Source organism: Anastrepha obliqua, chromosome 4 (assembly GCF_027943255.1).
Source record: "Anastrepha obliqua isolate idAnaObli1 chromosome 4, idAnaObli1_1.0, whole genome shotgun sequence".
Lineage (NCBI taxonomy): Eukaryota > Metazoa > Arthropoda > Insecta > Diptera > Tephritidae > Anastrepha > Anastrepha obliqua.
The window spans coordinates 50,953,943-51,098,121 of record NC_072895.1 but is presented as its reverse complement, the minus strand read 5'-3'; the positions used below and the strand labels follow the sequence as shown (position 1 = coordinate 51,098,121).

The 144,179-nt window shown below is 35.3% G+C and overlaps 2 protein-coding genes across 5 annotated transcripts; both read right to left on the bottom strand.

The window, feature by feature from the left end:
- Positions 1-7,913: 7,913 nt before the first annotated feature.
- On the bottom strand, positions 7,914-12,159 carry LOC129245856 (putative inorganic phosphate cotransporter). The gene is made up of 4 exons (XM_054884279.1): positions 12,138-12,159; positions 9,415-9,551; positions 8,258-9,343; positions 7,914-8,138 (listed from the first exon to the last, which is right to left on the bottom strand). The coding sequence occupies exons 1-4, from the start codon at positions 12,157-12,159 to the stop codon at positions 7,914-7,916; spliced, it is 1,470 nt and encodes a 489-aa protein (XP_054740254.1).
- Positions 12,160-33,295: 21,136 nt separating this feature from the next.
- On the bottom strand, positions 33,296-124,498 carry LOC129245781 (arginine kinase-like). 4 transcript variants are annotated; one of them, XM_054884163.1, is made up of 18 exons: positions 122,943-124,498; positions 98,640-98,696; positions 87,297-87,457; positions 86,783-87,094; positions 86,445-86,591; positions 86,171-86,265; positions 83,260-83,539; positions 69,928-70,293; positions 69,484-69,630; positions 66,709-66,862; positions 62,214-62,371; positions 54,870-54,990; positions 36,582-36,653; positions 35,994-36,500; positions 34,383-34,534; positions 34,200-34,311; positions 34,017-34,114; positions 33,296-33,953 (listed from the first exon to the last, which is right to left on the bottom strand). In XM_054884163.1, exons 1-18 carry the CDS (start codon positions 123,001-123,003, stop codon positions 33,771-33,773), a joined length of 3,183 nt encoding a protein of 1,060 aa, XP_054740138.1. In that variant the 5' UTR covers positions 123,004-124,498; the 3' UTR covers positions 33,296-33,770. The 4 variants fall into 4 exon arrangements, with proteins under 4 accessions (XP_054740138.1, XP_054740139.1, XP_054740141.1 ...); XM_054884164.1 differs by having other exon boundaries at positions 69,949-70,293; XM_054884166.1 differs by lacking the exons at positions 54,870-54,990; positions 62,214-62,371; positions 66,709-66,862; ... (7 more) ...; positions 98,640-98,696; positions 122,943-124,498 and adding an exon at positions 47,988-48,256.
- Positions 124,499-144,179: the final 19,681 nt, after the last annotated feature.

Below are 144,179 nucleotides of genomic sequence, written 5' to 3'. Positions count from 1 at the left end.
TGTTAACTCGTCCAACAACACCAAATGCGCTGTCACCAAGCGAGCCGACTTCATGGAGTGAACAAAGCAAAATCCCAACCCCAAGCGGTACCGCAACTCTCCAAGTAAGCAAAATTATTATATACCTACATAGCACAAAAAAACATAAAGTCAAAGACACAACAACAAACGAAAGCAAGCTAACGTCATATTGGCTCGGCCAGCAAACATCGCCAAACATGTTCGAGTTGCTCTCAGATGACGAACTAGATAATGACCCAACCGAAAGCAGTGGTCCAAAAAATGCAGCCGCTGCAGAAAACTGAGACCCCATAGTTAAAAAATGCAAGACTCCCCCGATTTACATACAAAACGTAGAACGCATTGATAAATTAATGCAGGCACTGAGTACCATTCCAAATTACAAATATGAACTTAAAGCTTCGATTAACAATGAATTATACTGCAACCAATAAATTATTAAAGGAGAAAGAAACCCAGTATTATACTGTACTTTTAAACTAAAGGAAGAAAGAGGATTCACAGTATTCCTTAGGGGAATGCTTTCTTCGGCTGATAAAGGCGAAATTAGGCAGGAACTACTGGAATTAGGCCATGAAGCAACAAATATTCAAAATATTCTGCAAAACGGCACCAAGAAATCGCTGACATTGTTCTCATTGGAGATGAACCAAGGGGCAAATAATAAAGATATTTACAGAACATTCCAATATTCGACGGACCCATCTGGCAACCCTGTATCTTTTGACAGAGGCGGCAGATCGTTTAATGACATACCGCGTTGGAAGCGTCAGGCCAAGCAGATATTTACCATGGAACAGTACATGCCACGCAAGCGCTCCCAAATTGTTGAAATTTACATTCAACAAAAGAAGTCAATTGTGAAAGCTCAACGTGCGTATAAAAAATTAAATAATGTGAAAACTGCGCTTTCTAAGAACACCATTAAACGTTTGTACGAAAGGTTTTCGACTGATGATGCTCTTTCTAATCAAAAGAGGCCAAATCAAAACCGACCAAGGCGTCGCCAAGGACATCCCAAAATCGCCGTTCTCAGCAGTTGGGCATTATTCGGACCACTTTACAACGAATTATCCGCATTGATTTGCATTTATTCCCGTATAAGATTTATGGGCAACCCGGTATTCAATAAATAATCTACTATATTGAAAAATATGTTTTGAACCGCCTCATCAAAAGAAAATAATTCCCCAATGTACAAATTGACAAAAATACGGACACACTAAAAACTTTTGTACAAAAACTCCAGTTTGTGCAAAATGCGCGGGTAATCACAAAACCGTAGAGTGTGTTGTAGAAAATAGCAACAACATAAAATGCACCCTTTACGGAGGCAAACACACAGCGAGCTACAGAGGATGCGCGGTATAATAAGCACTCAAAATAAAACAATAGCCAGAGCCACGTACCAAAAAATTGAATACTGATAGACAGCAAACATTTTTAAATCGGCAAGTATATTCACATTATGTCAAACCGACAATGGCATATGCCCAAGTTACTTCTAACAACCCCCAATCGGGTGTGAAAAATTCAAATGACGACATCAAAGTATTCAAGTAAGTGATGAAGCAGGTCTTCACACAAATATCAAATATAATGAATATTATAACATTGCTCGTTAACAAAATAGATGGACAGTACAAGTAAACTAAAATTAGTCGCTTGGAATGCAAACGGCTTGGGCCAACCCTTGAAAGAACTGAAAGTGCTTATAAACAATAATTCAATAGATTTATTGTTAATTTCTGAAACAGTTTTGCAAGAGTATCTAATTATAAAATATTTGTTACAAACCACTCTGACAACAAAACTCATGGTGGCGCAGCGATAACAATCAGGGAAGACATTAAATGCATTGAATTGGAAAAAAACCAAAAAGAACATATACAGCGACGTCGATCCAAATTGAAAACGAAGGCGACAAACTAACAATTTCTGCTGCATATTGTCCCCTAAAATACATAAATTCCATATCACAATACTATGACTTTTTGAAAACGCTTGGCAAAGACTGGGCATCGACCTTCTCCAAGTGTTTTTTGGTCGACCGCGATCTCTGCTCCCTTGCGGGTTCCAGCCTAGTGCCATTCTCGTGATGCTATCTGGTGGTTTTCTCAATGTGTGACCTACCCATTGCCACTTTCTACGTTTGATTTACCTAAGGATGGGTTCCGCGTTCGTTAATCCCCACAGTGCGTCGTTACTGATGCTGTTTGGCCAGAATATTCCTGGAGATTTGCGAATTCCCCCATACTGTATGCATTTGCCCGAATGCCGCCCTTGCTTTGTTTATTCTGCAGTTGACATATTCTTCTGCTCCACCATCTGCCGTGATGATGCAGCCGAGGTAGCAGAAGCTTTCAACGAATTCCACCGAGCATCCGTCAACCAATATCTGCCTTGCGTTATTGTGGTTAACACTCATGGCCTTGGTCTTGACGATGTTGACCTACAGTCCGACAGTGCGTGCCAGCGCGACTTAATTGTTCGCCTTCGCTTGCATGTCAGAGAGTTTGTGAGAGAGGAGGCAGATGCCATCGGCGAGGTCCAGGTCCTCAAGATGTCTGGTGAAACTCCATGCGATACCTTTTTAGTGCCGGGTCAGTTGCCTCATGACGTCCGCAAGGACGATGGCGAAGAGAAGGGGTGACAGGGGACAACCTTGCCTTACGTCTGCGTTGATAGTGAATGGATCGCTGATATCGCCTTTGTGAATCACTACCAGTTCGGAGTTCTCGTAGAGGGCTTTGATGAGGAGGATTATCTTGACGGAAACTCCCTTTCTACGCAGTGCCAGCCATATTGCGTCTCGTTTGATAGTGTCGACTGCCACTCAACTGATTGTTCTACTATAATCCGAAGTGTGTTGGCTTGGTCAACACAGCTTCGGAGAGGGCGAAAACAGCAAGGCTGCCACTTTTCAAAAGCAAGCTGAACGCAGCTACAAAGGAAATCACACAAATGCTTTTCGACCATAAAAATAAGAAACTAAGAGATGCATCGAAAATCTTGGACACGGTGTAACGACAAACTATTCACTATGGAAAGCTACAAACAAGATCAAAAAAAAAAAATTTTATACAAACCCCCTATCAGAATTATTGTTTGTAGCTGGACTAGAACAAATCTTAGCAAGGCTGAAGTTCCCGCAAAACACTTCAAAAGTATTATACTTTCCCCAACAATACGCTTAATGCAAACCTTTCCTCGACTCACGCAAAAAAAGATCCATTCAAACCAAAAAATTTTACTTTGGAAGAAATAAAACATTGCTTATGTAAGTGAACCGATTCTACGAAGTCGCCAGGGTATGAGCTAATAACCGTAAAAATTTTAGGAGAACTTCCAGAAAAGAGACTTATCTATATAAGGAACCTGTTCAATAAAATCTTCAAATTGAAATATTTCCCAAAAGTATGGAAAATTGCTCAAATTATTGCAATACCAAAACCATGCGAACATCCTACGGAAGTAACTTCGTAAAGACCTATAAGTCTTCTGCCAGTATTGTACAAAAAGATCACGTCATACTAAAAGATAAAATAACACTTTTCCACCAATTCGGATTTAGGCAAAAACACCATCCACCATCCAGCAAGTTCACAGAGTTACAAACAAAATTCTTGAAGACATCGATAAAAGACGAACGTGTGAAGCAAACGACGGGCCAAAGATTTTGACACAGTATGGCATGCAGGACTTCTACGAAAACTCTTAACTGATTTACCAACAGACTACTACAAATTAATGAAAAGCTATATAACTGGAAGACAATTTTATGTAAAATTCGAATATAAGTAGCCTTAGATACTAACAATGGAAGCAGGTGCACCGCAAGGTAGTGTCCTAGGGCCGCTTCGATGAAAAACGTCTCAAATCACTTTCGAAGGAGAACGGTCGCCAAACCAGTCGTACATTGGCGGAAAAAATGAACTGCGATCATAAAAAGATTCTCAATTACCTTCATTAAATGGGATTTACCGAAAAATTTGGAGCCTGGATGCCTCACGAGCTCAACGAAAAAAACAAAGAAGTCGACTGAAAAGACTTGATCGACATGGTCAAACCATACTCCTTCACGACAACACCAGGCCCCATGTTGCAGAAATCGGCAAAGCCGCACTCCAGAAACTTTAATGGGAAGTCCTTCAACATCCGTCGTATTCTCCGGACCTTGCACCGCCCGATTACGATCTTCTCCATTCCCTGTCAAACCATTTGGAGGCCTTTACCTTCGATAACCAAGAAGTCCTTAAAAGCTGACTCAACAACTGGGAGAAGGTTGTAAATAGCAACGGCGGATATATAAATGATTAATTATTGTTTTTGTTTAAATGAAAGTCTTCGGAATAATCCTAATGTTTTAACTAAGTAATAGCTTTTAACAAATATTCTCAGGTGTAATACCTATCCACATAAAGCTTTTTAGTATAATTCGTTTGTTAAATACTGATATTTAAAAGTTGATGGCAACGCTATTAAAAATATTTTTAGTTGAAGCTGCCAAAAGAGCATTTTAAAAGCATTTCAATAAATTTCATTTGAAACAAATTAATAAAATATACTAATAAGTAATTAAGTAAAAACTTTACATTTCAAACTTTTTGGCAACATTGTTAAAAGTACATATTTTCTAGTTAAAGAACATTTCAAAATCTTTTTAGCATATTCCATTTGTCTGAAATTAATAAAATATTTAACTATTAATTTGTAATAATATAAATTGTATGTTCATAATTGGTGGCAACGCTATTAAAAATATTTTTAAATTAAAGCTGTAAAAGATAACCTTTATTTTTGAGCGACATTTTTATTAGTTTTAAATAATTTAAAAATGATGATAACCTGATGCGCAATAATTTCAGGGATATCACATGGAAAGAAAAAAAAATAAAATAATAAACATAACATCTATTAAATTGTACCCAAATTCAATGTGCAAAAAAATTCGATTGACCAGGGTGAATAAAGCTTTTTTACTGACATATGTATGTACATATATTTCTCTTAAATGATACAAGGGCAGTGGCATACCTGAGATCGTACGTAGACATAACTCGTTTGCAACAACAAAACCATACGATAGAAATTCGAAAAAAGCTGTGCGCATTTTTTGTTTTTTTTTCAATTATTTATTTTAAAAATTGCCTGTTATTTCAGTTTGTATATTCAATTTGTTAGGTGTATTGTTAAAAACCAGATTTTAATTAGTTTAGAAATTGTATGCCTCTGGCCGGTTTTATTAGGAATGAGCTATGCGCCGTACGTTGCTATTGTTCAAATTTGCTGTTGGTGGAAAGCTCGAATTTGATTTTTACATTATTTAAAGGTCTTCCCTGTGGAAATAACGTAGAAAAGTTGTGGCTAGCGAAAAAATGTTCAATCAAATTTTGCACATAATTTACGACAAAGTCTTTTATATGCTCGTATAGATTATAAATAAATGTTTATTATTGGGACTCATTCAAGCTTAGAATATTTCATTTATATTATAGCTACTGTATACCATTGAATCGATTTTGATAAAATAAGGTTCATATATTCATATTAAAGGAGGTCAGCGTGTTTAAACACACAAATTTTAGTTTTTTATGACGCATAGTTTTTCACTTGTCACGTCTTTGAAAGAACATAAATTCTGCATTAAAAATATCATGAGGCTTATTGACAAGTTTTGGCGATTTATTTATTTTTCGACTAATTTGAATGATTTGTTTATGAAAATATGGTTCATTCTCCTACAAAAACTTTACAAATTCTAGTTTCAAAGTTTTTGCAAATTAAAAAGAAAAAAATACATAAATAAATAGATTCAGCTAATTTTGATTAAAATTTTAAACTTTTTTGTTTTTGGTACAATAATATAGTTTTTTAGTAAAAATTTGATTGAATGAAAATTTTCCTTTGCTGATGGTGTTGTGCATTTCTTCCTAATGAAAAAAGTTTGGACAATCGATTTATCAGATTTTTTTTTCAATTTCGCGCCAACTAGGTAAAATTTTTCTTTCCTTTTTTTAAAGTTGGCAAAGTCTTGAGGCTGTCTATAGTGGCTTTCGTCTAATAACGCTTCAAAAATTAGATGTACGTGCTTTGTATTATAAGGAAGTTTCAATAACTTTTTTAGGAACAAATATGTGGCAACGCCTTTCAAAAATTACATTTTGAATAAAACATAATTAAACATAATTTGCGTGATACTCATATCCTAATACTTAATTTACCAGATCTGTTATTAAGCAATTTATCTTTTGGGGTTAGGTGGCAACGCGATGCACAAATAATATTAAGTATCGTTTTGTTTAGTCTTTGGAACACATTTTTCTTTAAAGAAATGCCGGAATTAATTAATTAATTCATTTAAATTTTTTCTTTAAATTAAATGGCAACACCTTTTTGAAGATATAATTCGACTAAAGCTATATTTATCTTTATATTGATATATATACACATGTTTTTTGCAATTCATAGATTTTTGAAATAAATTTTTCAATTTCCAAAAAATAGATGGCAAAACCATCTAAACAATTTTTTATTAAAGCTTGCTTAAAAAATTTCCATTTGATATCCATATTTTGGTATTAAGATAAAATTTTTTATAAGTTGATGCCCACGTAATTAAAACCATGTGGCAACATCAGGTACAAATATTATTTTAATTGAACTGGTTTAAGTATCTCCATTTTATACCTGCTCTTGAAAATGAAAATTGTGAGAAGTGGCTATTTTTGCAATAAAATTCAGATGGCAGCCCCATGAAAAAATTGCTTTTGGAATAGATTTTTTTTTTTTAATATCTACTTCAATGCCATGCTGTAATACTTAGATCTATTTTTCCATTTTATTAGGTGGCAACACCCAACCAAAAGAATAGTACACATTAAGTAAAAAATTTTGAAATCGAAGCAATAGTTTCTGAGCGAAGCCCTTTCGAAGAAATTTGCTGCGTTTTAATACAAGCTGGCGCAAAATTAATCATCCAATGCAGTACAAACAAGTTTTTTACTAAATAAAACAGATGATTTTAAGTGATGGATATCTTTATTTAAGTAAAGGTCTAAGGTCCATTGCATGTCTGTTTTTAAACTGCAGCTGTCTAGTTCCCAAGTGTCCGATATGACTGACGTACAAAACCAATTGAAAAAATTATAAATCTTCCGATAGGATGATTAATTTTGCGCCACCTTGCCTAGGCATGCATATGTTTTGCAGAGATATGCATTTTGATTATGAGACAAATTGAATGAAAAATGGATTTTTTAGCAATATTTTGAGTCCAGCGATACCTGGAGAGTTATATTTTCACAATACATATATATTTAAGGTAACCTATAACCTGTTCAGAAAATTTCTTTACCTATCAGTGGACGGGTAACTTAGAAATTAAACTCTTTTAAAATTTCTTGCTTTGCAGTTTTTATCCCGGCAACTAGCTGGTCGCAACTGACTCAATACTTTAGTTTCCTTTTCAATGAAATCTTAAAAAAAACTTACATTTCGTTTTACTTGCGGCGCCTATGCATAACCAGAAAAATAGAGATGGGAGAGAAATAACGTTGGCTGTGACACTTGCGAATGTGGGAGGAACGAGAAAATAGCAGAATGCGATGGGATGCTATTGCAATTTTTCGAAACAGTATTTTAATAACAATGCAATATTTTCAATGCACAAGCACGGCGGTGCTACATTTAAATTATACTAAAATACCATTTAATTATATATATAATATAATATACTTATATTTTTTTTAATTTATTTTAAAACTTTTTTTAATAAAATTATTAGCTTAAAATAGACTACTATTGTACTTTATATCTAACACTATATAATGACATATTTACATACTTAAACTAGAGACAAACTAAATCTAGGGCAGTTCTTTTCAATCGCCTTAATTCGCTAATTTCTCAGGTTCCACACTTTTTGGCTTTTCACTCTCTACAGATTTCTCACATTTCTCTGTTGCATCAATATTACTCGCATCTTTAGGCAACAAGAAATTTACATCATCCCAGGGCTGTACCTCCATTTTACCAAAAATTAAGTAGAATAAGTTTCCCAATCCAAATACTATGGCAGCGATAATGAACACTATCTGCCACTGCGCGCGGTTATTCTGCAAAATATTATGGAAATAAATTAATGCAAGTCTAATACTATAATAAGTAAATTTTCCTAACAAGGAGTATACAAACGAACATATTTGAAAAGCTGTACTAATATAGTTTTACACACCTCCTCCGACACAATCACGCCGACCAACAGTGGCGTTAGTATAGGTACCACATTCGCCGCCGAATTCACGATGCCCATTAAAATTCCCGCATAATTGGGTGATAAGTCGATTGTATTCAATGCACTGCCGATAGTAGAGCCAGCATTTATGCCCACATTTGCGGTCATCAATACAATGGCCAAAGTCTTCTGATCCTGATCCAAGAATCCCACACCTATAAGTCCAATTGCCGGCAACCAGAGAGCCAATGAGTTGAAAGTCTTACGTATGGCAGTGAGCGAAAGAATTTTGCGATTCAGCAGCACATCCGATACAATGAGATACACATAGGACATGGTCCACATGGCCAAATAAGGTAGCGCCGAGTAGAGAGCATTCTTCTTCATATCCATATTTAGTACACCTTTCATGTAGGATGGAATTTCCGCCTGCAGTGTAGAGAAACCCCATGAATGTGCAGAACGCACCACAACCAAAGCCCAAAGCGGTAGCGATGTTAAGATAGCATGCCATGGCACCGGAACTTTACGCTCCACTTCACCCGCTTCTACTTCTTTGCTCATATCCTTCAAGGCATCGATATAGTTGAGTTCGGCTTTTGTAATGAATTTTGATTCGCTTGGTTGATTGGCCGCCAGAAAGATCCAAGCAACGCACCAAACCAAACCAATGCCACCGGTGACATAAAAGAGGCCCGGCCAACCTATACTGGAAGCAGCAATTATACCACTCAAAAACATCGAGAGTAGTGTACCGCATTCGATGCCCGTATTCGCCAAAGCGCCCAGCCGATTACGTTCATTTACCGGACACCATGCGGCCAGATGGGCATGCACACAGGGAAACATAAATCCTTGGAAAAGGCCTTGAACAACGCGAATGCCACAGTAAATACCCCAACCACCCCAACTGACACAGAATGGTGGTAGAAGGCCAAAGAACGATGAACCCAATGTGGAAACGAGTAGAGTGCGTTTGGCGCCAAAGCGGCGACATAAATAACCGCCCGGAAACTGTGTCACAAAGTAGCCCCAAAAGAAGCTTGAAAGGATATACGACTTCTCCATATCGCTCCAGTTATATTCCTAGAAGTAAAGACAAAAAATTATTAATCATATTATGACAGAGGTGCGAATGATGGGTGAATGTTTATTACCGGAAAGTTAGGATTTGTAGTCGCGGCATCGGTCATAGCAACTACGGTAACGCTAGCGCTGTATTTTGGTATATAATTCACCGCGATAGAGCTGAAGAGTAGAAATACTTGCAAATGGCGTTGGCCTAAAAAGGGACCTGCAAAAGTGAGATTGATATTCCATAAATTGAACTTTGATATTCGCTGATTACGACCACATTTGCTATAAATTTCCTATATTTTGCTATAATCATAGCAAAATAAAATATAAATCTGATCTAGGCTGGTTTAACCCTTGCATTGAATAATAAAATATAAAGCACTTACGAGCAAATTACGATTAATATTTATGAGCGTTAAAGCACAATGCCAAGATTTAAATTGATTTATATTGTAAGCACTAAATAAATTTTTTATTATCGGCTTACGTCAATTTAATGCTAGTAAGTTTGAAAAAATGTTGATTCAACACAGACGGGGCTCTTTCGGGTCGACGGCTCGAAATCATAACTTTCAGTTGTCGGTGGTATACAATCATTATTATCATTTCTCAGTTAGAGTTGTAAATATTATCTGCCATAAATGCAGACAAGAAAACCCACGTGCGATTATGGGGAAGTCAATACATTTACAGAGCGTTCAATATTGTTATGAATTTTATACTCATGGTAGCGATTTTGATGCTATCTTTGACTTTTGTGGTGGATAGGTTTAAAAAAAATTGACTAGATCTGCCAAATCTTAACTCTTTTTGGCTTCTAGGGTATCGTTCGAAAGGTAGATTCTCACCCTTTTCATGCATTCATTCGTCTTTCATTTTTTTCGAAAATATTATTTTTATTCTATTGATAAAATTTGTAAGCTTAATTTGTTTGAGCTTAAATTTTTCATCTGTTGAGGTGATTTTATAAAAAAATATTTTGAAAAACTGTTTCTATTTATTAAAAACTATTTCTATTTATGGAAAATTGACATCGGATCAGCTCGTGTAAATCTCCTATTTTTTCAAAATATTTTGGCAGAAGCTTTATTTTTTGTATGAAAAGTGACGCAAACTAATTTACCTAACAAAGAGGCTAATTAAATTTTACATAAAGAGTAAATAATTTTTAATTTAAAAATATTGTCATATTCATACGAGTATGATCGGCATCTGTGTATACTCGATTATTATAGGACCAGTCTTCGCAAATTTTTTTTTTTCGTTTTTTTTTTTTTTTGTTTTAGTTTTCACTGTCTTTGCTAAGGTACAAAGATACGACTCACGCGTCCGATCGCCGGCGAAAGTCTGCACATAATGCTGCTTAAGCATTGCGAATATTAAACACAGAGCTAAATTAAATTTTGTTATTAAAACAATTTTACTAAACCATTTCAATTGCTGAACCAAGTTTGTGGCAATCAAAAGTGAGCCTAAATCTTCAATGAAACTCATGAAATTTATTTATGGCTCTTTTGTCGAAAGTTCAAGCTGAATATGACAAAAAAGGCGATGTTGGACGGTAATGCGGCAAATTAACTATTGATCACTTGTGACCGAACTTTTGACTAAAAGTGACTATTTAACTATTCATTTGTTCACAATTTTTATTTTTTTGCATTTACTTGCTGTCAAAATGAAAGCAACATTTAGACTCAAGAGCCATCGAGAACACTTGTACTGAAAAATAGCAATAGAATAAAATAAAAAATAAATAAATTGGCGCGTAGACATCTGTTATGTATTTGTCCACGCTCCTCCTACCGTTTTAAGCCGACTGCGAACGGCAAGTGGTTTTTTATGAGGAACCTTTTCATGGGAGAGGTTTGCCATTGTATGCCGAAGGGCGACAACTTTGTGTTATTCGATGTTCAAGCACTGAGATTTACATTTAGATGGTAGTCACGCACCAAACCAGTCGGCTATAGCGGCCCCTGAGCTGCATTACACTTTTGAAATGTTCTTGGTGCAAAAATAAATTGATTTTAGCAAAAAAGAAAACTTTATTTTACATGAGTTTTGCTTACCTAGGAACAGGACTTGAATAAATGTATATACATATTTTTCTTTTTTATTCCTAGTTTTAATCCGTTTTCTATGCTTCACATATATTAAAAAATTCGAGTTCATGCACTTCATGCCAAAAAACAAAACGAAAGAACAAAAACAAACGTTTTAAAAAAGTTATTTTCACCTAAGAGACCACCTTCTATATATTTTTTATTTCTAATCATTGTTTATGCTTTCAAATCTAGTAAAGGTTATATAGTTCATGCTTTTCACAGAAAAACCAAAATTATGTTTAAAAAGCTATTTACCTTAAATCACAATTACATATATATAATTTGTTTTTATTCTTAAACATTTTTTATCCTTCGAAGTGATCCAATTTATTAAAAGATGCAGTTCATGCTCTTTACCAAAAAAATATTAAAAAAATATCAATTTTTATGCTTCCCAATACTCAAATTAATTAAAAGTTGGAGTTCATGCATTTGACCAATGAAATTTAGTTTTTATGTCTGCTTTGAAACACGCCTCATATATACATATATAACTTTTTTTTGTCTTTACCAGTTCTTTTATGCTTCTAAGTAGTAAAATCTATTAAAAATTAGAGTTTATGTACTGGAAATTAGAGAGCCAGTCGAAATATTTGATCTCGATTTGTAACAGCCTTTTTTCAGAAAACAAAAAAACAAAAAAAGTATAATTTAAAACATTACTTCTAAATCATCACTTCAATCACATCGCAAAATTTCACCTTTATTTATGTCCGCAGTCATTTTAATCGTTTCCTTCTCAAGGCTTCTCAGATTCCCGCAAGTATTGTCCTCAACGCGATTCACGCTAATATTTCCATCCAGCCGCAAAGGCAATTGGACCTGAACTCGTTAATGTTTCACAAATCAGATATAACAAAGCCTATTTCTAGCCAAATCAGACTATACTCGCTTAATACTAAAAGCAATCTTCTATTGTATTTATCAAATATATAAATCAAAATTTCGATGGTTATGTGGAAGATAAGCAAATCCCATTAAACATGTGTGTGCAACGATTCGAAATAGCCGAGGTGTTCAATGGCTAATTAATCCCGCCGCCTAATGCTTAAGCGTGGATGCGATTGCACGTAAAATATTATTTATTTATTATCAACTAGTGAATAATACTTGAGTGCTTGTATTTACTTTAGTTATTGACCAGTTGAAACAGCTGATAATGTGGCAAAATAAAAACTTAGTAATGTAATTGATACATAAGTAGGGTACTTATCTATTCGATGGTCGGTAGTAACAATAATGAAGACAGCGCTATTTTTGCATTCGAGAGTTGAATATTTGAATGAAAATGCACACAAAACCCTCTGGATAATAAATAGTTTATGGAAAATTACTTTCTCGAATTTTTCAAAGATTTTTGCTTTATTAGAAATAATAAAATTTCAAGTTAATAGCTCAGTTTAGCTTAATTCAAATGGCTGCAGACACAGTTTTGTAGCAGAATCCAGATGAGAATGCGCCCCATTCAATTCAATACGTGACCGAACCGCTTCTGATTTGTCGGGGATCTTCAACCAAACAAAAAAGTCCAACACTGCCGAGCCGCCGTTCCAGCAAGGCCAATAGACTGCTCCAAAATGATTGAATACTCAATTAAACAGCCTCAGATTTGGAGACATGGATTCATACGTGGTTTGATGCACTAACCCGATTTGAGTGATTTTCGGGTTCGACTCTTATAATGAACCCACCCCCAAAAGTCATTCGATCAGTTTAAAAATCTATCTTACACGAAGTATCTATGCCGAATTTGGTTCAGATATACCAACTCTCTCCTCGTTAGTAGATGGTACAGGATATGATTAAGTATATTTTGTTTGACTTTTAGCCGGACTAAACTTAATCTAGCTGGGGCCGCCGTAGCCGAATGGGTTGGTGCGTGACCACCATACGGAATTCAGAGAGAACGTATTAGTCGGCTTGAAACTGTAGGTTCCTCCATTTGTGAAACAACATCAAAACACACGCCACACCCAAAAAGGGTGTACGCGCCAATTACAAAAACTTAATCTAGCAATTTTGAGTTGTTTCTTGGGGGTTGGAGCTGAACCTAAAGCCGTAGAACTAATTTGATAATCGGCGTGTTCGCATTCAGCGTATTGGCACATTCATCAAAGCATTGGAACATTGGAATACATATATGGGTCTTGTATCCATTATTGTGCGAGAAATATCGATTTTTGGAAGTATCGTCCACATGCTTAAACCGGATCTCTTCAGAGCTTCTCCTCAGATTTGTGATGTGTGTTTGACGTTGTTCAATAAGTGCGGATACCAAGATTTTTCTGCCGCTCTTCGAACTCAAATGTTTCTTATGAGAAGCCCATTCAAAGCAGGAATACATTTGAATGTTTACCATTATCTGCCATAGGGAGGCGGCCATTAGGAAAAACTTAATTCCGCATTTGAATTTTCATACGCTGAGTGCTTTTCACATCTAATCTAAATCACACTCAAACTCATTTGGCTATGATGGTCATATCAATGTCCTGCAGCGCTCTCCTTGGTATAAAGTGAAATATCTGAAATTATTTTTAACTGTTTTATACATTTTGTTTTTAGTTTTTTAGGATACAATATACTTTTTAACCCTTTGTGATTCAAGTCGCCACATTGGCGTTAAAGTCGGTGCCGCCATTGGCGACAAGCTATCATTAGGAGGAAAGGGAAGATTCCGGGATCAGTTGAAAGCAATACGATTAAGCACAATAAATAAAGTTTCAACGAATTCTGTGTATTCCAGTATCCATGTACTTTCTTTAAATCACTAAGGGGCAAAAGCTTCCGCACTCCGAAAAGCTAAATTTGCTCCAAATACCAGGTACTCTCATCAGAGAAATTTGCCAATCGCAAAGGGTTAACAAAAATTGTGTTTGGAAAAAATGTTTACTTTCTTGCTAAAAATTGTTAGCAAAAAATGTTCTTTTATCATTTTTTAAAACGCTCGCTCCAGCGTTGGGTAGTCCTTCGCTGCCGTCGTCATACAATCCCAATACAAACTGCCCCAAGAAGAGAATAACTAGAAGCCTGCACAATAGGCCGGGTCGATTTGTGGGGAGGCAAAAAAATCGCCCATTGCTCTGTGAAAATCATATTCTAGGGATCAAAATAAGAAACTTTGCCGAAGGAACCATACCTCTAAAACGAATTCTGATGTCCACCAATTTGGGTCGAACTTTTTAGTTTCTTTTCTATAACTCACTTAAATTAATTTTTTCATTTACATATGTTCTGACTAAATAAATTTCTTAAGAGAAAAAATAGATATTATTATAAATAAATAATAATTATTATTATAAATAAATAAAAATAAAGAAAAAACATAGCCATTTAGCTGATTTTTTCATGTAAAGGCCAAAAATGGTGATATTTTTAAATTGGGGGACATCAGAATTCGTTTTAGAGGTATGGTTTCTTCGGCAAAGTTTCTTATTTTGATCCCTAGAATACGATTTTCACAGAGAAATGAGCGATTTTTAAATCGACCCGCCCTACTGCACAAGTTGGCTGCTGGAATTTAACTAACTTTATTGAAAAATATATTTTACTCTTAATTTTAGAAATTCCAAAAGTTCTAAAATGAATTCACTGAATTCTAAGAACTGCAACGGCAACGGCAAAGGCAGCTATAGTTGTTGTTGTTGTTATTGTTACTTCAGGAGCAAAAAATATGTTTGCGACCAGCTTTGGTTGGAACGGCAGCCACAGTTATTGGTGTTGTTTTGTGTCAGGAGAACGCTAGCGGTTGAGCCTCAAAACCGCAAGCGTTGCAGACCATTAAATACTGCTTCTAGTGGAAATGCGGTTGGCGTGGGAGTCATGTGTTAACTTATATGTCACGTTCGGTTGCAAATCGATCGAAGTATCCCTATCTACATTATTCAGTATTTTTCTGTGATCCGCTGTATGTATTTGAATATAACTCGAAAAGTTAGAAGAATTCTACTATGAAACCTTTAGTAATTATTTAAAAAAGCAAACAAAATCCATCCAGGGGTTTTCCGTGCAGCAATGATTAAAAGTGATGCAAGATGTCTAATTTTCATCCTGTGTCGGTCAAATTGAGTTACTTAATAAATCCGTAATTACCTCTTTATTTCAGCACAAATTTTAAAGAAAAAGTACCTAAAAGCATAGAAATGAAAACTTTTGCTAAAATGGTAGCAGGCAATACTATTTTACCTATTCCACATACTATTTTTGAACTTTAGCATCTTTGCATCAATTATAAAACTGGAATTATAGTGTACCATAACTAATAAAATAAAATTGTATTTGAATATACATATTATATATGAAATAAAATTTTATGACAAGCAAACGGTCTCGAAAATACATAGAATTATATGGGTCGACGGAAATGGGGAAAATATATATTTAATTGTTGGTCGGTTGCCACAGCTTTCGTGAAACGTTCCGAAACTTGCAGAAATTGTTAAAATCCAACAATTAAGTTGAAAATACTAAGTTAACCCTAAACGTGCATTCTTCGTTGTTTTGACGACGCTTGATAGCAATTTACCTGTTTAAAAAGTATGAGTCGTCGAGAACACGAAAATATTTTAAATTACTTTTGCTAATAAGGTTTGTATGTCATACATTTTTTAAGGATATATATATTATACATTTTAATTTAATATCACAAAACATATTCATTAAATAAAAAGTATAATTGGACGGTATAATTGGAGAAATTGCTCAGTGGACCAACGTCGAAATCAACCAAAGCTCGTGTATCAATTCCACTGATGCAGCTCAAATAAAAGAAACAAACGCTGAGGAAATCGAAGCTTTGATTGGTGTGTTAGTTCTAACAGCTGCCATGAAGGATTATCACCTCACATATGCAGAGTTGTTTGATCCGTCCTACTCTGGATCTAATTATTTTCTACAATGACTAAAATTACATTAAAATTTCTAATGTCCTGCTAGCGATTTGATGATAAAAAGTACGCAATTAGCTTAGAGCAGACAAATTTGCTCCTATGGAAAATTTTTATTCAACAATGTCGGGATAATTATATGGTACACCTGGGTCGTATATGACTATATATGGATAGTTGACAACTAAAAAAACAAAAAATTGCGCGATTTGTTCAGCATCCAAACAGCGAATAACTAAATCTTCAAGCGCCAAGTGTCAAGAAAGATTGTCATTTTTTATTATTATTTATTGTTTCTATTAATCTTAATACTAGCAATAAGGTTGCGACTCTTAACCTAAATTATAGTCCCTACAGTTTCTTGAAGAAGGTTAAAGTTGTTATGGGGACCTTAAATATGGTTACAGGGTTGGAAGGTCAATTCTTCTGAGACGTGACTAATTGACGGTATGCAACAACGACCGAGTCAATGGATTTGGGTGGTGTCTCAGCTCTTGCCCTCAATGTGTATTTTACATATCTGGCGCCTGTCCATACGGACACCAAGGTATGTAACTTCTTCAGAATGAGGTATGAGAGTGGAGTTCAGATATACACTCGAGCTGTCGCTTCTATTTAGCGTAAAAGTCACATGCTCACACTCTTGCTCGTTCACTTTGATACGCCAGTCTGCCAACCACTTTACTTTGTGTTTCAGATGACTGTTGAGTTCACCCGACGCTCTTATTGGACACTCGGAGCGACAAAGGATTGCAGTGTCGTCAGCAAACGTGGATGTAAATATTGGTGGGTTTATTGGAAAGTGGGCTCAGTACACTGTCTTGTGGTACGCCGACCTTAGTATCGACGTCATCAGTTCGGTAGTTTTTATATCTTATCATAAACACCCGATTTGTAAGATAAGATTCTAATATTTTATGTGAGCTTTGTGACAGTGTGCGTTGTATTTGGAAGACAAGTCCCTCGTGCCATACTCGGTCGAACGCTTGAGCTACATCAAGAAATATGGCCGATCAATATTCCCGTCGTTCAAAAGCATTCCTTATTTCGAAGCTGATGCGATTGACTTGCTCAATTGTGCCGTATTTCTCATGAAAACCGAATGAAAACCGAACTGATAAGCTGGAGCAATGTTATTTTGCTGCAGATACGGCATCAGTTTTCGGTGGTGCTCATAAAATTGATCTTTATCCCTCATCTGCAAAATAAAATTTAAAACTTATGTAACAGAGTTTTTACTTTAGAGTAGGGGTACAATAAGAACTAATTCGCGAAACTTAATTCAATTAATATTACTTTTTCATTTAATTTTATGAGAGGCTATAAATCAAAAATTAAAAAAAAAAAGAAATTAAGAATTTAATTTCTAACTTTAATATCCCATTAAAATAAATAAACAAGTATTAAAACTATTAAATAAATATTCCGAAATGTTTTTATATGGTGTTTGGGTCGAGGTGCAATCTGAGATAGGTTTAAAAGTGGGTGTCGTCGTTTCGACGAATAGGGTCTTTACCGTCGTAGAAATGTGAATGTGCTTCTAGGGTTAAGGTGTATTTTATTTCTGTATAATTTTGATTATCACAATTGTGTGTCAAGCTACGAGCTTTCGGATTTAGGATATCAATATTTCTAAAATCTGAAAAAAATTATGGAAACTTTGAGAAAAATTACTAAATTAAAGCCTTAAAAACAAAAATATAAGTAAATACATATTTACTGTTCATAAAATAACCCCACATTATTCTATGACTGAGATCTTTTTTTTTTTTTTTTTTTAATTTTTACTACCGTTTCAGAAAAGTTATAAACTTGTGCCGCTTTTTCCCTTACTTCCAAATTGCATCAATTAAGTAGCATCCGAAATCAGTTGTCAAACTTTACGCAACACTTTATTATTGAATTATGAGTGTTTTCCAACAATGCTAATAAAATAAAATAAACGTTAATTTTGTTTTCAAAAATAAAAGCGTTTCCTTACTGGTAATCCCGGTCACTCTTCGCAGTGGCTCAATAATTTTTGGTATAAAATATCATATTTATCTTCGTATATTTAAATACATTTTAAATTTGAGCCAAATAAAGGTATAAATACGGTTTTTAAATATTTCGTTCACAGCGTAATTAATCAATTGCAGAATCCACTGAAAATTGCCACTGTTTTTCTCACCAATGGTTTTGTTAACACTCACGAACAACTTTTGTTTTTTACCCAACGGTTACCCAACGGTCGTCCATCCGATACTAGGGTCAAGTAAGGCTGAAGTTTGGTAAGCGTCGATATCTAAAAAAGTTCAGCTACATAGACAAAACTCCCCACCTGAAGAAATACGTTTGATCAGCGTCATATCGAGCTAAAAATTTTGCTTTATGCAAATTATCAATATCAGTATCAAAGTTCACGTACGGTTTTTATCTCTGATGTTGATTGTTTTTCCGTAATAAATACTGATACATACTGAATCACCATCGATGTCAGGAATTTCTGAGAAATTGCTACTGGAATATACAGCTGAAGCATACCTTTAAATGCTTTCAAAAGTCGTAAATCTACATATCAGCCATAATTCACTGGAAAAAGCTCTATTATCTCTGCTTATAAACTAGTTACCAATGAAATTTAGCAACTTATTTATTGTATACCCGTAGTGATTTTTTTATATAATTTTTTCATTTCACTTTTCAACGAAATAACAACGACAACAATTATGTTGAATACATTCCCTGCAGTGAAAAGCTAAACTACTCAGGAAATGTTTTAGTTAATGAATTGGTATTTCATGGAAGAAATCGTACTAGTTCGAGAGTGGTTAGATTTGTGCCAGTTGTAAGACATAGAAGAATGCCTGTATGAATGAATGAATGCAAATATTGATTGATATGCTTGTTTTGTTCATTATGAAGTACAACCGGCGACAAATGATAGCGCATCTGTAGTTTGATCAGTTTTGACTATTTTACAATACTATTTTTTTAATGCTAGTATAGCTCATTATCTAACAAAAACCATATAAGGCCAAGTATCAAACTTTATTTAAAAACGTGAAATATCCCACAACTTCTTCATTAATTTCCACGGTTTTTAATTAGAATTTCTAGAACAATTTTTGGTATGCAGTTTTATAGCTTATTAAATTTTGAGTTTTTATAATTTATTTCCTCGACGGAGCTGCACATTTTCTCCATATGACGAAGGAACAAACATTTTTTTATATGGAAAATACAATTTAAAAACCATGGAATTGTGGTGGAAGTATATTAAGATTTTTCCAATTTTTATATATTATAAAGTTTGGTATTTGGAATTATATAGTTTTTATACAATAGTGACGATCATTAAAAAAAAAAAAAACAAAAACAAAAAATGACAAAACTGACCAAAATGTTTGATAATTTTGATAGTTCAGATAACTGACTGATGAATTAGCTGACAGTTGTCATTTTCGTAGGGCATTGCCTGTTGCTAGCACTGCATTGAAATAGGTTACAATACAAACAAGTTCAGCTGCCAAGTAATCGGTTAGTAAGCTAAGTCAGTTCAGAGCTAGTAAGTTTGACTACAGGGTGTTTCAATAGAACGAAGCCTAATTGCGCCATATTTTACGCGTGAAAAATGGTCAACACGAGTGTTACGATTAGACTACGTGACCATTTTGTCAATTTTTTTTTATTCTAGTACGAGACATAGCTACTGTCACACTGATTAATAATGTTTTTGGTTTTTATGTTTCAGATAAATAGAAGAGCCAAAATGGGCAACACCGTCAGGTCCAATTTTTCGGGAGGGCCAATTCAGCGCCATTTTTTAAATTATTAAAATTAAAAAAAAAAATTTTTTCTCTTTGTATGTAAAAGAAATTAAATAAAAGCTTAACATATTTAAATAACGTTTTTCTTTTTTTTTTATTCTAAAAAAAAAATCCTGAAAATACCCTACATGTTCGAGCTCATGACCACCGGGACGTTATTTATACACCTTCGGATTTTCTGGACCAGTTTTTCAGTAGCTAAATATAGAAGATCTCGACATTCCTTCTGAGTTCTCGGCCGAAGCTCGTCGATTTTCTTTAGGCCAATTTCGTAAGATGCTAGCGATTTCTTTAAAATAACCCATACATTTTCAATCGGGTTTAAATTAGAACTCTGCGCTGGCCATTTTGAAGGCTGGATGGCCTGACTTTTTATTCACTCTTGAACAATCTTCTGTGTAATATGCGCTTAGGTCAAAAAAATTTGGCAAATTTGTCGTTACGATATTCAAATAGCCCTCTTTCCCACACCATAGGGTTACCCACCGCCATACTTTATCGTTTGTTTTATTTGATGCCTTTGCCGTTTTCATGCGTTCGGTGTCAGTAATATTGCTTCCCATCTGACTGAGAACGGGTAAAACGGGTATTATTTGACCATATCACTCCTTTTCCAGTCGTTATCACTACAGTGTTTGTACCTTTTGTAAATCTCAACCTTGCTTTAAAGTATTTGTCCAATAATGCTGGCTTTTGTGGTTTAATAGCGGCATCCAACCCAATTCATTTCAGAACTCACTGATGGGATTTTTTAATCTTTTGTGCGGCTTTTAGCTACGTGATGAGTCAATAATCGCTTCATTGCTCGCGCATCACTTTCCGAAAGTAGATTTGGGCGCCTTTTTGTAACCTTTGAAGCCTTTATGTTCCGTTCTTTAAGAACTTTAAGTACAGTTTGTAGGGAAATTTTCAAGTTCCAAGCATTGTGCTATTTCCCTTGATGTGCGACCATTTTCGGTCAATGAAAGAATTTCATATTCAACATTTTTATCAGTCTTCCCCATTTCGATTAATATGTGAAAACAATCATTTCAATTTGAACAAAGTAACAACTTTGACGACGAAGCGGTTAAACTCAATTAAATTTTTAGCTTTATTTGCTTAATGCAAGAGAAGAAACAGTGCATTTTAATGACAAAAAAATAACGGCTAGGTTATCGATATTAAGAATAACGCGTAGCTGCTGAATCTAAACGTAAAATTGGCTAAATAGAATTCTTCTGATAAGTTTTTTATTTTATATATTGTCTAAACCGGAATTAATACGTTTTATTTCTTAATAAATAAGCATTTAACCTGAAAATTTAATAGCATTATTTTCAAAAATTATTATACAGCAATGAAAAATGCATGAATGTGGCAAAAATTTAACCAGTTCTGGCCGCCGCTGTATATATTGTACATAAGTACATATATATATACTCGTGTTCTTTACTGTCCGATTTAGTCCATACTCAGACCAAACTACCAACTACCTTGGACTTGCAACTACCATAATTGCTTTTGAAGCAATATATTCTCTAGGCAATTTGGTTCATATGCGATCCCTACTCGGCAGAGAATGGTAAACTTCCCAAACTCAAATCGGATAAATTTATATTTGTCTTACAGTGGCGGTAAAAACAATAGGAATGCAACATAATAATAGGTCTATGAATATGTTCGTGCGGTTTTTTTTCGAAATTTGAATTTCGGATCATTCCCATGGCTTTTAAACGTTTGGAAATGGTTGATTGATCAACTCCCAAAGTTTTTGCAACCTCTTCTTGCGTTTGAGCCGGATCTTGATCGAGCAATTCCTCCAATTCGATATCCATGAACTTTGGCGGCGCGGCCAAAATCACCACTTTTAAAGCGTGCAAACCACTTCTGGCACGTTCGCTCAGCTAGAGCATGCTCACCATAAACTTCCACCAAGATACGATGACTTTCGGCTGCTTTTTTCTTCATATTAAAATAATGAAGAAGAATTCCCCGCAAAAACACATTATTTGGCACGAAATTCGACATTTTCAAGTGTGGTAAAAATATTGTTGTTTACGCTTCAAATAAAAAACTTATACTGACGTTTGTGCCTTACGACAGTAGCTCTCCAATGAATGTTTGGAAATGTGGATCGATGGAATAATAATTTTGACTATTTATTTATTTAATTTTTTCTTTATAAAAATATAGTTTATACTATAACAAAAGACATATAACTCAAATTTAATTGGAAACTAAACTTTTATTTTAATTTATACCTACTTGAACAAAAATAAGTTTCTTGGATTAGAAAAGGTTTTGCTATCGCCACTCAGGTGTTGCTGAACATTTGTTTTATTTTATGTTATACATTAAAATATCATCTGAAAATTTAAAATCAAATCAATTGCTTGCGTGCCGTTAGTGCTGTAGAAAATTTTGAGTAACCCCAGAGCACCAGCCATGTCGGCCGCGCCATATAACCAATTTTGAAAAATTAATTATGCAGGAATATTAAGAAGCTTTTTTTACTTAAAGCATTTCTTGAACACAACTGTACTAAAACATGTTTCTATAATTTTTTATTATTCCTAATATAAAAAATAATAAATGAGAATTACTTTTAGGGATTTTTTTTTTTTAATATTTTATTAAAATTTATCACTCCCTAAAAATTTTAATAGAACATTTTTTTTACAATCAATAGATTTCTAGATCAACATTCCTAAAAAAAACGATGACTCAGAAGTTCATCTAGCAAAAACTTGAAAAGAGTTTCAATTCAAAAAAAAAACGTTTAGCAAACTTCAAATACACCCCAAATACAACAAAATTATTATATACAGGGTGTGCGATGGCAGAATTACGAATTAAAAGGTTAATTGTAAGAGAATTATTAATGTCAAACGTTTATGTCAGCGACTATTACAAAGACGAAAAGTGCGAATTATTATTTTTTAATTATTTCCTCAAAATACGGAGCGTTACGTCGGATACACTCTAGGAATCTGGTCTCAGTACTTCGGCCAGTTGCTGCAGAAGTGATGCCGAGATGTCATTCATATTTTCTTTTAGTGCTGAGAAGTCTTTCATAGACTTTACTTTTGAGGTACCCCAACAGAAAACAGGACATATGGGTAAGATCGGGCGACCTGATAGGCCAAGATATGCCACCTAATCTGCTTTGTTGGGGAAGGAATTACGCAGTATCGTCATGGTCTCTGGATGTGTGTGGAGTGGAGCCAGCTTGCTGAAGTCAGATGTGTGCGCTGAAAGAAGAATGTTCTCTCATTATTGGCAGAAAATGATTGCTCAGCATGCGCCGATAAGTGTTTAAAACAAACAATTGGTTCAAATACTCCACTGCTTCCGTTCAATGACCGGACTAGGAGCGATAATATCTGCAGAACGATGTTTTTTAAGGTAGTTCTTTAGTTCATTTTGTTCAAGTGCCCTCTAAAAGTATATTGTGTCATCACTTGGAATACAAACTATGATGAGCAGTTGCCTTGAAGTTCGACTAAATAACCCGCACAGTTAACGAAGCTAATGCTCTCCCCAGTCCGCTCATACACTCAGTGGTTAAATTTAAAACATAATTTTTCCATCAACCTTGCATAAACAAACTCTGAAATTTAAAAGTCCACGTATGCATGGAACGCTCCAAAAGCGAAAATGTTTCCTTCACTTACATGCCCACACCCATAGAGTAAAGGACAAGAGACATTGCAAGACTACGCTTTAAATGTAAATATTAGTTGAATATATTTTTGAATGTGTGTTATTGTTTATTGTATATGTATTTTATGTATAAGCGAAATAGCTATATGGGAATCTGAACAATTTTTTTTTTTTTTTTGAAATAAAATAATAAGAGATTAAATCCTTTTAGCTTTCGGCATAAACGCATACTTACAAACGTAAGCATAAAACATGCTAAAGGATTAATTTCCAGCCTTTTATTGTTAAAATTTAATTTAATTTGCAAAGATCTAAAAAAAATAGATATATGGAACAAAAGTAATATTGAATTAAATTAAAAAAAATAATATTTAATGGTTTGTATGTCCTCCTTGCAACTAATCGTCGTGGCATGGACTTTACGGAGAGCTACGACTGGATTTCCACCTATATATACGTTGATATCTGGCAAAATAAAGCGAATTGGGGTCTTGGGTTGGTGCGTGACTACCATTCGGAATTTGGAGCACGTTGATTTGAATCTCCTTAAAACATCAAAATGAAGAAAAAGTGTTTTCTAATAGCCGTCGCCCCTCGGTAAGAATGGCAAACTTCCAAGTGTATTTCAGCCATGAAAAAGCCTCTCATAAGAAATATTTACCGTCCGGAGTCAGGTAAGAGCAGGAGCACGGCCAAAAACCCAAAAAGGGTGTAAGCGCCAATTATACATGCATACATACTTCTGATAACCATCAGGCCCATCGATATTACATTTTTTTATCAACGAATTCGAGTCTAGCTGCTAAAAAATATATAAACATCTATATAATTGGCACATATACCCTTTTTAGGTATTTGGCCGAGCTCCGCCTCTTATTTATGGCATGCCACTCGAAGTTATTCGACAAATGGAGGCACCTACAGATTCAAGCCGAGTCCGAATGGAAGATATTTTTTATGAGGAGATTTTTCATGGCAGAATGCACTCGATAGTTAGCCATTGCCTGCCGAGGGGCGACCGCTATTGAAAAAAACTTTTTCTTTATTTTGGTGTTTCACTGAAATTCGAACCGACGTTCTTACTGAATTCCGAGTGGTACTCACGCACCAATCGATTTGGCTACGGCGACCGCCAATCACTTGTTATGTCTCATTATTTGTCAAACAAACTATCTTTTTAATTTTAGTTCTTTAGTTTTTGCTATTTTACCCTATAAATCTAGTCAGTAAGGTTGTTACCATTGACTTAAATAAAAAATAATGGAATAAAAAGGCAAAATAATTTCAAAATACCCCACACACATTTACTTATATATATGTACATACATTATAAAGCAACTAATGAAAATTTTATGCAGCTGTTTTAGAAGAAAAATTATGAAGTTGGGATACACTATGCAGCTATTTCGCTTAGTGTATTCATTCCACGAATTATAAAAATTGACTAAGGTCAATACAAATACAACATATCTTACTGGTTTGAAATCACCAAAGCAATTAGCAGGTAATACGTATACGTAGACTATTAAATTCCATTATTCGACTATCTGTTTTTTTTTTCAAATTTTATTTTTAACTCCTAATACAACTACGCCACTACACTAGCACAGATTTTCACGCAATCAATATTCTGGAAGTACAAACAAAACACTTCAAATAATTTCTCATGTATCCAATCCACTCGGACTTGATAGAGGGTGCCCAGTTAAGGTCGTCTATTACGAATTTGTAAGAACTACGAAGTTTTTAAAGCTCTTATTTTAATACTTTCGCCAAAATTTTTACAATGCGTTTTGACTTTCTCTGTTAATTTCATAACTGATTTTCAGTTTATGAATTTCCATTAATTAATTTTACTATTATACATTTTTTTCATACAAAAATCCGCTAGGAAACATCTATATCACATGACATCCAACGTCATTGTGATGATCTGGTAGGCCAATTCGCATTGCCGCACAATGGTAAGGCATCATACTTTTTTTGAAAAAATTAGTAGCAATACTCCTCGGAAAATGTTTATTATGCCTTTTAAAGAAAATTCGAAGAATAATTGAAATTGATCACTATTTAGGCTATGTCCCTTGAACCTATAGTAAAAACTTCTAACTACAAAATTTAATTGAAGAATTAAAGATATGATATCCTAAAGAAATTCAGCCCTTAAGTTAGACTTATGAAAGTTACCTACGGTATAGGTAGGTAGGTAGGTAGCACTAAAGCACCGTTTTGATACCATTATGAGACATCCAACAGGCAGATATCTACAGCCAGCCATACCTATTGATATAATGGAGAAGATAGACGAGATTTAGGTTGGCGCACAGTCCAGTCTGTCGAAGAAAAGAGCACCCAGAAACCTTAATCGTCTAGCTGCCACACCCGAAGGTGGTCCAAAAACCACTACTGGTTGAACTTCTAACGCATTTGCTAGAAAAGCTTAATTATCCGATTTTTTTAATAACTTTTTATCAAGTAAAAAGGAAAATGATTTTTTGATTTGGAAATCTTTAATTTGATCTTTACGCGCTCTATTAAGTTTGTTTGTTCATAAATCAACGCCAGTCATTTGTGTTTGCTCTAGTAATACACTGGTGATTTGAAGGTGTATATGTTGGGTTTCGATTGCTGTAGTTGATATTCGTTTGAAGAGTAAAGATCCTTTTTTATCTGACGTCAAAAAAGTTTACGTTCGTCCAGAAAAAATAGCATTTGCAGGAAGTTATCCTCCATTACTACCTTTTAAAGAAAAGTGCAGCAGAAAGGTGTCGTATATTGATCAATATTTACGGTAATCACGCTCCTTCAAATACAACTTCTAAAGAGTGGTTTCGACGCTTCCAAAGGTGGTATCTGTTATGAACTCCTTAATGCATCTGAAACCATCACTGGCGATCGTTACCGACTGCAGCTAATGCGTTTCAATTGAGCTCTCAAAGAAAAGCGGCCGGAATGGGACGGTAGTCATGACAAACTGATTTTGCTGCATAATAACGCAAGGTCACACGTTGCTAAATCGGTCCAGAAATATTTAGATGGACTGAATTGGGAAATCTTGCCCGACCCTCCTTATTCCACAGACATTACACCTTCGGATTACATTCTGTTCTGATGAATGAAGTCAGCCCTTATTGGAAAGCGGTTCACTTCTTACGAGAGCATCGCAAACTGGCTCAATGAATGGATCAAGTCGAAAGAAGTCAAATTTTTCGTCAGAGAAATCCGTATGCTGCCTGAAATATGGAGCAAAGTTGTAGTTTCCAATGGATCATACTTCATATATTGTAATATCTGGTATTATTTAATTGTTCAAATAAATCGTAACTTTGGCTAAGAAAGGACGGAAACCTATTCCCATACCCAACAAATAAAGTAATTTTTTCTCAAAATTATTAAGAAAATGTTATATTTTAATGGAAACAGGATTAAAATTTTAGTAGGAAGAATATCATATATATATGCACCATTGAATTACTTGTTTTGCCGTACATTCTTTCGAAATTTTTTAAGACTTAATTTCCCCTCCATAAAAAATTGTTGAGTTTTACTTCTCGAAGATTTCTCTTTAAAACTGCATCGTTAGATGATTTTAGAAATTTAATAACTGAAAAACTGATCTTTTGCCACCAAAATACAAAAACAAGAAATGGCAAACCGTCTCTGCAAAACCGTCATCATTTCTGTAACATATTTTCACAATATCTCAGCGCTATGCGTTTGTGCAATCATCCATGACAAGACTTCAATGACGCTATGTAACTAAAAACAAAAATACCATTAAACTAAAAATATTCTTAGGGAGCCTTAATGGCGCACCCACTATCACACACTCAACTCTAATGTCATCGTCCGCCAACACCTGCTATTAACCAGTTAAACACGCGCTTGATAAGCAAAAAGCTATTAGTCACAATTAAATTAATTCATGTTAAAATATAGAACAATTGAATAAAAAACAAAATGTCAAAAGTATGATACCTGTAAGAGTATTGTGTAGGAAATTCTGATGAAATTACTTTCGCTTAACAGTAGTAGCAAGTAGTTGTTGCTGTTATACTCTGATCTTATCTACTTATATATGATCAACAAACCCCTGTCAATGCGATTATTATCACCTGATATTTTAAATTAAAGCATTCACCACTTCAGCTATATGTTCTTGGCTTTACTCTGCTTTGATCAGATTGCAGTTCTCTGAAGTTCAGCATAGTTGCCAACCACTTACTCAGCCAATAGACGCTAAAAAAGGGTTTTGTAAACAAATTTCCTCTCTTTGTGTGGATATGTACATAACTTGAATTTGAAGTGAAAAGAAAATAGATACGGATTGCAAGCTTTGGAAGTACTTAGACACTGTCTCGATCAATCAAATGATTTCTATACTTACTGATGTGTACTCAAGTAGGAAACACGAGTACGACAGTAATGCCTTGTAAGAATAATGTGAATTAAATATACTTGTAAAAGTAGCAGCTCTTGTATGCTTTCATTTTTCTGTTGCCATTTGAATTTTGTACTTAAATTCGCTGAAACTTTCTATTAATAATTTCAAATCTGCTAATATTAAAATTCCAAAATCACCTTCTCCATGTTCTGAACTTAAATTTGCAGATTGCTTTAATAAATCGGTTCCTGTAGTTCCAAATCTGAGTCAGGAATTACGTATACAGAGTGATTTTTTACTGACTAAAAGACTTTAAGGTTATATTCTAATGGCTACTTTCAAGAGTTGGTATATAACTTGAACACCCTAGGAATGTGTTCTTGCCTCGCTACAAAGAGTGATTGAAGTAATTTGGCATTGTCGTAAATTTTTCTCAACCTTTTGTTTGTTTTTGGTTAAAAATAAGTAAACTGAATATTTCTGTTTTTTCTAATATAATAATTTTGAGATTTTCAATAATGAAAATGTTTGTATAAAGTTTTTAAGTGAAATATATTCAGTCTTTTATATGCGGCGGCCGCCGTAGCCGAATGGGTTGGTGCGTGATTATCATTCGGAATTCACAGAGAGAACGTTGGTTCGAATCTCGGTGAAACCAAAATTAATAAAAACATTTTTCTAATAGCTGTCGCCCCTCGGCAGACAATGGCAAACCTCCGAGTGTATTTCTGCCATGAAAAAGCTCCTCATAAAAATATCTGCCGTTCGGAGTTGGCTTGAAACTGTAGGTCCCTCCATTTGTGGAACAACATCAAGACGCACACCACAAATAGGAGGAGAAGCTCGGCCAAACACCCAAAAAGGATGTACGCCTATATATACCTATATATATATTATATGTATATATGCAAGGTGAAGCTCAATATGAAAAAGACTGGCGTCGGAAAAATGTTTTTGATGGCACCATCTTTTTAATGAGTTGGTGCGTTGGAAGTTATATGCCCAATCTCCAGTGAAAGCTTGATGATATTCGGTTCAGTGGAAGCGAAGTTATTGCGTCTAAAGTGTAAGTATGTTTGTGTCATCGGTACAAAACTGAGTTTCGCACAAAGAGCTAATATCAAATTTTGTTTTAAAATCGGTGAAACGTTTACCGAAACATTTGATTGATGAAAAAATGTATGGACATGATTGTCTATCTTGTGCTAGAGTTTAAATGACAATGAACATACGGGTCACCCAAAATCAGTAATCACCGAAAACCCCATCGAAATCGTTCGTAAATTCATCAAAAATGAACCGAAATCATAGTTGAAATTCATGGAATCGGAGTTGAATATCCCCAAAACATCGATTTATCGCATTTTAACTGATCATTTGGGCTTACGAAAGATCTGTGCACGTTTTATTCCGCACAAATTAACTAAGGACCAAAAATTGTTCAGAATTCAACATTCGAAAGATCTCATTAAAGAGGCGAGAAAAGACGAGAACTTCCTTTACAACATTGTAACTGGTGATGAAACGTGGTGTTTCCAACATGAACCTGAAACTAAGCGTCAAAGTGCCAAATGGAAGGTCGCAGATGAGCCACCACCCAAAAAATCGTGTTTGCAGGAGTCAAAAATCAGCCTACCTATTCGGAAAATTGCATTTGACCATGAAAGGAAAACGTTTTGCGTCCGTCGAGGCCATCCAAAACGCTTTTACCGATATCCTGAAGGACATTCCGGTCAATGACCTGAAACACTCTTTCGAAAAGCTTTTAGATCACGCAAAACAGTGTATCGAGGCCAGTGGGGACTATTTTGAATGAATAAACTCGTAGTTATCAGAACACAGAAACGACAGGAGGTTTCTAATTTAGCTCAGCCTTATTTATTTTGGACTTCACCTTGTATTTTCATTTATTTTTAGAATCAATCATACTTAAAAAAACCAAAAAGTTTCAATAATTTTAATTTAGTTTAATTTTATTATAAAATTTAAAAAATTTTAAGATACAAATTCTTTTTCGTACAAATACTTTTGAGACAAATATATTTGTTCAAAATTTTTAAGAAAAAATTTTTTTTGTCATTTTTGCAAAAATCCCAACTCAAATTTTTTCTTATTTCTTCCCTCATTTACCGAGACTATGCTCAGTAATACCTTTTAGTTTCATATTTGGTTTCCCATCACTTTCCCAGTTATACGAGGGGTGCCTTTTATATGTCGGGATTTGGCAATCTGGCAACTGACAGTTGTATCGCAAAGTTTCACATTTTTCGGCTTTTACTTACTCAGAACGTTTTGAAATACCAGCGCTATTTGTGTTGTTTACAGTAACTTAAAAGATTCAACTCGGTCCAAAAATGGAATTGAATCGTGAACATTTTCGTGCGATTATTTTTTACAACTTTCGACGTGGATTAACTCAGCAACATTGCATGGATGAACTTAATTCATTTTTTGGCGATGAAGCTCCATCAAGTACCAGTGTTAATCGATGGTATGGTGAATTCAAACGTGACCGTAGTTCACTCCAAGACGAATTTCGTGAAGGTCGTCCAAAATCAGTTGTTGCGCGAACTGATATTGCAAGATCGTCATGTGACCTATCGTGAGATTGAGACAATCTTAGGCATTAGTGGGACCAGCATACATTCAATATTGCATAAACATTTGACTGTCAAAAAAATTTGTTCGCATTGGATCCCACACAATTTGTCAATCGCTCAAAAAAAGGCTCGTGTCGATTGGTCGAAGGAAATGCTCAAAAACTACGATCGCGGGGCTTCGAAACACGTCTATGACATCGTGACAGGTGATGAATCATGGATTTACGCGTATGAGCCCGAAAGTAAACAGCAGTCGACTGTATGGGTGTTTCAAGATGAGCCAAATTCAACAAAAGTTGTTCGCGCACGAAGCACTTCCAAGCAAATGGTCGCCTGTTTTTTCGGAAAAACTGGGCATGTCGCAACCGTACCACTAGAACAACGCAGAACAGTAAATTCTGAGTGGTACACAACCATTTGTTTGCCAGTTGTCTTCCAAGAAATTAGGAAAACCAATCGCCAAAGACGGATCACTCTTCACCAGGACAACTGCATTTTTGAGCACCAAAAACATCGAATTAATGGTCATCCACCGTATAGTCCTGACTTGGCACCGAATGACTTCATTTTATTCCCGTACGTAAGAAACGAACTGAGAGGTCAACGTTTTTCGACACCTGAAGAAGCGGTTGCGGCATTCAGAACGCATGTTTTGGAGGTAGCTCATTCAGAGTGGCAAAAGTGCTTCGACAATTGGTTCAAACGCATGCAAAAGTGTATAGATCTTCATGGAGAATATTTTGAAAAACAATAAAGTGATTTTCGATGATTAGAATTTGTTTTTGTTCTCTAATCCCGACATATAAAAGGCACCCCTCGTATTTAAATACGTACAGCGAACCAGTGAAAAATACGAAGTAACTGCTCACTAACGTTCGTAGAGAAGCGTCGGCTCGATCGATTCGCAAATGGGCGTAATGTACGAATACGTATGCAAGAGGTTCGCTAGAAATTGCACGTTTTTGTCACGTATTTGGATAAAACTCGCAAACTCAATAACTAATAAAAAATTATGAAAATTGAAGTTGTGATGCTTTTTTTCAAAATGTACAAAAAAAGTTGTTTTTCTCAAAATTTCTAGAAAACATTTTTTTAAATATATTTTATCCTAAAAATACAAAAATTTACAAAAAACAAAATAAATAATTGGCGGATACACTTCCGTTAGGATTTCAGCCGAACTCCTGCTATTATTTCCTTAGCGGAGGGACTTACAGTTTTAAGCCGACTCCGAAAAGAACCGAATATATTTCACTTTAAGAAACTTTCCAAAAAATATTTAACAAACCTATAAAATTTTATTTTTCGAAGAAACAAAAGAAAGAAATTTTTTAATTATATTTTGTTCTATGTAAAGTTTACAAAAATGATAAAATGTATCAAAAGAAAGAATTTGTTTCAAATTTTTTTTAATTACATATGTTTTATTCTACACAGTTTAAAAAAAATAGAGAAATGTTCAAAGAACTCTTAAAAAATTCTATATCAAAATTTTTGCCAATTATTAATTACAAATTTTTAATTTTTTGCAAATTATATTTATATTTTTCTTTATCAGTTAATATCTTATTAAACCTACTCAAGCTTTCAAATAAACCAATTTTCAGAATCTATCCGAACTACTTGGATCAACTGGCCTGGAATCGCACAGCGTCTTGTGACATAGGAGTCATCTTATGCGATGAAAGTAAAACAAATTAGACTAGAGAAATTATTTTCTTCCTGTTATGCTATTTACAGAAAAAACGAAAGTGTTAACCTGAATCTATTTTCGTATCTATTTTATCGTGTATTTACCCTTAAGAACAGCATCAAATTTTAAACTTTATGTTTACTATTTTAGCAGCTATAGTTGTTTGAACTTAAACTTGTTTTGTTTGTTCCTTAATAACCACATACAATGCATTTTGTGAATGGCCTACGTCCACTGTTTTTGTTTTTCTTCTTCTGATATGCTAAATAAAATTCATATGAATAATATATAATTTTCTTCATTTATTTTATATAGATTAATATTATTTTGATTACTGTACAGAGAAATGAGTCACATATATATTAACTCAATGGAACAGGAAAGTTGTTAAAATCCCCATTAAGCCAGTAAGTAATTCGAATTGCTTCAGGCCGACCTTAAATATATAATTGGCGCGTACAACCTTTTTGGGGGTTTGGCCAAGCTCCTCATCCTATTTGTGGTGTGCGTCTTGATATTGTTCCACAAATGGAGGGACCTACAGTTTCAAGCCGACCCCGAACGGAAGATATTTTTTTATGAGGAGCTTTTTCATGGCAGAAATATACTCGGAGGTTTGCCATTGTCTGCCGTGGGGCGATCGCTATTAGAAAAACCGTTTCCTTCATTTTGGTCTTGCACCGAGATTCGAACCTACGATCTCTCTGAATTCCGAGTTATAGTCACGCGCTAACCATTCGGCTACGGCGGCCGCCTCAGCAGAACTTATAAGGATTAATTTTTAGTTGGTTGCATTTTTAGTTAGTAAACCTGCGATGCTCATTTGTGTGTTTTAGTGTTAGGTTATTGATAGCAGATACATATATACACATGTATACATATATATGAAGAAGTATATTATCAACGTTCCGAGCTCCCTTTGTAATTTTAGTGAAGCATACTTTTATTTAAATTTCCATTTATAATTTGACACAAATTTTATTTAATTTTATTACTTAGAAAATTTCTCTATTCCTAAATTTCACACTACCGTAAATAATAATAGCAATATTGCTTGACGTAATTTTTATGACTTTTTTTCTTTTCTAGAAACTATTTTATTAATAAAATATTTTATTTGCTCCTTTACTAATTTCGATATTTTTTCGCATTATTTAAAGCTTCCACTTAGCACACATTTCACGCTGCTGCTCATGATAATCTCTATTGATAACCTACATATAGCCTAACTTAAAGGACTACTAACTATTTAGAATTTCAACAAGCCACTTCTGTATAAAAAAACGAAACAATATCGCCATGCACTACATATGCAGGTATTTAACGATTCTCTTCCTCTTCCTCTTGCAAACGTAATATATCGGCTTTATTCATAAAATAATAACTTGGCTGACGTCCTTTCAGATCTTTGGTTGTACGCTTGGCACCTTTTTGTATGAGTATGCGACTTAGACTTTCGATGGCATTTGTGCCCATGGCATAGTGCAAAGCTGTGCGTTCCAGCTGAAATTAGTGACGTGTTACCTTATTTACAATCAATAGAAGAGGTTTAAAATGATTCCTTACATTATCACCGATTTTAAGCAAGTCTGGATAGAGGCTCACAAAGTGTTCCACAATTTCTTCGTTCTCTTTCAAAACGGCGATGTGCAAAGCTGTGCGTCCTGTTAGAGCAAAAAATAAATGTGTTTTGTTTTTCTTACTATTCAAGTAGTTAAAGTACTAAATTCTGCATAAGAATGTTTTTACCATAATAGTTTTTGGCTTTTAAGAGCCATTTGCCATTCGAATCAGCAACTATTTCCCTTACACGTCCAACATTGCCATCCCTTATCATTTGATGCAACTCCTCACGTAGTTCCTGTGACAAAAATAAAGTACAGTTCGCTTTCATTATTCATAAATTCACACATGTAAATATTATTTACTTACCTCCAGTGTACGCAAATTGCGTAGAAAATTAGCAAGTTCATCATGGCCACGTTCCGCAGCTATTTCTCCAATACTCACTTCGCTGTCGTCAGTAATGTCGACTATGTGATCGTAGCCTTCCACTGCGAGGATCTCAAAGGGTTTCATGTCGCCTGAAAAGTCGGATAAAAATGTAAGATTATTCGAGTTTGGTTATTATAAGTTATTTTAATTTGATTGCTCAACAACAATCTCACACAGACCAGAACTGGTATCTAGTGCTGCGAAAAGAGAGTGGTGGAGACGTTGGTTTAACATTCTCTATTTCAAGCTATAGTTTAAAAATCACACTTCAATAGATTGCTGATCGTCGGATCAGCGATATTCCTCAATAAGGGAAATAACACAGAAGCAAGATAGCTCAGACGCAAACTGCAAAAGTTTGGGCATAGACATGGAAGGTATTCCAGGATGACCCTAACATTGTCTTCAATACAAGCTCTATAAGTATCACTTTGCATCAGACCTAGTCTTGCCGTTGATGTAAGACAGAGGGTGTGAGTACCCCAGCCGAAAGTTTATGATCTAACCATAGAAATGTTGATTTTTGCATAGTATGAGTGCAGTATATTTCTGGAAATTCTGAAGGATGTTAATGTACTTGCTTTTGACATAATTGCCCTGTCTACTAGCTCTCTTTTAAGACAGCGAATGTGAGACAGAGACCGACGATAAGTTTACACCGGTTTTAATCAAGCACCCATCTGTTAGCACAAAGTTCATCCATCGTATTCACTTTTCAGGTCAATGGTCATCGTAGCCATTACTGTCTTGACCACAACTTAACTGTCAATGAAGATACTCAACTCCGGCACTGTAGTTGTAGCATAGTCCTCGGTTTCGAATATGATGCAGTAATCTCGGAGCCAGTATGACTGTTGAAGGTTACATTCTGAACATAGTGCAGTGGATGCCCGTCTTTTAATAATTTGAAAACCGTTAGGAAATAAATTGTTAGTATGTCAATGGAGCCGCAGTCTTTTCTACCACCCACCTGACTCTACTGTTACGTGTGGCTTTGTCTTGAAATTAGATTGAGGAACAATGTGTTATTAGTTGCCATTGAATAGTGTCAATGCTGATGTTACTGTGTAGGGTTAAGGAGAGTGCGGAACCGGAGATTACTCAGAACAGATTATACCCCAGCTTATGGGTTATCGCATTTACGTGCTTATTTATTCGAACTTTATGGCTCATAAGGTTTGTTAGTGTACATCAGAATTGTATGGCTACACACCTTTGGCTAAATTTATTGAGTTTGTGGCTCGTTCTTATTACCTATGTGGAACTGTGGTATTCATGGGGTGTACGCTTTAAATTTACCATTTCATGAGCTCTTTGAGCAACACAGCGATCTAATCGGCACATGAAATGATAAACAAAAACGGAAGCGGAGGTTGCTTAAACAATTCCCCTTAATCTAAGCATCGACTTTTGGGCGAAATATTTGAAGTAAAATAAATGTCATTATTCCTATCGCTACCTCTTTCTCTCTTTCTACCTCTTTGCTTCTACTTGTTTCTCCTTTTCTCTCCCTCTCTCTCTCTCTTGCCTTTATCTTTGCAAACTTACCAATCACAGCTAGCGATAGCACGTAACGATCGATATCTTTCGCATTCGATGGCTGATTCGCTTGTAGCGATACATCACGCGCCGTCCTATACAATTCATCCCGATATGTTATATCGACATTTGATTCTTCGATAAGATGCATCAGCGCACCGCGTCGATGTGAACGGGCACAAGCAAAATGTAGCATGCTTTGGCCGTGCTCATCGCGATCATCGAGATTGGCATGTGACTCCTCCTCCTCATCAGCGATTGAAATGTGATCCTCTTCTATGCGATCTTCATCGCCGTTTCCAATATGGACACTTTGCAAACCCATACCAGTGCGACGCAGCATCGGCGAGTTGGACGTAATAGGTGCGGTTGAATTGGTCTTACCACTGTTGCTTGCCTCTGCGGGATCGCGTTGATGCATGTAATTTTGTAAATAATCAGCAAGAAAAGCGACCGGATCCTCGGGTCGTTTGTTGGCGATTTCAGTGAGTGCTTTGATAAGTGGATCAGCTAGATCTGGGAAGAGATGGTGAGGAAATTCAAAATTTTTAAATTTGTTTTGTAATTGCAGATATCCATATGAAAGTTATAACTCACTATTTGCCAAATATTTGCCTTGCTCCGTTTTGAAAATAGGATTCATTTGACTGCTACCATTTTCAACTTGACCTGAAAATTAATCCGGAGTGATAATTAATAAACTTGTGTTTATTTTAATGTTATTTTTATTGCAATAATAAATTCATTTATATATAGACACCTACCACTAAGAAAAAGCAATAATATGCATATTATATAAAAAAAACACTGTGCGATTGAGAGAAATCTGTTAGATTTTTTATTTAAATGAATTTTTAAAGAAAACAGGTTGGTTAAAGCGAAAATGGTATACATTTTAATGAATACTTGGTGCTTTTTGGAGCTTAATTTCTAAAACGAAATCTCCCTAAGGGTATACTTAATTCCGTGCTCAACCATGTCACGCATTAGTAGCTGGTTTTTCAAAAATTTTAAAAAATAAAAAATCTGTTTGGGAAAGTATATTTTTTCCAAAACTTAAAAAAAACATAACACTGTTAAAAAACTCGAAGATATTTCACTCCAAAAACCTTTATACCAAAATTTGCAACATTTTACAAAATCTCGAAACTACTAAATTACAAAAAAAAAAAACAATTTGGAGTTAACTTTTTTAATATGCTCGAGCCGACAAACAAACTGATTTTCAGAAAAATGTGAAACATGAAGCGCTGTGAAAAAAGAAAATTGTACACGTAAATAATCTGGAAGATTGAAATTCCTGGTTACTGCTAAAGAATTTTACTAATAAGAGCAAATTCAATATTTTCCGATCCGATGATTAAGTTAACATGCAGAAAAATCCTTAAAAAGCACTCAATTAAAAATGTTTTAGAGCAATGGTTTGAGGAAGGGCATCAAGTCAGAAGTTGGAGGGCCGCTATTTTATTATTCCGGAATAAGCTACGCTTTGTGCCTTGACAATTAGCCAAAGCATACAGCCCATATTGTGAGCGCGTAATTATTGTATAACTGCCCACAACTCATCTAAATAGCTGCTCAATTCATACCACAATTTCTGATATATATATATATATATATATATATCTGATATATTATGGAATGAATGGAGCTAAATTAAATAAGATGGAATTAATTTGATCTCACACTGTTGCTGGTTTCTTTCTTTAGTTCTGGTTACCCTATTTTAATCTTATTCGATTATTATTTCTAATCCAAAGTTTGTAAAAACAATTATGTTTAGTTTAGTTTTTAGTTTAATTTTTCTCAAAAGTATTTTTTTTTTCTTGTTCATCAACACCTTTCTTTTCTCCTTCACAAATATCCATCTCGAAGTGTTTTTTGTTATGGGTCTGAGCTATTCCAGCAATACGGCTTTTATTTCCTCAACCGTGGAAAATATCTATCCTTTCTTAAGTATAATATTTTCAATTATGGTAACAAGCAATAGGATCAGCGACTAAGTCTTCTGAATAAAATGTCTAATTATGGTGTAGTTTTTGTTCAACATTTAGTAATCTTGAAGAAAAAACCGCCAAGAACAACAAAACAATCAAATTTAAATAAATCAAAATTCCATGAGAGCTTCTCTATTGTACACATTTCAGGTTTCACAAATAATTTTATTTAAATAATACAAAAGAAAGGGGCGGCCATATGGCTTTACCTCGATAATACTTTTTTTGAATGGTGTATGGGCGTACACTAGAAAATTTTAATGGAATAGCTCTAGAAGAATAAGAGAAAATGTTTCAAAAATTTCCAAAAACAAATAAAGTCGTTGCCACATACAAAGCATCAAACCGTCAAAAAAGAAACTTGAATAAATAACCAAAATTTTAAGCTAATCGGTGGAAATTGCAAAAACAGCTCGCTTTAAAAGAATAGTTAAAAATTTTCAAAAAGTCTTACTCGAAATTGTTTTTTTACATTAGATTTGTGATAACTATCAGACCTGAAAACGTTTTTTTTTTTTAAATGGGTATCAAGACAAACTTCTCGATTCATCACAAAAACAAAACAAATTAGAAGTTAAGAATGAAAAAAACCATATACAGTTCAAAATGCAAGCCAATCACTCAAAACCTTAAAAAGAACACTTTTTAGAAAGGCGTTCAAAATTAAAAAAAAAATCTGAAAATTTAAATTTTGGTTATTAGTTTTAATTTTGGATTATATGTATAATAACAAAACGCATCAATACTCCAAAAAAAATATTTATGTGCAGCTAAAATTTCCAGTCGATCGTCATGAGAGGAAAAAAAGGGCGCAATTTCAAAAATGTTTAACATAAATATCCAAAGATATTTTTTCTTTTCAATAGGTATAAAAAAGTAAGATATTAAAAAAAAACGTATCCAAAGATATTTTTTCCTTTAAATAGGTAAGGAAAAAACGTTTCGATCCATATAAAAAAAACAAGAATAACAGAACACAGAAGGTTAATAAACAGTTAAAATTTCAAGCCAAATGGTGAAGATTCTAAATATGGCACTTTACAAAAAAAATCGAAAAACTCAAAAAAAAATTTCCGAAAATGTTTCTTTCTTTTAAATAGGTATTAAAAAAAACTGCTCGGTCCATCAAAAAAAAAAAACAAAAAACAACGCACAAACTACAAATTAAAAACAAAACTATATACAACTAAATTTGCAAGTCAATCAGTCAAAATTGTAAAAAGAACGCAATTAAACAGACATTAAAATTTTAGAAAAAAGTTCTGAAAGTTTTATTTTTGGTTTTTGTTTTTGATTTTTAATTATATAATAAAAAAACAAAACACATCGATCCATAAAAAAAAGTACGAATATGCAGTTAAAATTTCCAGTGAATCGGTCAAGAGAGGAAAGGCCGCGCTTAAAAAAAAAAATATTAAAAAAAAATTATCCAAAGATATTTTTCCTTTCAGATTAGAGTAAAATATTAACAAAAATATCGAAAGATATATCAAAAACAAAAACAACACAAAAAAGAATCAATAAACAGTTAAAATTTCCAGTCAATCGGTCAAGATTGCACAAAACGACGTTTAAAAAAAGTTCAAAATTTAAAAATAAAAAACAAACAAATTTCAGAAAATTATTATTTTTTTATTTTAAATTATGTAATAAAAAAACGCACCGATCACTCAAAGAAAAAATATCCATTTAGTTAAATGAACATTTAGATATCAATGCAATTAAAATTTCCAGTCCATCAAGACAGCAAAAATGGGTTGTTTAAAAAAAAGGTGGTGCAATCCAAAAGAACTTAAAAAGAGAATAATCAGAAAATTGTATATAAACACAAAATACGTAATAGGTCGAAAAAAATCCGTTCATAATTCCATGCAGAATATATGTATGTAAAAATTTCTAGCCAATCGGTCCGGATTTGCTCGAGTTACAAGCCCAGTCCTCTTGGCAAACAAAAAAATCGAGTTAAACGCGTTTAAAGTTTGCACGAATCAAACTAAGAGGAGCAGCTCCTCCAAAATTTAAAATAGAAGTAAATGTTAATACAAATATAAAATAATTTCCCTATCTCAATACTTCGAGTATGTCGCTTTTAAAGTATTGGGGCAATTTTTAAACAAAAACAAGGAAAAAGTATATATTTTTTTAAATTTCTACAGTGAACAAAGTGTGTGATTTATCACTAATGAGCCATATAAAAAATTTTCGTGATTAACTACTTACAAAAGACAAGTGCTGTTTTTATATAAACAATAAAAAAAAAAATAATAAAAAAGTAGAAAATAAAAATAAAATAAAAAATGTGAACCGAAAAAATAGAAAATTGCGATATATTAGTAAGGCTAATATTTAAATACTCTGAAAATGCATAAAATTAGCTTGCAACTAAAAACAAAGTATTCGTATTCGGTCATTTTTGCAATACAATTTTTTCTGTGATGGAAAAATCAGAAAAAAAAACAAAAAACACACAGGACACTGAAGTGAACACACGAAAAGTGGTATCAGTAAAAAAATGTACGAACCCGGATTTGTAGCAGTTCAAAGGTTCACAACCCACAAAGTCTCAGAAGCATTTTGTTTTCATTTAGGTATTTAGGTTTGTATGTAATAATGATGCGCAGCATTAAAAAGCAAAATTTGAATGCTTTTTATAATTGAATATTTAAATATTTCCTATAGGTGTTAATTGTGCTTTGTATGTATAATACACACATACATATAGTCTAACATAATGCAAAGTGTTGCCTCAATATTTGTTTATTTAAAGAGAAGAATGATGGCCTTATGATTTGGCGAAGTTTGTTTACATACATAAATATAATTTGTACTTTTTCTCTTTGCGCTACTTGATGCATTTTTTGTTGATGCCTTTATTCGGTGACACTAATTGCGCTCCACTAGACTGTTTTTTTTGCGACGGAATATTTTCACCAACATTGAGGCAATGTGCTTTGAGTTCGTCAAGGACATATCTTTTTCCAGCGACACAATATTCGTTACTGCCGTGCAATAGTCCTGAAAGAGCACATATTCCATCACGCCCAAGCTTTGCATATTCACCAATTGCACAACCAGTTTCGACATGGGATTCTGCGTAATGAGATTGAGTCCACGCACCGAACAGAGATGACGCAAATTGTCTACTTCTTTCATGAGATTTGGCAATTTTATGGTAGTGGTACATTTTAAGCCCGTACCCAAGTAGGAGGGACGTGCTTGTAGGTAACCCAAAAAGTAGCTCTCCTTAAAGTGTAATTCACGCTCGAGAAAGCTGATAACTCGTCCGACACGCGTATAGGCCGCGCCCATATTGGCGGCATTTGAATCATTCGAAGTTGATATGACCCGCAAATGCTCCTGACAGTTCAGCCAGAGTGCCAAATTGTATGCCGAATTGATATAAACGCCACGTCCATATGGCCAGAGATGGCCATTGAATGCCAGTGATTCCGCTGCTTGCACCGGATCTTTCGTATCGTGTAGCGGTATCATGAGACCCAATTTACTTAGTGTTGCACGTATTTCCGAGTTCTCTTCGAGTAATTCCGTCAGCGTATAATAACTACCCGACTCCGTCTCTCCGATCGCTTCGACAAAGTGATTGGTGAAAATTTTACCCATCATCATGCGTTCGGCCTGCTCCACTTGTCCTATTGTCAAACTCAATGGCAATTCAAACTCTTCCAAATTTCGTGAACACTCCACACTACAACGTTGTATTAAATTCTGTTCATCGTCGAAGCTGAAACCGGCTGTATTCAGCCGCATGCCATTCTCCATTGGAAAGAATGCGATACGCGGATGTGGTTTAAAATCTTCGTTAATATTCATGCAGTGCATATCCTTGATGAGTGGCACAAGGAACTCCTGGAAGACGACAAACACATCGAAATCAGGCGCTATGATGCCACAATTGATATCCTCTTCGAGATGACGCAACATTGAAGTTTTTCGCATCGCCGGCCAAATCACATCGAAGAGATTGTGATCGAGTCGTGTTTGCCGCAAACGTATTTTCTCGAAGACACTCCGTTTGAGAAAGCGACTCAAATAGCTGACAACGGAAAGTTGCATTGTGCAGGCACTTAAGGGCTTACGATGCGCTAATGCGGTGGCAGCGGTAGCGCTGAGCGCTTTGCTGGACTCCTCAATAACACTGAAGCAGCGATCGAGCGTACGGTTGATATCAACATCTTGCAGTTGACGTCGTGAGCTGTGTAGATCATCTGGTACTTTTGGGGAGTTTTCAGATTGTGTAGATTGGTGGTTGAGGTGCGATGAGTGTTCGCATTTGAAAAAGAGAGCGAGGGAAAGAAAGAAAAGATAGAAAGAGCGTGTAAAGGTATATGTGTGTGTGACGGTGAGGCATGTGTGGGAGAAAAATAAAAGTTATGAATTAATACCGGGTTTTGTTAGGATTATTAAATATGCAAGCACAGAAGCAATGATTTTTAAGCGACGTTTAGACAAAATTTACTAAAATGCGAAATATGAAAACGAAAATAGTAAAAAAAATAATAATAACACAAAAAAGTAATGAAAGCATGCTTAAGTGTTGATAAGAAGCAATGTGCGAAAAACACAAAAGTTTCCCTAATTCCTTGAAAGACACAAGATAAGATTTCGATTTAATCACTGCACTAAAAATTTCTTCAAAAATCGTTCCAAAATGGCAGAAATAGTATTAGTCCAGATTAATGAAAAATATGTTAAAAACCAGACTGGAATTGGTTGCCATATATCCTTAAAATATTGAAATTGGTCCACATTTAGGTGAGAACAAAGATGAAGAAGTAACAGTATCCAGTGCACACAGGGTAGTAGATGCGAGTGATTAAAACTCAATGACGATGCAAGAACGATAGAACATAAGATTGCGCTTATCAAACAAGTGTGACGTCACACTGATACGCTTGCGTGAAAGAAATATGAAAATTCAAACAAAAATGCAAGAAGAATAAGAAATTACTAATTAACTAAAGTGTATATTTTTTGTGAATATTAACAATAAATATTAAATGTATTAAAACTTTTAATTAGTCATATAGTACTATGTATACTTATACTTAGTATAAGAAACCTTCGAAATATCAACATAGAATTCCTTCTGCTAATAGATATCCAGCAAAATTACAGCTGCAAGCAACATACAGTTTGTCTAATAGAAACCGTCCTAACAATCTGTATTGTAAAGTCTTTTAATATTTATCATATGCGGCCGCCGTAGCCGAATGGGTTGGTGCGTGACTACCATTCGGAATTCACAAAGAGAACGTCGGTTCGAATCTCGGTGGAACACCAAAATTAAGAAAAACATTTTTCTAATAGCGGTCGCCCCTCGGCAGGCAATGGCAAACCTCCGAGTGTATTTCTGCCATGAAAAATCTCCTCATAAAAAATATCTGCCGTTCGGAGTCGGCTTGAAGTTGTAGGTCCCCCCATTTGTGGGCCTCACATCTTAGAGTCATTCTTTGTTTTAATTGCTGCGCAAGTTGTGGAAGTAATCGGCTCCAAATCAGACGAATTTGCCTTGATAATATTGTTTTGTTTTGAGTTTTTGTTTAATTATTATACAAAAATTTCCAATAGGGTTGCCAGGAGACTGGCAAAGTTTCAATCCGACACACCTTCTGATTCAAGGCTTAAAATCGTTGTGTTCTTGTAAAATCCACAGTTAAATAAAATCAAGTAAAATCCAATAAAATCCAATAAAATCAAATAAAATCAAGTAAAATCAAATAAAATCAAATAAAATCAAGTAAAATCAACTGAAATCAAATAAAATCAAGTACAATCAAATAAAATCCTATAAAATCAGATAAAATCAAGTAAAATCAAATAAAATCAAGTAAAATCAAATAAAATCAAGTAAAATCAAATAAAATCAAATAAAATCAAGTAAAATCAAATAAAATCAAGTAAAATCAAGTAAAATCAAATAAAATCAAGTAAAATCAAATGAAATCAAGTAAAATCAAATAAAATCTAATAAAACCTCTATGCAGCTGACGATAATCAAGCTTTGTGCTACATTTTATTCATCAAAACTGCATTGAAATAGGCGGTAAAGACAAATAAAAGGCCAAATCATATTTCGGATAAGCAGCCGCAAACATGGACCTTAACTGGATACTTAATAGTTCGTTACAGTTGTCGATTACCCGCAGAACATCAAGAACGATGTATGCAACTATTCGCGCAAAAGGAAGACTCATCCGTGAAATTTATTGTATATTTATTGTTTGTCAACGTGTGCGTGAACATTTTTTTTTTCGAAAATAATTTTTAATCAAAAAATTTTTCTTTTTTTTAATTTTTTAGTGAACCAATGAAGTGAATAGTGAATAAATTATATTGATATTTTGATGCTTTATACGAACTCAAAAAAATCGAAAAAAAATCGAATGCAAGCGTAATAGTTACAACCCGAGTGCCTTTTTTGGCTGAGTGCGTAAAAATTCAACAGAAACTGCTTAAGACCAATACTTGAATTCCTGATTCATTCAAATTAAACCCCACTGTGTGTTTTAAACTAAAATCCACGTGCAATGTGCCAATTTCTATAATTGATCCATTACCTCCTGCAACTAAACAAATTTGAATCAAATATTCATAAGAGTGTGGTAAATTTGAATTAATAATACTTCATTTTGGTTCATGCACACCTTATAAAAGAGTATTTTAAAAATGTGCTTGCTTACGGTTAAAATACGAATGTGAAAACATTTCTGTTTTTTTTATTATAAATTATTTTGAAATACTGTGGCTGCTACTGTGGCTGCCACTGTTGTAGCTTTGCTCAAGCAATGTTTTCAACAGACTTTCTCGAATTCACTTTTACTAGTTATGCTTCCTTAAGAAAATAAATCGATTCGATATAAAAGTGACCCGTAATTAGCCTATCATATTTCATCCTATTTGCAGGGCATACTTTACTATAAGCAAGCTGTTTATGTGGTGACAATTATATAAGTAAACCTCATCATCGCTCCATTGCCAAAGTAGGGGAGTATTTTTATTTAGGGCTTAAGCTAGTATGGTTGTTTCAAAACAACGTGCTTTTATTGATATCTTAGGATTTCAAAAATAATATTATACAAAAATGTTGTATCTGTGCTCAATTTTGTGCGCCCTAAACTTCTTTTGTAACTTTGTGCGCGTTTATCATCTTTAAAAATATTATATGTTTATCTATTCATTTATTTATTTATTTTTAAATTAGTAAGTAAACTTTTTTATTCGCAATTTTTTATTTTAGAAGTAAAAATAATTGTGCTTCCCTTCAAAACTTGTAGTGTCCTCCTGGAAATGAAGGTTTCGTCAACTCATCTTGTACAGCAGATGTCTGGAGGATGGATGGAATCATCTCAGTACCTTCTCCTCAGCTGTCTTTCTATCGTCTCTCCAGGCCTATCCTTAAACTCATGAACATGGGAAATAGTTGCATTTTGTGTTTTAAATGTGCGCTTAAAAGTGAATTTTAGAGACGACCGAGCAAAATGACAAAATCTATGCTAAAACTTCTAAAGATGCAAAAAATCTTTTTCCACGGATTCAGCTTGGCCACCATCCAGCCTCAGTAATGGTTTGATGGGGATATAGGCATTACATCTCTTCATTTCTGCGAAAACAATGGTTAAGACCGGGGTAAAAGTCTACCAGGAGAATGTCGAAGAAGGCATGGTACAGCAATTGAGCAAGATTCCGCTCCAGCCCATAAGCCAACGATACAGCACGCTAAGAAACAATATTCCTGGGTTCATAGACGCAGAAGAGTGGCCGTCTGACAATTGGGAAACATGGCCTGTGGAAGACCTCACAAAAATGTTATGTATAGTTCTAGTAGCGACGTCAGTATCCATGGAAACCGTGCGTGCTGCAATAGCTGAATATCCTAATCGTCTGAAGGCTTATAGTATGTAAAAGCAAATGGTTACCATTTCGAATGAAAATTTAAAATTGTTCATCTCGGACTTAACGTATAACAGAATTTTTGACAGGACTAAGTATAAACATACACATTTAATTGGCGCTAACAGCCTTTTTGGGTGTTTGGCCGTTGATGTTGTTCCACAAGAAGTGGAATTGCCGAATGGGTTTAAGCCGACTCGGAACGGCTAATCGTTTTTATGAGGAGCTTTTTAATGGAAAAAATATACTCATATATACCTTTCATGCACGGAGATTCGAGCCTACGAACTGCAGACTGGTAATCACGCACCAACACATTCAACTACGGCGGCTGCCGTAAGTTTGAGAAAATGGTTGAACTTTCTTCCTATGAAATAAAGTAGCGCCGTAGCCTAAAGGTTGGTGCGTGACTACCAGTTGGTAATGCTCGGATTCGAAATCCCGCGCATGAAAGACCAAACGGCAAAATGAAGTTTTTTCTATGAGCGAATTTCTGTCTTGGAAAGCTTCTCACAAAAAAATTATCTACTATTAAGAGGCGGCATAAAACTGTAGGTCACTAAGTTTGTGGAGCAACATCAACACGCACAGCACAAATTGGAGGAGGAGCTCGGCCAAATACCGAACCAACTATTATTCGCCATTGCCCGAGTTCGATACTTCGGACATGAAATACTAAATTATAGAACACTAAATGATAGAACAAGTTTTTTCTAATAGCGGATGAGGAGTATTTTTGCAGTAGTAGTATTTCTTCCCTTATGCACTGTACACATTTTCCAACGCCTATCATGATTCTCTTTCTTTCCAGGTAAGCAGAAATTCTTATTGTTGTCAAACGCATTTCAACGACTCTCGAACTTAATTCGTACGGGACCCAATTTCTCTTTTTACGATCACAACTATCGGAAGTACTTTTGTGCAGCCATCTTAGCTTTGGAGTCACCCATACCCAATTCAAAACTCGTCAGACAATGCAAAGTAGAAGTTAATGCTTTAATGAGCACGAGAAACATCACTTGCATCTGGGTACCTGGCTGTAGGAACATAGAAACAAATGAGAAAGCTGATGAACTGGCAAGACAGGGGCCATCCTATAACGAATCCGAAGTAGTAGAAATAGGTTGTCCTCAAGGCATGCACAAAAGGGAGGTATTCTCGCTATTTCAGAGCAGGCCGTTGACAGATGGACTAACACGAATACCTGCTAAATAACTAAACAAATGAGGCCCAATTTCAACGAATCCAGAACTGATGAGTAGTTAAGAAATTCACGAGCAGACATATTCAGAATTACGTCAACTATAACGAGCCACTAGCCTTTGGGAGACCATGCCAACAATAGATGCAGAAGCTGTAATCAAGAAGAATCTAAAGAAACAGTCTTTCACTATCTGTGTGAGTGCCCAAGCCTGGTTCTCCATGACATAGAGTTCTGTGGGAATTCTGGATGGTTAACTTGAAAGAAATTTCAGAAATGAAAATAGACGACATAGGTAGATTCATAGTCAAATCAAGATGGTTCGAGTAATAAAAAGCAGTGGTTCTACAAGCGCATCTTTTGTGCTAATTGGGTCTGGGCTGTATTACTCAGACCACATCTCACAGAAAGTTCGTTTATTCCTAGAAAGTTCGGAATCATTTCGAAATGCTTTGCAGTTTTATACATTTATTACTGCGGTTTTAAATATTTTTTCTCAAATCTCTTATACTACGTGGCTACTTAGCTGCTTATTCTGTCAGTTAAATCACACTGCATACACACTTTGCCTGCATAAACATTAAATGACTTTCCGCCACATTTTTCTTTAAAGTGAAATAATGAACTAAAACTCCCACATGAGCCCTTGTTGGCACACAAAAGTCCGCACTAGCATTACTGCACCTCAACCAAATGTTTTTAACTACAAAGTGGCACTTAATCACAGCAATGATGAATTATGTGCTGCGCGCTTGATGAGACTAATTTACACTTAAAAAAATTATAAATTTTAATTGCGTTCCAATAAATGTTTCAGAAAGAAACCACCAAAAAGTATCTATTATTCTCACTATACGAGTGTACCATATTTAAAATTCAACTATATAAACATACCAAAAATATCATCAATATTATTGATGAGACTATTGAAGAACTCGCGATCCACAAATGTTTGCGCCATTTCCGTACTATATAAATTTATGAAGTCGTATTATTTTATTCAAAGCTTTAATAGAAATTTATTTGAACAGTCAGCACTTCGCTTTTAGCCACTAACAACTTTGGATGTACAAAAGTAATGAAAGTGGATGAAATAACTTGGAAGAATGCGGCCAAAATAATCAAAAGTGACCTAGAAAAACCGCAGGCACACGTGTGTTGACCAGAACAGTAAATCAATGACTAACTGCCGTAAAAGCACACGACTCTCCATTACCAATACACATGTAAGTATGTAATATACTTACATACACATAGACTGAGTGTATTTTATATGTAAGCACCTATGTTTGTTTACACACTTGTGAGGCCAATTTCTGGCATACAACTTAATGAGTGGAAACTAGCCTGCTGGTGACTAGTTACTCAACGCTGGCATACGAACCAAAATTAGTTTGCTTTATATAATTGAGGAAGCGAATGAAATATGTAAGATATTGCATATCTTCCATGCAGTTATAAAGGGTTTTCCAATAACAGGTGTTATTTTGAATAGCCCGTTATTTCGGTAGATGTCAATTCTGAAGCTGTCATTTTTTGATATTTGATAAGTAGAAACTACGCCATTAATAAAAATGGAACGATTCACGCTTAAACAACGCACTCAAATAAATAAAATTCCCTATAAAAATGGTGAATGGACGGTTCGTAAAACTCGAACATTTTTGGGACATCGTGAAGCACCCTGTCGGACCGCAATACAGAAATTGGTGAAAAAATTCGAGCTTTTGGGATAATTTAGTGATGTGAAGAATAAAACCCGTGCACGTCGCCCAAGAACAACCGAAAATATTGCTGTTGTAGGCGAAAGAAGAAGAAAACCCAGGGTTGTCCATTCCTCGTCGTTCTTTGGAATTAGGCATTCCACAAACGTCATTACACCGTATTTTGTATAAAGATTTTGGTCTTAACGCTTATAAAGTCCAGTTAATACAAGAACTCAAGCGGCCGATCATTAACAACGTCGTGTCTTTGCTGATTGGGTGGTTGAAATGCATGAAAATGATCCGGAACTCCATCGAAAAATAATCATTTCCACTTCGGTGGCTTCGGCAGCAAGCAAATTGTCGGATCTGGGGCTCCAGAAAATTGTTATTGTTGAAAAGCCTCAACGAGTGACTGTTTGGTGCGGTTTATGGTCATTTAGATTACGGAGTCATTGGCTCTTACTTTTTCGAAAATGAAGCTGGAGCAACAGTTACGGTGAATGGATTGCGCTATCGAGAGATGATTAACGATTTTTTTATGGCCGGAATTGGATGGTACTGATCTGGACAACGTTTATTTTCATCAAGACTCCGCGATGTGCCACACAAGCAACGAAACCATTAATTCTTTACGGGAATAACACCTCTTATTGGAAAACCCTTTACTTATGTATGCTCTTAAGCCAAAGGGTGCATTTTTAAGTGCTGTCGGTATATGCATTTAAATAAAAAAACAAGGCACGTGAGGGTTTTTTAAGCAGTAAAAAAATTCGCCAATATTTCATTTACCATAATTTCTGGATTTTCTGGGTTAGACTTGCTCACAATGGGCCAATAAGCAAGAAGTAGGCCTCATTAATCCCTAAAAACAATTCAATAAGATAAGCACTCCATAAAAAAATTTTGCTGAAAATTGAATTGATAGATTTATTGTTGGAAATATATATATAGAATTTATATTGGAATCATTTAAATTGATTTTGTCGGTAAATACACTGATTTAAAGTCATTTTTTGGCATCTGACTAATGCGAAATTCGTTCCTAAACCCAAATATCAAGTGGTATTAACAACGTAGAATAGTTTTCGGAATATTGTTAAAATACATTTTTGAGTTCTGAAAAAACCAAGTTCTTAAAATTGTTATTATCTCAAAAGTAGTAGTAGTTTCAAAGTGGGGCCAAAACAAATTTAAAATAGTTGTTTATGTCACAAATTTCATTTAAGTTATCGCCGAGAAATAAAAAATCGAATGCCTTAAAACGTAACATTTGATTTTGTATAAAAATGTCACACATATGTAATCATCATACTCGATTAAGAAAATTAAAATTGAATATTAATTGTGAGTGAATATTATTTTTGAGTGAAATCGTCAAAATTTACTTTTGGATTTTATTTTTGAGTGAAAACAGTTTAGAATTGAGTATAAATTCGGAATAAAGAAGAAACATTTAATATTTAGCACTTAAATGAAATAACCTTACCCCTTTGCTCTCGAGCGGCGCCGTTACGGTGCCAGGCCGATTTGAAGTGTCAACTCCAGCAGCGCCCGAGTGCTTTGAAATTACTGAGCGACGCTGCTACAGCACCCGTGGTGGGCTTAGCCAAAGAGCCAAAAAAGGACTGCAAGATTTGCTCTGACCATGACATGCCCGGAGGTGGGCGGGAAAATTTGGATTACTGTGATAGGATGAATTTTGGCTATTATTGCATTACATATCACAGCAAAACTAATTTCAGAGTGTAATATTTATCAAAGTTTTTTTGTTTTCGACACACAAATAAATATACTGGTGAAATTGTGTTATCTACTGTTTATAAATGTTTTCAAAATATGGTACTTGCAAAATGTTTACCTAATTTGGCCGAAATCGTCTCGAGCTGCTGGTTCGCGAAAGCGAATAAGACCTCGAGTGCATGGGTTAAAATCTTAATTGAGTGCATTTTATTATGTAGTCAAAAAATATAAATCCGCAATTAACATTATAGACTCTTAAGTTATACTATAATATATTAGGGGCGACCATCAAGTGGTCTATCAATGGAGTCCTAATTCAATTACTATTTGTGGATATGAAATAGCAAATTATAGATCTGAAAATACAAGTTTACAAACAACGGGCAGCTGGAATTCGGTTAAAAGATACATTAAAGACATATTACGGAAAAAGAGATAGACCTCAACACAGTACACAAAAGCGAAGCCTCACAGACAGAAACATAAGAAAACAAGCCTATAGAAGCTGAAGCTGGCTACAAGTATGGTGAATGGGCCAGACATGGGTGAATAGAACTGGTCCATTTCACGGACGTCATTGTGGACCCTCCCAAAGTAATGTAGAATGTAGTTCCGTGAAGAGAGTCTCCTCAGAGGAGGAGGAGGGATTGTTTTAGTGGTCACACCCCAGTAGACAAACAACGCAGTAGACGACGGCCGCTGTAATTGCGAAGGCATTTGTAACACTACATCAGCCACAAAAAAACACGACTCCGAATCCTTCGACTTACGAATACTGACAAAGAGAAGCGATGCAATACTTAAAAGTTGAGCAATTTTACGCCAACATGCGTTTTTTCTTATCGGATGAGAAGTTATTGAGTAGTTACAGAAATCTCACAGATATTGATAATCTGGCTAATATTGTAAGCATTTCAGCTGCGCAAATGTTCCAAATCGTTCAGGGTATTATCAATGTGAATATTTTCACGGGCGGTAGAAATCAATATCAAATCCCTCAAATTGGATCTTGCTATATCAGAACCTTTTCGAAAGTGAACAAGTTTCAGCAACAGCACTTATGAGAAGAGAGGTTCAAGTCTGGTGCAAGAACATGTTTCTTTATTTTATATGCAATAGTCTTGGACCTCACTTAACACCATCCAAAAATTTTATGGATTTGCGCAAATTGGATGAATTTGAAAGCTATTGTTCAATATTTTAAAAAATTCTGCAACAAACTGCCAGAATATTATAATACTTTTGTGCAGCCTTTTATAGTTTAAAAAGTGGATAAAAATTCTACTAGTCTTAAGGGGGGGCGGGGGTAGGGTCACAAAATCGAAATTTTTTTTCTTCACTCATCTTATAGTAAATCATTTCAAGAATGTTGTGTCAAAATTTTAAGTGGATCGGAGCAGAACTCTCAAAGTTATAGCCTTTGTAGGCACTCTACCTCGAATGCGGAGCATAGATAATTTTTCAGAGTCATTTTTTCAAACGTGTTTTTCCCGAAACGACTTCTTAAAAGTCGGTGCCAATCACAACTCCGAAACTATTCAACCGATTCTTTTCAAATTTGGCACACGTTTTCTAAATCAAAAATACCTCCCCCCCACACTGTTTTTTTTTTATTTTTTTTTTTAAGGTTGTTTTTCACTTACAAATATGGCGAAAATTTTCGCCAAAAATGCTCGTTTTACGTTTTTTTGCCACCAAAACTACAAAAATGAAAAAAAAAAATTTGTATTCATGTGGGGGGGAGCATTACGTCATACTTTAACTGAAAAATTCGACTTTTTTGGTTTCAGATGATTCTACGACGAATGCCGATTGGCACCGCAGAGCACCTCTCGAAAAACATATCTCCAAAAAAACTCTATCATGGGCTTATTTGTCAATATTTTATTATTAATATTTTTTAAAAACTTATTGAAAAGATGTACAATAACATGCAACTGATTTTATTAAAGTATCTTAAGCCATATTTCTGTAAAAAATTAAAAAAAAAGTGTTTTTTTTTTAGCGCTAAACCCTACCACCCCCTTAAATAAAAGAAATTACCAAATTAAAGTGTAAAAACGAATTTTATGGAGAGGAATCCTCATAAGTTCAGAAAGAAGCACTTAAGGGGCCCAGGTGGCCTAGAATTTTCAAACAATAAATTTTTTTATTTTGATATTTCGAAATTATAGGCTTTTCAGAATATACTGTCAAATTTTTGGAAGCATATTCCAAGTATTTGCGATTCTACAGCCGTTTTAGCACGTAGAGTCAGATTCGCCACGTGACGGCATTAATAGTCGCATTTGAATGGTCAAAAATTTAAACTCATTTATCTCAAAACTACTTTTTTCGGCCTGGTGTTTTTAAAAAAAAAAAAAAAATATCCAACCGAATCGTCTGAAATTTTAATATGTTGTTCACAACATCAATAGCTATTGCCCTTACTAGAATCCTATTATTATTTCAATTATTTCGTACTTTTTTTTTATTAAAAAACTGAAAAACCCCATTTTTAGAGTATCAAATTCAAAACTGCGCCATTTGTCAATTTTTTTTTTATTCTATTCTAATACGGCACATAGCTACAGTCACACTGATTTATAATTTTTTTGGTTTTTGTGTTTCAGATAAATAAGAGAGCAAAAATAGACAACACCATCCAGGTCCAATTTGTCGGGAGGGTCAATTTCAGCGCCATTTTTAAAATTATTAAAATTAAAAAAAAATGGTTTTGTTTTCTTTTTTGTATGCAAAAACCCAAAAATTTAAATATCGTTTTTCATTTTTTTATTGTAAAAAAAAATCCTGAAAATGTCCTAAAAATGAAAATATCCACCGGAACCCCTTAAGCTTTAGTTGGTATACTTTGTACTTATATATGTTAATAATTCGTTCTCGATACTTAAATACATTATTGCTTAGGTAATTCCAAAACCTAATCGTTTTAAGATTTTGATTTGATATTTGATTTTGAAGATAATTAAAATTTTTTTTTGTTTCTTTGTCCGATGTTTTAGATTTTTAGTTAAAGGTTTTTTATTTTTGTTTTTTTTTTTTTTGCAAATAATAAAAATCGTCAACTAAATTTTTACCAAAAGACTTGACAGTACAAATGGCTGCTTGACAAATTAATGAATTTACGATTTTTCACCGAGTGTTTTCTACTTCTCACCATTCAACAAAAAATTTGGGATGTAAACTATTCTGCAAATAATTTAAAAAACTAGTACATCTTTTAAGCTATCAAAAAAGGTGTAGTACTTAAATTAAAGAAATAACCCGTTGTCCAATGCCGGCTCAACTAGTAGAGTATAAAACTTTATTAGAAAGAAAAAAGTGTAAAAATGTGTGGCTAAAACAAAAAACGTATCAATTTAAACTTTTTTATTCATTATAATTCATTCTGGATATAACTGATAATATTCCTAACACTAATTCTCATTATTTTTTTTTTTAATATTTTTCGATTTTTTAAGTTATGCCAGTTATTAAGCTGGACTACCTACTAAATCTATTCAATTATGTATTTTTTTAGAATAGTGATAATCATAAATTTTATAGAAAGAACGCGAACCAGTTATGTTTCACAATTTAAAAAAGAATAACCGATTAAGGGCCCGGTAATTTCGCTGGTAGGGTATTTACTCATGTACATTAATATACACGCACACATACTAAAAAACTTACACACCCATACGGTAGAATTTTTCGTAGATGCCACCTGCTACTACACACATATATACTAGCACTATCACTGTACCCACCATCTGATGGGTGGTTTATAAAATGGGACCGTGCGCCAGTTAAGCTTACAAGTAAAAACCAATATAATTATTAATTTAAGTAGAACTAACAAAAGTTCACCTGAACACCCTCGAGTCGTCTGTTAGATTAGCCACTACCAATGCTACCTACACACACATTTTCAAAGTAAAAAAATTAATACATATATGTATGTATTGCATTTTGAATTAATGATGAGCGGGTGTACTGTTTTTACTGGAAAACAAAACCACAAGTCAATAGTGCTAAAAGGATTCTAAAGCAAATCAAGATAACGTGCCGCCTTACAAGTAAACTACAGCTACAGCCTTGCCGTGCTTGGGGTGGAAAATTAAAGTGGAAAAAGTTACTTGCGCAAACCTTGAATTAAGACATAAACTAAGGAAAATCAATCAACGGATAAACAAATAACAAGAACAAATAACAGAAACAAAAGCACAAAAAAATACTGCGAAATCGCTACGCAAAGCACACCTGCATATACATATTTGTATTTACAATTGCCTTTGTTTATCGGCATACATAAAAAATTGTTATTATAATAAAAATATTGTTGCCTTACCTTGATCATTTAACAGTTCATCTTCGAGATCTTCAGCGCCGAAATTACTTAGTAGTTGTCTATAGTTGAGTATATCTTTGGCCTCCTCATTATGCTGATAGAGTTCTGGTGTATGACCGAGCTGCGGAGTAGAGAAGAAAATGAGATGGAGGAAAAGTTAAAGAGTAAAAAACAAACTAGCTTAAGTTAGGTTGTAGCGATTGTCTACTATGCGACATACTCAGGTTCATAGACCATTGTAGTGCCACGAGGAGAACTTATGCTTATCTCTCCCAAAAACCAATGTGAATCGTTCAGATTCACCCGAGTATGCCCATTCTCTGGGCGTGTCTGTCTATTAGATATCGTTTATACTCGTTATAATGGAAATCACTCTACTAAGACTGTGCTTATTTTAGCTTAACAGAGATTCTGTGCGTTTAGCATTAAGAGTCGGCCACAATTGTCGGACGATTCTATAATACGTGTGGGCTCATTTCGCTATCTGTCGTTCACTGTAAGGATATTTTTTTTTTTTTTAAATAAGTAGCTTACAAGTCTGTAGGAGTATGCGTATGTCATTATCTGTGTACTTATCAGTGAGTTTGGTGCCGACTCTCGCTAGTTAACCATCCATGCAGTTATTCTCGATGTCTCTATGAGCCCATCTTATATTTGTGTGAAATGATTCAGCCATTTCGTTAAGAAATGTGTGGCATTCTATGGCTACCTTCGAGATTTTCGACTGATATGTGGGGGACTTAAGCATCGCTTGGCTATCAGTGAAAATGTAGATATAATCTTCTGGTATCGCATTACACTACTATACCAGTGTCATGGCCCTCCAGTAGCCGGAAGTTAAAGGAGATCTTCACATAATTCTAAAATATACCTCTTCCCACCCTACTCTTGAGCTTTGAGCCATCTACGTATACAGAGATGGACTTGCCCTCTCTTACAACGTTCCGCTCCCACATTTCCCTTGATGTACTAGGGTTATGAACGTTGCTATGGTAGTTGCAGGCAATTGTGTATAGTCTACCAGTCCGGGAAACTCTGTAATACCGGTGTAGGATTGTAACACTGGCCAGATATTGCCTGCAGCTCTACTACAAGGGAATTTAGTGTCGCATATAATGTAGTAAGAGAAAAATTGTCAGTGGCAATTTTTAAGTACTAGTCATTATACACATAACATATACTGGGTGTGTACGATATTTGAGAGTACAACAGTTAGTTCTTATTTTGAACAAAATTTGAAGAAACACCACAAATTTTTTATACAACATTAACTAATAATATTTCTAAAAAATTATTCCATAAAACCTCCATTAGCTGAAATGAACTCCTCGATCCGGGTCTGGAAACGATTACATGCTTGAATCAAATTCTGATTAATCATACTGACCATAACGATTTTAATTGCAGCCTTCAGGGAATAAGTGGGGTTATGAGGATGCTTATTGGTTTCAGCTCAAATATGCCACATACTTAGTAATCCAGAGGATTAGGTTCATATAAGTCCGGTGTTATGGTCATGGCAATTTTCACACTTTGTGTGAAGGAGCAGAAACTCGTCAAAAGATGTATTGGCTATCACCGCGTTTACTATCTATCCAGAGTTTCACTACTATCTCTAGAGCCTCGATATATACAGCGAAATTACTCGAAATCCATCATTAAAGAAATTACCTAAAGAACACCTAAAACAATGGCTAGAAACTTCGTGGGTATGACTACATGAACAGCTGTACGATTGGAACATAGCCATCTGTTATTTCTGCGGTTGGTATCTTAGACTTGGTAAACATTTTTTTTCGTCAGAGCCGATTTGATCGGATAACTCGCTGTTCTGGTGTTTGCTATGGCATAAACTGTCTTCTGCGCATAAGGTAGGATTTATACCGGAGATCTATGTATATAGCTAAATTTGATAGACTCTTAAATACTCTCCGATTAAGTTGATAAGTTATAGCATACGGAAAAAAATTGTGGTGCTCATGGAGCCAATGCAGTATCAAACGCCATAATTCTATTTGGTTGGCTAATACTCGAAAAAGCCAATAAACCCATGGAAATCGCAGTATGTGAGCACTTAACTAATAACTACTGACTAGGAAGTGAACATTAACCCAAGGACCCCTTTGAATTATTTACACAGTACTGGCTTTACGAAAAAGCTCGATGTATGGGTGACTCCGGAATTGGTGAAAAAGAAACATTTTAAACCAACTAGTGACTGCAATTTTTTTTGCTAAAAGGTAAAAAAGTTTATCGCTCTTTAAAATAAAATGGAAATTAAATCGCATAAGACAAAAATAATTGAAAAATATGCTGCTGAATGTCGGGCCAAGGAGCACTAAAAGTGGATTAACGACCTAGAATGCTTTATTGTGCGGTTGGTGGGAGTTATTGCAAATGATTCACTATAGCTGCTTCCAGCAAAAGAAACTCTCACTCCTTTCCTGACATCACTGTCAGCAACTGACCAGACTCTAATAGCAGGTGATTGAATCGAAACGATTAGAATTTGCGAACTAGAAAGACAATGCCGGGCTGCAATATGTATATTTAGCAACACGCTAGACGCGATAAGAGCTGTTTTGGAGGCCCTATTGCATTCGGTAAATACGCCGGACTGGTATCAGGAACTATCCTTGCTTAAGACCTGCGCAGCCAAAGCCCAGAACAATTAAAGTAGAATTTAAATTTTAAGGCAATATTATATATATATATATATATATGTGTGTGGCACGTACATGCTTTTTACGTGTTTGGCCGAGCTCCTCCTCCTATTTGTGGTGTGCGTTTTGATGTTGTTCCACAAATGGAGGGACCTACAGTTTCAAGCCGACTCCGAACGGCAGATATTTTTATGAGGAGCTTCTTCATGGCAGAAATACACTCGGTGGCTTGCCATTGCCTTCCGAGGGGTGACCGCTATTAGAAAAACCTTTTTCTTTATTTTGGTGTTTCACTAAGATTCGATCCTACCTTCTGTCTGTGAATTCCGAATGGTAGTCACGCACCAACCCATTCGCCTACGGCGGTCGCTTAAGACAATATTACAAATATATAAATAAATAAGCTACTTTTATCACAAGGCTTTAAAAAGTTGTCTTGTTAATGCAAAATTCTCCTCAAAAGAGGTTTATGAGAGTGAGTTTTTTACCAATAGAGACGAGGACATCTTCATTCGCGGAATTACGAAATTGACTTCAAAATGTACAAAAGTTATCGAAATCCAGTACATACTGAGTCTAAATCAACTGATTATAAGCATGTTCACATAATAGTTTAAACATGGAAATAATGCGAAAAGATTATTAACATTTTTTTTCTTAAATTCATAGCTGGCGGTGCGTATAAGTAATTTTTCTGGATTCAGTTTCCCTCTGATACATTTGCAGTTTTGAATGCACGCCTAGAATTTTGTTCCTTAATTTTTGGAATCTTTCTTTTTTGTTTGTTATTTTTCTGCTCTAAGATTAGGTTTCTATAATTGCACCGTCTGTAAGTAAATACAATTCTTTATTGAACTACCTCAGTACTGAATGTGCAAATAGCAGTGACTAAGAAATAAAATATGCACACACACAAACGAATTTGCTTACAAAATGGGAACGAAAACGAAAGGTGATAAAAAATAAGCTGTCCGCTGGCAAGTTGATGACAGGGTGGCAACCTTCAGGTAAGAAAAACAAAAGAAAACAAAATTTACTTTAAGAGGCTCATAAAAGATCGCCAGTTACAGCTTCACACCTAAGCCATATTTTTATACCTCTTTTCACCGGTTTTAGGGGCATGTATTGCTTCAGTAAGCTGCGGCCCTTGAATTTTGTTATCGACTCGTCTATACTTTGGAAGCTGCTGTCTTGTCTACACTTTCGGAACGTTTTTTTTAGACATTCTACCAAATCGTTTAGGTAATAAGTCTTACTACAGTCTAATGGTTTTTCCGGGCATGCGAAATACATCTTAGATGTGTTAAATAGGAATCGATCCCTAGCAATTGCTTCTTGAATAGATTTATTACCCAGAGATTTATGAAGGGATCAATAATCTTTCACGCACGTGCGGATTGTGAAAATCTCAACAGACGGCACGGTACATTTCTAAACTCGATTGAATGTAAATTAAACATTTTACGGACGTTTAAACTTTGGTGGTACACATAAGTACCAGCCGTACCGAAAGGGTTAAGTTTGAAACTTTAATTTTTATTGTTTTTGTAGGAGAATGAATTATATTTTCATAATATACATTTTTTTTTAATTAAATAAAAAATAAATCAATTGTTGACCCTCGTCAGTAATTCCTTGCGTTTTAGTTATTTAACGCAGTGTATATGCCATCGCAGCTGGCCAGATTCTGCCTAACACGCACTTGCACGCTAGGACGGAAGCTATACATCGATTAGCATACGTGACTTCAGCAACGCATACGTGGGTATCCATTGTCGTGGCACAGGCCCGTTAATTGCCTCAACAGGATATGGGAGTCTTGTGGCTGTTATTATACCACTCGCTGAGCATTTGCTTGGGTTTCATGCAACTGGCAACGGAAATGCCACTGGGCACTGGGCAGACTTAAAATGCCCAGTGGCCACAACCACAACCACTGAGATTGTAGAAAATAGAAACAAATTTTCATTCCAGCAGGTGTCGCTCACACGCTTGAAAAAAGTTTGCGAAGGCGTAATTAAAAATGACTGTAGAAATGTTTTTTTTTATATGTAGTTCCGCATGCAGAATAAATATGCAGTGCGTTAGTGCGTTATTTAAGGAGGTATTGATGTGAACCATGAATATGACTCTTCCAATGGGATTATTTTGGAATACGAAACACTTGAACATATAATGAATATTCTCTATTGAAATTGCTGATTACTATTATTTGCATCACCATGCCATCAATAAAGAGAAAGTACCTCGACAAAGGTCTGGTCTGTGTCTGTATAGAAAATTAAGAAGAATATTTCTCCTGTACCAATATATATATATATATATATATATACATACCAATACTAGTGGTACATAACAGAATTCAATTCAAACTAATATCGCTCGCACATGAACGGAAGAGGATTCATGGATATTTTTTTAGTCAAATTTTGCTGGGGGTTTCCGATACAAACTCTTCATTACAAACCCCGCAATTTTATTTATTTTATTTTTATTACATTTCTGTTAGTTCACTTTGCTACTTTGATATTATGAATAAACATCTTTGCCGCCTACGCGTAGATGCAAAAAAAATTAAGCATTTAAGTATACTTCTTCTTAATTGGCGCTATAACCGCTTACGCGATTTTGGCCGAGTTTAACAAAGCGCGCCAGTCGTTTTTTTCTCGTGGTAACCGGCGCCAATTGGACAAACCAAGTGAAGCCAAGTCCTTCTCCACCTGATTTTTCCAACGCAGAGGAGGCCTTCCTCTTCCTTTGCTACCACCAGCTGGTACCGCATCGAGTACTTTCAAGGCCGGAGCGTTTGTATCCATTCGGACGACATAGTATACACCCAATATTAAATAAAATCCACTGCATACTTCGTGAAAGTTTAAGTTCTTCTAGCCAAGACTTTTACTTAGCCTTACGCCTTATCAGCGTCCAGAAACACACTAATTGATAACTTGTGATTATTTATTTACTCTATTCACTCAATTTTATATCATTTTTTTTTTTTATAAGCCATATAAAGCGGAATTCCAAACTTTATACACAATTTATAACAAATCGGCAAATTTGCATCAAACTTTGTACTTCGAATCTTTAGAAAAATTCTGGGTATGCAGTTTTATAGCCAATTTAATTTTATTTAAGTGCAAGTTTGAATTGGTCTTCATTTTTGACTTTTTTTTTTTTGCTGATATGCCGAACCATCATACGAGGTACATTCAAAAAATAAGGTGAATTTCATTTTTCTCAAAAACTATTTATTTATTCATCAACTTCTATTTTATCTTCTTTAAAATAGCCCCCCTCAGATATAATACCAGTACACTTGTGGTGCCAGCGATTTTTTTTTCTATTCTCGAAAGCAGTTCTGGTAAGCACTTTTTACTCCTTTTAGTCCTTGAGCTCTTTTAAAGATTCGGTTTTTATCTCCGCTATCGTCGCAAAACGCTGTCTTTTCATGGGTCTCGTCAATTTTGGGAACAGAAAAAAGTCGCAGGGGGCCAAATCTGCTGATTATGGTGACTGAAACATGATAACGGTATTGTTTTTGGCCAAATAATCTCGCACAAGCCAAGATGAGTGAGCAGGTGCATTATCATGATGCAAACGCAATGAATTTTATTCCCCACAATCCCGGGCGTTTTTTTGTATTGCTTCACGCAAACGATTCATAACTTCAAGATAATACTCCTTGTTTACCGTACGACCTTGTGGTAAGAACTTCTGATGCACTACGCCATGGTAATCGAAGAAAATAGTGAGCAAAACCCTTGACATTTCATCGAAATTGTCGTGCTTTTTTTTGGTCTTGGCTCTCCTAGACTCTTCCATTGGGAAGATGTGGCTTTGGTTTCCATGTCATAACCATATACGCATGATTTGACACCAGTTATGACTGAATCATCGTCTGAATCATCGTCGACGTAATTAAACAATTTCTGAGCGATGCTCATGCGTCATTGGTTTTGATCAAAATGTAGCAATTTTGGAACGAACTTCGCTGCCACACGCCTCCTGCCCAAAAATTTCCGAAAAGAATGCATGGCATGAGCCAACCGATAAACTTCACCAACTTCTCTAATTGCGAGTCGACGCTTCTCCATAACAATTTTCTTCACTTTCTCAACATTTTTATCGGTTGTCTATTGCTGGGGTGTCCTTCTTTGAAAACCTTGTACCACTTGTAAACATTTTTTTACTCAGAGTATTCCCACCGTACACCACTGTCAATATTTCAAGTATTTTTGAGCACTTAATTCTATTTTTTACACAAAACTTCATGCAACTTCTTTGATCAATTTCTTTCGATAGTATTTGTGCCTCTCACAAACAAACTAAACATGCTATATTTCCAAAATCGTGAACATATCTTCGACACGAGTGTACCAGCATAAAAAAAAATAATTATATGAAAGTTGAATGTACGTAGCCCGCAAAAAGGCGATTTCGATTTCGATTTTTTTTTTTTTTTTTTTTTTGTCGAATTTAGGGGTTGGCATTCTACATTTTTCGTCAACTCTTCAGCATTTATTGTCGAATTTCAAAGTATGGTATACCGAGGATTTTGCCTTGAAAAGGAATTTTCTAATTTTTGTTTCAAATTTTGTCGACCTTAAGTACCCCGTCAAGACTGGACCCTAGCTTAACCCTTTTCCACTATTTTACTATTACAATTAAAAAAACTTACTTTATCCACTGCTTTACTGTTGGCACCTAGCTGTGCGAGTACGTTGTAGAAGTGCCCATTATCGTTTATAGTGGCGGCATAATGAAGCGCTGTTCGACCATCGTTATCGGTGATTGTGGTAGTTTCTGGAAAACGTGCCGCCAGGTAGCGAACAATATCTGTGAGAGAGAATTATAGAACAAAGAAGAAAAAATAAAGAAATTTTAATATCGTGATGTAGCTCATGCAATTATTAAGAATAAAAAATTAAGTTATACCTAATTTTTTTTAAACATTATTTTAAAAACCGGAGGATAGACTTCGTGGAAAACTTACAAACACATTCGGTCAGTCCATTTGAATTTCCATGCCTAAACTTCTATGTCCCCAAAAAGAATTCCTCCCGAAATCTGCAACACTTTCTACGAGGGGCAAAAAATCACACAGGAAGTGTTAAATGAGTTGTGTGTTCTACTGCTTCTAAAGGCACTCCTCAAAAGCTGATAGTCATATGGCATAATACGCATTAACAGCCTCCAATAGTTTTTTCTCTGCAAGTCTCCACCTTGTGAAAACGGGTAACCCAGAGGGGCTGCTACTTTTTTCGTTTCGATTCTCCAATATCCTCTACCGGACGCTTTTCTGACTTGACTTTATTTTCAAGAAGTAATTTTAGTACGGTGCCCGCCGAGGGGACTACCATTCGGAATCCAGAGAGAGCGTATGTTCGAATCTCAGTGAAACACCAAAATAAAGAAAAAGTTTTTTCTAATAGCGGTCGCTCCACAGCAGGCAATGGTAAACCTCCGAATGTATTTCTGCGATGAAAAAACTCCTCATAAAAAATATCTGCTGTTCGGAGTCGGCTTAAAGCTGAAGAAGTAGTATAACCAATAAACGAAAATGCGCAATGAAAACAAAGTTTATTCTACTACAAAAACCATAAAAAATCGAGTTTCAAATCTTGTACAAATTGAAAAAGAACTAATAAATTCAGCAAATTTTCATCAAAAGATCTAACTCTTATTCAGAATTTTTAGATTAATTTTCCGAAAGCAGCTTTTTAGACCATTAAATTTTGGTCTAATAATATAAAAGTTAAAAGAGGATGTAAAATGGCGTTGATTTTTATAATTTTTTCCGCTGGCCTGCTTGGGTGTTTTCTTCCATGAAAAAAAAGTTCATTCGTTATTTATGTGCGATTTTTGAGCCACGTCAAATTAGCATTTTATTATAGCAGAATTCAGTGCGTACTCGAAATTTTTGAAAAAGAGTTTGAAATTTGGTGAAAATTTGTTGAATATATTTTTTTTTCAATTCTCAAAGTTGAAAACTTAGATTCACATATACGACTTTTGTAGTAGAATGAAGTATATGTATAATTGCCGCTTACACCCTTTTTGGGTGTTTGGCCGAGCTCCTCCTCTTATTTGTGGTGTGCGTGTTGATGTTGTTTCGCAAATGGAGGGACCTACAGTTTCAAACCGACTCCCAACAGTAGATATTTTTTATGAGGGGATTTTTCATGGCAGAAATACAGTCGGACTTTTGCCATTGCCTGCCGAGGGCGACCGCTATTAGAAAAAACTTTTTCTTAATTTTGGTCTTTCACCGAGATTCGAACCTACGTTCTCTCTGTGACTTCCGAATGGTAGTCACGCACCAACCCATTCGGCTACGGCGACCGCCCATAAACTATATTTTCATAAAATATAAAATAAATCAAAAAAATTAATAAAGAAAGATTTTGCTGTATTTATTTAAGCCACACGCAAACAGGATTTTTTAATAATTATCTTTTTTGCTCTCGACATTTTTTTGCAAATAGAAAATAATTGATAAATTTATAGTAAAAACAAAGTAACTAGTAAATAGAGTAATAGTAAATATTTCTGAGTCTTATAGCTAAAAAACAATACTCCAAAGGGTTAAGTCAACTTTGATTTTTTGCAGTTTGAGGTCAATTTTATGATTTTCTTAACACATTTGGCTTTTAAAGACACTAGTTTTAAAAGTGTATGCAATTTATGTCCTTACAGGAGAGATTCGCTTTAAAATTCAGAAAAACCTGCGCAAATCGGAGCATTCTGTGCAAAGTTATTGACGCACAAACATATTTTTGGGCTTTTCAAAACTTGTTCACTCATATGTGCATATATATGTACATAGATAACTTAATTATATGAATTATATGGAATGAAAAAGCATTTAATAAGCATTTTCCCGTAAATAAATAACGAAGCTATTTTCAGTTGACCTTCTGATTTTAAAATTAGACACGCAATGCGACACAACTATTTCAATGGATTTAGGTCAGCTTATAATTAAAATGGCATCTTTATTATTTATGGATGGGCAAACACAGGTTTTTAAAGAACTTTGTTATATAACCTAGTCACACCCACTCTGCGTTGCTACGGCTCAAAGTTGTTGTGATTCAATAGATCGAAATTGATTTCGACATTTAAAGTTAACTCTTCTTCTAACAAGAACAAAAAAAAAAAAGGGCGCTGCTATTCTTCACTGCAATAAATTTGTTCTACCCAATACTAATATTTATTACTGAGCCCAATTCAGCTGAAAGCAGCCGGAATTAGAAATTTCAAATATTTCATTCAAATTATAGCTGACTTTCAGGTGAATAGTAAGTAAAACTAAAGTATTTCTCTTTACTCTGTGAACCGACTTTATCGAATTAAAGCTTGCGAGTGCGTACGCAAAAAGCTAGTTAACGATCAAAATTAACTTTCCAAGAAAAACGCGTTTTGAGCTTTATAATTTTTTAATATTTAAATTTACGCTAAAATGCAGAGAAAAATTTTTGTAATAACATAATTCATACTTCCATGCATTTTAAGTATTTTTTTTTTTTAATTTGTTTATCTTTTGTTAGTGTTCTTTAAGCGGAAATAAAGGTTATTCATGGTTAGGGATAAAAAGGAAATCATCAAAAGATATCAGACAGCCAAGCTGCCTTACGGGATCTGGATGCATTCCAAAGAACATCAAGGAGTGTCTTACATTGACGCCAAATCCCTTATTGAGGTGGCTAAACAGTATCGTATTATCTTATGCTGGGTTCCAGGCCACAGAGATATACCAGGTAACTGTAGAACTGACCAACTTGAAAGAGAAAGTACCTGTATGCCAAGCTTAAATAATTTTATGGGGTTACCTCTGGCAAATTGTAAGCTTCTTGTTATAGACGCACTAATCGGTTCTGTAAATCAAAGATGGATTAGTACCAATACCTGTGAAATTGCTAGGCAAATATAACCAATGCTAAATTTACATATATCCAAGAATATTATAAAATTGAGTAGACTTCAAATTAGGACCTTAGTAGGGGCCCTCAGAGTATATTATCTCATAGGAAGTCGCGTAAGGAGGTTAGGCATTTACATGCATGATTTCTGCTAAGCTGAAGGAATGAGGAGGAGCTGGAAACAATTCAACACCTTTTTCGCACAGACCCGGTTCTAGCCAGAAGCAGGAACTGATATTTAAGATCCTATTTCTTAATGAATATAGATAATCTAGACACTTTAAGTACCAAAAATCTTTTACGCTTTGTCCAAAGCTCAGGATGGTTCAATCTGGAAGGGGAAGTCTAGCCCAGCCCCTGCGGCTCACAACGGACACATTTCGTGGTATAAGTGACATCACTGTTCCTATGTGTGATTTGATTGTCAAACCTACCTACCTTAAATAAATGCAAAAAAATGTTCACTTGAGACTTGTTGCATTGAATTTTTAAGGTATTCAATGATATTAAACCGCCAAAATCAATTATCCGGGCGTTATACCCCTTTTCTCAGACGCGGTCACATCTACTTATATTATCTCAAGCTGCATTCAAGTTGTCTATACATACGCCTACCACCTTTGGAGTTTAGTGTAACTAGACAAAGCATTGTGGCCCCATTTGTATACACCTGAATTCTACTTTTTCTTAAGTTTCTCCGTGTAATGTTTTGTCTAAAATGGAAACGTTACGACATTATATCCCGCTATGTTCTCCTTTATTTGAATGCCAAAAGCGCGAGATTTCAACACGCTCCTTTACTCAAGTGAGCCGCCACAGACTGGAGCTCTTCAAACGTGCTCTTATAACACCAGACGTTTTCCTGCGTGCTACAACTGGGTGAAACTGTCTGTCAATCTGTCTCTTGATTTCATCACTGTTTCGAAAATCTCTCGCAGTTCTTTTAACACCTGTACCATTTTTAAACTAGCCATTAAGCTACCTTTATAGCTAGAATTCTGACCTTATCACTGCTGTCAGTGTCACGGTCATAACTGTGCCTACACAGTTTTAGTAAGATGCGTTAAATTGCATCATTTTGGTAACAAAATTACCCAATTTTTCAATTAAATCTCTCACCATATCGATTGTGGATTTTCACAATTTCTGTGCCACTAAATTCAAAAAGCGTCCCTAAATTCAAAATATGCATTATTCATCGAACACTCATTACATAAATTTTAACAGCATTACGTGTATATGTTCTCTCACCAGCATTTCCAAAAAGCACTGCCACGTGTAAAGGCGTTGCCCCATTAGGTGAGATCTCATCCTTGGCAACGGCAAACTTTCGCCTATCCAAAGCCTGCTGCAAAGCAAGCAAACTGCCTTCTCGAGCTGCTTCGTGTACTCGGCGTATTTTACTCTGCGAAGGAAAACGAAGTGTTAATTCAAAATAGGTGCATTCATATTGAAATAAAAAAATAAATATTATTAAAGGAAAAAATAATTGGTTCTAATTGTGTTTCATTTTTTATTTTTGTTTCTTTGTGGTGAAATTTATCAGACGAGTGTACGACTTTACCACGCTGAAAACATCGGTTCGCGTCAGATCATCGAAATTAAGCAGCGTCGGGCGCGGTTAATACTTGGATGTGGGACAGCTTGTCAAAGGAGTGATTCGGTTTCACACGTTTGATACCAAACGAGGTTTCAGACAGGGAGGCTCGCCGTCGTGTGACTTATTAAACCTGATGTTGGAGAGGATCGTACGAGCCGCAGAACTTAATTACTCAGGCACAATTTTTTACAAGAACATACAATTGTTGGCGTATGCCGATGATATTAACAACATCGGCGTTAACAATCGCGATGTTAGTTCTGCCTTCTCCAAACTGGATAAAGAAGTAAACCGAATGGGTCTGGTGGTGAACGAGGACAAAACGAAGTACGTCCTGTCATCAGTCATCAAACAAACAGTCAGCGCACTCGCGTATCGGCATCCACGTTACTGTTGACACATATGGACACCGATAACAATGTCAGCCCCGAACTTTGGACTAAGTAGGCAACTGAGTAGTAAAGTCCTCTCTCGACGAACAAAATTAACACTCTACAAGGCTCTCATCATGCCCACCCTAACGTATGGCGCAGAAGCTTGGATCCGATGAAACGTCACTTGGAGTGTTCGAGAGAAAGGTTCTGCGGGAGATTTTTGAACCTTTACACGTTGCCGACGGCGAGTATCATAGATGGATGGAACAATGAACTTTACGCCGACATAGACATAGCGCAGCGATTAATGATCCAGCGGCTCGTTGGCTGGGTCCTATCGTCCGAATGGATACAAACTATCAAAGTATTCGATGCGGTACCAACTGGTGGGAGCAGACGAAGAGGAAGGCCTCCTCGGCCTTGGAAAGATCAGATGGAGAATGACTTGGCTTAATTTGGCGCACTTTGATAAACTCGGCAAAATCGTACACAAGGGTGCCTCATACGAATTGAAGGTGAGAAATTTTTGTACTCGTTATTTCGATCCTCCAAGTGTTGCTATTTCAAAATTTGTCATTGTGTCATTCTCACGATAATTTTTTCTCTTCTACTTTTTATGAATCATATTAGGCGCTGTAATGTAAGTGAATCAAAGATAACTTTGTCAAAAAATTTTATTTATTTCTTGATATTATATTACACAATTAAGAAAACTAGCAGCAAAGGCTATCGGGCTGATACCAAAATATAAGGTAGTCCGTTTACTCATTTTAAATATCGATTTGACAGCTAAAATAACGTCAGCGACCGATCAGAAACGTAGTTTTCGGTTAGGCACCTACAAACTGATACGCTTTTCGCCTGAACCAAGTTGGAAAATATTAAAATCGAATCTGGAAATTGAGAATCGAAAAATCAACCGATGCGGTGATGTCAAACGGCCACCTAAAATCCGTGAATTGGCTCCATTACATTACACTGTGCAATAATTGAAACCAACCCAGACTTTGTTAATATTTTCTGAAAAAAAAAATGGTTAAACTGTATATCTTAGTGAAGCGAAAGGTTAAGACATATGCAATAAAATGCACTGGAAATATATTCGTAGAATATTTTAACCCATCAACTCCTACTTAAAAGGCACATTTGGACACTTTTTTGAAGAAAGCCAGCAAAATATTGAATTCAAAAAGGCAAGGATTCAGAAGACCTAGAAAAGTATTCTTCAGAAAATTTTACTAGGTGTTCCCTAAAGCAAAGCCGTCATGTCACCAATGTAAACGTCAAGAACGAATTACTGTAAAACCAGCCGCGGAAGTCATTTGAAAAAAATAGTTTTCATGTTCAGCGGTTTTAATGGCTTACTCTTTCTAATAAAAAATAAAAAAAATTTTCAAAAATATTCATGCATCTTTTTTTTATAGACGAGTTATGTGAAATAATCTAGAAATACTTCATTTTTTGTTTTCTTTGAAATTAATTTTTACGAAATACATCCATTGCTCTAGTCCTTAAAAATTTTGAGAAATTGGAACCTAATTATTTTTTAAGCTCATAAAAATTAGTTACTGATCAAAAAGTGTACAAAATCCCCACAAGCACCTTACCCGTGCGTGAGAAAGTGTTAGAAGGAAACCCTCTCCCTTGGCAAAGAAGGGAATTGCTTTTTAAAAAAAGTAATGCAGTAGCTCAAACTTTGGAGCCAAGCTAAACTGATTCTGCTACAGTTTATTTACTAGCTCAGCCAAATTTATCTAAGAGATTTTCATTGAAAGAAGGCATTAAATGAAAACTGAGGCATATTTTGTAGCGTTCAAGATAGAAATTTTTCTAAAGGCAGAAAATAATTATACAGAAATATCCTTGAAACAGATATATCATATTAGAGGTTTTTGTGGTGTAAAAAATATTAAAAAAATGTAAATGAAACGAATTATATTTTTTTGTGAAGATATTTCTCAGACTGCCTTCGTGTATTTCAAATTTTTGAGGTTACCCAACTTAATTTTTGTTTTTAATTTTTTGTGTTTTTAGTTTTCTTTTACTACTCACCATATAATTGGGCACATTATTGAGAAACGCCTGTATATCTGGGTTATTCGATTTCATATCCACCAACTTGTTGCCATCACCATTAAGTACAATCTGCGCTAATTGCTCCATATCACCGGAATCAATGGCATTGCGTATATCGGACTCCTTCAGTTGTAATATATTTTATTGAATAAGTACAGAGATTGCATTAAAAATTTTTAACAACAAAAGACAGATAAAAACTTACACCAATACAACAACAAAATAATCAATACTACCAGAGTAAACAAAAAAAAGCTAAAAGCAAAAAAAGAAACCAAAAAGCCAATAACTGACTGTTAATTTTTCTATTAAAAAAGCGCACATAAACCGAAATACAACTGCACTCAAAAAAATTAATATAAAAAAAAAACAAAATCATAATTATATACTTATATAAATTCACACAATTCAGAAATTAACTTGTATGCTTAGCGTTAATACTTCATGTACATAAGCAGCGGATTGTGACTGAACTCTATTATCCTCCGATGCGCCAGCCACGAAGCCTTCAATGGCCAACGATGAGGTGGGCGAACTGGCATCACCATTGCCATATTTATCTTCATTGTGATTTTCGTCGAGCTGTTCGGCTGTATGCGGATCTGTAATGACATGAACATCATCTTCTGGTTCTGGTTCAGACTCGGCTTCGTTGTCGGATTTCGTTGTGGATTCAGGTTCATCTTCAACTTCTAGTTCCGGTTCTGATTCTGGTTCAGGTTCAGAACTGTGCTCCGCTTCGTTTTCATTTGCAGCTTCTACCTTCGTTTCATTATCGTTGTTTGGCTAACGAAAAATGTTCGATGGTAACAAATTCATTTTTGAATTTTACTAAAACTTTTGATGTGATGCTGCTTTTTCGAAAAAATGCGCAAAAATACAGCACAACTTTCGTATTTAACAACTAATACATATTTAATAAGCAGTGAAATATCTATCTACGGTGCTATACAAAATTTATTCAAGTAATATCACATAAACGAGTCAGCCTTAACGCGTAGTAAATGTTAACCAAACATTCTCGTTAACTGGAATACACTTGTAAAAAGCAAAATTCTCAAAGTTATTGAACGGTTCGTGAATTTGAACGATCTTATAGTGGACTCGCTGTAAAGTGCATTTTAATTATTTCTTAAATTTTAATTTTTATTTTTTTCATTTTTTAATTATTTCACAATTTTTTTCGGCTATTTTTGCACAATTTTGAAGGCTTGGTTTAAGCCTTGGTTACATTCAAGTTCTGACTACCGAATCACTGCAGTATGTTTCAAACTGTCCATTTGAGCAATAACTGTCACGAATATTTCGAAATTAGGCTCATTTTGCTACCTGACCACAAGAAAAATGCAGGTGACTGTTAGACACATGAGTAGGAGCCCGTAAGGTTCCCTACGAAATCGAAGATTGCTATTCTCTTACCTAATTGTGGTCTGCTCCAGTTATGATGCACTCAGCGAGCGCTGGGCAAGAAAACCAACTTGCAAAATCGCAAGATTCTTCTGGCAACGAGCAGATCAGAGAAGCACTCGAGGGAGGAAGCTACTGTGTCTTGTGGGTATCCTTTCCGGAAACTGTGCGTTCAGCATCCTCTCAGTGAGACTTGACATTAATTCGAGTTCTTTCTGCAGCTGCTTTAGGCAGGATGAGGTGAAAGCATCTCAGTACCTTCTTCTAAGATTTCCTACCCTCGTTTGGCTAAAATTTAGGCATCTTGGCACTCACTGTTTTCCTACGCCTGCGGATATAGCAGGCTTTGAAAGCCTTTGTATCAACTATAATCACCCTAAAAATGAAATATGATTGAATGAACCTTCTCAACATGTTATGGAACTTCAACACAGTATTATTAGGTTGAGTTTCTGGATAGAAGCGAAGTTAAATAGCAGCCCATAGTATTAAAAAAGGGTTAAATATGCCCCTAAATGATCATAAGCCTTTCTGTGAACTTGCAAAGGGCCACATTAACGGACTTCTCAGGTGGAGGGAGGAAAAAAATTCGTTGAACACTGTCAAAATTCTACTAATTAGCAACAAGCAAAACAATTCCTAACACCGGACAAACGAATTACTGATAAGCTACTTTCACTCAGCATTGTAGACTTAACCCTTTGAACTCATTACTTTACAGGCCACTGTAGCCTGAGATACCATTTAAACAGAAGAACATCTGCCGTTTCTGTGAAATGGAAACTGAAAATTCAGAGCACATTATTTGTAAATATCCTGCACTAGGCAGAAAACGGCTACCCCACCTTGGTGGTAGTGCAGTGCAACCAGTTAACCATAAGTTAGGGAGCATGATGTGCTTATTTTTAAAAAACCCTTAAAATATAGGGCCCCTCAGCAGCTTAATAATAATAATAGCAGACTTAGTTTTTTAACCACCTGATGTATTTTATCGGTAGTAAACCCCACCCTATAATCACTTTTCCTGTTTCCACGTCCCTTAGCCTTTGCAACGGTATCAAAAAAGACTTTCTTTAATTTATCGTCCAAGTGAGTTCTTTCATGGACTCATCTCAGCACTTATTTCTATGCTGTCCGGTTTGTGCAAGGCTTACATTAAGTAAATTTTCTATATTTCATTACATGCAGAGTTTTTCCCCCAATTCCTAACTAGTGACTGTTCGACTTTATATTATTCTTTCTCTCCTTGCCTATCTTTGGCTTCCTACTAACTTAATTCCACTAGAAGAGATTACAAAAAGTTGCTTAGGATTCGGACATTTTCTGGTATTTTACTAATTACTTTACTTTAATTATTGAATTTTGAACAAAAAACTATGAAGAAATTTAACAAAAAAATAATTCAAATACACGGAGTAAAATACCGATATCAGTGTTAGTTTCAGCTAAAGAACAGTAGTTGCTTAGTTTATACACAACACTGTACTTTAAAGCTTTTAAATGCATAATAAATTTGCTAATTTCCTAGAAACAGCAAACCATTAAGATTGTAACACTCAGATAACCAGTTATATAATGTCATTATGTTCGACATTCAATAACAAAAAACTCCTAATCAAGATCACATTACATATTTAGCTGCAACTGCATTGCACTTGCAACCGATATAGCGGAACGCAACAAATACTGCTTTAAATGTGTATCAAACTCACGGCAAGTAAGTTGAAAACATTGATTCTAATAGCAATAAAATAAATCAAACTTTTGAAAGGAAGTAAAACTTTGTGCATTTAAACACACAAAAAAAAATAAAAAAAACTATATAATATCTATTTTGTTACTAAGAATTTCCTAACCTGGTAGCAGATCGAATGTTTTTGATAAATTGGCGCAACGCAACACATGATACGAAGCACAGCTGCAGCGGAAGTGGCAATGACAACGACAGCTATTGCAAGTTGCAACACACCAACAATAAGTGGCATGTGAAATTACAATGCGAAAATGGTGAATTGCTATAGCGTGGCATATCGCAGGACAACAAACATTTTGACGCTTGCATGTTCACATGCCATTTCACACGCCACGGAAGGAAGCTAAAGGGGCTTAAGGGAACGAAAGCATGTTCGTATATACATAAACACATATGTGTGTATATATGGGGTGCAGTGAAATGAGAAATAAGGTGGACTACACTGACAAGCATTTCCTGAGAGGCAACTGGCCCACAGTGGTAAGTTGGAGCGCCTTGAGGGAGAAGGAATAAAAATTAGAAATTTTCAAATTTTTATGTCGTAGTATAGGAGGCCTTTCAAAATAGTGTTTTTTTAATCTTTTTCAACTAAATGTTTTTCATATAACTTTTTCCGAACTTTCCGTAAAAAATCAAAAATTTAGTTTTGTCCTAGAAATAAAAAAAAAAATATACATATATTTTTACATTTCAAAATTTTAATATTTTTTTGGAAAATGAAATGTTTAAATGTTTTATTTTAAAATCGCATAGAAGTTTTTGGGGAGCTCTTCCGCTACGGCGCGGGTCAATTCAGATCCACGTATATTTACAATGCACCACTTGATTTTTTCTAACATCTTCATTTGGTAGGAAGAATGAACATCTAGTTCACTTAAATGACACATCGCTGCGCTATTAGCGTATATGCACGATTTGTTCTCTTGAGAACTCCGGGATGGACCTCGCAGCAACTCAGCGAACGCTGGGCGAGTGTACAAACGTGTAAAGTCGCGAGATCCTTCTGGCCACGGGTAGATCGGGAGCGCTCAAGGGAACTTCTAAGTCTAACAAAGCCGCAGCTCTGGAATTTGGTAGGTATCCTTACCGGACATTATTCGTTAGGTACCCATGCGGGGATACTTGAGATTGCTTCAAGTCCTTTCTGCAGAAGTTGTCTAGAGGATGAGATGGAATAATTTCAGCATCTTTTTCTCAACTGCCCTGCTCTGGTCAAGTAAAGATTTAGAATTTCATCAGTGGCTTGAAACGGCTAATACAAAAGTAATTAGCCACTGTTGGTCGTCATCTTCTAATCCAAAGTCCCTTCTTTCTTTTTCTATCTGTTTGATTATTTTCCTTCCATAAGTTTAGAAATATCATTTTCCGTGTTAGTTATATCTATCACAGGGTTAATATTGCACTATATTACCCACAGCTATGTTACCAAAATATTCATTCGTCTAGCAGAAACCGAGATTTCCCTTATACAACAACATGTTAAGATCTTTCTGATGGTAAACCTATTTAGGTTTATTTTTATGACAGCTAGTCATTGCGGCCACCGTAGCCGAATGGGTTGGTGCGTGAATTCACAGAGAGAACGTCGGTTCGAATCTCGGAAAAACACCAAAATTAAGAAAAAGATTTTTCTAATAGCGGTCGCCCCTTGGCAGGCAATGGCAAAGCTCCGAGTGTATTTCTGCCATGAAAAAGCTTCTCATAAAAATATCTGCCGTTCGGAGTCAGCTTGAAACTGTAGGTCCCTCCATTTGTGGAACAACATCAAGACGCACACCACAAATAGGAGGAGGAGCTCGGCCGAACACCCAAAACGGGTGTACGCGCCAATTATATATATATATATAGTCATTGTTCGCTATTCTAGCGCTGCAATAAAAGCTCGTTTAGCTGACAGCCTGAGTAGAATGTACTTAAAAGGTGTTGCCAGCTTTTTTTTGCATACATTGAAAAGGAAATAGTAAAGGAAGAAATTTTAAGGTTTGTCTTGGCTATGGAAGTACAGGAAAATAAAGAAAAAATTTATAGATGCTTCCCAAGGAAGTATTCAAAACAAAAGTCGAACTGAAAACCCCTTTTATACTGGCTGCTCAAACACGAAGTATAATCACATGACCTGCTAAGGCCATATATATGCTACTTGTTTTAGATTTTATTAACTTTTTTTTTTTAATTTTAACACAAAAAATCTATTAATGGGTCCTAGTGCATTGCAACCACTTTTGTGTTTTATTATGCTTGACTGCGAGCCTATAGTTGAAGGCATCTAACGAATTTAAGCCCATCTCCGACCGTTTCTTTTTTTCATATTATCAAAAGATTCAGAGGCTCACCACCTAAGTGAGTGAGTCTTCATTCGCAAAGGATGTGCTCTGGTATTTCACGACCCAGCTCTCAAAAACGACAGACACTAATTTCTACTGATCCTGTTCTCCTGGAATGATAACAAAACTACAATGTTCCGAATAGTATATAATAAGAGTTCGTAAGGCCTCTCTGTCCAGATTTAGAAGTCTACGTGATCAATTGAGTCAGAGAGGATCAATTGTTTTACTGCCTCTGTTCGGGACTTACCATCCAGTGCCATATGAATTCCGTATTCTTCCAGTAGTTGACAAATTCCTTTATTTGGGCTTTGGTAATCCCGCCACCGTGGTCGAATGGGTTGGTGAGTGGGAGTGCGTGGGTTCGAATCTCAGGGCATGAAACAGCAAAATGATAGAACAAGTTTTTTCTAATAGCGGTCGTCCCTCGGCAGGCAATGGCAAACCACCGAATGTATTTCTGCCATGAAAAAGATCTTCATAAAAGCCATTTGCCATTCAGAATCGGCTTACAACTGTAGGACCCTTGATTTGTGGACCAATATCAAAATGCACACCACAAATAGGGGGAGGAGCTCGTCTGAACATCTAACAAAAGTGTACGTACCAATTATTTATTTATTTAAGCCCGCGGAAGGGTTCATTTTTGATGTAGCGCCTAATGTCGCTAGGCAGTTGGCCTATTCCTTGTCGTCCAGGCCTTCATGTTCTCGTATTCAGCCCAGTAAAGCAATGTTCCTTGCTCCTAGGATATTTAAGACAGTAAATCATTCCATAAGAAGTTTAGATACTACTGTGTGAGACTGCAGGGCACATAACACAACCTGGCTGTCTGACAAGATATGGATGCGCTTCGAAGTAGTACCACTTCGCAACATGGTGAAAAGATGTTCACAGGTGTATGGCGAATATCAGACCGTTAACCGACTCTCAGCGAAATCGATAGAATCGGCTGATAAGCTGACGAAACAGAGGTTGCGTTTTCCAAAAAACTGAGATTAGTGTTGCTGATATACGAAAAAAGGAAATACAGTACCTGCTTATAAGGAGCAATATAATATACACAAATCCATCAAACCTTCACCCATGTTGCTTCGTTGCTATCTAAACAACGACTGTTTGGACGAGTGTGTGAATACGTGTGAAACGAGCGGACAGAAATCGGTTGACGAGGGCCTTGTGAGGTGGCAGGCGAAGTAGCTTGCACAATTCACCATAGCTAATGGCCAAGCCTGGTCAATCCATCATCCTTGATTTCGTAGGCAATCTCTGCCGCAAATCTCTATGGCACGCAAAGATGATATAACTATGTATTAACAGGTTTGCTATTTAGCTATGGGAAAACAGAAAATTGTGAGGGGAACTTTAGCTGCAACGTCATTTGGGGTTACGGCAGTCGAATTCTACACGATCAATTTACATGTATTCACACTCTTGTCCAAACAGTCGTTGCTCAAATAGCAACGAAGCAACATGGGTGAAGGTTTGATAGATTTGTTTTCGCATATCACTAACACAATGTTAGTGCCAGCCAAAACCTGCACGATAATTTTGTACATATTCAGAAACCCTACAAGACAGCTGACTATCATATAAGCACTCATATTATCATCATCACTATCTTCATCCAAATACACATTTTTGTTCTAGCCATGGGAAAATTCTGATAGTTTTCCCTTGTCGCTGTGATATTCTATCCCTCTTTTACCAAGAGCAATTTCTTATAACTGAAAAATATATCTACTATGCTCTAAACTACTCATTTTCGTCATCAAAAAGTAATCAGCACAAACTCGTCAATAACTCCTCTAACTTCGTTAAAAAGTAATCAGAGTGAGGAGTTTCGTTAAATTGTTTTATTTAGAAATTATAAAATTTATGTTTGTGTTTTCATTTAGATTCGAACTCGCGAACTTTCAATATTTCTTTTATTTTCATTAAAAAACTTTTACACACCAATTCGCTGTTTCACCCACGGAGATTCGAACTCACGAATTTCCAAGTCTTAGCCAAGCATCTACTCATTCGGCTATGGCGACTATAAATTAAACGCAGCTAAATTTCACACTAGTACTTTTTTCAGAGCACCACTTTATTTCGTTAAAATTATTCAACACTGATGACAATAACTCCTCATTTTCGTTAAAAAGTAGTCAGAATGAGGAGTTTCGTTAAAATGTTTTATTTAGAAATTATAAAATTTATATTTTACGAAGATCCGAACTCACGAATTTTCAAGTCTTAGTCAAACTACTCATTCGGCTATGACGACCCTACAACAACAACAACGATAGAGCAGAGTCCCCATAGGTTATCTGCAACATTTTTAAGGCGTCTGAAGCCGAAATTTTGTTGGAATAACAAAATTTCAAACAAATTCTTTGTTCAACTTCATTTCCCATCGTTAAATTCGAAGAACACACTCGAGCTTGACTTGTTTACAGTAGCACAGAAAACAAACTATGTGACATATCACGCTGAAATTTGCCATGTAAGCTTATAACAGTCCTACCAAAAAACAAAAAATTTATTTTTGCCATATGCTATCCGCGGACCGTTTTATTGATACCGTCTCGTTCATATTTGAGTAGAAGGTACTTTATCAAATGTTGTTCTGCCCAAAGTTAAAGAATTTTCTGCTCTGGGCGTATCATGTGACCTTGGTTTTACATTCGTAAGTCATATTAGTTAGATATCGCCAAAGGCTTATGCCAATTTAGCATTTCTGAGGGCAATGCGAGGAACTTTAAACACCCCTATACTATAAACATTTTATATAACCCCTTAGTTCTTTCTAAACTCGAATATGCAACTTTGATTTGGAATACTATTTATGTCTCTTACTCAAATAGAGTTTAAAGTAGTCAACGAAATTTTATTCGATGCGCTCTGCAACCTTTTCATTTATCTGATCCACCACCATGCTACAGTGCTCCGTGCATGCTAATACATCTGGAGTTCTTGCCAGTAGACGTACCCTTCAGATTTTGACGTTTGTTTTTTGTTGTTATTTGTGGCTCTGTTAATTGTAACGACGTCTTTGAAGAGATTGGTTTCAGTGCGCTTCACAAAACTTTACGATTTTACTATCCAAGTAACATCAAAACACTCAAATGAAACTACTATAATTTATCCCCTATTACGAGAACTCCTACTGCGTTAAATACGAGGGGTGCCTTTTATATGTCGCGATTAGAGAACAAAAACAAATTTTAATCATCGACAATCACTTTATTGTTTTTCAAAATATTCTCCATGAAGATCTTTACACTTTTGCATGCGTTTGAACCAATTGTCGAAGCACTTTTGCCACTCTGAATGAGCTACCTCCAAAACATGCGTTCTGAATGCCGCAACCGCTTCTTCAGGTGTCGAAAAACGTTGACCTCTCAGTTTGTTTTTTACGTACGGGAATAAAAAGAAGTCATTCGGTGCCAAGTCAGGACTATACGGCGCATGACCCACTAATTCGATGTTTTGGGTGCTCAAAAATGTAGTTGTTTGAGCCGATGTGTGAGAGCTCGCATTGTCCTGGTGAAGAGACAACTAGTTGGAAGACAACTGGCAAACAAATGGTTGTGTACCACTCAGAATTTACTGTTCTGCGTTGTTCTAGTGGTACGGTTGCGACATGTCCAGTTTTTCCGAAAAAACAGGCAACCATTTGCTTGGAAGTGCTTCGTGCGCGAACAACTTTTGTTGGATTTGGCTCATCTTGAAACACCCATACAGTCGCCTGCTGTTTACTTTCGGGCTCATACGCGTAAGTCCATGATTCATCACCTGTCACGATGTCATAGACGTGTTTCGAAGCCCCGCGATCGTAGTTTTTGAGCATTTCCTTCGACCAATCGACACGAGCCTTTTTTTGAGCGATTGACAAATTGTGTGGGATCCAACGCGAACAAATTTTTTTAACAGTCAAATGTTTATGCAATATTGAATGTATGCTGGTCCCACTAATGCCTAAGATTGTCTCAATCTCACGATAGGTCACATGACGATCTTGCAATATCAGTTCGCGCACAGCATCAATGGTTTTCGGAACAACAACTGATTTTGGACGACCTTCACGAAATTCGTCTTGAAGTGAACTACGACCACGATTGAATTCACCATACCATCGATAAACACTGGTACTTGATGGAGCTTCATCGCCAAAAAATGAATTAAGTTCATCCATGCAATGTCGCTGAGTTAATCCACGTCGAAAGTTGTAAAAAATAATCGCACGAAAATGTTCACGATTTCATACCATTTTTGGACCGAAATGAATCTTTCAAGTTACTGTGAACAACACAAATAGCGCTGGTATTTCAAAACGTTCTGAGTACGTAAGAGCCAAAAAATGTCAAACTTTGCGATATAGCTGTCAGTTGCCAGATTGCAACACCAGGGTTGCCAAATCCCGATATATAAAAGGCACCCCTCGTAGTATCTACAGACTACTCGACCTAAATTTTGCTATGGCAAACTCTCTTTTCCATTCGAGAAATGCGCCCCACTATTCTAAGGTTCTTGTCATCATAGACTTAAATAAATAAATGAAACGGCTAAGCTCTTCTTAAATAAACTCATACTTGCACAACTTATACTCACCAAATTTCCTACCTACATTCGTATATGTATATGTTTATTGTCTCTTTCTCCCCACGACACGTATAGAAAAATCATCCATTTAAAGAAGAAGAATGTCTACCAGATGTGCAGGTGAAGTGTAAATAAACAAAAGAAAGGTATATTCTAACAAAAAGTGTACTCTACAGGAAAAGATGTCGTGATGCGATTACAAAACACTTTTAATTCAGTTCAAACGTTTACATATATTAATAATTCAAGTGTTTTTATCTTACACAGTTTTCTAAGTGTATTCGTGTAACTAAATTAATTCATTTTGCACATACAATATTTTGCACTTAACGGCTAAAATAAAATATTTCATAGATGTAATTGCGAAAATTCAAATATTATTAAAGATTTCTCTCAAATGTTGTCTACAACTTTTGCATATACATAAATCCGATTGGTGTGTGTTAAATTTTGGAAAAAAAGAATTTATTATAGAATCTTATTTTATTAATATTGTAATGGGTATAAGATAGTTAGCTAGAGTAGTGCTTTGGCTACTACAGTACGTATATGAAATTAGCTACACTCGTTACAGCAGCATACATCACAAGAACTATTACAGTTGGTTTCACAATCTCAGTAAATGGGTATAAACGAATACAGGGGTTTTTTTATAATTAATACTTTGTTGACAATTTGAAACTTTTGCTTGCGCATACAATACAACTATTAATATATGATTTAGATTTAGTTTTTTTTTTTTTAATATCTCAAAAAGGACAAGCAACACCTTTAAACGCTAAACTACTTAATGTCTCAGTAAATGAATAGTTGTGATAAGAAGTACAATGTGACTACAAACAGTATTTTTCTTTCCATTCAAAATTTGAAAAATTTAAATATCTATGTATTTAAGTATGTATGCATGTTGTCTAGTTGGTTTCCGTAGCTCTATGCTTGCTAAGTAGTTGTGTGCTGTTTCTCAAACATTTTGGTAGTTTAAAATTTTAAGGCGTTTTGTTTATGGAATTGTATCAACTGTTGATTTTTGTGCCCTTAAAGCATACCATATTGTACCTCATCTTCATCTTCATCTTCATCATCGTTGTCTTCATTTTCGTTTTCACCCTCGATCAACGCATCGCTTTTCTTCTTGCCGCTACCATTTCGTTTTCCACTGCCATTCCGTTTTGCGCTACCATTTCGCCTACCCCGCGTCACTTTGGCTGTGGCCAGTCGTGGCATTTTCGCAGTAAATGCATCATTTGCATCACTTATTGTTTCTACTTTATCAAGGCTTGACGGTTTTTCTTCATCTGTTTTGAGCGAGTCTTTTTTTGCTCCAATATCATTTTTTGTAATTGTATCTACCTCCATATTTCCAACTTGTTGGTTTATCTCGTTCTTCACATCCTCTTCAGTCTTATCGTTTACTTTGTTGAGTGCTTCTTGTTTCGTTGTTTCTATATCCTCATTTTGATTATTGCTATCATCGTCTTTACCATTTAATGTGTCTAGTTGTGCGCTGTGTTGTTGGGTATATTTAGTTGCAGCTTCTTTTTCTGTATTGTTGTTTTCAATTATACTTTCTTTCATTTTCGCAAATATTCCATCACTCTTATCTTCACTTTTATTCTCATCTAAGTTTACGTTCATAGCATCTGTTTTATCCTCAGCAGTTTCTGCACTCTTTGGTGGCGTTTCGGATGTCTTCTCTTTTTCATCCAATTTTTCCTTTAATTTTTCATTTAATTTGTCATTTTCATCTTCATTTTCCTTTTGATTTTTATAGCCTTCTCCTTTCTCTTTTTCGCCGTATTGTGCTTTATTATACGAAGTTTCAGCACCACCGTTATTTTCTTTTAAGTTATCTCTATTTTCTACATACTCTTTTTCAATTATTTCACTTCCTTTTTTATTAGCTTTCAATTCTTCATTTTCATCCCCCTTTTTATTTTCATTTTCATCTTCCTTTTCATTTTCGTTGTCACTTTGCTTTTGATTTTCATTTTCCCTTTCTTCTACGTACTTATTTCCATTTTCCTCTCCATTTCCACTTTCCTTTCGGGTTTCATTGGGCTCATTAGTTATTTCACTTTCTCTCTCTTCTTCTTTTTCAGCCCCCTCCTTATCATTTTCTGCTATACCTAATTTTGTTTCTTCATTCACTTCCTCTTCTACTTCGCCCACTTTTTTGCTTATTTCTTCTAATACTTTTGCCTCCTCAGCTAGCGCTTCTTTTTCACTACTTTCTGTCGTTATTTCTACAACTTCTTTATTTCCTTTAACTACACCACTTTCTAGCTCTCCTTCATCGCCTATATTTTCACTCAATTTTGTCTCATCTTTTTCAGTGTTGTCCACTTCTGCAGTTACTTCTTCTTGACTTGCGTCATCCACCTGTTTTTCTCCATTCAGTGTCACTTCTTTGATTTCTTCCACCTCTTCGCTCTCACCGCCAATGCGTGGTTCAATATCCTGCGCGTCTGTCTTTGCTACTTCATCATTACTATTTTTACTAGCTTCTTTTTCCATTTCCTCTTTACTGCTTTCCGATTGGCTTTCAGCAACATTGTACTCTTCCTCAAGTTGCTTCTCTTCAGGGTTAAGCTTCTCATCATTCTTTTCGCCATTCGTATTCATACTTTCACTTGTTGCTTCTTCTTCAATTTCTTTCCCCTCCTTTGCTTCCTCCGCCTCTTCTATATCTTTCTCTTTCACTTCGTGGTCCACAACGCTAGTGCTCCCGCTTTCAGCCGTGCCCTTGCTCATTTCTGTCGTTTCATTCGCCTCACTCTCACCCTCTGCCGAATGCTCATCACTTCCATTTGTTGTTGTGGTTGTTGTTGCAGTCGTTTCATTTAAAGTTTTCATATTAGTCTGCAAAAGTAAACAATTGTCGACTGATATCTTTCTGTTTGTTTGAGTTTAGACAAGCCAAAAAAAACAAATGTTTTCGTTCTTTATTTTTTTTTTTTTTTCAAAATTCAAACTTTTCCTAAATGTTTATTAAATTAACATAAAAGTTAAGAAAAACTCATTTCAAGCCAACAGATATATTTATGTAAAGAAGTGATTGAAGCCGCTGGCAAAACACAAAAATACTGAATGAATAAATATGTTGAACAGAAACAGTTATACATATGTATGTATGTGTATAGTTCCAAAAACATACAAATATTCCAAAATATATAAAAGTACCAAAAAATAGAAAGACGCATCAAGACCGACAATGGCTTACTTTTGACAGTTCCAAACAAAAAAAAAAAAAAATCACTAATTCAATTCTTCAAATCAATTTCTATTCATATGGTTTCTTACTGTTTTTTAATAAAGTATTTTTAAAGAAAATTTTTAGCTCAGAAGCAAGCCAAATACTGCTGCCAATTGAATGAAAAAACATGAATTTTTAAAACTTCAATTGTGCATAAGAAAATATGCAAGAATTTCATGTGCATTGTACATACATAAGTGCGCATAGCTGCAGCATTTATCAAATTAACAACAATAGCAAACTAATTCAGCTTTTCTTTGTGTTTGGTATTTACAACAAACGCTTGCAACACTCTAAAACAATAAACATCCAGTGGTCATAGTGCATTTTTAGTTTAAGTTCGAAAGCAGTTGATTCTCAGTGTAAATGTTTATACAATTGTATGTTCGTACATATGAATGTTTAGGTAGAAATGTTCAACTTACCTCCTCTTCAGTTATTTCTACCTCAGGGTCAGCGGCCTCTGCCGCAGCCTCAGCGTCATCAGCAGCTTCGGCCTCAATATCAATTTGAGTATCAGCATCAACATCGTCACTGGCACTGCCATTACCATTAAGAGCTTCCGCTTCTCCATTTTCCTGCGTGCCTTCGTCACCTTCATCTGTCGGTGCATTGTCATCTTTCACTGGTGTCTGTGGCGCTGTGTCACTACCATTGCCATTGGTTATAGGCGTGGCAGGTTGCTCCTCGTCCGTGGCGCTTATGCTTTATGATTATGTTTTGTGGCGTGAAATGTTTAGTGATCGATTTTATGTGGGTGTATGTGTTATTGTGATTTTAGTGTTTTTAGGAAAATAATTACTTGTTATACAAAAATTCATCAAAATGCTCTACATGAAAAATAAAGTTTATTAAAACTTGTTGCTTTACTCATTTACTGCGTTAGCTAAAGAGCTTTCTTCACTCTGTCTTAAAAATCAAAAAGCTCTATTCTCTACTACGAGTATTTAAAATCGATAAAATTCAGTTGAGTGAAATAAAATTTCTTTATAAATGATAGGGTAAGTGCAAAATATGTTAATTTTTGGAGACTTTTTCATAATTTAGACTTTTTTTATAATAATATTTTTCAGCAGCCACATAGTTGTGAATGAAAACTTATTTTAAATGTTAGTATATAGGTATGAAACGAATGACCTTAAGGAAAACAAAGCCTACCTAATTCTTCTTTTTGTTTTAGTTATTATATTAAAAAATTGTATCATTTGATATTATGTATATAAGTATAAAATGAAACATGTTGAAGAAAAAGTAGAACAAATTTAATAATAAAAAATATATTTAAATGGCGCTGCCATTCAACTTTTAATATGAAAATGGTATCTTGATATGCACTTGTTTTAAGTTTTGATAATTTCTGTAAATTTGGAAATTAGTTATTACCTATTTTTCATAAGTGTTTTATTTAATGCATTTTATTTTATACACACTGCCAACTATACGACTTTTTTTATTTAAATATACGACATTTTTATTTAATTTTTTTGTTTTTAATTGGTTTTTATTGTTAATCAGGCCTGAGCGCGTAAAATTAAGGGTGCAGATACCTGTAAAATTTCGAAAAACAAAATTTGTTTTCTCGTAAAATGTTAATATAATCTTTTAGGAATATGTCAAAAAAAATTTCGAACTTAAATTTAAGTATTTCTTATATTATAGATCGTCAACCGTGACGACTCTATTCTTTGCGTTCGAGCTCTGGGAGAGGTATAGTTAGTTATGTATTCAAGCTTTAGACGCGTTTTTCTCAAAACAATATTTTTCGAATTGGCGTACACGATAACTCGAAAAGTTATTGAGCGATTATTGATCGATTTTTTCGAAGCAAAAATAGTAGGAAAATTCGCCCAAAATTCCTTCTTTTTTTTGAAACCTTTTATTCCGCGAATTTTTCTTATTTGTTTTTAATTCATATAGGAATTATGACATTAATAAAATAAAAAAAAATTGTTTTTTTATATGCAGGTCACTGACGCCGATGCTACAATGCCCGCCGATTGAGAAGCCCCGCTGCGACCTTCCTGGAAGAATTGAGTGTACAACCGCCATTTTAAATGAATAAATTAAAAAAAAGGTATATTATTTTAATGTAGGTATAAGTAAACTGTATGCCAATTTTGAAAAAAATATATTTAATTCTTCATTTTAAATAATTTTAATGAAAATCACGAAAAATATGGCCGTTTATAGGTATCTGCACCCTTTAAAAGCAAAGATTTTTAGAAAATTTTTATTTACATTTTTATTTATTTATTGTTTTTTCTGTTTTTTGTGGAAGGTTACACAATTTTAGTTGTACTAATACCACTCTAAATATTGCCTTTTAACTTGAAAGCAATATTTATTTAGAAAAAAATATTTTGTTTTAGTAAAAATTAGGTTGCATCATCAACAGTCATATAACAATACAATATAAAGGCACTGGCTCACAAAGTAAAATTTTTTTTCGCACCGGATGTTACTGCCCAACTCCTAAGTAGAATGGATACGTTTTCCAGATTTTTGAAATTTACCGTTATTCCGCCAAATAGAATTCCTTTCACATAATCACACATAACTTGCTAGTTTGCAGATAATCTGAATATGAATATTATTATAACTGGAAGAATGTATACCTACAACACTTTTCGATAAGCTTAATACTTTTCGTTTCAGCATTTTTGTTTAATCATTTAATTTTTTTTTTAATTAAAAAATTCAAGCTTTAACAGTTTAAAAATTAAAAAGATAATAAATTCCAATTTTTGATGAATTCAGAGTAGTCCTGAGCCCCATTTTCTCAATAAATTTTAATACTTATCCTAATTTAATGACCTTTATTTCGTTCTCTAGTAAAAGATGTTTAACCAGGTGTTAGTTAGTACCAGGTGTTACAATTTTTAAATCGATTTTTTTATGATTGATTTTGAGTGCGAAAAGGAGGAGAAGTTACGTTTCCCTAGACCACAAAAAGGCTTTCAATCTAAAAATGGGAGGCGCTTATTTCGTTGGCAGTAATTTCTATATTCAGCTTATCAAGACATCCAAGCACCAGTTTTGATGCTATCTTGAAAGAGTTGAGAGCCTTGATTGCTGCCTGCCTAGTAGCATGGATAGTTATGTATGTGTTGTTGTTGTAATTGCGATCAAAGTTCAAATTTTCCAAGGTTTTTGCAAGTACCCAAGTCGTGAAATGTCAACATACATATATACACAATTTTCTTAATGATGTGCTTCAGTTTTCAACATTTTAATTTAAAGTTCCAAAAATCAACATATTTGTTTAAAATATTTTTACTCTCTACTTGGTATTCACTACAACTACCAACTTACTACACAACCAACGCAAATACTCACCCATCATTCAAATCTACTTCGGATGTATTTTCAATACTGTCGTCAGTGGTGCGACCATGAATACCATTCGTATCTGGTATTTTAATATCTAGTTTCTGTTTAAAACGTACACAATAGGAAGAAGGAGGGGGAAAACAACCATAAAAAAACGCAAATGCGTACATGCATAAATACATAGATACACATACGAGTCGTTACATATCATAGTTATTGACAAATCTAAAACTTTTAAACGAAATTCCGTAATAGATTCACAAGCTAACAAACAACTCACCTTGCCACCATCGCCGGTATCCTCGCTCAATGCCTCCCAATCGGTGGCGACATCTGGTGAAACGCGTGGCGCCTCTGGCACATAAACCAAGAACGCACGCTCGATTTCATGTGGCTTGTGGCGATAATAAGTAGGCGATTTCATTTTCTAAAAATATACAAATGAAAGTGAAGAAGCACAAATTGAGAAATTTGAAGAACACAATTCAAATTCGATTGCAATTTTATTTTCAATTACAACACGACACTTTGACGTGCACGGCACGCAATTACGGAGACGTAAGTAACGGTGCAGACAGTATGCGGTATGTGTAATAACAGCAGATATTATCCACTTACATAATCCATGGCCTCCTCATCGCAGCCGGCTTGCGTCAGCAGCGTATAGCAGCGCATATTATTTTTGTGACTGGCCGCCCAGTGCAGTGGCGTTTTGCCAGTTATATCCGTCTCTGTAATGCCATCCGGCCAGATGCCAATCAGATACTCAAGTATCTTAGTGTGACCAAGACCTGCTGCTTTATGTACAAGATTGAGGCCATTCGCATCGCGGCAGGTGATTAAGGCGGGCGGCACCGGTGGCTCCATTTTCGCTTGTAACGTTTCCAAATTATTATCGACGACGGCCTGATGCACATCCTTGATCGAATTCTAAAAATATTAAGAAGGCAATTGAGTTGAGTGCATGCAGTATGAGTTGAAATGTATTTTTGTAGAAAATGTCACTAGTATCTCGCAAAAAGGAAAGAAAATATATTTAAAAAGAAGCAGGAAATTTTCTATTTTATTTCATATTTTATTTTTTTATTTTTATTTTTTTGTTATTAACCCGCTATACCACAATCGAACTCACCATAACATACGGCACGGCTGCCAAAAATCGCTTGACACGCGGATTTGTGCTCGCCTGTTGAGACAATCGACTGCCTTGGCCCGCCCACAAGATGCGCGTCAGCTTGCCAATATCCTTTTCGTGCATCCATATTCTTATAGTAGATAATTTCACGGCGAATTCTGTGGAGTGAAAAAGAGAGAATGCAAGGTGTGTCAAAAAATTCAATTAACCTCTTATTTGGAAAATGGCAACTTTCACAAACTGTTTAATGTAGTTTGCTTAATTTTTTTTTTCGAAAACACTTTCATCATCATAATCAGTTTTCAAGTTTTCCCTTTTGTTCGTAACTCTATACTTGTGGCATGTTGGCATGCGATTTCCTGTATAAATTTGCCAAAATAAAGAGAATTTCCTGCAGTAGTTTCTTTAAGTGGTTAAGTGCTGGCAAATTAATTTTGAATGTTTCCTTTGGAAATCTTTCGCTAAATCAGCAGTGCTGATGAGGGCACCTCACACAAATGCAATATATTATTATGCAACACCATACACTACAAAATTTTCCAGTTTCAAAAAATGGTAGAAGAAACGTGAAACACGGCGCCTCTTTTGGCAGGATCGGCAATAAAGTGACTTTAGATTTCGCGCGAGAACAACATCAAATAATTGAAGAACAAAATGAAAATGGTAAAACTTTAATTTTTAGAGGTCCGAATAAAAAAGATACTCGAGCCATATTTGGAAAATATCATTAATCAACCAATAGCTAACGAACTCCCATTAAAATGTGTTTTTAAACTTCATTTGAAAAAAAATATCAATTTTGAAAGTCTGGTATATTTAATTCTTATTACTTTGCCTTCTCTTTTTATGTAATCCTTCATGCGAATATCTAATTTTTCAATGCTCCACTGAATGTGCCTCAATCAGCACCTTCAACATACACCCCGCCACCAATGAAGATTTCAACGCAAAGGACCTTTACCGATCCGATACAAAAAAATCCACACACTCTTTGCGGGTATAAATTTCGATATTTAATTGTTTTTAATTTTATTCTAAAAAAATTTGAATAAAAAATAAACTTCGTATGCAAATTAGAAAAATTCATAATACTTTCATCAAAATTTTTAAAGAACTTATGAGTACACACTTTTTTAGCTCATTCAATTTTAATACAACAAAATAATTTTAGACAGTATTTTTTTAACCTATCCTCACACACAGTTGCTTATAGTAAGAGGGGGCCTTATTTTTTAATATTAAATTAAAATTAAAATTAATCATTTAAAAATATTTTGAACGATGTAAATCTCTATCCTGACCTTTACGCCCTCAACTGCAGCTACGACGCCAAAAATTGTAAATCTTCCGTTGTATTGGTCTGGCAACTAAGTAATTGCGGTTTTTTTTCAGAAAATCAGAGACAATTTTTCATGGAACTAAATAACTTTGTTCTGTAATATATTGCCCATTTCGATCAATGACCTTTTGCCATCTTCCAGGCAGCATCATAATCCCAGGCAGTTCATAACACTTCTGGTTTTTATTAGCAAAAAAACTGAATCAGGTACGATTTGAAATTTTAACCATTCAAGGAGTTTTGTAAAGATCAAAACAAAAAGTAATCAGATGGTGCAAGGTCAGGACTATATGGTGGATGTGGCAAAACATCCCAACCAAGCTTCAATAAGTTTTGCCGAGTGGCCAAAGATGTGTGTGGCCTTGCATTGTCATGATGGAATACAATACCTACTTTTTTGATTTGTCAATTCGGGTCGCTTTTCTTCAACTGCATTGTTTAATTTCGTTAGGTGTTCAATGTAGACATGAGAATTGATCGTTCGGTTGTGGGTGGTAAGAGTTAGTTAATAGTTTTTTATAAACGCATACGAAAATTCATAAATTAAAACAACTTCGTCATTCACTAATATCTTAAATTGCGATTCACCTTTATTGATTCACAAGAGTTTGAAAATCTCCAGGAATATATCTCGGCTGATTTTATCTTTATAAAATACAGTACTCCACCCTTTAGAGTACAGCGTTTTACAGCATGCCCTCTTTTAGTTCATAAATCAGCACGGGCACATGCAATTGCTGGTAACGCATTTAGTTCATCCAGTGCACACTCCTATTGGGTCCACTCCAGTGCATTTTTGAATAATTTTCAATATTTTCTCGTTGAAGAAGAGATATTGAGCACGGAAAAAGAATTTTGGGCTATGTTTTGCTGGCATATGGAGGTTGTCCTGCATGCTGATTGAAAATCTTCGTGAACAACACCTTCCACAGCAGATATGACCCCTAGTAATAACTGCTTACTATGTCTTTATCGTCAATAAGAAACGCTATCAAGTGTCAACGATATTTTATAGTCACTTGAAACCTGCCCTTTTAATACTAAAATTGATTAGGCTATGAAATTGTATGCCCAAAAGTATTCCGAGAATTCTGATAAAAAAGTTAATGTTTTTAAAGTTGAAATTTTCAAAAAATTTTGAAAGATTTTGTAAAACATTGCATTATGTGGTTCTTTTTGTTGCATAAATTATATTTTTATAAAATTATATTGGTGTTTTTACATTTTTGCTAGGGGATTCATACGGGCACGAGTTAACTGTAGTTCAAAGAATCGTCAAAAAATCCATGGTTGCGCAAATACCATGATATATATTTTTTTTAATAAACTTAAGGGTAATAGTTACGTATACGCCGTGCAAGGCCACAGTCTTTTCCCAACTGTATTTAGCATTTTGTTTATTACCAAACAAGTTCCATACTCTTTTGTTACATTTATTTTTTTCGATTCGATCTAATTCTAATTGCCACTCGTACCGTGCCATTTAAAATTAAAATGTTCGCATGCAATACCGCACCACTTAGAACACAACTGGCAGTTTAACTAATTGAAATATACTATTAGCTTTTTAAAAATTAATTTCTTGACTAAAAGGAAACGCAGTTGGCATGTTTCCCGCAGCATTTGAAAGAATCACGAGGTTAAATATGCCATAAAATATAAGATATGCGGAAAGAAGGAAGAAGTGTTAGTTGGTAAATTCTAATAGTCACTTATATGCTAGGGTAATGTGGAGGGTTAAATTATGTTTTTATAAGAAAATGATTACACGAAAGAAACAAGATGGTTGCTCGCAAGAGGAAATTTATCAATAATATAAACTTTGATTTAAATTAGCAGAAGACTATTGAAATGGGTTACTTGTACGCAACTGTTGTAGTTAATCAATAAGTTGCTTCATATGTGTATTTTTCTCCTTAGTACTCGTATTATTAAATATTAAGGAACTTCAAGTGAATAATTGCAAATATTTATTTTATCGCTCTACGAGCTCTACCTAGTATTGGAAAAAATTATAAAAACGTACTTTCTGTTCAACTTTTTAATATAATTTGGATTCCGGTATTAAGAAATGTTGCAAAAATGAAGAGTTTATGAAATTTTTAGTCAAAGAGACTATACAAAAACCCTCACAAAGGGTGCAACAACATGAGACGGTCCACAACAAACATTTTTTTTAATATATGTAGTATTGTTTTTTGCAATAGTTAGTATAAATCATCAAGAGTATGATAAAACTAACGTATAGCAACATTCGGGCTCATTTCATATCGACAGGCGTTAAACAAAGCTATCCCCGGTTTACCGTGAGCTTACGTAGAATATGAAAAACGGCGTCGCTAGGCAGTTTCCTTTTTTTTACTACTTTCAAATATAATTTTTCAGATGCCGTCCAAATTATACGAAAGCTTATTCGCCAATTCGCAAGTTTTTTTGCCCACTTATTGGGTGAATGATATTTTGGAAGAAAACATTTGTTTTTTTGTTTTTGAAAAAAACTGAAAAATAAAATGAAAATTTGAACTTAAACTTTCTTTTAAATTATTTGATTCAATTTAATAACTATAATATCTCTTAATAATGAAAAAAAAACAAAATTAATTTCTCACTCCCAGATGAAATTTCTCAAAATCTAAATAGGAGGATATTAGCACACACGCCGTAATTTCGAAGATTTTTCAGATCTTTTGACCTTGCGTGTCCTTAGTCTGAAGCCGTCTAGATTACATACATTAGATTAGATATGGCTTGGGGAGTCCATGCAAAGTCAGAGAGATGGCACCACTGGCGCGTGTCGAGGTTATGTTTAATGAGTATCTAATATCTCTTGGAAGAAGACATACCGAGTATCAGTCAGATCGGTATATCTCTTTGTGTTTGGCATTCGCTTAAATTGAGGAAAGCAAGTGATTTTCCTTTTTCATCACAACAACACACCAGCTGACCCTTCCTTAGTTGTGGTCTCAAAATTAATGAAAATGAGTTTCAAATAGTTCAAACTCGTTTCACATTCTCCAGACTTGGCTTCCTCGGTTGCTTCAGACTGCTATTTGTTCCGAAATTTGAAGAATCTTTCTCTCAAGCACTCCAAGGAACGCCTCATCGGAAATTGTCATTGTTCAAGCTCCTGGGCCATACGTTGGGCTGGGCCTGAGAGAGCTCTGTTTTTCGGCATTGTTTATTTATAATCTTATAAATTTTACTTTGAAATTTAAAACGGTTTTAGCATTAAATTCTTCTGAACCGCAATCGTAATTTTTTACATTTCGACTACGTCGAATTTTTAGTTTGCTAACACATCTTGTGCCTCATTTACTTGTTATGTTTTCTTTTCTATCTATTTTTTTTTTTACCTTCCTTTCCTTTCGCTACGTTTCTTTTTTATTTTATTTTCCTATCCCTTACTTTCTTTTCATGCTCTTTCTTTTCTCTCTTAAAATTTTCTAGTACTTCTCCGCTCCACTCTGCTTTTTATGATTGAATAGCCCATATCAATATTTTAAATTAGCTTACTTTAGTTGCGAGGCTTTCAGAAGCAGTTATTTACCTCATAAGGTAAAAAACTATTAAAATGTTTTCAAACGCAACTGCTCAAATATTCATTTCTATGCACTTAAATTAAACATACAGCCTACTTGGCTTATATAGGGTGGTTAAAGTTTAAGGGCCGATGTTAAATGTAAACCACACTTAAACGTCAAGTTTTTCTGCATTCCATTTGACATTTTCCAATCTCAGACTAATTCAATTTGAATCATGGAAAGATATACAATCGAGCCACGCGTTAAAGTTATTCAGGCTTATTATGAAAGCGGGCGTTCAAATCAAAATTCATATCGCGCACTTCATGATTTTTTCGGTCAATTTAATCGTCCAAATGTGCACACAATCGGAACATTTGTGCAAAAGTTTGAATACACCGGGTCTGCAAGAGATCTGAAAAGACCAGTGCATGCTCGTATAGCTCGTACTGCAGAAAAGATTGCTGCTGTTCGCGATAGTGTGGTTGAAGAACCATCCACCTCAACTCGTCGACGTGCCCAACAATTGCACCTCTCACGCTCGTCGTTGATAAACATTACGCATAAAGACTTACATTTACACGCTTCCAAGGTGCAATTGACTAAACTAAGGCCTCTTAACCATTTCAAGCGTCGTCAATGGTCAGAATGGTGGCAGGAAATGGCAACAGTGAATGACAAATTTTCGAAGAAAATCATCTTCAGTGATGAGGCACATTTTCACCTCAGTGGATTCGTCAATAAGCAGAATTGCCGCATTTGGGGAATGATAATCCAAGAGTGAGTGCCGAAAAACCAATGCACTCACAAAGAGTGACTATTTGGTGCGGTTTATGGGCCGGCGGCATCATTGGGCCGTATTTTTTCCAAAATCAGGCCGGTCAGGCGGTTACTGTGAATAGTGTTCGCTATGGTGAGATGATAACAAACTTTTTATGGCCCGAATTGGAAGATATGGATGTGGACGATATGTGGTTTCAGCAGGACGGTGCCATTTGTCACACAGCTAACGAAACAATGGCTCTTTTGCGAGAAAAATTTGATGGCCGAAAAATCTCACGTCGCGGCGATGTCAATTGGCCGCCAAGATCATGTGATTTGACACCGTTGGACTTCTTTCTTTGGAGTTATTTGAAAGAAAAGGTGTACGTCGATAAGTTAGCAACAATTCAAGAGCTAAAGGATGAGATAATTCGGAATATTAACGGCATAGAACCTCAATTATGCCTCAGCGTCATCGAAAATTTGTACCATCGGATGGAGGTGTGCCGCCGAAGTCGCGGCAGCCATTTGGCCAATATTTTGTTCCATACGTAATTGATCTATACTAGTATATCAAAATAAAGAGAAACGAGAATAATTTGCTAAAAAGGTTGTAGTTTATTCAAAATCAACACCAGCCCTTGAAACTTAACCACCCTTTAAATGTTGTGTATGTAAACAACCGCCATTCCGGTTATGTGCTTAATTTAAAAAAATGTTCTGAACCATTATTGGAATAAAGTTGCTAAGTCGCGTCTATTATTTATTTCAGCAATGTAATTCATATAAAATGTATTTATTCCAGCTTGCACTGCCATAATGACTTATTTTCCATTGTGCTTTACGTTAGTCATGTGAATATTTAAGCTTTAAGCCATATTAAAATTATAAATTCATTAGTGCAGCTGTTGTTTTTGAAAATAAAAATGAATAACATTACGGAATTGCCGTAAATATAATTTTACAAAAACAATGTTTTAACTGCTACTAAGTACTACCGCAACTAATAGATGTAAGAGATATTGGTATGAAGCACTTAAAACTCTTTTCTGCCCTTTCAGCCACTTGATGACAATCTTCTGTCTAATACTATTTCTACTTTTAAGAAGTTCAAAAATAATTTTTAGCTACAGGTAATTTACGTGATCAGGCTATACGGTTGGCAAATTATTTTCCCGTCTTCTCGAAATAGCATCGTATGTAAGAAGCATAAGTCAGACAGTAGCAGTGGCGCTAAAATCAATCATATTTTAAGTTTTTATTTTAAATAGGAGCAGTATTGATTTTATATCATTTGAGATTAAACCACTAAATGCAGCCTGACTGGCACTCGGGAGGACAATGTCAGATAAAGGGGGTCAACCTGTATGAAAACTGTTTTATATTGATTTTTGAGAAATATTTTCTTGGTGAACTGAAATAATCTACAACTCCACACTTTTTACCATCGATTTACTATATATCTTAAAAAAACTAAAAATGAAAAAATCGCTCAATATATTCATTATTTAGATGTCAGCTCGTTTGCCCACTCCCAAAAAACCAAAAACCCGTTTTTACGATAGCTATAATTTGAATAATCAACTGAAAATAAAATATCAACAGGGATTTTAAAGCAAAGTAAAGAAAATTTTCGTGCACTTATTTTATAAGCTCAAGGTCGGTTTACCTGGCTGGTCAACCAGGCATAGTCAAAAGACTATATTCAAACAAGCACAAGACTATATTCAAACAAGCACCTAATCGCAATCAAGAACATTTCAAAAACAAATTTTAATTGCCACTTAATACTTTATTAATATGCGAATTTGGAATGAATAAATGAATAAAAATGTGGTATGCACTTCGACTTCGACTTGGTATTTTGTGCCCTCTACACATCACATTTCCTCATCCACACTTAGCTCTCTCAATAAACTTAAGATGGAGCTGGATTGGGCTGAGCTAAGTAGCTTTCTTCCGGGCTCATCCTACCGATATATGTCATCATTCTTCCCACTATAAAATCACATTCGGGCAGAAGGTGTGTTGGAGTTTTCGAAGTTTGGTCTTAAAAATAATGGGTCTCAGTGTTCCATATCCCCAACCTATGCAGATGACTGCTCAATCTTTAGTGAATAAACTGAATAAATTTAGAATGAACTGAACTGTGGCGTTCAAGAGCATTTTTAAAATAAAAATTGATAAAAAAATGCATTCAAAAATATTATGCTCGTTTTATTAGCACGCCCTACCTAGTACTAGGTTTTGAATTTTGTTTCGTCAATAGCGGCCCTTTGGTAAAAGTCCTAGTGTATTAGTTTTAGTGAAAAATCTAAAATTCAATCAAACTTCAAACAGCGTACCGACCCGTTTGCAAGGAATTTTGATGTGTGCCAAGAACCAAATTTTGCAGAAAAGCATTTATTTTACTTTTCTGTGCTTTTGCTTGTAATTTCAAAACTGAATTTTACATTTCTTTGCATAATTAAGTCATATAACTGAACTAAACGTTTTTCCTTTGAAAATGTTTGCATTTTCCGAAAGCATCCAATTTTTTGGCACATGGGATTGTTATTCTCACATCAGCCTTACAAAAAATATATATTTTTAAGCAACCCTCCTTATTTTGTTTATTAAGTTCAATAGGTTCAAATTTGATTTCCATACCAATTGAGCTTTCCAATGGGTTTTCCACGTATCTATACCATACAAATATTATATAATGTTTGTGTTTTTCATTTTTGGTGGCCCCTAGTAAAATTGTCTGTGGAACACTCTAACCTTTTGTAATGAACTTTCATTCCACATGTTTTGAAATAGGCTAAAAAAAAATTAATTTAGGTAGAAAAATAGTTTCATGTGAAATTCTACTATACCAGTCTGAAGACAGAAATTGTACAATATTTGAAGTCATTTTATATGTACATTCAATAGTTTTATTTTAAAACTTTATCCCCCCTGCAAAGTTATCTCTCTTATACATTCTTTCAGATAGCTCTTGTCAAGTGTACTTTGGCCTCTGAGTCAATTCACAAAAATCATGCACTGTAAACTACTTTTCTCAGCTCACGCCCGACACTTCATGGCTGCTAAACGATACTGGCATCTTCCACGAAAAATACAAGAGATTGAGTTGGCATGTAGAGTATTAAGTATGAACTGCAAAGAAAAATAAAAAGCATGCATCTTCTCAGATAGCGAAGCAACACCCAGATATCAACGAAAAATCCTGAATAATCAAAGATCACAAGCCGATGTTTAGAGTCTCTGTAGCTGAGCTGTAGCTCCTTCGTTTAAAAATCTATATCTCCATAAGTTTTTCTCTGATTATCTTGAAATTTTGACAGAATATTTGGGAAGTATTATACTCATGTGTTATATTTTTTTTTAATAATATAAATAAATCAGATTTGCTTAAAGTGTTGGCACAATAGAGAGACATCTCATTTGACTAAGCTCTAGGCTATAAGATCATTCGTATACACAACAGTGAGAGCGCTGGCGAAAAATTAGAAAAAAGAACACTCCTACGAATGAGTGATTTACGATGAAGCAAAATACGTAACAACAAATTTCCGAATAGTAGAAAACCGTAGACATTCTAAGAAAACTAAGGTGGGATAATTTGGCTACAAACTCCAGTGCAGTAAATAAAATGATTTTACTTTTATTGGCAGTGCCCAGTATATCAGGTCAGACGCCATAAGAAAAAACTTCGAAGTGTATACATTTTTTGTTTATCAAGTTTGCAAAACAATTCAACAACACACTTTTAATGAATTTTATTTCAAGTACTTAGCTCGATAAAATAAAATGGGTAATTATATATGTATATATTTATTTTCTTGGTGGAATCTAGGTGAATCCTTGGAGGAGCATAAAGCCTCAAGCACGCCTAGGAGGCTGCTAATCTTAGTAATCAGTACAAGAATGTGAAAATGACTTCGGAGCACAAGCACGAAATATAGCACATCTCAGGACTGGAATACTCGCATATTGATTTTGTGAATATCGGATATTAAACAACCAAACTACAACAAAAGAACACCATTTCAACCGTTATTAGAATTTCCCATTAAGTTATTCAGGTACCTTTCAGGCAGTATGATTTATCTTTGATCTCGTTAATGGCGAAATTGACTACCCGGTCCTTCTAGAAAAAATACAGTTTAATGTTCCTTGGAGAAATTTTCGTCGTTGCTAGATTTTTCGCGTTGGTTTTAGTAGGAGATTATATAGTGCCAATGCGCCACTCCATAGAACCTTATCTTACTTTAATTATTGCCCAATCTTTTTGGATTTCGACGTTTGTTTTCTTATTAGTTTCGTTAAACTTCAATTGTAATTTGCATGTATTTTTAGCAATTTAATGGTTTCTTGTGTTGATAATTTAATTTTACTACACTTTTTAATATTAAATATTGTCAAATTTGTATTTTAGTTTTGAATTAATAACTTAAATGTCTCTTCTGAATTATGTTAATCATTAATGAATAAATGAATAAATAATAAAATATAAATAAATAATTATAAAGCTTAAATAATATAAAATAGTAGCAGTAGTAATGTATATTCCTTTTTCAGAAATTCAAAACTTTTTTTAAATTTATTTTGTCTATAATATAAATATCTACATAAGACATGATAATTTGAATACAAAAACGTGTTTCTCCAATTTTCATAAAATTCTCCATTTAGTGCGCTTATAAAGGTTCCATTTGTGGAACAACATCAAGACGCGCGTCACAAATAGGAGGGGGAGCTCAGCCAAACACGCAAAACGGGTGTACGCGCCAATTGTATATAATTATAATTTTAATATATTATTATATATTAATTTTAATTATAATTATATAATAATTTTTATAATTTATTTTAAAATTAGGTTCTCACATATTTTTAAAATGAAGAAAGCAGACTTCCGTGTAAATTATCATAGTATGTCAAACGAAAAAACATTTTCTGGTATAAACATCTCAATGAAATTGGCTCAGAAGTCGGATGAACTTCTGACGAATGCATTAATAACACAGGCACAGCCTTTGCATACAGTTACTGACAGAATTAAAGGCCAAATACACCAGAGAACATAGCGCAAAGGCGCTTGTAAGTGCATCACGCATATAGAAATACTTAGATCAAACAGAGGTTTCAATCTACATAAAATAAGGAATGCGGATTGAACATGTCTCAATGATTTTCAAAGCACGATTTGGCCTGCTTATGGTAAATGCCAATAAATTCGGAAACGTGTCAAAAATATGCAGCCTATGCAATCTGTACGAACAAGAAAATGTGAAGAATTTTATTGGAAGGTGCCCTGTACTCACCGGGTTTAGAAGTATTTATTTAAATATAAATATATCTATATATAGAAAGTTAACCGATATGCCCAAAACCTTTAAAAATAGCAGTGAATCGCGATAACGAACAGAGGCTCCTGAGGAAGGCAATGCAAAAAGGCGCTTCACGCGCTAATAATTTATTGAATTACAATTTAAGCGTAACTGGAATTGTTTCGTCAAATTTTCTGTAGCTATTTGCTTACTCGTATATTAGTGAACTGTTTAGATGTATTCATCGGCGAAATAAATCGAAAAAATAACTGTAACCACATTTAGCTTGACCGATCGTAATGACCAGTTCGTAACACTTCAATTTTCTATCATCTAGTCTTCATTTTGCAAGAAAATTAAATTTTACTTCAGAAAATCAAACCAAAATTTATTTTCATACCATCTACGTCACGACGTTTCCGTCCTTGATTCGATGTTTGTCCATTCATTGGTAGAACTGAAAATATAAATAAGAAAAATTTGGCTTTATTAGAGAAAGTTAAAATTACTGTAGAGTAATGCGTATAAGCTTTTCATAGCGGTTTACTTGATTTCAAATAGTTAGATTTTTGAGACATTTTTCAATAGCAATCTGTAGCTCAGAAGAAAAATTAATCAAAAATAGACAATACATTAGCAATAATCAATTTCACATGGCATTTATTCACAAAATCAATAAACTTGAATGATTCTGCTGGCGACGACGAGCATTTGATACAGAGCCGACCGCCAATACTTCACCTAAATAAATTGGTTTATTTCCTAATAGTGTTCTAATTTACCACACGTACAAATACACACACACACGGTATTCTCTGTTGTCGGCAAATATAACGACTTTTCTTTTTGCTAACTTCAACCAGACTGACGTCTTTTGACTGCGCTTACCGGTCAACAACTGATTTCCAAATGTGCTTCGACTATAACTCGCCGGCCAAAAGGTGTCGAAAATTCCAATATTCAACGTCATTACCATTACCACACCAACAACATCGCCGCTGGCAACCTGAGTGACCAACAAATCATTGGCCTACCAGTGCGACCGTCTAGCCAACAGGGCTGCCAAGGCACCGGAAGCCAAGCGTTGAAAAGCTATTTGTACTTCTAGTCAAACGGTAGAGAGACGTGTGCGACGCGTGGACTTTTACTTTTGTTGGTCAAAGTTAAATGGGACATTCTTTGTAGCCGTATTTGAATTTCTTAGCTTATAAAAACTAGCTAACGGAATTTCACTTGCTACAAAAATTGCTACTTCTAGTATTTTGTTGTTCAACAGTATGTGAAGTGAAGAGAGCGGCAATACAAAAAAACCAAGGAGAAGTACAGAGCGAAAATCAAAGTTAATTGTATAATACTTGCTTACAATAAATTCTTAGTGCATTAAAAGGAAATTTGACTACCTCTTCATTTTTATTATGCAATTACTTTGAAAGCATTTGCCGGCTTCTTAGAAAAGTCAATAATTTGTTATTTCAACATGTTTATTTGCATTCACACAGTTGTTTTGCATATTCTAAGGGAAAAATAATAATTAATTAACTTGAGGAACATAACGAAGCTATGCGGCGTGAAAAAGCACGGCATGGGCAACGCTGTGTATACGTGTCGAAAAGTGAAAAGTATCTCTTAAAGGCCTAACATTTGAATTGACTACTCGCAGAGTAGGTAATAATTATCGTTGGTTGATATGCCTCAATATGTTAAAACATAATAATATAATTAATAATTAAATAAACATAGAGTATGTTGCCCTGCGCTGCTTCGAATATCTTGTAGGTAGGCATGTACACCGCGTTCAATAACTAGAGCGCACGGATTTATTGACAAGTTTACTTATTTCTCATTTAATTTTAAATTATTGCGTTAAAACAATATAGTTAATTCTCCCAAAAAAACCATACAAATGCAAGTATCAAAATTTGTGCAAATTGAAAACAAAATTACGAATTTTCATCAAAATCCCGAGTAGCCGAGTTAAGAGTCTTTGACAATTTTTGTTTTTTTTTTTTCGTCTTTGCTGACGATGTTCAGTGTTGTTTCGGACTAAAAAAACTAGGTCAAGCATTCGACTTGTGGGGAAAATGCAACAGATTGCCAGCAAAAAAAATGGATAAATCAAAAACCAACGCGATTTTTCAGCAATTTCAAACTGCACTTCCTCATACCAAAACTCCATCGACTATAAAACTCCATATTCGAAATTTTTCTAAAAGTTCTGTTTAAAAAGAGTTAAATTTTGATGAAAGCTTTTTTTCAATTTTTTGTTTTTTCTTAATTTCCTCAAAGTTTTGAACTTGAATTAATATGGTTTTTGTTAGAAAATGAACAATACTTTCATAAACCAATTATTAAGATTTAATATAAAATAAATAAATTGCCAAGCTTATCAATAAATCGTAGTTTATTGTTAGTGATTGCCAGTATTTTTATAAGGCTAAATATGCCTTCTCGCTCCTTATATTTATATGTATATATGGTATATATATATATATATATATATATATATATATAAATATATACATATCAACGCGTACATGTGCGTCTCGATGTTGCTCCACAAATGAAGGGACCTACAGTTTAGCTAAAAAAGAGCCGCATCGCTGAACAACATAAGTTGGCCTGAGTGCGCGATGAACACTTTTCACAGAGTGTCGACTTTCGTGACACAATTATACGATTTGAAAACTTTGTTGGGGCGTAAGTCCTTCCATGGTGAAATGTCAGGAAATACTAAAGTATCTAGTTTGACAGTAATCACGTGATCTGTCAAAAAACCCAATTGGAAAAAGTGCCTCCAATCTGACCTACTTTTGATTTTACTTAACTTATTTAAAAATTTTAGATTTTTACACAGATACCAACCCTACTCAGAAACTCAAATATATAATATATTTTACTTTTTGCGAATAGCTCTTGTTTCACAACCACACTGTAATGTATTTTTTATATATAGCATCCACTTAAAAATATTTCCGAATTAGTTTGCATATATTTTCTTGACTGCAAATTGCAATATTTTTTTTTCATCTATCATTCAGTATATTATGCACATATACTTTTCCATAAAGGTGGCAACTTTATTCAAAAATATTTCTGCAATCAAGTTATATTGAACAGCTTTCATTTGATACAAGGCTTGAAATATTTTACATAATTAATAAATTAATTTAAAATTTTAGGTAGCAACCAGCTCTAATCAAAAATATTACGGGGTTTAAATCTTCCTGAAAATCTTACGCCAGACACTAATATTGTAATATTTTACTCAAGTCTTGTAGTAAATTTTAATTCATTAATTAATATTAAAAAAAATTAAATATCTTAAAAATATTTCTTCGAATATTGTGATTAGCTTTTATTTGAAATTGAAATTTGAAAAGGTCCAGCCAAGGAGCACCAGGATATTTGGTGGCTCCTAAAACACTCAGACTAAAAAGCCCATTGTATTTAAAGCTCTGCAAAGAGGGTAGATAGTCAAGGAGGGAAGGAGAACAGTATCAGAGAAAGAGATAGGAAAGAATGTAGACAGAGATAGAGATAGTTAGTCCTGTAAAAAATTTCCAGATTATTTGGCAGATCTGTAAATATCCTCCAGTTTAAGAGAACAAATATTACTCATTCTCATGACATCGGAACCCAAAACTCGTAGCCTTGCTCTATTTAGCAAAGGCAGGACACTCACAGAGAAAGTGCTCAGTGCTATCCGCCTCCTCCAAGCATGACAAGTTTTCTGTTCGGTCTTGTCACAAAACACTTTGCAGTTCTGCAGCATTCTAGACCGGACCATCGCTTTTGTACAATATAAGTTTGTAATATTTGACTCAAATTATTCATATCATTTTAATTTTTACACAGGCGAAAAATAATGAATTACTGAAAAATATGAAATAAAGCGTTTTTCAGTAAGAGCGCTTCAACTTTTTTTTTGAATAAAACAAAAACGGTTTGACTTTTTTAACTAATTTTTTTTTAATTATCGAGTTTGAATATATACATTTAAGTATGAAATTCGATTTCTTTTGCATGACCACCGCGTGCACGTTTTACGAAGTCCAATCGTTGAACCCAATTTTCGACCACTCTTTTGCATAAATCGGCCGAAATTCCAGCAATTTCGCGTTCATATTGGCTCTGAGCTCACAAATCGTCGCCGGCTTGTTACTGTAGACCAATGACTTTACATAACCACAAAGAAAATAGTCTAGAGGCGTCAAATCACACGAGCACGGCGACCATTCGACCGGTCCATTTCTGGAAATAATGCGCTCATCGAACTTACTCTTCAACAAATCAATTGTAGCGTGTGCTGTGTGGCTTGTGGCCCCGTCCTTTTGAAACCACATGTCGTCTTAGTCCATACCATTCAATTGCGGCCAAAAATAATCGTTTGTCATATCGCGGTATGGATTTGCATTCACAGTAACGTGGCGATCGTTCTCGTCAACGAAAAAATATGGGCCAATTACGCCAACGGCATGTAAACCGCACCAAACAGTGATTTTTTCGGGATGCAACGGTACCTCATGAATCACGTATGGATTGCTTTCTGCCCAGTAACGCATATTTTGCTTGTTGACAAAGCCATTGAGCCAAAAGTGAGCTTCATCACTGAAGATGATTTTTTGGAAAAAATGCTCTTAAAAGTAGCAGCAACAGAACGATTATTTTCATAAAAAATTTGCAATCGTTGCTCAAGTGTGTAGCGTTCCATGATGAAATGTATACTAATGAAGTTTACAAATGACAAGCGAAAAATAAAAAATATTGCGTCGTTCGCCCTCACTATCGGAAAAAAGTTGAAGCGCACCTATTGAAAAACGCCTTATAAAAAATATTAAAATATAAAAATGCAATATAAAGGGTGGTTAAATTTTAAGGGCCTATGTTGAATGTGAACCACACCTAAACGTCAACGACACCATTGGACTTCTTTATTTGGGGTTTTTTGAAAGAAAATGTGTACGTGGATAAGCCAGCAATAATTCAAGAGCTAAAGGATGAGATAAATCGGCACATTAACGGCATAGAACCTCAATTATGCCTCAGCTTCATCGAAAATTTGGACCATCGGATGGAGGTGTGCCGCCGAGGTCGTGGCGGCTATTTGGCCGATATTTTGTTCTATACGTAATTGAGTCATGCCAATATTATCATAATAAAGAGAAACGACAATAATTTCTTAAAAAAAATTGTATTTTATTCAAAATCAACACCGGCCCTTGAACCTTAACCACCGTTTATAAACAATGCGAAAAGCACTTGTTGTTTGCCAGTATTGCAAAAATTTTTTAGTTTATCTTATTAATTAATTTTTTAGCCCTTTACTGCATGAATTAATAAAGCGTTGGAAAAGATTTGTTTCGCTGAAAAAGCTGTACTTATCAGTTATCAATAAGACATATTAAAAGAGAAATAATGAAAAAGCTTTACGCTGTCTACGCCAACAGCCCAGGGTCGATTCAAGACCTCAAAGATGGAATTCGTGAGGCCATCGAGGACATAGGGCAGCCACTTTGCAATTCGGTTATGGAAAATTTCATGAAAAGGATATTGTCTTGTAAGCGTGGTCGTGGTGGTCATTTGCCTGATGTTATTTTCCACTATTAACGGCGTACCTTCCTCTTTATAATGAAATAAACTTCCGATCATTTATATTAAAAAATACCATTTTTCTTTCAGTATCAAAATAAGACCTCTGTTTAGAAAGCCTATAGTATTTTTTTCTGATTAGCTATACTTTACTGAAATTATTGAAAGCATTTTAAATTTTTCTCTAAAATTTAGCTAAATGAATTTAATAATGTAATTAATTTTTCATAGATGGCAACTATAATCAAAAACATGTTTTTAGTTAAGTAATTTTGAATATTTTGGCTTGTTTGTTAACATTTTTTTGCTAAATTCGTTTTAATTTTTTTAGTATATTTAGACAGGTGGCTACTCTAATCAAAAATACATCTAGTTCAAGATCAGCAAACTATCTTTCTTTTTTATTTCTTTCCCTAACCCCGAGGAGCAATACAAAAATGTTCACTACCGGTCACGCTCTGAACATACTGGGTACCCAAATCCCCGCCTTAATTGCGAAATAATAAAACTTGAAAAGCAACAAAAAATCCTCACTTACTGAACATCTACACCTGCGATTGCCGATCGCATTTGAACTGTCAGTTTTCTCGCACACGAAGCAGTCAACTTAAGAGATAAGCTTTTCGTGGGCATTTCATCGCATATCATTCTATTTCAAATATGTCGTGAAGCAAAGCACTTCGCTGCCTTAATGGAGACAGATCTAGTGGAGCTCAAAATTAAGCAAGTGCGTTAGTTGCAGAGAGAACTAAATTCGACAATGTTAAACAAATTTAAACTCAAAAATTATTACAAATATAGCAAACAAAATCAAGAAAATGTTGTTGGAAATATTGAATAGCCAAATGTTGCTGTTTCGCAAATTTCACTGTTTCCCGCTTCATCGACTTCAAAGTAAATTTGCCGAATTAGCTGTCGAACCCTGAATTTGATAGTTCATGCGATCAAAAGCATAGAATATATCTTACTTCATATCGCATACCTTTTGCCAAGAACGGTAATCGCATTAAATTCAAAGAAAAACATAGCCAGTGTCTGATCGCACAAAATCTAAAAAATTCCGGGCATTTCTTTGGATACTTGATTTCTCAAACACGTTCACTTAAATGGATCCATGAGTTTTTATATTTAGTACAGTATGAGCTTTACTTACATCTAATATACATATGCTGCGATATGTTTTTATCTGTCATAGTTCTATTTATCAACTTTTAAGCCGAAATACCATCTTATTCAATAAATTTCTGGAACAACCATCAGGTGCCGCTCTAAAATAACTGTTCTTTTTGTTAGGTTGCCACATCTGTGATTAACAGTCCTACCAAAATTGTATCGTCATTGCTTGACATTTGTAAAAGTTACGCCGTCTCACAGTGCGGCCGATTCCCGAAAGCTGGCCAAAACTCAAAAAATTAAGTAATTGATTCAAAATTTCTTACTCGGGGGTTGTCGGGGTCTCTGCTTACGAATTTGATCTTAAAATTTTGAAAATCCACCCCCTTCCACGCCTATTGGCCACCACCTCACGTGAAATAGCGTATATTCAAGAACATAATCAAGATGCATGTAAATTTATATGTTTTCGGGGTCGCAAGGTAACAAGTGGTAGCAGCTGAGTCTTGTTTTATTCAGTAACCATTACTTTTTTGAGTAACCTTTAATAGGTTTCAAATTTTATAAAAAAAATTGCAAAAAATGTATCTACGTATTGCTGCAGCTAAAAATTTTGTGTCGAGGTATTGATATGTACTAAAGATTTCTCGTATTTTACTAACCTTCCGAAGACGATTCCATTTGGTTTTGTTCAATTTACTCCATTACAAAATCTTTCAAATGTGTACAACTTTCACTATTCATCGACAGTAATACAATGCTCAAACGTTGCGACTGAGGATACTTAGGGTACAGGACGTTGCTATGAACGGTTTTCACTACTCAAGGCATTACTGTAGCCAACCCAAAGACAAAAAAACTCTATCTAGAAACTTTTTTTTTTCACTTTTGGCCAGCTTTTTGGGAATCGGCGCACTGTGCGTCTTGGGTAAATTACAGTCTGTGTCAGAAAAAAGGAACCGCGATTATTCATGAAGTATAAAATATATATATTTAATTTTTTTTTTATGCACGAACTACACAAATACGAGTTGCAATTACTCAATAAGCCGTGTACTCTTCATCGTTGTCGAGTATAGCCTGGCATCTTCTTTATGCTTTGAACCAGCTTTTCTGCGTAGCTCGTCGACAATGAGGACCAGATTTTGCGAAGTTGACGCACGAGTTGCTTTAAATCGTGGACTATCTTTCCGGCAAGATGCGTTTTCATGATTCCCCACACATTTGGAATGGGGTTGGTGTCTGGGGACTGAGAAGGCTAGTCCATTACTGTGACACCATTTTCTTGTTTCTATAAAAATACCGATTTGAAACGCTTTGCGTACTTCGCACTCATTTTGGTTTGGTTGCGTTTACGGGAAAGTTTCGAACATCACGAACGTGAGTTAGTACTGGCGTCGTAGCCCTTGAGTGGAACTATTACGCAGTTGAGAGCGAAACAAAATATATCTTTTCTGGCACAAACTGTACCTCTGCACGTGTTTTCAATATTTTAAAGTTTTCAAATTGGATTTGAATTTGCAAAAATGAATTTTTATTAAATTTTGCATTAAGAATGGATTCAGTGGGGCAAGAGCCTTTGAAGTGTTGGGAAAATGTTTCGGCAATGATATTCTACAGAAAACATTTATTTACGAGTGTCATGAACGCTTCAGAATAGATCGTGAGTCTTTTGAGGACAACGAACGTAGTAGCCGTCGAATTCAATACAGGTAAAAAAAACAATATAATGATGGAAAAGATGATCAATAACCCCAAATTAACAATCAGAAAACTTGCAGATGCCCTCAACATCGCTTATGGACAGTCCGGACATCAAGCGAACGAATGGAGAGCTGCAAAAGAACTACGTCATTTTCAGTCAAGAAAAGAAAGCGATTTTCCCGTTTCCATAGTTAACAAAGGTTATTTACGCTACGAATTTTTGCCAGGAAGTCACACAGTTAATAAGGTCTATTATTTGGGCGTTTTGAGACGTTTATGTGAAACAAATATTCGCCAAAAAAGAAAGAATTTGCGGGAAAATAACTCGTGAATTTTGCATCATCATAACGAACTGTTGCACAGTGCCATTATCATCCGTGAACTTTTGTTCAAGAACGAAACGAATACTATCCAAAGGCCAGTGAATTCACCTCCTATAACCCCGTTCGATTTTCTTTTTTTGTTTAATCGAGTCGAAAAACCACTATGGAAATGGAAAAATGGAAGACGGCTCTATTGTCTATGCCGAAATCAGGGTGCCAGAAATGTTTCGAGAGCGAGATCAAACCCTCCAGTTGATGGAGAGTACTGTGAATGCGCTAATATCACTTTGGGGAAAAAACTTGTATTTGGAATTCTCTAATTATATTTCGGGAACTTTTTTACGAGCATTGTATCTTCGCAACCGGATGTGATGGAGCTATTCTGAGATCAAACTCCGACTCAGCATGCCAAAATCAATCTTCAGAAAAGTGTGGCCTGGTTTTTGATTCAAAATCTGTGCCATCCTATGTAATATTAGGTTTCATCCTTGTATAATATTTCTTAAGATATATGAAACAAAATTAAGCAAATTTTAATTATTTCCTCTTGAAATTGTAAAATTTCAAAAAAGAATAGTTTCTGCGCATATTATAGACATTTTTCAATTAATTTATCTTAGTGACCTAAATTTAATTTAAACCCAGCAAAAATAATGAATACTTAGTGTGCGTACCTATAAATATACTTATAGTATTTATCACATTTTGGGCGTCACATATGCTTAGGTACTTCTGTAAATTACTCGCATCCGGCATATGGATAGGCATTACATATGTGCATTTGTATGTGCATATATAATTGGCGCTTAAACTCCTTATTTGGTGTTTGGCCGAGCTCCTTCTCCTCTTATCGTCTTGTTGTTGTTCCCCAAATGTAGGGATAGGCATTAGTCACATTCATGTATGCCAAGGTCAAATTTCTTAATATTTTTCTTAGCATATAAGCATGTATGTATATATGTATAAGTGATATGTAACCAACCGAAAATAGGTACATATACAAATAAAATTGTTTCGTTTGCATATACTAAGAAAAGAAAGTAGGCGTACGTTTTTATATCGTTCAACTTAGTGGGCAAAATCAAAGCCAAGGCTATGCATATTTAATCACTTCTTCCTATTAGCTTTCAAACGAAACACGAAACACAGGCCACATGTTGGAATACATGGCTTCGGTACAGGTGTATATATATATCGTATGTGTACTACCACCACTTTGGCATTCCCTTTAGCATGAACTACTATTTTTAACCTAATTTCATAGGCATTTATGTTACTTAGATCGTACATCAGCCATAGGATATGACGCTTTCAACATGAACATGGAACAAGAAACTTTAGGGTGCAAAAGAAATTTAAGAATAAAGGAAAATATAATAATACTGTTGGGTTTAAGAAGAAGTTATAAAGTGCAAAATGTATGAAAAATTAATTAATCTTCCCCACTAGTGATTTTGTAGTTAAAAGTTTCACAATCTAAAATCCTATGCAAATGAGTTTGCAATTAACGGGTGATTTTTTAGCTATTATCTTTTTAAATAGTTGGCTTAAACAGCTGACGCACGTTTCGTGTTTTGTTTCACTGTCAAACATCTTCAGTTTGGTCTATAATTTAAATATGATTCGTCTTACAAACGAGCAACGCTTGCAAATCATTGAATTTTACTATAAAAATGCGTGTTCTGTTAAGAAAGTTTATCGCGCGCTTCTTCCATTTTATGGTCAGCTATTGTGACTAAATTTAGAACCAAATTTACATTATTGGACATCAAACCTCCAACACGCTTACGTAGAGTGCGCACTGAAGAAAATATCGCAGCTGTATCGGCCAGTGTTAATGGTGACCATTAATTATCGATTCGTCGCCGTTCGCAGCAATTGGGCCTCTCTTACTCAACAACGTGGAACATTTTGCGAAAGGATTTAGGTGTGAAGCCTTTCAAAATACAGCTGATGCAAGAATTAAAGCCGAACGACCTACCGCAACGCAGAATTTTTGGTGAATGGGCTCTTGGAAAGTTGGCCGAAGATCCACTTTTTTATCGAAAAATTGTGTTCAGCGACGAAGCTCATTTTTGGATCAATGGGTACGTAAAAAAATTTTGAGGGAAGATCAGCCTGAAGAATTGCAAGAGCTACCAATGTATCCGGAAAAGGTCACAGTTTGGTGCGGTTTATGGGCTGGAGGTATCATTGGACCGTACTTCTTCAAAGATGCTGCGAATCGTAATGTAACTGTGAATGGTGAGCGCTACCGTGAAATGATATTCAACTTTTTTTTGCCCAAAATGCAAGGGCTTGACTTGCATGACATGTGGTTTCAGCAAGACTGTGCCACATGCCACACAGCACGCGTAACAATGGACTTGTTGAGAGGGGAGTTCGGTGAACTTTTTTTTCACGTTCGGGACCTGTCAATTGGCCAGCCAGATCGGGCGATATAACGCCTTTAGATTATTTTTTGTGGGGCTACGTTAAAGCTCATGTTCATTCAGACAAGCCGGCTTCAATTAACGCATTGGAAGAGAACATTAAAGCATTTATATGTGAGATACCGGCCGAAACTATGGAAAGAGTATGCCAAAATTGGACTAAGCGGATGGACCATTTGAAGCGCAGTCACGGTCAACATTTGCATGAAATAATCTTCAAACATTAAATTATATGGACTATATTATATGACTCGATTTAAATAAAAATTTCATGCATTTTTCTGAATTTTACGTGTCGTTTTTTTGAAAAACTTTCCTATAGCTCTTAAAAAATCACCCTTTAGAACAGAATTTCAACTTTTCAAGTATTTTTCCAGACTGACTTGTAGGGCAGCTTTTTAATACTGAATATTTACGGATTTTAAATAATTCTTTATAGTGGTACTAAATATTTACCGATGTCGCGTTAGAGAGTGGTCTTTTAGAGACAATTGTGTTTGAATTGATAAAACAATACTATAGTTAAGTACTTTTGATGCTTTGAACTCGTTTTTTTTTAACTGAAATTTTTTCTCAAAACTCCAATTTTCAAGCCGCTGAGCAAGATTTCTCATCAAGTTTTGACACGAACTTTAAAAATAATTGTTATTATGAGCGCAAAATTAGTCATCCAATTTTGTTTTTCAATAACTTTGTTACTAAATAAAGAAACAAGATTTGAGATATGGAAATCTTTATTTTGACGTTTGCGCGCTCCATTGCTTGTATTTTTGAATACTGCGGCTGTCTAGTTCACAAGTGTCAAATATGATTGATGTACGACGTTATATGCAAAAATTATAAATCTTCCGCTAGGGCGATTATTTTGCGCCACCTTGTATATTTACAAATCTCATTCTGCCGACAAATATTTTTCATTTTATAACCGACTACATTGGTGTTGGAGCGTCTACACCGGCAAAGTGTTTTTTATTTAGCATAACACAAATGGAGCCAACGAATTTTTTCTCCAGCAAATATTTTCCTTACATGCCAAAACAGCATAAATTCAAGGCTTAGTTTGTTTTCTCAGATTTATACAAACCTATATTCTAACTTAACTAAATGCTGACAGACGAGTTTTCAAAAACACTTTCGAATGATTTTTTGGTCACTGAAATAGATTCGAGAACAGCAGTGGAGTTTTTGGTTTTATAGAATGCTTCAGAGATTTACAGACTGTAACGAAATACATTTACAAGGTTACAAGATAGTCGTATTTAAGTTTTACCACTTTCAACCGATTTTGAAGTTACGAAAAAATCCTGACTGCGTAATCAATCATAACTTGAATGTAATTTCCTACTAAATAACTCAACTAATACTTTTATTGCCAAGCTGGCGCACAGAATCTAGAAAAAAATCTAAAATTTATATTTTTTTAAGGTCAACAGTTCCACCTAAGTAGCAGATACCTAACAACTTCACCTAAGGTATATCGAACATAGATTGGCCCAAACAAGAAAGATGATGAGATGAAACATGATATGCCATCATATGAAGTCATCATATATCTGTTATATTTCATACCAAATGCATTTATTGCCTTAACATCGATATAAATCGATCCAAATCTTTCTTAGATCTAATAATTATACTCAGTGAAAATAGTATAATATGTATATCCGACATGTCATGAGATCAAATGATCAAATCATGTGATGCGATCATACCATGATATCATATGACAAGACAATATGACGAGATCAGGCATGCGCACAAAGGCTCCACAAAACTGTATCGCAAAATACTGTTCCAACGAACCGCATTTCCGTATTCTCAGCTATACATAGAAAAAATCTAAAATTACAAAAAAACCTACAAAAATTTTTTTAACAAAAATTACAACATTATCTAAAAAAAGTATCAATTGTTTTTTAGCTGCATGAGAACTATCGATAAATATGCTTTGATAGCTGACAATGGTAAAATGTGTTGGCATTTCTGTTCCGTACGGCTTAACAGGTCCATAGACATTGTTAAACGCTGGAACAACGCTTTCAAATTGTGGAAATTTACTTTGAAAAAAAAGAAAGTTTCGTGAAATTCATGGAACCAGAAATGAGCATTTTTAATGAAAAATTTTGTTTAAGGATGAAGCTCATGTCTATTTAAATGGCTATGTTAGTAAGCAAAATTTCCGTATCTGGAGAGAAGACAATCCTCACGCCATTAATATCCGTTGTTTGGTGCGGTTTAAACGCTGGCTGCATTATCGGTCCTCCTTCTTTCGAAATGAGGAATTAGTTGCCGTTGCGGCGAAAGCTATTGAGCCTCACTGAGTGAATTTTTATTTCCAAAAATTAATCAGCTAAACATCAAAAACATTTGCTTTCAACAAGATGGTGCAACAACGCGCTTGCCAATCTATTCATTGCAAAATCAATTTGGTCACAACTTTCTTTTCAGAAGTGGTTCGCTGTTCTTTAGCCCCCTCTTTGTAGGACTTAGCGCCTCTGGATTACTTTTAATGGAGCTATGTTAAGTTATTGGTTTATGCCGATAAACTAGCAAATTCCTGAAGTATTGGAAGACAATACGCCATGCGGCCAAATTTATTGAAGTATTAGTCAATAATTGAACTAATCAAATGGATCATGTAACTCAAAGCCACGGCGGTCATATCCCGGAAATCTGTTTGCTAGGTGGCCGCCGTAGCTGAATGGGTTAATGCATGTTTACCATTCGCAAGTGCACAGGTTTGAATCTCCGTATTTTTTCTAATAGCGGTCGCCTCGCGGCAGGCAATGGCAAACCTCCGAGTGTATTTCTGTCATGAAAAAGCTCCTCAGAAAAAATATCTGCAAGTCAGCTGGAGTCCGCTTAAAACTGTAGATCCCTCCATTTATGGAACAACATCAAGACGCAAGCCTCAAATGGGAGGAGAACATCAAAAAAGGGAGTAAGCCCCAATTACATATATATTATCGTTTTAAGTTCTAAAGCTTTTGAAGAAACACCCGATATATTTATCCTACAAAATAAATAAAAAAATATTACAAAAATTTTAAAAAGGACCGAAAATATTTCACTTTAAAAACTTATACATCAAAATTTTCAACAAGATTTCTCAAAATTTTTAAGTTTTGATTAATTTTTTTTTTAATTTAATTTAGTTTTTTTTTATTTGTTTACGTACTTTTTAATATATCCGAGCATACAAATAAATCAATTTATAGTAGAATTATTGACAATATCAAAAATAATTGGATCACTTCACGTGGAGCTGGTCAGTATTAAAATAAAATAAATAAAAATTTCTCTGAAATCACTCTTTAAGAAAAATGCCTTTTCGTACGTACTTACACATAAATCAATTGTCGTTGTTTTTGTGGTCAAACCTACTCAATACCTTCATTATATCGTTTTCGTTTTCCTCCCAATATACCTAATTGCGGCCTCGGTATTCTAGTGTAAGTGCACTAGCCTGCCATCCCAAAGGTTGTGGTTTCGAATCCCATGTAAAGCACAGTCCTCGCACTTTCCCTAATTTTCCAACTTTCTCTCTTTCTAAATAAAAAAAAAATCTCATTCCTCAAAAACCCAAAACCTTATCCTTTCCATCCTTTACATCCTTACTCCCGCACAATATTCAGCACATTATTGGCTGCTAAACCAAGCAAAAACAAAGAAAAACACACAGGCGCCAGCAAGAGGAAGCAGGCGAAAATGTGAAACGCAAATAGCGCTCCAAGCAGTAAAGAAAGCGTTGTTCCTAAGCAACGACGGTGGGCACTTCCACCACTTAAGAGTAATAGCGAAATCAAATATCAAATAGATTAACGAAACCAACGCAAGCTAAAGGAAAAAAAACCTTATTCCAGGTAAGATGAACGAGATATACAAACAAAATCCTTTATCACAATTTGGTAGCTGGTGGAGGAATTTGAACTGGCTTGTTTTTTTTTCTTTTTTTTATACCTCGATAAAATAAACTTTCATTTACATATAAGTAATACAATAATAAAAAACTCTTAACATCAATATACAGTCTCTAAACAGTCAGACTTTTCTCTATCGTCTTGTGAAATAAATACTAGAAGTTCATACTGGACACTTAAGTTAGACCGGAAGATAATTTTCGAGAATATTCAGTATTTGCATTCGGAACCCAGCTCCTAGATTCGCACGGTAGTCTGAATATCTCCTACAGTTCTATGGATCGGTGACAAGACATTGAGACTAAATATGCAACCACAAATATAGTGTTAATAGGCTGCAACGGCCGATTTGCGCACCCATCACTGAACCAGATCACATTCAATAGATCTCCTTCAAACTTTGCCTTTTAATATCGATAGCACTATTTCTCAGCTCTATTTCACCCTGAGGCAAAGGAGCGAGGCGTACGCAAATAGACCTATGGGCAAGGACATATTTACATTCCTTCAATAACTCAACATTTTTCTATTACGTTTCTTTGAGTAAAACTGAAGACTATGTTTCCGCCTGAGAGGGAAGTGGAGACTTTTTCTATTTGCCGTACGGTTACGAGCGTTTTTTCTTTTTGAATTTGTGAGCGAAGAGTTCTTCGTTCTGTAATAGTGAGCACAGTTATAGAGTTCAAAAGAGCGAACTTTTGTGAACAAAAATTAAAAGTTAGGTTAAAATAATAGAAACATGGAATAGAAGTGGTAAAAACAAGTTGTATGTAAAAAGAAAACAAAATATCAACAAACCTCTATTAGTAGTCGGTCAGCAAAGGCAGCTGATTCTGTCAAATTCACTAACAGACTAGAAGTAATATCGCGATTTCTCGTATTTGACTCTCACAACTGTGTCCGCATCCTCTGTTTTGACTAACAAATGCGCTTTACGCGCTATAAATATGCGTGAATACTTCGATTTACATTTACTACGTCCGATATACATTCATTTCATGTGTATATATTTATACGTAGCCATATGCACTTGTGTAGGGCGATTACGAAAATAGATTATTAGAAGGTACTGACTGCATAACCCTTTAATAGCCTCGAAAGCTAAATTTGAAATTGTTTCTTATGGGCCGCTGAATACTACGCAATCCAGGAAACACTGGGTTTATGATTAAAATCACTCATACGCCATGTACTACCACCAGCTCCAACACTTTCCCGTAATTAGCATTGATTTATGTCTATTTTTTCAAGTAACTTTCAATTTGCCATATCCGTAAATGCGTAATTGCGCAATTAAGTTGTCAGTGTTAATTTTATGCAAATATTTACACGCATTCACCTATCTCTGTCTATATGAAATTCTTATTAATATTCACAGCACTTCGTGTACAGCTTATTCTAACATCTTTCCACCTGAAAGGCTTTACTAAGTATTATCACGAAAATAATCAAAATAAACCGGAATCCAAGCGGAAATCGCACACTAAATATTTCCGCTGTTCTATTTACTGAATACTACAAAAAGCAGGCAAGAACGAAATGGGTGAGACGCGTTGTGAAACAGTGCCACTTGTTGCCTTTAATTACTATAGTACGCTCAGGTACTGTTCTAAAGTATGTAAGCTTAAGCAAATCAAAATATTTTCATAGGCATACATTCATATTCACATATCTACATGATTGTTTACTTTGCGTGGCAAACATATATTTACGCATGCATGTCGTTAGCCTCCAGTGAAAGGTCAGGCCAAACTACTCAGCAGAAGAAGTCATACTAGTACGAGCGTGACTAGAAGTATACCAGTTGCAAAATTGCCAGTTAGAGGAGCATGCAAAACAAATATTATTCTATTGAATATGGGCAAATGCATAAAACTCCAAGGCTGCGTGCAATGAAGATTGAAAGTATACAAATATTAATGTGGTCACTTTCGTAATGAGTCCTGATAGTCGTCTAAATCATCAAACTAGCCTTTATTTGGAATGCGCTGCGCTAGGGAAAACCAATTGTTGAAATTGGTGACAAAATAATGGAATCGTTGAGTTTACCCACCATGTAAGCAGTTTTTGATAGCACTGCGGCTAAAAGTTACACAGGAAACCATGTAGAATCTCCTAAATATGACCAACTCAGAAAGAAAAGTTGATAAGCCTAGTTTTACAGGAAAGAATAAAAAACTTTTGAAGCCATTTTCCTTAAGCACTTATTTTTCATTTTCAGTTTCTAATGCAAATCCACAACGTTCATGAAGTTTTACATTTTGGGTGAGAATTTTTGATTAAACAAAGTTGCTTATCACTGAATAGAAAAGCTGGAAATAAAGCAGTTAGTTATTTTTAGGAAATCATGCTTTTTTTCTGCTTAAAATAGATGGCTTTTGTAAAAGCTGGACTTAGAAACTCTTCAGTCTAAGCAAGTTTTATGGTTCGATTCAAAAAACAGCAGTGAAGGAGTATTATACTAGTTAACACATAAAAAACTACATGTACCAGAATCTCATCTTCGAATAGAAATCAACGGTTGGTGGCAACATCAAGTGAGAACAAAGTCAAAACATGGACCTTATGAAAATTAATTGCCCAGAAGCGTCCAGATTTTGGCGATCGGAAGGGATTGTATTCCATCAGGGTAAGAAGAGGCCACACACAAATCGATAGCAACTCACTAGAAGCTTCGGGTATGAAGACTGTTTGGAGGCCCAACTTATTCGACTGCGGCGGCTGTTGCAACAGATCTACGGAATAGCGTTGATGTTGAAAAATTCGCCTCAATAGAAGCTTGTGAAAGTCGACTGGTCCATCATCGTCCCGTTTCTTGCGAAGGGGTGAAGGTTCTATAAAGCGGAATGATCGAACTGCTTTTAAAAGAGGGGCAAGGGGTTAAGGAAAACGGTGCCTAATCGACCTAAATAGGAGCGCTCTAACTATGCTAAATAAAGACTTCCTTATTATGCTCTCCACTGCATCAGAAACAGATAAATCAAGTGATAAAAAACCGCAATTCCAGGGTGACAAAAAATAAGTGTATACAACATTTTTTAATGAAAAAAATTTATCATTGATAGTAGCTCAAAACAAATTGTGAAATTTTAATAGACAATGTTTGAGTAACATTATGTTCAGCCAGTTTCGACGTGGCCACCTTTAGCACGAATACACAAGCTAAAACGTTTAAAAAAATACGACTATAGGCCATAGTTCGTCTACCGTTATGCGATCCCACTCTCGACGCAACGCTTGCTTCAGAGACTCCAACATTTTGTGGCGTTTTGCACAGGCTCTTGCTTCCAAAATCGACCATGCGCTTTAATCTAGCGGATTCCGATCCGGTGAGTAGGGTGGCCATTCTTGGGAAGTAATGAAAAAAGGGAGATTGGCTTTGCACCACTCTTGAGTGGTTTTTGCTCTGTGGGCTGATGCCGAGTCCTGTTGAAACGTCCACTCATCGTCACCAAAGTGCTGCTGGAACCAAGGAAGAACAACTGCTTGTACTATGTCTTGACAGTAAACTTCTTTATTGATTTTGACTCCTTGATCTATGAAAATCAAAGGAGTCTTGCCACTAGCGCAAATTTCTTTTTTTGCTATAAGGCGAACTGATTCACGATTGATGCCAGTCTCACGAGCAATTTTCCTCATCAAAACCATAGAGTTTCGATGAACTCTTTTTTTTGATGATTTTTCGGTTCTTGGAAATGTTAATAGTTCGTTTTCTTCCTCTTCCAGGACGGTCACCTTCATTACCAAGCTCCTCAAATCGTTTGATTACACGAGAAACCAATGAACGTGCAATTCCAAGCTGATGCAGGGCTCCTAGCTGATGCAGGGCTATAATGGCTGAGCGACTACTTGACATTGTTACACAAAGTATTTAAAAAGAGCTGGAACAGAAACGAATACTTTGTTGTACTTCAGATCACAGAATAGGAGCATTCGCCAAAAAAAAAAATTAAATTCTTCTAATTGCACAGAGAAGTTTTTGTCACCTTGTATTACTTATAAACTTTACCCCGCAACAGCAATGCGCTAAGCAAGGTTTTCACAATTGACGAGACCACTCCAACTTTTCCCTACCGGGTTATTTTATTCAAATATGCATACCTACGAGTATTTACGCCTGTAACTTCCCAAAAAATCAACAGCTACTGTTCCAGATTCTCGTTCTCACCTAGGCTTTTATGCCTTTAATTAAGTTTTGCGTGTTTATTTATGCTTTTTCGTGCTTAAGTGTATAGAACACTTGTTTGTGTACTGTAAGCCAAGTACAAATGCGCAATATTCTTTTTGTTTTGCTATTTGCTTCATCCCCCATCAAGGAAGTTTACCTTTTATTAATTTACATGTGCTATGTTAGCATAGCATTGTAAAAATTCCAGCACCTTAGTGCAAATTTCGCGTGACTCTTGCCATAAACATTCCGACTGAAAGCGTTTTAGGCCACATATTGCCTGCCATTACTGCCATTTTAACGGCAGATATATTAACATATTAACAACATAAGTGTGTAATGTTGAAAGTTGTGTGATTTTATGTTGCGCCATTTAAATTTCACAAGTGGAATTTTTGTGTAAGTAATTTTCACAATTTTATTTGCATTTCAATTATCTCAACGGAACCCGTTTAATTGCCACTTATCTTATCTACAGATATGTGTCGGGAGGAGTTGGTCGTATAGGCTGAAAGTACTTAGCAGAAATAGATTTGTTGGAAATTGTGTGTATGTGAGTTATATCAAGCCGAAATTAAAAGAAAAAAATCGGGCTATCGTTTAATACTAAAACTAGGAAAATAATATTTTACGAAATGGCTAACATAAATTCCCAGAGAGATGGGCAGGCATTTAACAAGAAATTGGTAATATCCATTTGCAAAAAGTGTCTGATATTTTACGATTAGCCCAACAGCAATCAGGATCAAAAGTTTGTTGACGGTGTTCGAAATTAGCAGGGGATTAGAGGCCAATTACAGCCCGCGACGAGTGATAGCACCTCAATAGTTTGACTAGTTTTGACTTTTTTCTTTTTTTCTTGATTATTCATTATTTTTGTCTAAAAATATGGCTCATTTTTAACAAAATGCATATAAGATCAATTTTCAAACTTTATATAAAAATTTAGAAAATTTCCACAAACTTTCACGGTTTTTAACTATAATTTTTCGACAACTTTCAGGTATGCAGGTTTATAGCTCATTGAAATTTGGTGTAATGAGGTGCATGTTTAAGGTTGTTTAAAAATCGAGATGAATTTTTAAAAAATGTTCCTTCATGGTTTCACGCATTATCTCCATTAAAAAATATCGTGGGATTAGGATGTACAGTTTGCGGGATTTTTTAAATTTTTGTATGAAATTTGAAAATTGGTTTCATATGAATTTTGTTAGACATGGAGCTCTGTTTTTTTAAATAATTAAAGCACCCAAAAAACGCAAAAAAAAAAAAATCTGGTAAAAAAGTGAGGTAGTGGGGGTAGTGAGGTTATCGTTGTGTGGCAGGGTGTATCTCAATTATATATGTCAGCCCTCCCCTGCAGCACAACCTCTCGTAATGCTAATGTGTATAAGATTGTCCTTACCATATCATGGATGTGATCAAATTCCAAACGATAGATAACCCTGTGTAAATTAAAAAACTTTTTGTTTGCTTGCCTTCATTATGAGACTACCCCATCTTCCTAATTACACGTATATGAGGATTTCTGATGTCCGACCTGGCGTTTGTAGCATGCTGCTACTTTAGTACGTTGAACTGAAACTCAAACAGAAATTGCTGATGAGCTCCCATTAAGACCCTGGCAGGCCGCAGATTACGTTTCAAATCCTTTACCGCTGTATCGGTATATGTGTCCTGCGTTTGCATCCGATCGGGCTTAAAACGCATGGCGTGCCCACCCCGTTACATTTAAGCGGCACAGAGTGCATATACAGGTCAAACTGCAAAAACAAACAACACCCAAAACGAGAACTATAACTTGAGCCCCAAAATGACATTTCTTAAAAGAAGGGGTACAAAATCATCCCCTACCAGCGACTCGACCAAGGGATGAGCTTAGAGAGTCGAATTCTTTAGGGATCAAGGAGCGGAATAATGCATGTTAATAGCTCTGGCCAGAAATAACTCTGGAGGGAAATTTAAACTGACAACGACTATGAGGGTACAATCAGGAATCCGGTTTCATTAGATAGAGTACCGCGTCGGAACCATTTGCGTTACTAATTTAGTGGAGAAGGATAGAGTGGTCAGCACCAGTTTTCTGTTAGGGCCCTGTAAAGTTTAAACCGCTGACAGGGTAAAACAAGAGCGCCTACTCTGATCGATTACCATATAGGTACATGGCGGATGTGCCTAGGGTGGGGAAGGTTAGGAAGAGAGCCAAGCTGGAACTGCTATATAGGAGGAATCTTATGTTACATCCTCAAGCCCGTATCTTCACACCGAATTCTCTTCTCTAGAGGAAATGGATCATGTTCTCTCAAGGGGTTAACCCGAACTACTCACGCACAACTGAAAGATGGTTATGGTGAAGAAGCCATTGGGACCTTTTCGACATTGTTTATTCTACTTAATGCCGAGTGTCTCTGGTGTATCACTAAAGCGATTAGCTATGCCTCTTCAAAACCAAAGAAAGAAACGATAGAACCAAGGCAGAAAAGGCACCCCTGTGGATTAATCCGGCACATCTGAGGTTGATAGCGCTGGTAATGCACCCATTTCATAGGTGTCCATAATCAACATTGGGTTTTGAGCTTCGGAAAGCGAAAGCACCAATGAAAAAAATTATTTCTCTTCAGATACATCTACAGCACTCTAAAGTGGCGTCCGCTGAACTACTACTCCATGTCAGGCACAGTAGAGCTGGCCTAGTCTTGGTCTGGGGTCTTTGAGTCCTTTCTTCAGCAGCTCTTTGAAATGTGAGGAGTAATAATCTCGGCATATTCCTTTCAGCTATCCGGTTCGCAAGGGGCAAAGAATTAGGCATTAAGGCTTTAATTTGCTTACTACACAAGCGGATACCCACCAAATGAGTTTTATCACTAGTAAGAAGGGGTTAGCCCCACCGTAAGTAATCTTTGATTGGTATTTCCCAAAACCCCTCTCTCCGGTTTTGGCCGATTTTTCTACCCTTACCTTCTTATCCCTTAATCGTCTCGTCCTAACCTAACAAGGAGCACTGATATATCACACTCACTTTTCAAAGTAAAGAAATAAATTGTTGGTCATGGTATTCATGTAAATTTTTATTATGCTTATGATTTTTTCCTTTATCTTCCTCCAATATTTGGAGGCTGCACAAGCTCTTGCCTTTCTTTCACCTGTAGCCAAAACAAAAGGAAACATACATAATAAAGATCGCAGCTGCTATACGAGTATTAGTTATTGGCAACTACCACTGAAACTTTCCGACGAATATTTTCACATCATTATTTATCAAAAAATGTCTTATTTAATAACAAAACTTTTTGGACGCTTCATAAAAAGAGGTCAAATTGGGCCGTAAAAAAGAAACTTAAAGAGTTAAAATGTGCCACAAAAATTATTTATAATTAAAATTTCTAAATTTTTCAATATTGACTATCAAATTTCTAACAGAAATCGACTTATAAAACTTTATTAATATAATATAAAATATCAAAAATATAAATATAATATAATATAATATATATAAAATATAAATATATATGATAGTAATATAGAAATTTTAATGGAAAACGAAATTGTAAACTTTGACCCACTTTAACAAAAAATTGTCAATTGCTACAAAAATGGTTCGCTTATAATTTACTTTCAGGATTATATATGTAGTCGCTTCTTTGTTCCCATTAGAAAAAACTAAACTGCCTTATTGTGTTGCTATGTATTATTATTTTTTATTACTAAAATGTATGATGATATTTTTCGTACTTTTCTTACTACTTCGGTTACCTGATTATTTTAGGGTAAAAATAAAAACTATATGCAAGTACTTATGAAGCGTCTCGTAGAAAGTATGGTCTAATTTAGTTTGCATTATATTAGTTTGGAGAAAAAAAAATTCATTATTTTCTTGGTAAATGGCTTTAGTGATCGATATTTCGCAAAGCATCGGCCAAACAATTCAAAGTTTATGCTCGTTGTCAAGTCGGCATTTCACACTAAAAAATTATTTTCCTGCTTTTTGTTTGTTCCATTCAGTTGTGAGTTATAGTGTGTTATTCGGTAGATTTTACAGTTTTTCTTTGATGAAGGCGAAAATGCAAGTGAATGGTGTTTATGGTGGCGATGTTGTATTTACGTGGAATTTTTTTTAGTCGATTCTGTTCAGGTATTCTTGATGCTAAGAAAATGTCGATAATGTCGATAAAATTACAGACATAATCAAAGTTGATTGGCATGTTAGTAGTCGTAGCATAGCCCAGGAGCCAAAAATTGATCTTAAAACTGTTTTAATCCATTTGCGCAAAAATTTTACACAAACAAAATTGATTTCTTTTTCCCCAGACTAATTATTCTATTCTTCCATTCGATTACCATCTCAGCTTTCCTGAATGGTTTTTTATATTCAGATTTTATTTTGGCACAATTGAGAAATGTAGTTAAGGTTCTCAACTGAGAGGTGTGCCCACTACGTACCAGAATGACCCGAATTTATATCGAATCAAAGATTGTCACTTTAACAGTATTCTCAACAAATTTATGTAGATTATTTTATACTATTGCAATAGCAATAACAATAACATTTTAATTTTAAATACTCCTTACTTGAACCATGAAATATCATACATATCTACGTACTCAATCAAGAACTGAAGTCTACATATAGTACTTTTAATACCTATAGCACACGAACTTATAAATAACTCCAGGCAATTTAATTGTTTCTTATTTAGTTTCATTCATTTTTATTAAAATATACCTCATTTGCCTACAATCGAAGTTTCACACTTCGTGCAAAATAAAAACCACATCAAGAAATTTTCATCAAAATTTCAGATTTTAACACAATATTAAGAAAAAATTTTGAGCGCGCAGTTTTATAGCCAGATGAATTTGGATATAATAAAGTGCACGTTTAAAGTGTTTCAAAAATATTTCTAATTTTTGACAATTTTTTTGCCGGCTTTATTAGGTGTTTCCTTCCATATAAAAAAAATGTTCTCTTACCTATTTGGAGAAAAGGCATAAGCCCCCAAGAAAATTGTCAGAAATCTGCAAAACTTTTGTACTTTCAAATTACTTTGTTAGACCGAAATTTGAGTGACTATAAAACTGCGTACTACACATTTTTTTTTAAATTCTGGCTAAAAAGTGTAAAGTTTTAATGCTTTTGATGGAATTTTTTTATAAGCTTAAAACTTGTATTATATATACGGTATTTCTATGAAAATATTTATTAAAATAAAAAAAATGATTCATATTAAATATGAAGCAGTTGTAATAGTAATTGTCAGAACTTGTCTATGAGTCGCATTGCTATTGTTATTAAACTCACTGCACTCGTTGTTTGCGGACTTCAGTTCTTGACCCTATGTTAATTTTCAATTGCCTAACACTTTCAAGGTACCTTTTGGCTTAATTAACTAGCAAATAACCTTTTTCACCAAAAATAATTAAATAGAAAATAAGTAATAAAACTTTTTTACTCACCTTTGGGCGGTGACGAATGATAGTATAGTCCTTGAAATCGACGTCTCCGTTTTGGTGGCATTTCGGAAAGTCTATGTGTAAATGTATGACGATTTATGCACTGCTATTTGACCCGCTGATTGTTTTCGATGCTGTCGCTGGACGTGGTACAAACGAATGCGACTGCAGTTGTGAAAAAGACACTCTGAGTGCGTTTCAAAGCGCATTCAAGCGAAACGATTGCACAACGGAAACTTTCCGGCAATAAGTCATCCACGAAAATATGTAAAATACAATGACACCCACTCAAAAGTACACGAGTAGCAATAAAAAAACAAATTCAATATGGAGCAGCACACACACATGCGCGCACCTGAATAAAAACGGACAAATGTCAAAGAAGGACCCTTGCAAATTTACCAGCAGCTAGTCGAGTGTTGTTTTCTTTCGTGTTTTGTTTTTTTGTCAATTATTTGCTATCAGCAGTGGGCACTCAAATGATGCCAGACAAAGTGGCACACAGATACATAGTTAAACATATTTTTTTTTTATTCTTTTACAAACACAGTCACATGGTTTGACGAGCTGACAGGCTGTGCGCTTTTGCTGCCTGCTCATATTTGCGGGTTTTCCAGCATGTAATTATATGTGTGTCTGCTGTTTGACTTTTTTCACAATATTACTTATGGGCTTGGCTGCTCGATTTTTTATTTGTATTTATACCTTCCTTTCTTGTTGTTTTGGTATTTCGAAAGAACTTAATCGGATTGCGGAAAATAGCACATTTATGCAGCTTTTAACGAGTTTCTATGTATGTAACAAAGTATTTTTTTTTTCAAATTGCTCTACACGCCCATTCAGCACCATTCACTATTCACGCACACACACACGCACACACCCGCAATATTCGCCTTTTGCTTTATATTGTTGTTTTTATTTTTATTTAAGTTCAGTTGGCCGTGCATTTGCATTATAATTTGCTTGATTGCTCATTCGCGCATTGTACCGCGTCACCTCTTGCCACTTCGTGTTTTACTCGTACCCACTTGCTATGCAATAGATACTATAACTCTACAATTCACTGTTGACCATGGCTATTAAGCAAATTTTCTATTATCGTTAGCGTTGTCTTTGCCTGTGTCCAATGACACTCGCTGTTCGCACATGATTCACTACCGACGGCGGAAATAGCAGCGGAAACGTGTCCACGAGCATTGACGGTCCGAAGGCGTTTGCTGCACATATGACTGTTCATCGGAAATTTTATCGAGTCGAATTTATGGGGCGGTAAATTGTGACAACGTTAGCGCAGTTACTGTCTACAGCGACGACGCACTCGACAATGGACAGAGGCATGAAAGCACGAATAGATTGTGACCATACATTAACAATCAAGGGGTCAGTTGGTTGGGCAACAGCAAAGGAGTGGCTAGCGAAATTGTCTAGTGGCGTGTTGCATACAGTTCACTATCGCATCTGTTGTTGCGTTGCGGGTGGTCAATTGTATGTATGTGTGTACATTTTGATTGCAACTACGAGTTTTTAGTTCTTAGTTCATAAACATCAGCTGTACTGAACACTTGTTTTTTTTTTTTGTTTTTTCGTATTCTGTTTTTTTTTTTTTTGTTTTACACAGTTATTTGCCGCACAGACATATAAAAATTTGATATTTTCACCCAAAATGCGTCACTTAATACGTCTCATTTTGTTTCCTCACATAGACATCTGCTTTTTTCCATCGTATTTAATTTGTTTCTATTATTTCTATTTACTTTTATGGCTACTACTATTTCTCTTTTTAATGTATCTTGCTCTATATATTTCATATTTATTTCATTTCACCTCATGCGTTTATCTATTATTTTCATTTTCAGAGAGCGCATGCGATGCAAGGGTATGTCGGACACGTATACGCACCGTGGTCCCAATGGGTGAGTTTACTCTCAATGTGGTGTAATTATCGTAATGTTATGTAATTAGCACAGTTCGGCTCATCATTTCCTGCTGGCAATGCATGATTTGACTCCATTTCATTTGAAAGTCTTTCAGTACAAATTTAAAGCAAACTATCTGTTTACCATGTTAAAATGAACAAAAGACAAAAACAATTATTACTTCTTTCAAACACTCTCGCCTTTCGAGTATCAAAGCACTTTCGGCCACTTTTTTTAAGCAATATATATATATATAAATTGGCGCGTACACCCTTTTTGGGTGTTTGGCTGAACTCCTCCTCCTATTTGTGGTGTGCGTCATGATGTTGTTCCACAAATGGAGGGACCTACAGTTTCAAGCCGACTCCGAACGGCAGATATTTTTTTTGAGGAGAAATACACTCGGAGGTTTGACATTGCCTGCCGAGGGGCGACCGCTATTAGAAAAATGTTTTTCTTTTAATTTTGGTGTTTCACCCGAGATTTGAACCTACATTCTCTCTGTGAATTCCGAATAGTAGTCACGCACCAACCCATTTAGCTACGGCGGCTGCCGAGCTTAAATAACCTCTCCAAATTATACTATTTCAAGATTTTAACTCACATTTCACCGCCTCTCACATATCGCTCTCGGTTTACACTATACTATTCTGTCTCAAAAAATGATTGATGAAAGTGTAGCTCCAACTTTTTTCAGCTAATGTGTTTTCATGCTCTACAAACACCGGCCTTTTTCGGTAAAGCGGCATGGGGATTTCATCCTTTGTGCCAGTTATGATTTTTATAGGTCTTACATTTTTAAGATTTCTTAACTATTTACTCGTCATAAACGCCAGTGATAATACTTAGATTGTTCTTGGATAAGCTTCAAGCTTAGTAAATTGTCCCAGTATACGAGTATAAGTAGTTCCCATGACAAGAGGAATTTTTTTTAAATAAAATATTGAAAAATAGTTTTCTTTTTTTGTGGCTGTGAGAGAGGTCGTAAATTACGATGGATCAGGCACATTTTCAGAAAGGACAAGAAAAGCATAAGCTCAACAGCGTTGGAATGGAAGCCTCAAGAACACAGATAAACCGGTTGTCCATGAAATACCTGGAACGCTCTAGGTCGAGATTTATAAGCAGTGAAGCAAATGTAGGATGTCGCAACAGAAGCGAATAGAATAAGATATAGGAGTAAATGTTTTGCTATGTCCTCAAATGGAATAATAAAGGAATAAAAAAATATATAAAGAGATGTAACAAATTCTTACCATTTTTCGCAATTTTTAATTATCTCAAAAACTAGAGCCCTTTTGGCGTATAAATTCAGGTTGGATAATCGTTTTTTCTAAAAAATATATTAATCTCAGCTCAAAATGGCAAATGTTTCAATCCATATGCCGCGCCACGCATAGTTATGCTACACAAATATAGGGCTACACTCTATTTGAAGACATAGACAATCTCCACCTTTACTTTGTTAAAAGAAAATCGTCAGACTTCCGGAAAGCTCACTAACTTAAGCCATAATATTGGAAGCGAATATGGAAAGTTGGTATATCTAAACTATTGCACTACATCTAAGTTATATACAAAGAACAATTTTTAATACAGCAACAAATATTTAATAATCTAGCACTGAAAGTACTGCGAAAACACGTATTCTGGGCTGAATGACTTAATAAAATGGGAACGCAATTAAATTTAAATTTTTCAAAAGAAGGATAAGAAACGTGTATAATATAAACAGAATAATAAAATTGGAGATAAAGCGGTGGATATGGCTATTATGATGATATAGTAAGGTAGAATCGCTCAAGCGCATTTTTGTCATTTTCGATATTTGCAAACCGTTTAAGGTTACACTCTGATTTCAACTACTTGTTCAATCAAAAATATGTTTCTAAAAACTTAATGTGTGCCGTAAAAGCGTGTAGAATTCGAATGTAATCGGGAATGTGTAATTGATCAAATAACTGAAAGTTGAGCAGAAGAATCGACGTATTCTTTTCTCCCATCTTTGCTCCAATGTTTACCACAGTAATGAACCTCAACAATTTCGAATAAGACTAGTGGACCATTTTTATCGAGTTTGTGCTAAAACTAGAAGTAATTTTTTTTATGAATTTTTAAAGATTCAAAATCACCTTCGTATGCACTGTGGCCTTTAAAAGATCATATAATACTAGTAAGCTTAAAAAATCATTAGGAATTGACAGGACGATTCTACGTTACAATGTTTGGTATGGATTTGGCTTCCATACCCTTTTTTCATATCTTAAGGTAAAATAAAAATCTGGATACAAATTTCAGCAGCAATATTTTAGTTGTTGTAAAAACTAGTGCTTTAAAAATATTGTTTTACGACATCAAAGAATTTTTAATTCACTGAAATGAAGCACTTCTACGTACTCGTTCCGTTTATTAGAGTAAGCTGCTCAATACCTTAATAGTAAAAGCTCAAATTCTTTTAGAAATTTCCCAAATTATTTTGTAGAAAACTAACAACAGAAAATCTGCTGGTTGTTTTCATTTTGAATGTTGCATTCTTCACATTCTTTCTAAACATTCACTTTTACTGATATCCTCTCTTTAAATTCTATTAATGAGAGTCTTCGTAAAATGCTCCACAGTGCGTTATTCCCTTAGCTCGCACTTGCTCTTTGCAATCTCTCAATTTCCCACCAGTCGACTGGTGTTGGGGAAGAATAGCAATAACAAAGTACTTAAATATTTAATAATGATTGCATCGCATGTGCACCTCTTGCCTCCCGATCTCGACTAAGCACACACACGCATAAACGCACAGCCATTTGGCATCCATTTAACGTTTAACCAACAGTCCAATCGACCGGGCAACCAAAAACAAACAAACGCAATAGAATTTGACATAAATAAAATGAATATAGTTTTAGCGGTAAACGAACTCCTGACCACTGGCTAATGGGTGTTTGCGCTGAAAAAACAATAACAAAAAGAAACAAAAAAAAACCTTGGGAAAACCAAATAAATAAAAGCTGGGCAGTTGCTACACAAAAAACGGAGTGCAAAAAGAGTAGAAAAGAGAGAATAAAAACAAAATCGATATTTAATTCGAAAAATAATGGTTTTTTTAAACTGAAGAGACAAAAGGAACAACAACAATTACTGTAGGGGTGCCATGGGCTCGCTCGATAGCCGGCTCTGTCAACAAAATTTTGCATAATCCTGTGCATGAATGAAACATCGGCGAAGCAGAATTGGTGTGGGAAACCTTGCGTGTCCGAACTGCTCAAATAAAAACAAAAACAAAAAAAATTGTTTTACACTCTACAATTAAATATAAACTAAAGAAAAATTTGATGATAACGAAACTTTATGCAAAAAAAACATGAATTAATAAATAAATAAAAAGTCCATTGCATTTTTGAGCAATAAAGCCGATGGAGTTAAAAATTTCCCAAGTAACGGGTGGTTAAACTTTAAGGGCCGATATTGAATGTGAACCACACCTAACCGTCAAGTTTCCTTCTGCATTTCATTTAATAGTTTTCAATTTCAGACTAATTCAATTTTAAACATGGAAAGATAGCAACGCTTTAAAGTTATTCAGGCTTATTATGAAAACAGGCGTTCAAATCAAAATGCATATCGCGCACTTCGTAATTTTTTCGGTCTATTTAATCGCCCAAATGTGCATTCAATCGGAAAAATTGTGCAAAAGTTTGAGCAACCCGTGTCTGTAGGAAATGTGAAAATACCAATGCATGCTCGTACAGCTCGTACTGCAGAAAATATTGCTGCTGTTCGCGATAGTGTGGTTGAAGAGCCGTCCACCTCAACTCGTCGTCGTGCCCAACAATTGCACCTCTCACGCTCGTCGTTGATGAACATTATGCATAAAGACTTGCATTTACAAGCTTCCAAGCTGCAATTGACTCAAGAACTAAAGCCTCTTGACCATTTCAAGCGTCATCAATGGTCAGAATGGACTTCTTTCTTTGAGGCTATTTGAAAGAAGAGGTGTATGTCGATAAGCCAGCAATAATTCAAGAGCTAAAGTAAGAGATAATTCGGCACATTAATGGCATAGAACCTCAATTATGCCTCAGCGTCATCGAAAGCGCCGCAGCGGCCATTTGGCCGATATTTTATTTCATACATAATTGAACTATATCAATATTATCATAATAAAGAGAAATGACAATAATTAAAAAAAAAAAATTTATTTTATTCAAAATCAACACCGGCCTTTGAAACTTAACCACCCTTTATTATGTGTCTGATGAATATGGTTTTAATAAAGTCACACCAATTAGGTGCCACTGTGGTAAAGAGACTTCGAAAAAAAATTTTTGGCCCAATTCGGTGCATATCGAGAGTAAATTTTGCATCCAGTATTCACGTACTCTGTTCCGTCTTGGGATATGACTAAAGCAGCCCAACATAGTATTCGATATTATTCCCTTACTTTGATTTTTCATTTGTACTGACCGAAAATATGGCAAACTCATTAAAAAAATTTAAAATAAAGTCTTGGATGATGATAAATTAGAGGAAGAAGACGAAGTTATTTTTTCTATAAAACAGCCTAATGAAAAAGGTAAGACTATTCACATTCTGAATTTATTACGGGTAGCACTTTCAAATACGGAATTACATATCAGCAAAGAGCTGCAGTGGATGACAGCAATATGAAAGAAGAAGGCATAATTGTGGTTATATCTGAAACTTCTTTAAAGTAAATTCCCTGATAATAGCCGAATGGGTTGAGAGTGCTGGAGTTCGACGACCGCTGTGAGCACGAAACCAAAACTCTGATAACCTTTTGCAAGCAACGGCAAGCCTCCGAGTATATTTCTGCCATGAAAAGCTCCTCATAAAAAACCATCTGGGATTTGAAGTCTCTCCAGTTGTGGAATAACCTTAAGATGCCCAGGACGATACAATACAAATATCAGAAAACTCCACAAAACAGAAAATGTCCAAGTTGCAACTGAAGGCGATTCTGATCCGCGGCATCATTCACCATGGACATGTTCTGGCCGAATAAACAGCAACTAGACAGTTCTGTGTGGGCACGCATTTTCCGAACTCGCCGCGAACTAAAGGGCTGGGCCGCGTTCATTACGCAAGAGTTCTTCCCGAAAAAATACATTCGAATGCTGCCGCACCCACGCTAACGTAACCTGGATATCACCCCCGCAAGTTCGGCAAAAAATTTTTTTTCATTTAAATTATGAAGGTCTTATTGACCACTTGGGAATGCTTGAAACTAAGCAGAACTTAACTTTGTTTACTAAAAATTGTATTATTATTATTATTATTGTAAAAGGATAATGCAATTATGTCCTAGCAATCTAGAAATTTATTGTTAAAATATTTCCTCAAATCATTTCAGTGTTTAGCTGCTGCAATGACAACTACTAAGATACAAAAGCAGCTACCGAAGATGGCAGGAATATATCAGGTCCGCCCATATGTTCGTGCGTTTTTTAAAGGTGGTTTTACAAATTAATAAAAAAGATGTTTAAAGTATTTATTAATCAATAATATATTTTCCTTCATTATTGACAATGTCGTTCCAACGTTTAGGCAAATTGTTTATTCCCTGCTCAAAAAATTTGTTGTCCTTAGAGCCAAAATACGCTTCGATATCCCTTTTTATAGCTTCTTTTGAGTAGTCGTTCTTGTTACTCATATGGGATTGAAGTCCACAAAAAAGGTGATAATCACAAGGTGCAATATCCGGAGAGTATGGTGGATGCGACATTAGCTCCCATCTGAGGTCGTTCAGCTTGCCTAAAGACGGTCGATTTTTGTTAAGTGCCTCATTCAGGTTTGAAAGCTGATGGGAATAATAATCAGCAGTTATCGTCTGGTTTCCAGAAGTTCATAATGAACAATACCGGCCATAACCCACCAAATAGACAAGATAATCTTCTTGGGGAAAAACTACGAATCACTGTTTAGTGGGGTTTTTGGGCTGGCGAAGTCATCGGATTGTCTTTCTTCTTTAATGAGGCCGGTAATGTTGTGGGCGGACAGTGGACGGTGCACGGTATTGTGATACAATAACAAACTTTTAAAATTTAACATGTGGTTTCAACGGAAAAGTGCCACTTGCTTCACAGCGTATGAAACAAAAGCTCTATTGAGATCGAAGGTCCAAGCACGCATTCTCTCATGAAACAACGAGATAAAATGGCCCGTCGAGATCATGCGATTTGACGGCATTGGACTTTTTTGCTCTGGGACTACGTGGAAATTATGGTCTATGCCAATAAGTTTGAGAAGATTCCGCGTTAGAAAAATTATGCAGCTCGAAATATGCCCACAAGCAAAGAAAATTTTGATATGCGCATTCTCTGTGTATTTAAGATATTGTGCATGTTGAAATTAATAAAAGGTCATTTCGATAAATTTCGTTGCGTTTTATTTGTAAAAGAAAATCGGTGGTCTTACTGAATCAGCCGTTAAACTCACTTCATGGTGTTCTCGATTTCTATGGTGGAACCTACGATACTTTTCTGCGAAATGCCAAAAATATCATCCTATAGTAATACCCTGATTTTTCTCAAGAACTTTCTGTCCCATAATCTTTATCATTGTTTTTCTTACCAGCCCTCTATAAATTTTGATTCTGTACTCTCTTTTTTATTTGTATGTATATTGCCGATTGGCGTTTGTTTAATAATAAATAAATAAATAAATACCTACGCTAAAGACTATCGGCTATAATTGTTTATATGAATGTGCCTCGGAGTATCTCGAAAATCACCTTGAATCTTATTTTTGCATGAAGCTAGCCACCTTGGCAGGCAGAATCCCCATACTTTAGGCACAAAAGCCCATCTACTCTTTGCGTATAACTGTTTGGTCAAGGATGGTGCTACAACAGCCACTTACTTCAATTTTTTTGTCAACACGTTGAAGAGTTGCAATCAAAAAAGCGTCCATAATATGAACGTAGGTTAGCGATCGTGCTTACTGAGATGTGAGATATCTTAATACATCAAAGCGAGGAACTGTACTTTCTGTTCGAACTTATGTCGGATAAGACAGATAACTATCCTCATGAGAAATTATCTTTCATAAAATCAGGTCGGCATAATGATTTGATTGTACTTAAGTACAATTAACTAATCTCAGTAAGCCTTTCGCCGCAGCTGAATGGCTTGGTGCATGACTACCATTTGAGAGGGCGTAAGTTCGAATCTCCGTACATGGAACACCAAATGATAGGCAACGTTTTTTCTAATAGCGGTGGCCCCTCGGCAGACAATGGCAAGCTTGCGAATATATTTCTGCCATCAAAAAGCTCCTAAAGAAAACCATTTACTAATCGGATTCGGCTTAAAACTGAAGGTCCATTTGTGGAACAAAAGCAAGACGCACACCACAGTTAGGCGGAGGAACCCGGCCAAACACCTAACCCAAGTGTAAGCGCCAATTATTTATTTTTAGGACTGTTTTTTTTCAACATTCAGTCCCAGCTTGAATTCACAACAACATCTTGTTATTTTTACTCTACTTATAATTTTTATTGTAGTATAAAAGTTCAGTTCATTATGTTAATATACTAATAAAGTAATAAGTAAATCAATGAAATAAAGTTGAACAGGCAAATAGTAGATAATCCACAGAATCGTCGTGTTAGGTAAAAAGAGAGATCTGGCCAAGGTGCGTTGATCTGCGAATATCTGCTATACAGGGTTTGATTGAAAAGTAACGAGCCTTCCCGCGCGGAGCGACTGCCCAGGGATCAACCGAATCGGCTGGTGGAGGAAAATGATCGTTGGACCTTCCCCTTCCACTAGAAACTGGTCCCAGTTCGCTGGCAACAGCGATGCAGTCAACATCACTCCGCGCGTGAAAGCTATTTTAAAAGTTTGTGAGGATTTTGCAGTGGCGAAAATGCAGCGATCGTTGGAGCAACGTCACTCGATCCAATTTTGCGTAAAGCTAAACAGTTTGTACCTCCAGGAAGAAGTGCTCCTTTGGCTGAAAACCCGTGTCGCCCGGGTTCGGCCCGACCCGACAATGCGCCGGCGAACACCGCCTTCCTCTGCACCTCTGCATTGGCCAAGATGGGGGTTCCGGTACTTCCTACCCTCCCTAAAACCCAGACCTGTCCCCTCCGGACTTCTTCTTGTACCCGCGCCTGAAAAGAAAGCTGAAGGGGAGGCGTTTCGACTCCATCGAGGCGATCCAAAAACCTGTGACAGCCAAATTGAACGCGATTCCGGCGATGTTTCCTGTAGTGATGTTTCCTACCAGCGGTGTATTGACCTCACCATTCATTTGAATGGCTTCCGAATTCGATATTCGGAATTTCCAGTGTATCGTGGTTTTACCAACACCACATGGGGAACTGAATGGGCGAAATTGAGAACCACCTCAGGTGCAGCGAAAAGGTCTGACAGGACGAGCTCCTCCAGAGGCAGCCGAGCCAATCAACTGAATGTAGTTGTATTCCGCAATTAATCATAAACTCGCGTTATTTCCACTTAATAAAAGAAAAACATTGAAAAATATCGGGTTGCGTTTTTCATAGCAATTTCAAAAGGGGAGATTAGCAGTTGGGCCCATCCTTTGTTATACGAATGCTGGCTGAGAGGTATTCAAGGCATTATTTGAGTAAATGCAGACGCAGGTTTAAGCTACTATAAGTATATAAATTTTATCCTACCATAAAGCCGAAAATATTTCCGCTTAGACATCAAATCGTTGACAAGCGAAAACAAGAAACAATTTCATTTACTAAGGCGCCACGTCATTCATACATATGACAATTAAATTAAAACATCAATTTAGTAATTGTAAGTGCCAAATGCTTGACCAACTCCTCACACTCACGCTGATATTTTATTACATTTCCTTCAAGGTTATGACTTTCAGTACCTCTTAGAACTGATTCCATACATATTTGAGCATTCCTTGATGAATGAGAGTATGAAAATCGCGTGTGCACTTGACCAATAAACTATCAAAGTTTCGTTTCTTCAACACGTGCCACTCAACTGCAACATAAATATCCACCTCGGATGTTATTTGATATTTGATATCTGATATTTGATATTTGAATTGGCTGCACATTGAGCTTTCAAGGTTGTTATACTATAAAACTATTTGGTGTGTCTCTCTGGTGTGAGCAAACCCTTTGTGGCCTAATTTGAATTCAAATGTCCTACTTTACTTGACCCACTTTCTGTAATTTCTGAGACAACTACTCACTAGTCGCACTTTATAAATAACTTATGCACTTATGTACTTTTTCAGTTATCAAAACTTGATTATATAGACTTTTCTATTGGAATTTCTTAATGCTTATTGGTTTATTTATTTAATTATGTTACCTTTTACTGTCGAAAGCCCCTAATTTAAATAGCTTAACACATGTCACCCCTATGACTGCTATAGAATACATACAGACATGGAAGTATGTGTGCGAACTCCTGAGTAGTTAAACGTATATGTGAATGGTATATTAAGAGCGGCCTTGAGTATTTTAATACAAGTTTTTACACCGAACTCCTTAATGTTCTATTCGTTATTCGGTAACTTACTAAATGTTTCTAAGCGTGAACGTCCGTTTGCTGAATAGCCTGATTTTGTATTCTTATTGTAGAAGAAATAACTGTGTATGGTTCTTGTTTTATTTAATGCCAGCTTATACCAGCAGGATTCACCTCAAGTTTTTACACACCAGAGACATGCAGTAGGAAATTTGAGTCAGTATGGCGGCCGCCGTAGTCGAATGTGTTAGTGCGTGACTACCATTCGGAATTCAGAGAGAACGTATCTTCGAAACTCGGTGAAACACCAAAATTAAGAAAAAGTTTTTTCTAATTGCGGTCACCCCTCGGCAGGCAATGGCAAACCTCCAAGAGTATTTCTGCCATAAAAAGCTTCACATAAAAAATATCTGCAGTTAGGAGTCGGCTGAAATATAGATGGAAGAGAAAACATAAAGTAGTCGGCTACGAAAAAAGTAGTGTCGTCCAGAATATATCGAATATAATATAGGGGTTTTCAATTGGCGCGAGTCGATTTTGGCGCCCTGTGGCAGCCATTTTGATTTGGTGACATCTGTCAAATCTTTTGTTTATTATTCAGTTGTTTATGCCAAATCATCATGGAAAGTTACACGATTGAACAGCACGTTCAAATGATAAAACTTTATTATCAAAATGAGTATTCATTAACACAAACGTTGCGCGCATTGCGACCATTTTTCGGTAGACGCGATGGCCCTTCCAATTTCTTATGGCCCATATTGAACCATATAGGTAGACCTAGACGACATGTGGTTCCAACAGGACGGCGCTACGTGCCACACAGCAAACGCCATTTTATTCTATTTCAACATCTACCCGCCCTTATTGAAAACCCCTATATATATGGGGTTTGGGGAAACATAAATTCATTATTTTCAAGGTAGAGGACTGGAGTGACCGATATCTCGTTAAATATGGATCAAACAATTTACAGTTTAAACTCGTTGTCAAGGTGACATTTCGCACTAAAAATTCTTTTGTTGGTTCTTGTTTGTTCCATTCAGTTGTTTGAACCATTCAGAAAGTTAATAATGGAAGTCAACAAAGGGAAAATTTGCTGTATTTCACAGTTTCTCTCTGACAAAAGCAAAAATGCAAGACAGGGCTCTGAAGTTGTGAAGGGTGTTTATGCTGCCGATACTGCAACAGCTAATTACGTCAATTTTGCTTTCAGTGATTGCGTTCAGGTATTTTGGATGTTAAAGAATGTTGAAAATATCGAAAATGTCCATAAAATTATAGAAATAGTCGAAGTTGATCGGCATCTTAAAAGTCATAGCATCGCCCAGGATCTAAAAATCGACCATAAATCAGTTTTAAGCCATTGTCGCAAAGCTGGATTAAAAGTGAAGCTCGATGTTTAGGAGCCACACCAATTAACACCAAAAAGCTCAATGAATCGCATTTCCATCTGCGAAACCTTAGCTAAACGGAATGAAATCGGCCCATTTATTGAACGGTGACTGAGGATGAGAAATGGTTGACATACGACAATATTGTGCGAAAACGATCGTAGTCAATGCGTGATGAAGCGGCTCAAACGATGGCCAAACCAGGACTAACGGCCAAGTAGATTCTACAGTGTATTTGATGGGTTTTGAAAGGGATAATTTATTATGAGTTTCTTCTGTAATGACAAACACTAAGTTCAGATTCTTATTGTCATCAATTGGACCGGAATGGCCATAATTGACCAACAGAAGAGGTGTTGTATTCCACCAGGGCAACGCAAGGCCACACACGTCTGTGGTAAATCGCCAAAAATTCGAGAGCTTTGTTGGGAAGTTTTAATACATCCACCATGACTTGCATGTACTATAGGTGACTTTCAGATTAAGAAAAATTAATTTTACTTATTTTTCCATATTATTTGGCCTTGGCGAATATACATATTTAGTGCTCAAATTACTTGCCGAAATCTAAAAGGACATTTTGCACAGTTTTAACTTTTTAATTATCAACATTTAATTTTTTTACAAATTTTTTTTAAATTTACAAAAATCATAGAATTCAAAGTTTCAGGCTTTATACAAAATTAAAAAAAAAAAACAAACAAAATTTCGAATTTCTAAGCACCTTGAAAACAGTTCTGGGCACTTTTATAGCCCGCCGAGTTCTGGCATAAAAAGTGCCAAATCAAAATGGCTCAAAGATCCTCTTGATTATTTATAATTTTACCAGCGCTTTGCATTTTTCATACAACGAATGCTTAATATTTTTGTTATGTGAAAAAAAAAATACACGAGACCACCAACAAAAAAGCGTCAAAAACTAACGCCATTTCGCCATGTCTGAAAGCGTTTGGTAAAGTATCAATAGTTTGGTTAGGTTAGGTTACAATGGTTGTCCAGAAAGGTACCCACTCAAACAAATGAAATTAATTTTTGTGATACCATTGCAGAGGAAGTAAGGTAAAGGAAGCCTATAGGATGAGACGAGAGCGATGAGGGAGTAGTGGCACGAAAGGTATTTGTGGATTATGGACGATTACTGTGTTGCGGTTTTGGTAAAAGCTTTATGCTGCTGATGAAGTTTATCAGATTTTTTATATCTGCTGCTCAACAGCTGACACAAAAATTAATGAAAGTAATTTCAAAAGTGTAATTTCATAATTCATACCCCGCGGATTGAGTCCTATGAGGACACCCACGAAATTTAAGAACTAAGATTTTGTCCAACTTAAAAGATCCTTCGGAAGCTTTCGGTCCGCATGTGACCAGAAGGATTTCCCGACCTTACAAGTTTGAGTACTTGCCTAGTGCACGCACAGTTCACACGATGCCAATCTTTCTAAAAGTATACCACAGGTAGTCAAGGGGATCCAAATCCTGTCCTCTCGCCGGGAAAGTGCCTATATAGGTCTCATGTCCATCGATAGTATCGAAGTAATAAGGAAGAAATTATATTTCTATCATCGGTTGCATTACGTGATACATACTTTCAACCTATATACTCGTGAAATGTAATGGAATAATAAGCTACGGTTTTATAAAAGTTTGCAAGAAGCTGGACAGACCCGAAGATGAGACCCACATAACTGTAGACTCCTCTTTTGGTACAATCAATATGACAAGAATATTAAGAAAATCAATTAATATTCAGTAAGCTTCGGTAGTGAGTAATAGGTCAAACCGCATTGGATCTTAAGATTTTATCATAAATGGATTTTTGGATACACCAACGGCTATGTACTATGCCACGACATTGAGTAAGCAATGAATTTTACCACTGAAACCTATAATGCCGCTTCCAGAGTCATCTACTATCAAAGAATCCTCTCGAAGTTTAAAAAATAACTCATTGGTGAAATCTTTAGAGTTTTTCACTGCGGAAATTTTTCGGCAATTCTTTTTCATCAAACCAAAGCCCAAAGTTCTGTCAAGGCAACAAGTATGCTGCCAACGCTCAAAGATAATATTGGGAAAACTTCTATTACAAAATCGTTAAAAATTTTATAGTCTATTAGCTATCAAAAGTGGTTAAGCAGAAGCACACCCAGGTTTATATAATATAAAGCCTACATGGGAAAGTTTCTTTCCGCATACACCTACTTGCTTTTATTTTTAATCGCGCTGACAACTTAATCATCAATTTTTCATTCTCCTCACACGCATCTGTACTTTCACCTTTTGTGTTGTATCGATTCCAATTGACCTTCTATCTCTTTGCTGTTTAATTAAATACAATTTTATTATGAACGACATGTGCTAATGATCCATCAATTCGTAGTCTACAATATCAACATTTCAAGAAAGTATTAAATAGCTAATTGTCTGGATATATTATTTATGCGTATGTATTATAATTATATATTTGAATTAGGTTTTATAGGTTGAAAATAGGAAAATTTTCATGTTTGCATTGGAGTCATGATCTCTATAAAAATATATTTCGTTTAGCACTCAACTATTGAACTTGAAGGTTTATTTCTATTGCCGCGATGGCCAATTCAGTATGGGTATGACCTTGAAATATTATTTTGATAAGTGGATTTCAATTGAAAGTGCATAAAGGCATATTTCTTATAAAATTATTTGGACTATTTAACGATCGAGAGAATGTTATCAAGGAAACATTTCTATGATGTGTAAGTACGTATAATCTAATAGTGGGTGGTGCGTATGAGTAACTAGAGATTGGGCACCAACCACAGCCCTTTCTCGAGTATATGTAGATATTCATATTGCATAGTATAGGGTTTACCAATATGGGCATAAAACAAGTTGCATGTGAGTTTAAAATCGGTTAGACCTATGTGGCAGTGGAAAAATTAAGTTTATTTTATGAATTTTGCTCTACGAAATAAATGAGAATTTGTTTCCTAAGCAATACATATAATATGAAATAGTGACTGCACAACTTATCGTCAAAGAAACCATTTTATGAAGGGCGTGCAATCTAATCAACTGCACCTGCAATTATTAATTTACAGTTAATATCGATTTTAGTAAACAATGGCGCACAGTGTAACGTTCTCATATAAGCGGCCGTCAAAACTAGTAAAATTGTCTAATATTGTCTGGAATGAAATTTTGTATATGTTGTACTTTCACCTAGAAAAAGAGAAATATGAAATGTATACTACCATGCCTCTCACCCTTGTGGGCAGAATGCGAAAAGTTATTCGATTTTGGTTAAATTTGTGTGACGTATTTGTGTCTCCTATATATGCATAAATCTGAAATATAGTATAAATTGATTCACCGGCAATTCATCACAAAAAATTCTAGGTGAATGGAATCTAACTATTGTATATGCAGGGTTGATTACAAAAAAATCTCAGTGGTTAGGGGTAGTCAGAATTTTCAAAAAATTTGATTTTTTTTACACTTTCTTACAGTATAACATCTTAAAAATATGGTGTAAAAATTTGAAGGAGTGCGACAAATACTTTTCAAGTTATTCAAGAATTAACAAAGGGCGCTTGGGCGCTCCGGAGCGTTCGTATGCCGAAAAAATGGATGTTGCACGCATGAAAGTGGCAGATAAGCGCGCTAACGATAACTCTCGAGAAGGTAGAATGCTACGTAGGCAACAGCAAAACATTATTTTGGAAGCTGCTTTGACGGCTAAAGAACTATTATATGGCTCAGGAATAGATGGCACAGTGTCAGTAATTAAATACTTCGTATAACTCTATATAAATCGATAGCAAAACTTTAATGCATTTTTCTGAAAACTATGCTTTTTGAGCTGGTGATTACTGTAACTTAAAAACCGCTTGGTAGATTTTAATAAAATTTATACTGCTTCTGAAAAACATAAAAAACACGTGCCTGATTGAAGATTTTTTTCATCAAATTTTTCGATTTTTTTTAAACAATTAATTGTCGGTTTTTTTTCTCGAAAATCTGAAAAATATTTCCTGAGGCCGCCATATTGTTAATTTTGTAAAAAATTAAGCTTCGATTAGGCAAAAGATTATCTATTAATAAAACTAATTTCTCTTGTCCGATTGATTTTAGATAAATCTCCAAGGACTTGTGATGATCCCCGTAAGGGACTTCTGGAGAAACGAGCTCCACGCAAACAATGATAACTTTTACAATTATTAACTTTTTTTGAAATTTTGCTAAAATCAGGTTGAAACATGATGTATTAATGAAAAGTTTTTATTTTTGTGAAATAAAGCACTTGACTAGCAAAACAAAAAATTATTGAAAATCATCATTTTTCGGGCCTCTGACTACCCCTAACTCCTCAAGATTTTGTTTATAAATCGCTTCATAAAAAGTTACAGATTTTTAAAGACAGCTTAGAAAATAAGTAATTTTTGAAAATAAAAAACAAAATTTTTTTAAACTTCTACAGTTAGCAGCAAATTTGTATATTAGAAGGACGAAATTTGAAAACTCTTTCAGCCTTTAAATATGTTCTAAATTCAATATTTAAAACAATAACTTGTCCGAACAATGTAGTAAATATGGAAAAATTCACCGGTACTGTCATGCGGAGGTGTCTTTCTGAATATATAGATAAACATTTCAAGTCAATCGTAAGAACTTTTTCGCGTTATGAGTCTGGCTTGAATAACTGAAGTACATATTTTTGACTTTAATACTTAGAGTAAATCTTTTTAAGGCAAAAGAATGTCAGTTCAGCCAAAGATCGACTTTCTTCGTTATTATAGCGTTAACGCGCAGTAAATAGAAGCAGAAAATAGCGGCATGTTGACATAAGTTTGCGGACTCCGCAATACCACAAGAAAAATCAAATCATAAGATCTTGGTAACTAATTTAAGTCACCTCCACTGTAGACAACTATGCCTTGCAATTGTTCATATAACAGTTTTTTCATTTGCATCCTGTCGCATAGCCATTCATTGTGAGTAACGAGTAATCCACATTTTTTTATGCGGAAGAAAGCATACAATACCGTTAGCATGAAAAATTCGTAAAAGTCAACGCGATTTTCGAGCGACTTAAAACTTAAATTTTTTATGCCAAAATTCAATTAGCTTTAAAATGGCAGACTTGAAATTTTTCTGGCAATTCTGATTAAAAAGTATAAAATTTCGATGAAAATTTGTTGAATTGCTTTAAATTCTACCAAAGCTTGAGACTTGAATTTGTGCGGTGTTTGTAGGAATGGACCATATTTTCATAAAAATGTATTAAAATTAAATATGAAACAAATAAATTGTCAAATATTTACAATAAGTACTAGTGTTATAGCATAATTACATTTATTTCATACAAATCATAACTTTTATCTATCTGGCCAATTTTTAGAGCCCCTCATAGACGAACAGACGACTTATTGGCGTAACATTCTTAAGAGCTGATTTCCGTGGAATTATTTACTTCTTCGAGAAACTAAATAGTACTTTACATATTGCGTTATTCTCATTGATTTTTCTAAAAAGTTGTACGTACATAAAAGTTGGCACACCACAGTTGCATCTGCTGCAACGTTCCCACGACTGCCAGTTACACGTGCTGTGATGTCAGCATTATTTGAATCTCGTCATACAATAAACGGGAAACATTTCCCAATGGTATGCAATAATGCACCTGTAAGCAATCAAGGCCATTGCTGGTCGCAAACAGTTGCTGGTAAACAACTTATAATAAAAACGTGCCTGCCACACCAAGGTTGCCGAACAGTTGACTTCGAGGCGAACTAGAGTTTGCTGTAAAATTCAATTTGAATATTAATTTGTAAGTATTAACTTTTCATTTTGATTAAAGAAGTTTAATAAGTTGAACTTGAGTAATTTGTTCTGGACAAGAAGTCCTTTACACATAAGATTTTTCTACGTTTTGTATATAAGTACTCGTATAAGAGATAATTTAAAGTTAAAGGAAGAAGTTGTAGAGAGTTGTGAGAAAAAGACTGCCTCAGTTGGTACTCAAGCTTCTTGTATAGTAGTTCTTGAAATTTTTAATATTATGCAATACAAAACAGTAGAACGATTACATGCCAAGCAATCCAAGTATTTTGGACATTGTCGTCAATGTTTCTAAAAATTGGTTGATTTCTTACATACAAGTTATGTCACCACTATACTTCCAAACGTCGCACCCTGTGATCACATTGCACTACACGTGAGTTCATAGCTCCAATTAAAGTTCACACAAGAACTTTCGCTGACGCGACACACGCGCAAGCGATCAATTGCAATATCCAATGCTTGGGAATTGCAAGGCCAGCATATTGGCCAACACGCGCAACCCAACGATTGCGAAATACCAGCAAGTGGTGGGAACTGCAACGTTGGCGAATTAGCTTAGGTTAAGAAGCTAGTTGGTAAGAATTATAATTTGTAAAGTTTAGTTAGAGTCAGAACCGCAACTAGTGCGGAATAAAATTTATTTGTGAAAACCTAAAATCGCGTTTTTTATGTTATCGGTGAACAGTTGGTTCACCGCAACTTTAATTTTTTCAAAGCCCCTATCGGTCAGGGCTTAAGTGGCGCCCGAGCAGTCGGTGTAAAGTGACTTAAAAAAATAAACGATAATAATAATAAAATTTTCGAAAACGGAGTCAAAATCGAAGTCAACAACAAATCGGCATAGGCAGTTGCTGTAACATAAAGTGCTAATTGAACTAAATTTTACGTGGTTTGCCACAAACGAATTGAAACAAGAAATTTGAATAGAATTTTCATTTTTTGGATAAAAATTAAGCTTTGTTGGAATGCCAGTTGGTGCTTGTAAAATCAGTCAAACATTCTTTGTGAAGTGCAATACTTAGCTGTGTGTGTGCGTGCTTTTGTGCATATTTGCCAATTCAACAGCAAATTTCGTGTAAAAGAAATCAAGTTCGGAAAAAAAAGGAAAAGTTAATCGCATTGATTTATTTTGCATACCAAAAATCAAAAAATAAAAAAAACAAAAAATAAAAAAATTGACGGAACTCTGAATTTGGAAACATTTGGTACCGCCGTTTTTTCAAGAAGCCAATGAAATATTGGTTTGTGTAAGTTTACAAATCTATTCTATCTATATATATTTCTATTTTCAAAAAAATGAACTCCGACGAGATTTCGAGGTCCCTCACAGAGATGAATGGCGCTCTGAATGCCATTCTTGGTAAGGTAAAGAAGTTCGAGGAGCGTCTCAATAGGGTGGAAGCAACGAACAGAGATGACTCCTTGCAAGGCCTTACACAGGACCTGGAACGAATAGAGAGGGAAGTACTGGAGGTACGGAGACAGTCCACGGACACCAGGCCACAACCAGTCGAGCCACTAGTTACGCCTCGAACGGAAGATGAACTAACTCAAGTGGCCAAGCTTCCGGACTGTGTCAAGGAGCTGCAAGTATTCGATGGTTCACGGGAACACTATGGTTCCTGGGTGCATAGTGTAGAGTTAGTAATAAAAGACTACGAAATTGTGCGGCACAAGCCGATATATACCGCCATCCTAAGACATATTAGGGAAAAATTAGGGGGGCGGCCGATTCTGCGCTACTTGCGCACAACATCCACGATTCAGACTGGGCAAAAATTAAAGAAACCCTTTCGCTGCACTACGCAGACACTAGAGACTTACAAACGTTGGAACAGCAACTGACGTTAATGTCTCAAGGGCGGCAGAGGTTATCCGACTTCTATTCGCAAATCCAAAAACAGTTATCCCTAATGATAAACACGATAGAACCAGAAAAGTACGCACATAAGGAGACAATTGAAGCGCTGACAGAGGCGCACCGTCGAAGAGCCCTAGATGTGTTCATTAGAGGTCTCAACGGGGATCTACCAGCCCTGCTCCTCGTTCAAAATGTCAAATCCTTACCAGAGGCATACTCTGCTTGCCTGAAGTTGCGGAATGCGGACCGCAGAAATACATTTCACCGTCCATCTCTAGCAAATAGAGGTGACGGGAATATTATTGATACCCCATCCTTCTCCCGTAACAGGCGGGATTACAATGGCCAAGGCTATTCTGGCCAGCAACATCCACGCCAGCCGAACAACAATCGAACGTGGCAAGACGGCAACCGGAAAGTACCAAGACCGTCTTACTCAAATTCAGGGCAAACAAGACCGCAAAATTGGCGGAGCACTCCGTCGGCGTTAGTAAAATCAAATTACGAGCCATCTTCCCAGTCGCGAAACACTAGATTTACCCCATATGACGGCGCAAATAGGGGTGCAGGTTCCACGGGACACATGAACCAAACAGCTAGTAAACAACAAAAGCTGTTCCATCTGATACCGGTAGATAAAGAAGTTATCCCGGATACAGAAAACAAAGAACAACTCACGGAGGATCAGGTAAATTTTACCATAGGAGCCTCATGTCTGGCGTACCATATTTAGAATATGTTACGCATGATCAGGGTATGTTAGA

Coding starts and splice junctions, on each gene's coding strand:
- LOC129245856 (XM_054884279.1), bottom strand. CDS start 12,159: ATGACTGCGGACATAAATAAAG. Junction 9,552..12,137: donor GACTGCGGACATAAATAAAG/GTGAAATTTTGC, acceptor TCACTTTTGCAG/GTCCCTTTTTAGGCCAACGC. Junction 8,139..8,257: donor GCGTGATTGTGTCGGAGGAG/GTGTGTAAAACT, acceptor AATATTTTGCAG/AATAACCGCGCGCAGTGGCA.
- LOC129245781 (XM_054884163.1), bottom strand. CDS start 123,003: ATGCCACCAAAACGGAGACGTCGATTTCAAGGACTATACTATCATTCG. Junction 70,294..83,259: donor TAGAAATAACTGAAGAGGAG/GTAAGTTGAACA, acceptor ATTTTTCGTTAG/CCAAACAACGATAATGAAAC. Junction 36,654..54,869: donor TGAACTGTTAAATGATCAAG/GTAAGGCAACAA, acceptor ATTAATTTTCAG/GTCAAGTTGAAAATGGTAGC.